Below are 103,842 nucleotides of genomic sequence, written 5' to 3'. Positions count from 1 at the left end.
TTGCTTTCAGACAGCAGCTGTGCATCATTCTACCATTAACATCTCCTTGAGACGACTTTTGTTTCTCTACTTGCCCCATTATCACTCCCTTTGGCTTTACACTACAACTTGGTCATTCTCTCTCCCATCTTCCACCCCACCATAGACCTTCCTTTTTGTTCCTTTTCAACTCTCTTTAACTTGCTTAAAACCTATTACATTTCTAACTTTTCCAAGTTCAGATGAAAGGTTGTTCTCTTGATAGATGCTGCCTGATCCAAGTATTTCCAAAATTTTTATTTCTGGTTAATTCAGATTGTGTGTAGGGTGGATCTAGCAAGTCCAGGAACAGTAGCATAGCAATTATGTTATGGACTAGTAATCCAGAGGCCTGGGCTATTGATCCACGGACACAAGTTCTAATTCCAGCATGGCAGCTGGGATATTTAAAATTAAATTAAATAAGGAATAAAAAGCTGTCAGCTACATGACCCTGTAACCACCAGATTGTTGTTAAAAGCCATCTGGTTCACTAATGACCTTTATAGAAAGAAATCTGCCCTCCTTATGTAGTCTGGTCTACACGTCAATTCAGACCCATAGCAATGTGGTTGACCCTTAACTGCTATCTGAAATGGCCTAGCAAGCCACTTAGTTGTATCAAACAGCTATGAAAAACTTTTAAAAACAGAACCTACATCACACACTGCAGTGGTTCAAGGTGGCTCTCCGCCACCCAAAAGGCAATAAATGCTGACCTTGCAAACAATGCCCACATTCCATGAATGAATAAAAATAAAAGCACAGAAATGGTCGAAGTGCAGCTGAGCATGTCAGAAGTTGTGGGAGCTGCGGATGGGATCTGGGGTTAAATGCTTTTGCCAAACAGGACACTAAAAGTTGCATATCCTTTATTTCAACCTGGGCTAGCAGCTGGAAGCAGGATAAAATCTTGGCTATGCGGCAATGTTGTTAGAGGTCAAATAGGATGGTTTCGGTTAGGCAGAGTTTGAGCTAGAAAAAACTGTGGCTCATGCAACTCAATGCAAAGTTAACAGCTGTGGTGATGTAAAGGTAAATAAAGCTGGGTATTTTTAGCTGGTCCTATTTTTAGGGATGAGTTGAACAGCAATATATGTGAATGATGGTTCAAAGGTGGAACACTGGTGGATATACCAGAAACCTTTACAGATGTGAAAAGGCAAGATAGGAATGGGACCAGGCAAAAGGCAATCTCAGAGGTGGGCCAAAAAGGACTCTGCTGCAGGATCAAGTGATCAATGCATTCAACAGTGAAGGAATAACAGAATACCATTGGTGACTTTGGCCAGGCTTGGGATGAAATATAGACTAGTTTGAAGAGTCAGAATGTGACGAGAGCAGCCTAGGATTGGTTGGCAATGCATTCAAGAACTTTGGAGGAAATAGAGTTGGAAATGCAAGAACAATTTGGGTTTTTTTTTTAAGTTAAGGGCAAAGCTAATGACAGCAGTTTTAAAACAATGCCAGAGTATGGGAGAGAACAGATGAGATCAGCAAGTGTAACACCAGGGAGTGTCAAGTGGTTAGGAACAGTTGTGTCTGATGTGGGTAGGATGGGAAAGATTAGGAAGAAGCTAGAGTATTATGGGATAAGAGGCAATATTGCTTGAATCTTTCAAGACAAAACTGGCCATTGTCTAAGTTGGTTGCATACCATGGATCCATTAGATTGAGGCCACAAAGATGGATTTTTGAACTGAGAAACGTTGGAAGCATGAAGGCACAGCCATTATTGGCCTCTCTTAGCTTTGTGGGGTAGGGGTGTAGAAAAATGCAAAGTTTAGGTTTGCTGTATTGTTAGAGAGCTTCTGAATCACAAGTGATTCCTGTCAGAAAGCATACATGGTGGCTGGCTGTTAAAAAAATCAGAGTTCATCTCTGTAAACCTAAATAGCAAATATCAGCAAGCAGTTTAACCATTGGGATAGAGCAGGGAACGAACATCTTGGCAAAGATTCAGAGGGCTTGCACTTATTGCTTCGAAGTGATCACAGGAAGGTGCAGCATGTGGATGTTTCACAAGAGCACGATCAAACTCAATGGTGGAAAAGTCTGCCTGAAGCCACTGTTTAAATATGAATGGCCACTTGTCCAAGGTATCAATGTTTCTGGCCAGCTTCCACCTGTACACCTTTAATTGTGAAGAGGGAGAAAACTGTAAATATAGAATAAATGCCCAGTTAAATGATTTCAATTGGGTATTCCTCCAACTGGGAAGTTTACTTTTCTTCTGCAAATCACCTCTGTGCATTTGTGTGAACATATTCTCATGCAAGCCTTCTGAATTGCATCAACATGAAATAGTCCACTACAAATGCATTTGGCTCTTTTACAACTTTTAATTAACTTACTTAAATTCTGAGATTTTTCAATGAACTCTAATGGAACAAGATAATTTCCACAGCACAAACAGATGTATTATGCTGGATGTAGAACATTTTTTTTAATATGCCATCAACATTTAATTCTTACTTGCTAATCATATGACTCCCACAATAAACAGTGGAATGAAGGACAATCAGATGAACAGAATCATCAGATGAAAAGAATCACAGAATCTTTACAGCACAAGAGGCCATTCAGCCCATCAAGTCTGCAGTGGCTCTCAAAGGGCATTCTACCTAGTCCCAGTCTCCTACTTTCTCCCCGTAATCCTGCATTCTTTTACAGATAGCAACCCAATTCCCTTTTGAATATCTCAATCGAACCTGCTTCCACCACCCTCCCAGGAAGCTCGTTCCAGACACCAACCACCTTCTGGGTGAAAATTTTTTTCTCACATTGCCACTCATGCAAGATACACAAGAACAATATGGCACTCTTGACAGGTATTTTCACGTGTGAATTTCTTCCAAAAGGAGGGGATGGCATTGAAAGATGGCTTTTATAATAATGGATACCTAGAAATGACTTGCAATGCTTTTGACTAAACAGAATGCGGTCAACTTCAGGGCTGTCTATAGCTATTTATGAAAATTAATCTAGGCCTTACCATTTGTTACAAATCACCAGCTTATCTTATTTTCTATGTTGCGTGGAGAATTGTACGTGTATACTGATGGTTCCAGAATACATCAGGTATGTGAAATCCCTTCAATAAAGAACTATTAATCATATCCTTTGGTAATTTAAAAATGGTAGAAAGGTTGCGCGCTTTGTCAGATACTATTTTATTGAATTTCCTCAAGGGAGTAGTGAAACATGGAGGAAATTCTATTTTTTTTTAAACAAGCCTTTTTTTTTTAAGGGGGGAGGGGTAAAAGTTCTATGCATTCAGCTGTAGACGATGGTACTAAAGCCATAGTATTCAGGAGATAAAGTAACTTTGTAAATGAAATCCAACTGCAAAACATTACAGGGAAGATATGTGACTGAAATATATCAAATTAAATACAGAACCTTCCCTTCTAAATGATTCCTGCCCCTTCACCTGCACCAAACACTCAAAAATGAGGCTAAAATACTTTTGATTAAAAACACACTAATGCAGCAACTGGTTAACCAAATAGAATTCACCATAAACAGTAACATATTATACATTTACAGCAAAGCACACCCCTTGGCTCATGACAATAGTCTTTGTCAGAGCAATCCAACATTATTCCCATTCTCCTGAGCCACTTTGTTTCCAATTTTTATTCAATCTTCCTGAAATAAATACCCCTTAGCCTTCCACCTCTTCCACATTTGTTTACTTGCCATGTCCCTCAATTTGAGGCAGCTTAATTTAATCTGTAACTAAAAGGACATTTGGGGTGCTTTAAAAAGTACTGTCCAAGGAAAAGACAAGCTTTTCATTTCACTGGAAAAAGTCAGTGACACAAGTAGATGTAATTACAAGCACACAATTTTTATCCCTTTTCCTCACGCCATTGGGCATAGTTTACCACAACTTTTCATCATGGACTCCTTTAAATGATTGTAAGTGACCAACAATGCCTGGTATTTAATGTAGTATTTCCACATTAATGAAGCATTACATCACTTATTACACAACAAAACTGCAAGATTCAGAAAGTAAATTACAATTTTCAAATAAAAAGGTCGGCTTTTACGTGACCAGTTAATTTCTCATGAGCATGAACGTTTTTTACTGATTGTCAGTGTCACACATTGAGATCAGGTCGCTCCATTGAATAAAATATTAAAAGCACAATGTAAATATAATTCTATCTGCTGATCTTTAAATTCAGCTCCCTTACGCCATTGAACACAGTAACTCCTAAAGAATGAGAATTTCTGCTTTTTAAAAATACTAAGTCACATTTCTGGATGCCTTTGTATTTTGCACCGTTCATCTTGCTCCAATTATATGAAAACCTCCTATAACCTTTAGCCAGTGATATTAAATGTGAATCACCCCTTCAATTCTCTCTCCCCTCTGCTGAGAAATTTGATACATCACGTTAAAATTTAGGTTCAACTCCCAACGTTCGGAAAAAGGTAACCTTTTTAACATTTCAGTATTTCTATTTATAATGTCATATTGAATGATTTAGGGTACAGTAGCCTAATGGTTATAGCAATTGACTATGAACAGTGACAAAATTAAATCCCCATTATAAAAATGAATTCAAGAAATTTCACAATGTATGGGCTAGTACCAGAAAACAATCAAGCTTTTAGAATGTTGCAAAAACCCAACTTGTTCAATGTCCTTCAGGGACTCATCAGGCACAATAGGCTAAATATATGATTCTAGGAATAGGAACATGTCACCCTTACCTGGTCTTACCTACTCGCAACTGCAGTTCCACACTACGTGGTTGACTCTTCATGTCTGTTCTAAAGAGCAGCAAGGGATGGGAAATAAATACTGGATTGTCAGCATAAAGCCATGGTAAGAATAATTTAAACAAAAACTTACCTGTGCAAATCTCAATTTGTTCCTAAGAATTGCAGATTTAGTCTGTTCTTCTCACTTCCGAGGGGAATGAGCAGAGCAACAGCAGGACAGAAAGCCATTTGATACGTCATGCAATGTAGGGAGCAATACTTTAGTAATAAACCTTAAATTGGATTCCTTTTATGCTTGATTTGTACACAAGTATGAAAACATTGTTCAGATCAAAGCTGTTTAAAACAAAGTAACTACAGGCCAGTTCAGATCTATTACATCAACAGACTAAATAAGTAAAATTAAATCCCACTGATCCTAAACAAACTGGTTTTTCTCCTTTCCTTAGCAATATTAATTTCTCACAAATGACTGACCAAAGCAGCAAGGCTGTTTTCATTGTGCAATAATGGAGAATATGTACATTTTCCAAGTTTTTAAATAGCATTTGATTCAACTTCACTTTGAAAACAAAGAAGCTTCTTTTAAATATAAACTTAGGTCATCATGTTCATCACAAATATATTGCATATACTAACAAAATTCAACACATTCACATTACTGCAAGCCTCATACTTCAACCACTTTCAATATATGGAAAGTTGCTATGGGCCATTGACAGGCAAAACGAGTGGGCAGTTTAGTGTGGGGAAATGCAAAGTCATCCACTTCGGACCCAAGACAGATAAATCAGATATTTTCTAAATGGTGAGTAACTAGGAAAACTGGAGGAGCAGAGATTTAGGAGTCCATGTACAGAAACCAATAAAAACGAATGGATATGCAAACAATAATTAAGAAAACTAAAAAAATGTTGGCAAATATATCCAAGCTACTGGAATATAAAGTCATAGTTAGTTATACCTTGATCTCTGATTAAAGTTCATCTGATGTAGTGTGTTCAGTTCTGGGCACTGCACCTCAGGAAAAATATGTTGGTAGGTGTATGGGTGAGGGAAGGAATGTAACACATTCATCAGAATACTGGGGCTAAAATGAGGGCAGGTTGAAAAAATTGTGCTCCCTTGAGCATAGATTATTAATGGATGAACTAATTGATATGTCTTAAGAATACAAATGTGTCCAAAACTAGTATTTTAAACTTAAATAATGGCAATTATGAAGGCATGAAAGCAGAGCTAGCTGAAGTCAACTGGCAAACGAAGTTAAGGGGTAGGTCAATAGAGGTTCAGTGGCAGACATTTAAAGGGATATTTCAGAATTAACAGAATCTATACATCCCAATGAGAGGAAAATTCCAAGGGGACAGCATTCGTGGTTAGCTAAAAAAGTTAAAGAGTGTCAAACTTAAAGAAAAGGCATATAATTATGCAAAGACAGATGCCAGGTCAGAAGATTGGAAAGAATATAAAAAAACAGCAAAGAATGACAAAAAGATTAATAAAGGGGGAAAAATTAAGAGTATGAGAGAAAGCTGTAATATAAAGACTGATATTTAAATATCAGTAGAAACTCTTATGAAGAGATAACAAAGTGAGTGTTGGTCCTATGGAAAGTGCATCTGGGGAATTGGTAATGGAAAGTAGGGAGATGGTGGATGAATTAAACAGGTATTTTGCTTCAGTCTTCACTATAGAGGACACAAGTAACATCTTGGAAATGGCTGTAAAATCGGGAAATGGAAGGGAAGGAGGAACTCAGGAAAATTACTATCGCCAGGGAAGTGGTATTAAGCAAATTGTTGGGGCTGCGGGCTGACAAATCCCCAAACCCAAATGGACTTCACCGTAACGTCTTGAAAGAAGTGGCTAGTGAGATAGTTGAGATGGTTTTAATTTTTGAAAATTCCCTAGATTCAGGGAAGGTTCCCATTAGATTGGAAAATAGCAAATATAACTCCTTTATTCAAAAAGGGAGGGAGACAGGAAGCAGGAAACTACAGGCCAGTTAGCCTAACATCGTCATAGGGAAAAGGTTAGAAGCTATTATTAATGTTATAGTAGGGAACTTCGAAAAATTCATGGAAATCAGGCAGAGATAACATGGTTTTGCAAAAGGGAAATCATGTTTAACAAATTTGTTGGAGTTCTTTGAAGGAATCACATGTGCTGTGGATAAAGGGAAACTGGTGGATGTACTGTACTTACGATTTCCAGAAGGAATTTGATAAAATGCCACATCAAAGGTTATTGCAGAAAATAAAAGCTTATGGTGTAGGGGGTAACATATTGGCATGGATATAAGATTGGCTAGCCGTACAGGAAGCAGAGAGCTGGCATAAATGGGTCTTCTGGTTGGCAGCATGTGACGAGTGGTGTGCCCACAGGGATCAGTGCTGGGGCCTCAGCCTTTTACAATTTATATAAATGACTTGGATGAAGGGACCGAAGGAATGGTTGCTAAATTTCCTGACGACAAAGATAGGTAGGGAAGTAAATTGTGAAGAGGACATAAGGAGGCTACAAATGGACAAGTGAGTGGGCAAAGATCTGGCAAATGGAGTATAATGTGGGCAAATGTGAAATCATTCATTTTGGTAGGAACAATAAAAAAGCTCATCTAAATGGTGAGAGATTGCAGGGCTCTGAGATTCAGGAGGGATCTGGGTGTCCTAATGCATGAATCACAAAAGGTTAGTATGCAGGTACAGGAGGTAATTAGGGAAACTAATAGAATGTTATCATTTATTGTGAAGGGGAACTAATTACAAAAGTAGGGAGGTTATGCTTCAGTTGCATAGGGCATTGGTGAGACCACATCTGGAGTACTGCGTACAGTATTGGCCTCCTTATTTAAGGAAGGATGTAACTCCATTAGCAGTTCAGAGAAGGTCTGCTAGGCTAATACCAGGAATGGTATTTTGTGGGTTGTCTTACTGGGAAAGGGTGGAGAGGTTAGGCTTGTATCCACTGGAATATAGAACAGTAAGAGGCGACTTAATTGAAACCTTTAAGATCCCGAATAGTCTTGACAGGGTGGATGTGGAGAGGATATTTCCTCTTGGAGAAATCTAGAACAATGGGGTCACTGTTTAAAAATAAGGGATCGCTCATTTAAGACTGAAATGAGGAGAAAGGCAATGATTACCAGAATGAGACAGGAGAGGACAGTGTGTATAAACATGAAAAAAAATCAAACATAGGGTCAAAGGGGGGAAATAATGGTTAAAAGGCAAAATTAATGGCTCTTAAATACATATAGTATTCGGAACAAAATAAATGAATTAACAGCACAAAGAGGTTAATAGCTATTACGGAGACATGGTCACAAGGAGATCAAAGCTGGGAATGAAATAATTCAGGGGTATGAGGCTTTTCGAAAGGACAGGCAGGAAGGGTGGTGGGGTAACTTTGTTAGTACAAGATGGAATAAGTGCAACAGCAAGAAATGATCTTGGATCAGAAGATGTAGAATACATATGGGTGGAGGTAAGAAATAACAAGGGGAAGGTGGAAGTAGTTTATAGGCCCCCTAACAGTAGCTATACTGTAGGACAGAGAATAAATCAAGAGATAATGAGGGCATGTAAAAAAGGCAATACATTAATCATGTATGACTTTAATCTTGCCACAGGTAAGAATTCATAGTGTATTCGGGACAGTTTCCTAGAACAATATGTTGTGGATCAACCAGGGATGAGGCTATTTTGGATCTGGTTATGTGTAATTAGGCAGGTTTAATAAATTAACTCAGAGTAAAAGATCTCCTAGGAAATAGTGACCATAACATGGTAGAATTTAGCATTCAGTTTGTGCGAGAAACCTAGGTCGGAAACAATTGTGCTAAACTTAAATAAGGGTAATTACAAAGGAATGAGGGCAGGGTTGGCTGGATGGACTGGGAAAGAAAAGACAGTTGATGAACAATGGCAGATATTTAAGAAAATAGTTCATGACTCACACCAAAGATATATCCAGTGAGGAAAGAGGATTCTAGGAAGAGGATAAACCCAACAATGGTTAACCAAGGAAATTAAGGATAGTATCAAATTGAAATAAAAAACATACGTGGCAAAGATTAGTAGTAAGCCAGAGGATTGGGAAAGTTTTAAAAACCAACATAAGGTGACCAAAAAATAAAAATAATGAGAATAAACTTTGAGGGTAAACTAGAAAGTAATATAAAAACAGACAGTAAGAGCTTCTTTAAATATATAAAAAAGCAAGAGAGAGGCCAAAAGTGAACATAGGCCCTTTATTGAATGAGGCTGGGAAATAACAATGGGGAACCAGGAAATGGCAGAAGAGTTGAATAAATACTTTGCATCAGTCTTCACAATAGAAGACACTAATAGCATTCCAAAAATACTAATCAAATCAAGGGGCAAAGGGGGGAGGAAATAAATACAATAACTATCACTGGACAAAAAGTACTAAGGAAACTAATGGGGCTAAAGGCCAATAAGACACCTGGACCTGATGGGTTGCATCCTAGGATATTAAAGGAAGTAGCTACACAGATAGTGGATGCACTGGTAGTAATCTTCCAAGGATCCTTAGATTCTGGAAAAGTCCCAGAGGATTGGAGAACACGCTAATTCAAAAAAAAAGGTTTTTGGGGGCAGGGGGGAGAGAGAGAGAGAAAGAAGAAAAAAAAACAGGCAACTATAGGCCAGTTAGCTTAACATTTGTCATTGGGAAAACGTTGAGCCCATTATAAAGGGTGTAATAGCTGAGCATTTAGAAATGCATAACGTAATCAAGCAGAGTCAGCATGGCTTCATGGAGACGAAATCATGCCTGACAAATTTATTAGAATTCTTTGAGGTAACAAGCAGGTTAAAGGGGAACCAGTAGTTGTAATATATTTGGATTTCCAAAAGGCGTTCGATAAGGTACCACACCTAAGACTACTTAATAAAATAAGAGCCCATGGTATTCCATATTAGCATAGATAGAAGATTGGTTAAGACAAGAGAGTTGGGATAAAGGGGGCATTTTCAGGATGGCAGTCTGTAACTGGAGTGCCACAGGTATCAGTGGTGGGGGCCAATTATTTACAATATATGTTAATGACTTAGATGAGGGAAGTGAATGTACTAACGCCAAGTTTGTAGATGACAAAAATAGGTGGGAAGGCAAGTGGTGAGGATGCCACAAAGTCTAGAGGGTAATAGACAGGTTAAGTGAGCGGGCAAAAGCTTGGTAGATAGGATATAATGTGGGAAAATGTGAGGTTATGCACTTTAGCAGGAAGAATAGAGGAACTGAATATTATTTAAATAGAGAAAAGACTGCAGAAAGCTGCAGCAGAGAGGGATTTGGCGGTCCTCGTGCATGAATCATGAAAAATTAGCATACAAGATCAGCAGGTAATAGGGAAGGCAAATGGAATGTTGGCCTTTATTTCAAAGAGAATGGAGTATAAAAATAGGGAAGTCTTGCTAAAACTATACAAGGCACTAGTTAGACCACACCTAGAGTACTGTGAACAAAGATATACTAGCATTGGAGGCAGTCCAGAGAAGGTTCACTAGGTTGATCCCGGGTATGGAGAGATTTCTTATGAGAAGTTGAGCCTGTACTCATTGGAGTTTAGAAGAATCTATTTTATTGATCTTATTGAAACATAAGATTCTTAGGGGGCTTAACAGGGTAGATGCTGAGAGGTCGTTTCCCCTTGTGAGAGTCTAGGACCAGAGGGCATGATCTCAGAGTAAGGGGCCACCCATTTAAGACAAAGGTGAGAAGGAATTCCTTTTCTGAGGGTAGCGAATCTGTGGAATTCTTTACCGTAGAGGGCTGTAGGGGCTGGGTCGTTAAGTATATTCAAGGCTGAGATAGACAAACTTTTCATCAGTAAGGAAATCCAGGGTTATGGGGAAAAGGCAGGAAAGCAGAGTTGAGGATTATCAGATCAACCATGATCTCATTGAATGGCAGAGCAGACTCGATGGGCCGAATAGCCTACTTCCGCTTTGTCTTATGGGAGAAATTTTGAGGTTTGAGTCTCTTTGAAACTCCTCATTAAAGGGCAGTGGAAGCAGTGTCTTTGAATAATTTTAAAACAGAGCTAGACAGATTCTTGATTAACAAGGGTTGAAAGGTTATCAGGGTAAGCAGAAATGTGGGGTTACGGTTACATTCAGATCAGCCATGATCTTATTGAATGGCGGGGGAGGTTCGAGGGGCCAAGTGGCCTACTCCTGGTCCTAATTCGTATGTTCATAACATAAACGCTGACTCTATAGTTTGCAGGTAGCCATAAAAAACCAAAATCGCTATAGAATGTACAATAAGAGTTCCACACTGATTAAAAAGAACACCTCTAGTATATAGCCATCAAGTTTGTCAACAGTATTTTAGTTGTAACGGAGTTTTATTTTGTCCACAGAAGTGAATACCCTTAGGATTACCAATATGCAACATAAAATATTGCTGTTTGTAAATTATGTAACATCGGGATCATTTGACACACAATGTATTATCCTGTTAGGATAGATCACATTCCTTTATGTCCTCCACATGGAGTACTTGCTGTAAATAGAGACATCTTGAGGCTAGTTATACTGGAGCAGGTAGAGGCCAGTCAGGAAAAAGAGAATGTGGCTTGTGGGGGAGGGGGAAAGAGAAGGAGCACTCGAAGTTATAAATAGGGATTGGCAAGGTTACGGAGGAACTTAGACACTAAGACGGGAATATCAAATTTGTGGCATTGCAGACCAACAGCCAAATGTACGATCAACAAGGAAGAGGGTGATAAGCTAAGTAGAATATGGACAGAGATGGAGGATCAGGCTGGTCATATAATAGAGAAAGCAACAAAGCCACAAGTGAGGATTGCACAAGATAGGTGAAGTAGAATGGCAGAAGTAGGTTTTTTAAAAAATATACACACATCAGCAATGAACTGTGTGTTGCAGAAAACAATTGAGCTGGAAACAGAACTTGATCGAATCACTCCAAAGTTTAGAACATTGTGTTCAAGACAGACAAAGTGGCTAGTTCGAAGGATGTAGTCATAAGGAGTTTGTGCCAGGTGCTAAAGTATATGGCATTAATCTTCCCAATGTTTAAGCTGCTGGAAGTAAAGTCACATCCAAAACTGAATTAGGAGAAAGTCATTTGATAGAGGGCTTATAGGAGGTGCCAAAAGGTAGAGTGGAGCATCATCAGCATACATGTTGCTGCCATAAAGCAGCATGTTAGTAAGAGGGATCAAGGATGGATCTTTGAAGGGGCAGAGTGAAAAGATCCCTAAAATTACAAGGCCGGGATGGGGAGGGAAGCTGTTGCTAAAGAGGGTCTGGCTTCAGAAAGGTAACACTGTAACCAACCATAGCCCCACTTAGCTTGATATTGCAAGAGGTGGCGGTGCAACACATTTGACCTGACTTTAAGAACAGAGGGAGGCCAAGGAGGGATAATGATCACTGAATATCATTTGTGACTTTTTGTTAGGCTGCATCATTGCTATGGGAGAGACTAAAACATGATTAATATGATTCAAATCATTATGGCAAAGATGGGCATACATGTTGAACACACTGAGGTATTTGGACAGGAAAGAGAAATTGGAGATTGGGTGCCAGTGAGAACCAAGACAAAGAATAGATTCTTATGAACAGGCAAACTAAAGAGCATAAAGGGCTTTTATATATATAGCACTCTCTCACATTTCAATGTGCACAGAATTATATTGCAATAACATATATAATAAACTGCCACAATTAGATAACTAGTTAATCTATCTTTGGTGGTAGTGGTTGAGGGAGGAATGTTGGCCACTCCTCCTTCAACTACCAAAAGCAGGTTAATTATTCTTTAAGTCCTATAAGATCTTTAATTAGCATCCAAACTATCAAAGTAGGCAAAACAGGATCTCAAGTTAACTCACCTAAAGGTTTATACCCTCCAAAAAAAAGGATACTGTGTTAACACAACCTAACTAGTGCTCAAGTCCTACAGTAGTGAACTGTAGATATCAATACACTTACAAGCATCTCAGTGACTTCCAAGGCTGTTTGCAACAGTCAGCTCAGAAGCATGGTGAACTTCCTAGGATGGGAATACTCAACTACATTCCTCATTCATCAAAGGCAGGATAAGATCCATACAAGCAGTTTCTCCACTCCATATCCCAACTGTAAATAACAATTCCAAATGCATACCTTGAGGTAGAAGTATGGAAAACCCACTTTTAGAACATCTGGAATAGAGCAATTGAGTAGACTAGCATTTGCACACCTCAAGTAATGAATGATTGCTCACTGTTCTGCTCCAACAAGTAAACAGCATGTTGTTAATAACTATTAATGCTTATAGGTTTACTATCACTACTAAAAGAATCAAGGTTAACAGGACATAACAGAAAGGCTGCCTTTTAAAAAATTTAGGTTTCCCCCATGAATGGAAATAAATCTTCTTGTGTATCCCTTGGCTGAAGTCTTTAATAGAACAATGAAGCTGACTAGATAGATGCTGGCATTAGGCAATGTTTTTGAGTGAAATTTATGGCATTTTTTGGGACACTAGATATTTCACTTTTTGAACATCTGGTGTCCACATCAAGCAATCCAAAGTCAGGTATAGCAGTTAAACGAGCCTTTCCCAAATTTGCACTAACATGCCTTAACCTCATGTCAGAACATACTGCCAGATTCAATTATATTACTCATGTTGGTCTTCCTAGTGCTAACATGTCCAACTTGTTATAATACTAAGTTATGAACAATTTTGTGCTTTGGGCTTTTATCCTCCAAGAAAGCAACTGAAATTGACAAGATGCTCAAACCCATCATCCAATGGTTCAAATGCCAAGATCTGATCCATTATACCACTCAACTATTGCAAACATAATTCTCATAACTTTCACTGGTTACCAGTTTGCAAACATCAGGGTTTTTTTTTTGCAGTATACCAATAGAAAAATAGCCATATTGTTTGTCTAAAGGCCTTTCTGGGTTCAAAACAAAACTAACAATTTGTTATCTGGTCACAACTACACATGCCATTTTAGCTTGCTGGAACAACCTTAAAAAAACCCAAACAAAAATACACACAAGTGTGCATATTTAAAGTTGGAATTTGTGGTTTTTTAAAAAATGAAATACCATTTCACTTTTAAGTTAACTGACATGCAAAATGGTACCTCACTTGTTTTTGTAACATTTTGAAAGTACTCTTTTTATTGGAACTTCAGCAATGGACAAGTTAGACTTCCATATTACAGCATTTATTTTGAAATCCTAGGTTCCAGTCTTTCAGGGTCACCATAAATACTAAAAATAGTAAGAAACCGCACCATCAAGGTGCCTCAGCAAACAAAGTATAAATCCAGTGCCTTAAAAAAGTAGATAAGGTAGGTTGCTGTGCTGAATGGCCAGTCTCCTCTCAGCACCTCCTTAGGAAGAGAGGGGAGGTATTTATAGAAGATGCCAAAACAGCACTGCCTGGACACATTGGTCAAACAGATGGCTAAACAACACTTTTTGTCAAAGGTCCAGGAGCATGATTCCCACATCCTCGCATATGCAGATAGCACATGGTCCAGTGAAACCTGTATATGAAGAGTGGCTTAGAAAGGGATGGGAAGGAGGGAGAAGTTACCTTTTTATTCATTCATGGGGATGTGGGTGTCATTAGCAAAGCCCAACATTTATTATTCATTTCTAATTGCCCTTGAAAAGGTGGTGGTGAGCAGTCTTCTTGAATACAACTGAGTGGCTTGCTAGGCCATTTCAGAGGGCAGTTAAGAACCAACCACATTGCTCTGGGGTCACATGTAGATCAGACCAGGTAAGGACAGATTTCCTTCCCTAAAGGACATTACTGAACCAGATGGGGTTTACAACAATTCAGCAGTTTGTGGTCACTTCTTATTCCAAATTTATTTAATTAACTGAATTCAAATTCCCCAGCTGCCATGGTGAGATTTGAACTCATGTCTTTGGATCATTAGTCCAGGCCTCTGGAATACTAGCCCAGTAACACAACCACTATGTTATCTTATACATAACACTTATAACAATACTTTAAAAAACTGCTATGAAACAATGTCCATTTCAGTGATATCTGCTCCATTAGCCAAAATACTGGGGAAGGGTATGGGGGTGGGGAGGCAGTGGAATCCTAGCTCTTGCAATGTCAAACCATAAAAGGACAATTTCTTCCCAGAAAAATCTGAGACAGTACCTTTTCCATTCTTAAACAGGGGTGCATTTCCTTGAAACTTACTGCACCAGGTGAGTAACAGATCAGCAGCATTCTAAATTGCATTAAGAAAGATCACCTGATAAAGGCAAGATGATTCTATACGCATTGAAATAAACCACCCTACTGAAATTCATTGATACACACTCTTCACACCTCTATTTCAAGCTTGGAAATGCATTATTTTCAAGCAGCAATACAAAAAAGTATCAATCCATGAAGAATGAATAATTTCTGAAAATTTATTATGAAAACAGCTTTTTTCCTCTGCTACCATTTACTTTTTTGTGGATATAAAACCAGCTACCAATATTTGTTGCTTCTGTGTAGCAAGAGAAGTCCATTTCAACAATTCCTTGTGGACAGTTCGTAAGTGTGAATGGCATGGATGAGTCTTTTTTTTTCCTTTTTTCTGTTAATATAGTTGAGAAGGGTTCCTTAAGCATGCAAGCCTCATAGAGGGGGCCCCACCGAGGACTTCAGGCCAGGCTGACAACATCCACTTAGGCCAGAGCTGGGAAAGCTTCTGGATCATCAACATTTGGAACTGAGATGCTAGACTGCAAAATGATAAAGAAATTTGATCAAAAATTCAATAACAGATGAGAAAGGAAACTAGCACTATAAAATGCAAATTCAGAAACACTATTCAAGGAACAAAGCGAAAAATACAAGCTTTTGAGTCAGCCAGTGCTTTATTTAGTAAATGTGAACAGGTCATTTCACTGCAAGTATCATACGGCTAAGAATTTGAGGGAAATAACAAGAATTTATCAATATCTCCACAACAATTTAGTACCAATAAATGATTAGTTTAGATTACAATAACCAGATGAAATAAAACACGCTTGTACAATAATATTCAGGGTAGATTATAGTAACAAAAATGTTAAATCAATTGAGTTCATTGAGTTTAGTGCTCTGCAAGAACCTAGACCTGAATACTTTCAAGGTGAACTCGCAGGCAAAGTCAAAGGTGATTTACATCTTTTGATGAAAAATTATACTGTCCGCTCTTCCTACAGAGAGCACAAGTTGTGTGCTTGACTCAAATATTTGTTTTTTAAAACAAGAAAATAATTGATTAAAGATGCAATTTTAGTATTTTAAATGTTAAAACTATGGCAACTATTTTGAAGAACAGGAGTTATCCCCAGTGTCCTGACCAATATGTGTCCCTCAATCAATATCACAAAAGCAGAATATCTGATTATCACATTGCTATTTGTGTGCGCGCGCGCGCAAATTGGCTGTAAAGCACTTGGTGACATCTGGTAGTCGCGAAAGGCACTAAATAATTGCAAGTAACCAGTAAGTCAGGTGAACAATGTTTCTGCAGAGAAAACAGAGATTCTTGCAAGTTTCCAAAATGAACGATAGAGCCATAGAAAAGTAACAGTGCAGAAAGATGCCATTCAGCCCATTGTGTCTACACCAGCCAAAGAAAAAAGAAACTAGTTGCTCATTGTAATCCTACTTTCCAGCACCTGGTCCATAGCTTTGCAGGTTACAGCACTTCAGATGCAGATCCGGGTATCTTTTAAATAAGTTGAGCGCTTCAGCTTCAACAACCAAATTAGGCAATAAATTCCAGGTGCCCACTACCCTCAGTGAAAAAGTTTTCCTCATGTCCCCTCTAATCCTTCCACCAACCACCTTAAATCTATGCCCCCTGGTAACTGACCCCTCAGCTAGGGGAAACAAGTCTTTCCTGTCCACCCTATCTAGGTCCGTCAATTTTGTACACCCCAATTAGGTCACCCCTTAGTCTCTGTTCTAAGGAAAACAACCTAGCCTATCCAATCTCTCCTCATAGCTGCAATTTTCAAGTCCTGGCAACAATTCTTGTAAATCTCCGCTGCACTCTTTCCAGTGCAATTATGTCCTTCCTGAAATGTGGTGACCATATGAAAACAAAAATATCTATTTGTGAGAAAATACGTCACCTCGAGCACAGATACACATAAGGTAAACCAGGTGAGAACAGCTTTCTTGTGTACTGACCTCCAATCAACAAGATATTAATATAAAAGGACACATAAGAACCAGGAGTAGAAGTAGGCAATTCAGCCCCGCCATTCAATACGGTCATGGCTGATCTCATCCACCCTCTCCCCATAACCTTTCAACCCGTTACTAATTAGAAATCTGTCTATCTCCTCCTCAAATTTATTCAACGTCCCAACATCCACTGCACTCTGAGGTAGTGAATTCCACAGGTTCACGACCCTTTGAGAAAAGTAATTCCTCTTCATCTCTGATTTAAATCTACCACCCCTTAGCCTAAAACTATGGCCTCTCGTTCTAGAATGCCCCACAAGGGGAAACATCCGCTCCACATCTACTTTGTCTATCTCCTTAAGCATCTTATATACCTCAATTACATCTCCTCTCATCCTTCTAAACTTTAATGAGTATAGGCCTAAACTGCTCAATATCTCCTCATAAGACAAGCCCCACATCTCTGGAATCAATCTAGTGAACCCTCCTCTGAACCACCTCCAATGCGACTACATCCTTCCTCAAGGGGACCAAAACTGTGCACAGTACTCCAGGTGCAGTCTCACCAATGCCTTGTACAGTTGCAGCAACACTTCCCTATTTTTATACTCTATTCCTTTAGCAATAAATGCCAAAATTCCATTTGCCGTCCTTATTATTGTTACTTGCTGTCCCTGCATACTAGCTTTCAGCGATTCATGCACGAGAACACCCAGATCCCTCTGCACTGAAGCATTCTGAAGTTTCTCTCCATTTAAATAATAAATCGCCTCTTTATTCTTCCAACCAAAATGGATAACCTCAAACTTATCCACGTTAAACTCCATCTGCCAAATTTTGGCCCATTCACCTAATCTGTCCGTATCCATTTGTAAATTTCTTACTTCTTCATTGCAACTTACTTTCCCACCTATTTTGGTGTCATCTGAAAATTTAGCTACAGCACCTTCTATCCCGGAATCCAAGTCATTAATATAGATTGTAAATAGTTGGGGCCCAAGGTCTGAACCCTCTGGCACCCCACTAGTTAGTTTGCCATCCAGAAAAAGACCCATTTATCCCAACTCTCTGCTTTCTGTTGGTTAGCCAATCCTGTATCCAAGCTAATATATTACCCCTAACTCCGTGTGATCTTATCTTGTGTATTAATCTTTTGTGCGGCACCTTATCAAAAGCCTTCTGGAAGTCCAGATATACTACATCTACAGGATCCCCTTTATCCACTTGGCTTGTCACATCTTCAAAGAACTCTAGCAAATTAGTCAAACACGATTTACTCTTCATAAAACCATGCTGACTCTGAGGGATTGCATTTTGACCTTCCAAATGCCCCATTACTACTTTCTTAATAATGGATTCCAACAATTTCCCAACAACAGACGTTAAACTAACTGATCTATAGTTTCCTACTTTCTGCCTCCCCGCCCTTTTTTGAATAAGGGCATTATATTAGCATTTTTCCAATCCATTGGAACCTTTCCAGAATCCAGGGGATTTTGGAATATTATAGCCAATGCATCCACTATCTCCACTGCCACGTCCTTTAAGACCCTGGGATGTAGGCCATCAGGTCCAGGGGACTTGTCACCCTTTAATCCCAATAGTTTGCTCAGTACTTTATCTCTAGTGATGGTGGTTGTTCTAAGTTCCTTCTTCTCTATACCCTCTGCACTACTTGTTATTATTGGGGTGGTACTAGTCCTCCACCGTGAGAACTGAGACAAAATATTGATTAAGCATCTCTGCCATGTCTGCGTTCCCCACTATTAACTCCCCAGTCTCTTAATTCCCAGACACATGTCTCAATTAACAAAACAAGCTTGGTGCATATTCAAAAGCAGCATAACATATCTCAAATCAAAAAACCTCATTTGATCACTGATCAAATTGACCATTCAGGCTTAACTTTAACCCCATGCTCATACAATCAAGGAATGTTAGTACTAGCAAATGAAAATGTTTTCATTATGGGTATCAAATGTCAGGCCATGTACTAAATCAATAATTACCTTATTCACAATAGGAGCAGAAGTAGGCCATTCGGCCTCTCAAGCCTGCCCCGACATTCAATAAGATCATGGCTGATCTGCCACAGGCCTCAACTCTTCTTTCATGCCAGCTCCTCACAGCCCTCAACTCCGATAGATTTTAAAAATCTATCTACCCCCTCTTTAAATACTTTGTGATCTAGCCTCCACAACTCTGAGGTAGAGAATTCCAGACATTCACTACCCTCAGAGAAGAAATTCCTTCGCATCTCAGCTTTAAATGAGTGTCCCCTTATTCTGTAACTATGTCCCCTAGTTCGACATTCCTCCACTAGTGGAAACATCTTCTCAATATCTACCCTGTCAAGACCCTCAGAATCTTGTACATTTCAATAAGATCACCCCTCATTCTTCTAAACGCTAATGAATAAGGGCCTAACCTGTTTAGCCATTCTTGATAAGTCAACCCCTTTGTCCCAGGAATCAGCCTCTTTTGAACTGCCTCCAATGCCAGTATATCCTTTCTTAAATACGGGGACCAAAACTGTACACAGTACTCCAGGTGTGGCCTCGCCAACACCCTGTACAGTTGTAACAAGACTTCTCTATTTATAAACTCCAACCCCCTAGCAATACAGGCCAAAATTCCATTTGCCTTCTTAATTATTAGCTGCACCTGCATGCTAACCTTTTGTGCTTCATGCACAGGAACACCCAGATCCCTCTGTGCTGCACTTTTTTGGAGTCTCTCTCCATTTAAATAATAGTCTGCCTTTTGATTTTTCCTACCAAAGTGCATGACCTCACACTCAGTCCCAATAAAGGTCTTAACCCCAATTTAAGAGTACTCCATGCTGCACCAGTGCCACATTCCATTTCACACACCAGCCACCCAGCTTTTTGATTTAAAAAGTACACTTTTAGTACCAAATTAAGGTCGTCAAGAGCTAGACTGATGCTTATTTCATTAGAAGCTTTACAGCTAAAGGAAACTTTCATGCCCAAGACCTGGATTTAAAATAAGCCTAGACAGATGGAACAAAAAGGCAGTCAGTCATTTTAAATACAGGTGGCCAATTTCTCATTTCTCCCCCTAGTATAATAAATTCTGAATAATTTTCAGAAATGTTATTTACAGCTTAAACCGCATCACATCAGCTAGCAAGTCTTGACTTGAAAAACTCAAGACCATGCAACCTACCAGAAGCATTGATGCTCCCATAATATTCCTTTAATTTTGAGCAGAAGGTTGATGTTCCAGAAATAAAGCAATGCCTCCTTTAACATGACATGTCACTATTCGAACCAGGTACACTGAACAGATGGCGTGTAAAGCTCCCCTTGCTTTGCCAGACAAGACTCCTTCGTAGCTAATCTAAAAGGGTTCCTTACATTCTCTGCCCATACAATAATCTTTAGCTCCTTAACAAGCCTGCTGATTTATTGCATGTTTGAGTAGCTCAGCATTTACCATATCCACATGGAATTAGATTTGAACATGCCAATTAACATGGTTCACACAACTGCCACGAATTGGATTTGAAACCAGTTTCCTTTGAGGTGAAAGGGTACAGTGCTAACCAACTTTACTAGCCTTAATTGTTTTTTTTTTTAAAACTGGCATTGCGTTGAACAGCAAGTTGCTACAACCTGTATCTTTTGGCGCAGCTCAACAATATTCAAAGATACACCAGGCCAAAACAATGATCTAAATAATTGTAATGATTAAAGCTCAAGCAAGATATCCTGATGGAGCCTTGTGTTGCTATTGAACAAATCTATCACTATAGCAGCAGCACACGAAAGGCAATGAGGGGAAATACTAACATACAATTTGGCCCCTTGAACCTGCTTCGCCATTCACCAAGGTCATGGCTGATCCAACTGTGGCATCAACTCCTCATTTCCACCTACCCTGGTAGCCTTAGATTATTAACTAAGGGAGTCAATCTACCTGGGTCTTAAAAATATGCAAATGACCCCGCCGGCACCATTCTCTGGGGAAGAAAGTTCCAAAGACTCACGACTCTCAGAAAAAAATTCTCCTCAATTCTGTCTTAAACGGGAAACCCCTTATTTTCAAACTATGTCCCCTAGTTCTAGATTAATAGGTTAACAGCTGCAGCCACCTGACACTTGGGTCCATAAGTATGCATATACCTGTTATCAATCCACGGCTTAGGACTGGCTTCTGTTTTGATGCAGCTAGATGATCATTTCATCTGCAGCCATTGTTGCTCATCGGTTGAAAAAACATGAGGTGTAGTTGTGAGCTTGCAGGCCTTTGGCATGGTACAGTTTACATAAATTTCTGCTTTGCAAGGCCATAGCATTGCAAAGAGAAATCTAGTCGGTAAACTCAATTTTTCTTAAAATCTCACTGATTTATTACAGCCATCTAACCGGTTTGAGATTTCATTAATTAAAACTTGCACATGCACAGAAAAATATAACAATCATCCTACCAACTGACACAAGGGGCAACTGCTTTTTCTAACTTAAAAATATTGATTGATAGATGCTATCACATTTTGTGTCAACTAATTTAAGAACAGTCCAAACATAACTTCTTGATCTTTCTCAGAAATGACTAGAACACAATAGGCCATTTGGCTCATCAAATTCAAGCCAACTCTCTGCAAAAGCAATTTGGGCAGCCCCCTGCCCTTTCCTCATAGCCCTGCAAATTCTTTCCCTTCAAGTATTATCCAATTCCCTTCTGAAAGCCACAATTGAATCTACCTCTGTCACACACTGAGGCAATGCATTCCAAATCCTAACTGCTCACTATGTAAAAGTTTTTCATGTCACCTTTAGCTCTTTTGCCATCAGGTTACATTGATACAAAACTACTGCTACCCATGAGAATATTTTTAATCTGTACAATGTTCAGCTGCTGGACCACTGAAAAATGCAGCTACATGATATGGGCATTTTAAAAAACCCTCAAAACTTGCAAATTTAGGAATGCAGGCTGCAGTTTTCACAAGCTTTGTCATGTACAGGCATCAAGATTGCTCTAGTATGTGAAGGTGAGATAGTTTTACTCCAGTTATGAAGTTTCCTTTAAAATTATAGTTCCCAACATCTCAAAAAATGTAGTAACTGTACTCAGTACTGGCAGCAATCAGCTATGTTGCAGTTTAATGGTACACCTTTTTTTTTTGGAGAGGGGGTGGGGGTGGTGGTAGATGGAGGAGGTGAAATTTTGCCTGGTCTCACCCTGTCTCGATGCCCGCTGGGAGGTTATATTTGAAGACCGCACATGTTCATAATTTAACTTAAATTTGTGAATTCCATCTTAAAACATTTGCATAAAACAGTGCACACTTCAGTGCTTGGACCTTGAACAGTTTTATGGAAAATGACATTTACTGGGTCACGTTCAATGATTAAATGATCATTGTGCGGGTTTTTCCTAGCTTGTGTTTAACTTTCCCCAGTAACAACTGCAATGAGGCTTTATCGATCTTTGCCTGATCATTAAATGCAAGATTTTTTTTTAAATGGCTTTGGTCTAATAACTACTGATTTTTGAAGTAGATATTTATACTTGACCTGCTTTTCTGGGATACTGGAGATACAGTATACCCAATTTAGTAAAATAATACTACCTAGTGATAATACAACAGTTGCATTCTTGCTGAACAGAATAAGAAAGCTCCACCTTCACTAAAAATCTTAACCAGCCAACAGGGAGATAGAACAAAACAGCAACAAGGGCAAAAAGGTCAATAGTCTTCACATTGAGCATCAAAGTTTTATTGAATTCCTAACAATTCCCCTGGCTATGGCAGAAGCCTCAACTTGGTACAGATGCTCAGAAGTTAAAAAAAATTGCACTTACTTTCACAACCTCAGGAGGTTCCTGGATTACAATTTCGAAACTAATTGGCTATAAAGTACTTTGGGGTGTCCAGAAGCTGTGAAAGGTGCTATATAAACATTTCAAAATACACTACAGGCAATGAAATAGTTTTGAAATGCAGTCACTTGGAGCATAGGGAAAGGTAGAAGTAAATTTGCAAACAGCAAGATATCAACTGCAACAAGATAAGGACCAATTATGGACCAGGACACTGGGAGAACTTGCCTGCTCCTCTTAGAATAATGCTATGGGATCTTTCACATCCAAATGCAATGTTTAATATCGCATTCAAAAGACAGTGCTGCACTATCAGGGTTACTTTCTCTTTGTCGGCCTGAATTATATGCTCAAGCATAGTATGTGGAAATTGAACCTACATCTTCCTCATACACAAATCTCTAATGGAGGTCAAACTACTAGTATTCCAGGTTCCAGCTTGAGAAAATCCTAAATGTCCGATGCATAGTTGCTTCTCCCCATCTCTCCAAAGGAGCTGGCTTATGCTTGAGTCACACTCCACAGACCCGAACAGTGATATCTAATCCCAAAAAACCATTATGTGAATCTAGGCAAGTTCACGGAAGTCACCGCTGCCTCCCTGGTATTACTAGATATCCAATTATGTGCACATTCCAGCAGGTGTTACTAAATAGTGATCAACAGCAGAAACCATAGATGAATTTTTCTTTCCTCAGTCCAACATACTAAAGCCAATGGTACCATACTAATTGCTCTCTTGACTTAAGCAAACTCAGCAAGGACCAGAAAAAAGCCTAGTTCCTTCTGCTCGCTAGAGTTTGGTACGATGTTGGACAGCACAATTAACAATTATTAGCAGTGTTTCTGTATTCTAAATCTTTAACTCTGCAGGTTTTAAACTTGGCCATAAAGTGCCATTCCCATCCAATGTTACACTGAAGTGCTGTTGATACCTTATCAGGCCTCATTCCACGGATGCTCCTGCCGCCACCACGTCCACGACCGCCTCGGCCTCCTCTGCCACCACGGCCAGGGCGACCCAAATCACCAAAATTGATTTCCAGCTGGGAGGTTATATCATTTGCTGGTTTGCGGAAGTGATGTTCCAAACCAGATTCATCAGCAGAGACCTATTAAAAAATTCAGTTCACATTTCAAGCCTTAATGCATTATTTGATAAACCACTAACCAGACACAGTTCTTTCTCTACTTGCCCAAAGGACATATATATTCAGATTGCTCCATAAAATACAAAATCCTTCAAAGCTTAAAACGTGAAGAGAACAAAAACATGAAACTTGTGACGTCTAAGAACAATTTTCCTAAATTCCATTTTATTTCCAATTCAAAATGCTTCAAGATAGTCTGAAGATTTTGTTCAGTTTAGAATTTTCAAAGAAAATAACTTATTGTTCTTCTGTATACTTTCATTAGCCGAATTTAAATTTAATCATTTGGAATTACTAGGAAATCTGAATGCAAACTGGGGGAAAATATAACCAAATTAAAAATATAGTCAGAATAATCTGTATTTACAATTTAATTCATCTAGAATTTTAATGATAGTCCAAAGCTGAGCGTAAATATTCAACTGTTTCTACAGACAAACAGCGTTTAATTAGCTTAACTTGCACTTAAAAAATTTATTCTCAATGAAGTTACTGAATGCAACACTTCACCATGAGAGATGGGGGGGGGGGGGAAGGTGGGTGTGTGTGTGTGTGTGTGTGTGTGTGTGTGTGTGGCCGGGGGGGGTTGAATTCAGCAATACCAGAGCAACTCAGTGACAGTTAGGAAAAGCAACTTGACTCAAGGCCCTGTATAAATGAATACAATTTTGAAATATAACCAGTCAAATTGTAGAACAATTTGGCATATCCTTAGTGCATCAGAGTAGCATAGTTAACAATACCATTTCCTCCCCCCTCCAACCTCCCGCCCCAAAAAAGTCTGAAAGACAACATCTGAAAGCACAGAGCCTAACAACCAGCAAGTCTGCTGCTCACAGGCTATTGCCCTCAGCTGAAAGAATTACTGTAGCAAAAGGGATCCAATTGACTGGAAATGCATTTTTAACAGTTACCAAATCAGAATTTGAATCAAATGGCTGAGTATTAACCTCAGTTAAATGCACCTTGATGCTGAGGTCATAGACAATGACAGGGACTTGTTTACTACCAGGAGAAATGTACAATATGCAACTGAGTGATAATCGTGTGTCATCATGACAAACTGTAGAGAAAAAAAGACCTTCAATTTCAAGAAAATTAAATCCGTGTTGATTTTCAAGACAGTAGACACACACACACACACATACCTGTCACTGAGAATGTACTAAAATATTTTTGGGGGTTTATCAAAGGTGTCGCTAAGCTTTTTTTAATATAAAGCTAATAGATATTGAAGATAAAAGCAAAAAACTGTGGATGCTGGAAATTCAAAACAAAACAAAAACAAAAAAGGTCCCCCTTGTCCTCAATTATCACCCCACCAGCCTCCGCATTCAAAGGATCATCCTCTGCCATTTCCGCCAACTCCAGCATGATGCCACCACCAAACACGTCTTCCCTTCACCCCCCGGCGGCATTCCGCAGGGATCGTTCCCTCCGGGACACCCTGGTCCACTCCTCCATCACCCCCTACACTTCAACCCACTCCCACGGCACCTTCCCATGCAACCGTAGAAGGTGCAACACCTGCCCCTTTACTTCCCCTCTGCTCACCATCCAAGGGCCCAAACACACTTTTCAAGTGAAGCAGCATTTCACTTGCACTTCACTCAATTTAGTCTTACTGCATTCGTTGCTCCCAGTGCGGTTTCCTCTATATTGGAGGGGCCAAACGCAGACTGGTTGACTGCTTTGCAGAACACCTTCGGTCTGTCTGCAAGCATTACCCAGGCCTGTCGCTTGCCATTTCAACCCTGCTCTCATGCCCACATGTCTATCCTTGGCCTGCTGCATTGTTCCAGAGAAGCTCAACGCAAACTGGAGGAACAGCACCTCATCTTCCGACTAGGCACTTTACAGCCTTCCGGACTGAATATTGAGTTCAACAATTTTAGATCATGAACTCTCTCCTCCATCCCCACCCCCTTTCCGATCCCCCTACTTTTTTTTCCAATAATTTATATAGATTTTTCTTTTCCCACCTATTTCCATTATTTTTAAATGTATTTCCATCCATTGTTTTATCTCTACCTTTTAGACTTTTTCGATTCCTTGACCCCACCCCCACTAGGGCTATCTGTGCCTTGCTTGTCCTGCTTTCTTACCCTTAATTAGCACATTCCTTAGATAATATCACCACCTTCAACACCTCTTTGTCCTTTTGTCTATCTCCACCTATCACTGGCCCTCTATCCAGCTCTACTTGTCCCACCCCCCCTTAAACCAGCTTATATTTCACCTCTCTTTTTACTTAGTTCTGATGAAGAGTCATACGGACTCGAAACGTTAACTGTGTTCCTCTCCGCAGATGCTGCCAGACCTGAATTTTTCCAGATATTGAAGATGGAGGCACTACAGCAAAGGGTCAAAACAAACTAATCCTGGGCCGTGGCCAGTACCTATACCAACATTCAAATGAAAAAAAATCTACAGAAGTTCTAAAATGAATGTGTTTCTCCTAAAATAAAAGTCCTTCCCAGATTATATGCAGAACAGGCATAATTAAAAGATTAACTCAGCTATTGATGAAATAAATGCGATTCATTGAATCCTAATACTATCGCTTTCTTTGTAAACTCAAAAGTGCAACTCATCAAGGGATGAGATGAGCTGTACTATTTTATGTTCTATACTGGCATGGTCACAAAAAAAATTGGCTTTCCAGATATCCAGAAGCAGTTAGGCCATTTAATGATGAGGATGTAAAGTACTACTACTCCACAGGCTGTATTGGCAGGACCTGATTAAAGACGCATGCAGATTGAAGCATGGCAATTATATTTCATATCATCAATCTGAACCAACATAGTCTTCAAAAGGATATTAAGGAGAAGCCATGGTACTAATTGAGCAGCTATCACTTGGTATAGAATTAGAAATTACAGAAGTTTTAATGCATTTGGAAAATATATGCACAAATTGAATTGAGACTAGTGCAAGTATTTATTCCAGAACGCAATTTTAAGTACAATTAAAAGCCGTCTCCAAATACCACTCATAATTAAATGGGTCTGCCAGAATTCAGCTTACTATGCAGTAACCTTCAAAAAAAGAGATGATCTGTTCAACCATAATGCTGATAATCCAAAATTTCTTTAAATAAGCATTTTTAGTGTCAACAGATACTGACAAATCCAGGGAGCTTTGCCAGGTTTAATAAGTGCTTTCAAATACTAAGCCTGCCCACAGCAAAAAGAAAACACTGGATGTGTCTCCTAACATTCATTATATTCTACATACTGATTCAAAAGGTTTATAGCACCAGCAAGTTCCAGTACTGTTCCAAAATGTGCTCTTTCCGTAGGGTCACACCTCTGTAGAAATGAAAATAGCTTCTACTGGTATATTTTAGAACGTGTAGTTTTTAAACTTAGCAGCAACTGGCCTTTAACTGTTTCTGCTGTGTTTCAACTGCTCCATAAACATATGCACAAAGTGATGGACTTGCAATATTCCAGTCATCCTTGGGACACAAAATTTATGACAAAGCACAGCAACATGCCTCGAAAAAAAGTGAAAAGCTACAAAGGCATAGGAAATGCATTACCGTATATTCCAAGTTATGGACATCTGCTTCACTTTCAAAACGTTTCTAGCAAATGAAAATATAAAGAATAATGTGAATATAATTTTTGGCACAGGCATCAAGAAAGTACAAGCTAATGAAAAAGTGTAGGATAGTGAAAAATCAGAAGTGAAATTATGCGTGACTGCTTTTTATCATTCAATATTTCTTAACTATGCATAAATTGTAAGCTTTTATGGTTTTCACAACTACCAATTTAACTTGGCCCAATTCTACAAACTGACATTTTATGATTCCTACGCAAACTTACTAAGCAAAGCTATGGCATGGCACAATATTTATTTTAAAAAAAAAAAATTTACTGCAAGAATATCTACTCAATATTGTTCAATACAAGACAATTTAATTCTGCAATCACAGCTGTGCTGTACCTACCTCCTCAGTTTTAGGCTTGCGCAAAACAAAACCCTTTTTCCACTGACTGCTATCACAACCCTCATTCGGCTTGCGGATATTAAACTCAGCTTTTGCCCGTTCTTTATCTTGCATGGCTTTCCACTCATCCAGGGTCATTTCCTTTGGGCCTTCTTCTTTGACCTCTTCTACTTCGTTCTCCCTGTAGATAGACATGTGTTAGGCACATGATACAATCAATATGAATTAGAGCTGCAAATTTTCAGCGATTACCTTGCATAGACCCCCCTCAAGTACTGACACCTGGTAAATATATCCAATTAACCATGACTAACCTGTAGCGCGTCATTCTGTAAATATTTGTATTTCCACAAAGATAGCCATTTTAAGCAACCAAACACAGTCTTGGTATCTTGTTTTCTATTAAGTCAGAAAAGTTTACGATAACTGAACCCAAATGCCTTAAAGATTAAAAAAAACATTAGCTCCTTATATAAATCACAATTTTATAGCACTGTAGGATCTCATTTGCCTCATCACACTTATACCGCTTCACCAATTATTTCCATTCCCCATAGCCTTATAAAATTAGTTTTTTGTGTATTTATCCACAATTTAAAAATATAGATTTGGCTTCCACCACCCCTTATGGTCCAATGTTTTAACCCTCTGTGAAGATTCTCCAAAATTTCCTTTCATTTCCTGGTCTTAAATGTATGCCCTCCAATTACTGACTCACTGATCATTGGAAACAGTTTTTCCGAATTTCGAACACCCGTTCAAATGAAAAGATCCCCAAATGTCTACACACTTTGCATTAACAAAGCCTCTCAACACTGCATCATGGCCAATCTCTTCTGCATCCTCCCCATGGTCTTGACAGTCTTTCTAAAGAAAGAAATTTGCACACTTTCTAACTGCAACCTAACCAATTGTTGTATTTCTTAAACGATACCTCAGTTTTAGTACTCTTATAAAGCCCCAGATACCACATGCTTCTCAATTTACTTTTAAAGGATTAATTAACTTGCGCTAATTTAGTTACTTTTGCAAGTCTCTCTATTCTTTCTGATCATATATTGTATAAACCTTTGCAAATCTTTCACCCAGAATACATCACATTATCCATACTAAATCCACCCCCCAACATCTGATTACATTACTCATTTATCTATGTCCTGATGAAGCCATTTACAGTCCTCTTCATAATTAATTACACCCCCAATTTGTGTCACTGGCAAATTATGATCCTGTGCTGCTACGCAAAAGTTTAAGTCCCTTATTCATGCGAGAAACTCAGCAGTTCCAACACTGACATGTTGAGTACACCATTATTTATACCACCTCCTTTTCAACAACTATTTTTGATCCTTTGATAACTTCCTATCCATGCTGTCACATTCCCTCTCGTACCCTGTGCCTTAATATCATCAAGTCCTCTTTATCAAGTGCATTCCGAAAATCCATATGCGCATTTCTTTTATCAATGCACACCGTTGTATCCTCAATAACTCGTCTTTTGTAAATCCATACGGGCTATCCTCAATTAGAAAAGTATCTTGAATAGGCTCCTAAAAGCTTACCCATTAGGCTGACTAGTCCACGGTTACCTGGTTTCTCTCTCTCTCTCTCTCCCTTTGTGAACAAAGGTGTTAACATTAGCATTCCTCCAGCTCCAATCCTCTGGCACAAATTCCATATCTAAAGATGTTTGAAAGATTGTTGAGCGTTTTACTATTTCCTTCTGTCTGACTTCAGCATTCCAAGATGCATGGATCTAGACTTGGTGCATTTTGACTGAGTTCCAACATTTTTCAGCTTTTTAAAAAAAATACATAGCTAATGTAGTTAGCCTACTTTTTGTATGCTTTCATTTCCACAACTACATCCTTCGAAGCAAAGTACACATTATCTTAACCATTCCTTTACTGTTACAAATTTAACTAGCCCTAATCTATTACTTTACTTACTAGGTGCTTATAAAATCTTTGTACTATCGCCCTTCACATTACCCGCTAGTTTCCTCTCGGCCATTCTAATCATACCTTGTTTCATCTCTCTTCTACATGCTCAAATCTCTGTTGCATTAGCCCTACATTTGTTAAAAGTCTAATTTTAATTTTATTACTTAAGGAACTACCACAGACTTCACAGCACCACTTTTACTTTGTGGAAACATGCCTGCACAATTTTCCATTACAATTTACAGAGTTTGTTTCTTTTCACCGAAATTTGGCTTGCTTCAAGTTAAGCGCCTTTATCAACTGGCTATTCCTTTTCTTTTTTCGATCCAATGGTCATTGTTTCTTAGGATATCCTTACACAGCCTATTCATTTCACTTTCCTTGCATGACAGAAACCAATCCTCCTCTTTGCCGTTTACATCCACTGATCTGTTGCTAAATTATCAAAGTTGCCCATTAATGTGGCCTCAATCTTCCTACATTTTCAAATATCTTACTTTAGCTCCTTAACTCAGCAGTTAAAATATAGCCTGTGTAACAGCTCCCTTACGGAAAGACAGATTCAGGTTTTGCACCATTCCTTGGATCATCCTTATGTTCCAGTGCTGTAATGGATAACATTCCCCTCCATGCGTTAAAGTTCAGAGAAGGTTCACTAGACTAATACCAGGAATGGGCAGGTTATCTTATAAGGAAATGTTGGACAGGTTAGGTTAGGCTTGAATCCACTGGAGTTTACAAGAGTGAGAGGAGACTTGATTGAAACCTTTAAGATCCTGATGGGGTCTTGACAGGGTGGATGTGGTGATGATGTTTCCTCTTGTGGGAAAATCTAGAACTAGGGGATCACTGTTTAAAAATAAGAGGTTGCTCATTTAAGACAGATAAGAGAACTTTTTTCTGAGGGTCATGAGTGTTTGGAACACTCTTCCTCAAAAGGCACTGGAAGCAGTGTCTTGAATATTTTTAAGGCAGAGCTAGATAGATTCTTGATTAACAAGGGGGTGAAAGATATTATCGGGAGGGTATATATATGGCAGGAACGTGGGGTTGAAGTTACAACCAGGTCACCATGATCTTATTGGTGGAGCAAGCTCGAAGGGCCAAGTGATTTGCTCCTAATTCGTATGTTCCCCATTCCTCTGCAGGTATTCAATACAAATCTGTGTTGCATATCATCCTCCATCATCTGCTTTGTTGTTTGCTCATCTTTCCCTTTTTTTGAGGGTGGGGTGGGGGAGGTTAAAGAAAGGGATAAGCTGGGAAAAGTCCACAATGACCTAATTTCAGTAAACATTTCTCAATAATTAAGTTGTATTAAAATAAATTCACTTTAGAAAACTCTCTCACCTCAAGCTCCGAACCAGTTTGCATGGTACGTCCGATTTACAAGACAATGAAGTTGAATTATAGAACCAATGCAAAATGCATGCAAGGCTGAAGCTTAATTTTCAGTTTTACATACTATATACTGGGTCTTCCTGAAGAAAGATTTTTGTATGATTACATTTCTATCAGGTTTTGGTCATTCTTAGATTTCTACTTATTCCTGAGATTATTATAACAGATTTTGGCAAGAAATTTTGTTACATTAAGATTTTGAAATCTCGTCAGTTCCAAGAACTCACTTGTTCTCAGAGTCAACTACTTGTTGCTCATCTCCCTCAGGTGCCTCTTCAGTAACAGCCGACTGATCGAGTTCACTATGATAGGAGAAAAAAAATTAGTTTATATAGGCAGCATTCAGAGAAAAAGAGAATTACATTTGTGGCTGAACAAAAAGAAAACAAATGTTCTTGTACTAACCCAAGTTCATCCTTCACTGTTCCCCAGTTGTGAGATCCACTGCCACCCCGTTTGTCCTCCGGTTTCAGGCCACTGGAAGAGAAACTATTCTCTCTATATATCTGCTGTATATGCACAACCACTCAATTAAAAAACTCAATAGCATTTGTATAGGCACCTTGTAACATTAGCACTTTCTATTAATTCCTTGCACTGATCTTAGATACAAACTAATTTATTTAAATAAAGTACTGAATTAACTTAGAATATTAATTTATCTCCAGCAGATACTTTATTTTGCTAATTCAAAACTCAGTTGGAGGATTTAAATAAGAATTACATACATAAACTCATTTTATCTTTACTTGAATTGGCAAGTTACTGTCAGGTATTTTACATTTATCAATAACTATTTTGTTTGAAGTGAGGATTATAATTGATTTTCAGATGCCATTTTTGGTTAACAAAGCAAAGCATAAGAATTTTATATTCCAGTAGTTAGTCGTTATATCAACTTACGATCGGTCACTTCCACTATGCCTATCAAATTCACGTTTTCCACGGGAGTCAAAACCATCACTCCTTCCGACACCACGACCACGGCCTCGGCCTCTTCCACGTCCACGCAGTGGTCTGTCACGATCAAGAGGCCTACTACATTAAAACAATGAATTAGATAGAATACAGGAATGTACCATTCAATGCTACATATACAAATCATAATGATTGTCACCAGGTTGGGAGAATCACATCAACTGAGCCAAAACAAAATGAAGCAGCTGAACAAATTAATTTCAATAAATGAATTGCTAGATTAAAAGGTGCAAAGTAATTTCCAGAACATAATGCCATAATTAGACTAAACTCTCACCTCCCATGATGTGGTTCTTGGGTAGGCTAGGGACTGCATACTTATAATCTGTCCTCTTAAAATCTGTGGAATGTGGTCTTAATCAGCACACCCCAACTTGTGAAAATGTCTAATTTTATGATTTACATGTCTCAGGAATATAGCTTGCAGCCTTGGGGAGATTAAATTTGTAGGTGTAAGGTAATTGAAACTCAATTCAGATGTCGCCAGATCATATTATTTACTCAAAGGTCCTTCCATGTGTACTTACAAGGTCAGAGTCAGAAGGGTGAGAGTCACAAAACGGCAGGTGGGCCTGTTTAGCTGGGGAAGTGAAGACAATATGTCAAGGGGAATTGACACAAAAAACTACTGCGGATGCTGGAAATCCAAAACAAAAACAGAATTACCTGGAAAAACTCAGCAGGTCTGGCAGCATCGGCGGAGAAGAAAAGAGTTGACGTTTCGAGTCGAGGGGAATTGCCCTGTCTTCATCAGAGATGTGAATTACACATGTAATTACCCAGATCAAAGAAAGGTTGGAAAGGAACTGGTAAATAAGGAAAGTTCATAAAGTATCCATATACTTCTCAGATCAAAGGGCAGGTTTGGGAAGGTAAAGTTAATTAGTTTGGGTGCTATCTGGAACATCCCAGGGGTGCCACATTGCCATGAGCATAGGTTTCAAGGGAGGCACTGTGTTAGGTTTATTTGTATTTTCTCAGACACAGGCAGAGAAAGCTGCCAGCAGTGGGTGATTGGAAGTAGCTGAGACCAGGAACAAAGGGCTATCTGAAACAAGGATTTTTCTGATTTTAGAGCCACTGAGGTGTCAACAATTGAGGTGCTTAAAAAAGGAATTGGAGGGTTGCCTGACCAAACGCTAGTGGAAGGGCCCCAAGAAATCTTATACCTCAAAATAACAAGAGGAACGCGGAGGAGAATCAAAGTGAATTCCTATGAGCTGTGGCATTGCTTGGTTTGGTCCCAAGATAAATGAAAGGGCCCTCAAAATCCTGGAAGCTACAAAAGAACTCTTGGGCGGAATTAAAAACAGAACGGGAAGTGGTGTGTTAAGGTTTTTGAGTTTAAAGAATGAGGCTTTACAAAATAGTGCTAAATTAGTAGTACTTGTTTAATTCGTGTACGGAAACTTTTTATTTAACACACAAAACCTTGTGGTGTAACTCTCAGTTAATAACTAGAAGTTTGAAAAGTTAATGGTCTCCCTTGAGACAACACTGACATAAATTAGAAGATAACATACTATTGGAAGTTTCTTTGAAATGCAGTCGCTTGGCTCAGAGTTATGAAAAACTTACAAATGATTGGTATATGCACATATGAATGACAAATAAGCCACAACATTCCATTTCAAAATACACTGTAAACTTTCTATGGCTCCCACATTCCTCTGAGAATGCATCTTAAGCATCAACACTAGGGTGCAGTACCTTTCACATCTGCAGATGGCGCTATGATGGAGGTTTCCAAACAAAGTACAGTTGGTGAAAAATCCAATTTTTTTTTAGTGGTGGCTGCATGCAGTTACACACACTGGCCATCAGATGTGTCTGTAGCAATGTAAGGCTTAAAATGCATGTTTAAGACTTATTTTAACTAAATTATTTAATCATTTTTCACTCAATTACTTTGTTTACACTGTCTGGCTTACTCCCTCATTTGGCCAACATGTCTGCCTTAAGTTTGTACCCCCAGATTTCCTCCTTCCTTTAATCTTGCTGGCCCTGCTAAAAAACTCAAGCTTCAACTTTGTCAGATTACCAGCTCCTTCTTCATAGGCTGCCCAGGACCTTCCATACTTTCATATTCTACGAATTGGCGATTCTGAAAAGGAAGGGTTCCCCACAACATACCCGATTTTCTCTACCCTCCAGCACTAACCCATAATTTTACTGATTAGCCCTGATATTCTCCTCCCCCTCCAGTGAATAATTTTCCTGCAGTTCTCCAACCCAAATGGTGAGGTCGAGCCAAGTGTCATCAGCATTATGTGGAAGCTAATGTTGCTATTTCAGATGATGTCACTAACGATGGGGAAATAGGAAGGGCCGAGGGTAGATTAGGGTACTACATAAATGCAAAGTTCTTTTCTTAAGCAATAAAATTCTCAAATAAAAAGAGGGAGAGATCCCAGACTGTAAATACACAAATGTTGAAATGTAAGACTACAGGTCAGTGGAGTGCTATCACTTATATTTAGGGACTTTATTAAAATTAGATGGTTAGGGAAAGCAAAAAAGACCAACTGAAAAAGTCACAATTGACTGTGAATGCAATATTCAGCATTCCATCAAAACATAGAAACAGAAGGTGAAGCATGAATTCATAGATGTTAGGGATAAGAACATATATAGGTGTAATATGTTAAAAATAAAGCCAGAGGTTAATTAAGATGACAAGGGAGATTTAGTGGAAACATGCAGAAGTTTAGAACAGTGTTGAGAGTGCAATGATGAAAGATTATTTTTGATGATCAATGAATCAATAGTAAAGCTTTAAATCTACAAACAGTACTCTTAACGGGAGCTTTTCTTGCAGATTGTTAGAGTATAGAATCTATCAGCAGATGCTTATGAACGTAATCATTCCAAAATTAAAAGAGAAATTAAAAAACATGAAAATCATGGGTCCAGAGAAATGGAACTAAAGAGTAAATAACTCTGACATAGTCAAATGGCCTCTTTCTGTGCTTACATTTCTATAGTTCTAACCAGAATTATCCAATTCTATGGCCGTTAATGAAATCTGTTGCCTCAATCATAAATGAAACTGATAGAAATAGGGAACCATTTACACAACACAGATGGATCACTATGAAGTATCTCCTAAAATAAAAATACTACAGGATAGAGTTAGCCACTGTTGAAACACAATGATTTTCAGCAGCTCTGCTTTTTCAATCAATTGGAAACCAAGTGATGGCAGAATGCAGCAGCTAGGCTTCAGCTCAAGCACAGAACCAGCTGTATAGTATGCTATTTCCCCAATTACACCCTGCATTGATGAAGTACCATTAACACATGCACATGAACAGGCATAAAATGCACAGAAGTTCAAAAGGTGGCACTGAAGCCACAGCTATTAATTTTCACTGGCAAGTGCAAGAGAAGATCCTGAACTGCAACCATAATAAAGAAATTGCTCATTAAGCAAATTAACGAGTATAAAGACAACTCATTATCAAATTTTGAATAGAACTGAGAGCAATGGAATAGATTATCTGCTTAACCTTCATGGTGATGCAGGGTTTTAAATTCACTTACTGTCCTTATCCATTAGTCATATCCCTTTAGCATTTCTGACTGAAGACCACATCTGATGCTTTCCAGGTTTGCTACAGGCTGATGAGTTGCTTCATTATTATATCATTTGTGAATGAAGCTAGACATTGTAGAATTGTCAAACTGGTCCACCCCTAACCATCGAACAAAGATTAAGATCACTGATAAAGGGGATGCAGATGAAGTCTAATTCTTCTTCCCCAAGAACGTCATGCTTGCAGTTGTGATGACCGACATCCACCAACTACGAGGTGGTGAGTAATTCACCTCCTGATTCCCCAAAGCCTGTCCACCATCTAAAAGGCACAAATCAGTGGTGTGATGGAATACTGTCCACTTGCCTGGATGAGTGCAACTCCAACAACACTCGAGAAACTAAACACCATCTAGGGCAAAGCAGCCCGCTTGACTGGCACCCCACTCACCACCTTCAACATTCACTCTCTCCACAAGTGGCACACAGTGTACACAATCTACAAGATACACTGCAACAGCACACCAAGGTTCCTTTGAAAGCACCTTCCAAACCTGCAACACCTACACCCAGGAGGACAAGCACAGCAGATGCATGGCAACACCACCATCTGCAAATTCCCACCCAAGCCACACACCATCCTGACTTGGAACTGTATCGCCGTTCCTTCCCTGTCACTGTGTCAAATTCCTGGAACTCCCTCCCCAACAGCGCTGTGGATGTACCTACACCACATGGACGGCAATGGTTCATGGTGGCAGCTCACCACAACCTTCTCAAGGGCAATAAATGCTGGCCTAACCAGCATTATGAAAGGAGAGAGAAAAAAAAAATCAGCCTTTCCATGATGCATGACTATCTACTGAAAGGTTTCCCTCTGACTCTCCATTAACTTCAGCTTTGTTAAGGCTTCATGGTTAAATTCTGCCTCGTTGTTGAGGGCAGCTACTCTTACCTGTCCTCTGGTGTCCATGTGTGGAATAGGGCTCATAACAAGGTCTGGAGGTAAATGGCTATGGCTGAAACTGAACCATGTGGTGATCAGATCAGTGCTGCAGGATCATCATTGAAGGCTCTTTCCATCACTTTACTGTGAATAGGAGGCTGATTGGGTGGTAATTGAGTTATAATTATCCTATTTTTGTGGAAATTTCTAAATCAGGCAGCTGCTAATAGCACTGTGCCCTCACGTTTGGTGGGTCTATGCTGTCAGCGGCGATGGAAATCTCTTATGTTAGTCACAATTCTGTGACCCATAGCTATATTAGCATGCTGCTTGCCTAGTCTGAAACAGCTCTTTCAACCCGAGAACCAGTCCTCGATGCAAGGAATTTGGAGGGTTGACTGCTACGGTCTCTTCCTGATGGGTCTATCCAAATTTCTTGATACTGTACTGATTGCTTCCCAACAGATTTGGATTGCTAGGTCAATTTTACCGGGCCTCAAGAGTCAACAAGTGTGGATTGGTGCCACAATTAGGCCAGATTTGGTATAGTTGCAGATTTATTTCCCTGTACCATTATTGAGCCAGTTAATAATCTGAAAACTTTTGTGGTTATGTTTTCTGGTCTGAGCACAAAATTCACCAAATCCATTGAACTAAGTTTCACAACTTGCCATTGAATGCATGCTTGAATTACTCGTCTAAATCTATAGGCTATCCTGCCAGTCAAGAGAATGCTATCTACACAATGCACTGCAGGAATTCACCAAGGCTCCTTCGACAGCATCTTCCAAACCCAAGGTCACTACCATCTAGAAGGACAAGGGCAGCAGATAGATGGGAACGCCACCACCTGGAAGTTCCCCTCCAAATCACTCACCATCCTGACTTGGAAATATATCACTGTTCCCTACACTGTTGCTGGGTCAAAATCCTGGAACTCCCTCCCTCACAGCACTGTGGGTGCACCTACACCACATGGACTGCAGTGGTTCAAGGCAGCAGCTCACTACCACCTTCTCAAGGGCAACTAGGAATGGGCAATAACTGCTGGCCCAGCCAGTGAAGCCCACATCCCACGAATTAATAAAAAAAATCTTTCTGAAGCAAATTGACCCACTATGCATTATGTTTTCACTCAGATCAGGGCCATGAACTAGAATTAGTGAAATCTTGCAGAATACCTGATTAAAAAACAAAAACCAGAGAAAAAATCTTACTGGGATGGCATCTGCAAAATGAAAACAAAATTGGAACAGCTAATGACCAAGTATAAATGTACAAAGCAAAGGACAAACAGCCACAATCCAAAAGTGGATGCAACCTTTTAATATGCTGACCTCTGCAACCACTTGTGGCACTTCAACAGCCACTACCTTCCCTTTCACCGCTACCAAAGGACAAAAGCAATTATGTCATTGGGGGCACTATCACCTCCATGTCATAAACCATCCTGATTTGGGGCACACATCACCAGACCTTTATCATCAGAGTTATCCTAAATTCCTTACCAAACACAACTCTGGAACTACCAATGCACCTTCTAAATTGTCCCTGAGTGTCATTGTGCAGGGTGCGTACAGGGCAGCTTTTTAAATTACCGTGCATGCACAGCTGCACAATTTACAGGGGTCTCGCACTTAAACAAATCATTTGCACGCTCCATAAAATAAATTAGAGGGAAGGTTGATCAGAACTACAGTTTCTCAAGTCTCACAACATGCTCATGGCAAACAGCAATGGATGATAAATGTGCCTGCATTACCCATATCCCAAAATAACAAAAACCCAATTCATATCACTTTCATAAAATTGTACTTCATAAGGCAGTGGTGCCACACTACATGGTAAAGGATGTCCTCAGGGAGAGGGCAATATCTCATTTGCCAGAAATGTGCAAACTACCTTCCAAACTTTAGTTCAGTACTCAGCCTGACCAATTGTATATATCGGCACAGAAATTCCACTGAACTTCCAATCACACCATTTAATTTATTACAGCTTCTTTACACGAGAATGACAAATTGTTGAAGCTCATTCTAAGTACGCTTACTTGCACTGTAATTCAGTTGAAACTCCTTGCTAAAGCAAATAACCTAGAGCACTGACTAGCTTCACGATTAGAAGTGCCCAGACACACCAGAATGCAGTTTCAAATTTAAACCCAATGAAGACCAGAGGTTACATTGTACTTATCAGCAACCAAATGTTTCTAAACAGAAGGCCTGAAACACAGTATTCACATAGTAATGTCTACATGATCAGACCTAATTTCATACTTCAGGTTACTGTTACAACAGCAGTCTGCTGACTGCAGCTGAAGTCATGTAAACAAAGTAACTTGCTACAATAAGGTACAATCCCATTGAAAGTAACTTGCTACAATAAGGTACAATCCCATTGAAGATCAGTGGTGTTGAAATTTGCTCCAGGTTAGAGTCTAAAACAAATCTCATTATAGATTATGAAAGCTTAATTCCTGCCTCACTGAGGTACTAATGAAGAGTTTTCACTTCTTCTCAGTTTACATATAGGCATCACGAGTAGGATATATGGGTCCTTCCAGGTATTACCTTTCAAGCAGTCGAGGTCAGTCTCGAGGGATTCCTTGAATATCTACTTCCAATTTAGTGAAAACGCCTACAAGGCAAGCCACATTGATACTCTTGACAACCAAATCCAACACAGCATGCCAATCTTACTAATTATCAGCTATTTAATCCACATCCTTATGCAGAGTTTTAGCAGAGGGTAACCTGCCAAGGCTGGTGCCATTTGCTCAGAAGGATCAGGCCCAAGGTTTATTGTTCTTTCCACAGATGCTGACTGAACTATTGTCGACTTGCGTATTGCTGAAACAAAAAAGAGACATGCTATCGAAGCTTTTCATCTTGCACTCAAGCTTCACTATAAATCAACATTCTCCATTGCAACACCTCTACCAGAGTCCACTTGCCAACCAATCGGTACTTTCTCACGCAGTATAAACTGTTGTTCCCTTTACTGATGGTTTATCTTGTATAATGGTTCTGATGAGTGCAAGACAATAGCATGTCTCTTTTTTCAGCAATACTGTCTACTTACAAAATTTTATTTTAATTTTTTAAAACTAAAAATTACCTTCCAAGTTATTCAGTAAAAGGTTGATGTAGGCAAAGCCCACCATCTCTGCAACTGCTCGCTTTTTCAGGAACAAATAGAGTGCAGCTTAATTCTTGACCATAGGAAGCCACTCTTGTATGCCCAGTTCTGAACCATGAAGGAACAATGTATGAACCCATTTTCCATGTTACAAACGCAACTTACTTGGGAACTCTTGTGATTAAAGATTAAATCACATTCACTCATTCTCAGTGCAGTCCTCAGATTGTGTCTGGGCTCAAGGTGGAACACTCAGCAAGGACCTCCAACTAAAAATATGAATTAAGAATTGATTCGTTCCAAATCTTGAGCAATATGTTCAAGGTTGCTTCTTGAGCCATGCAAGGCCATTACCTCATTGGGGCATCCATAAACACATAGATTAGCGCATTCAGATGGTTACTACACCAGATAATTGCTCAGCAATACTAGGAGTTAAAAAGGATCTTGAAGCAGGAAAGGGGTAGACTGCATTTAGGTATAAATCAGCTCTCCTGATTTTATTAGATAACTGGTCTAAAACTCAAATCTAAAATAATTGTTGGCCTTGGCCCTAAAGCAGGCATCTTCCATCATGCACACAATGGAGCCATAAATTTTATTTATTCTAAAATGCAGTTGTTCTAAAGTCCTAATACTAGTACTATACATACCTAGGTGTAAACTCAGTTTGTTTTATGGAACTGGCTGAACATAGCCGAGTACAAGGCAATCCATATACCAGATGCATCCACTCCCTACGTTCCTTGGCAAGCAAAACAACTCAAAATACCTGTAGCTCATTTTATTTCAATTCAACTCAAGTATTCCACACAATCCCACCACTGTGCAGACACTGAACAGGAGGCCAGTGGCTCAAGACAAATTGGATGAAGTACATGACCAGGCCAAGAGAGGGGTTTAAACTTTCAGATGATTTACATGTAAAACATCCTTACTTTTAATCCTCAAACTAATGCAAATATTTAGTCTTGTATACAATTATGTACAGTGCATTTCAGCAGAGCTACTTTTTTAATTCATTCACGGGATATGAACTTCGCTGGCTGGGCCAGCTTTTATCGCACATCCATAGTTGCCCTTGAGAAGGTGGTGGTGAGTTGCCTTCTTGAACCGCTGCAGTCCATGTGCTGTTTGGAAGGGAGTTCCAGGATTTTGAACCAGCGGCAGTTAAGTAGCGACAATATAGTTCCAAGTCAGGATGGTGAGTGACTTGGAGGGGAATTTCCAGGTGGTGGCGTTCCCAGCTATCTGCTGCCCTTGTCATTCTAGGTAGTATTGGTCATCAGTTTGGAAGGTGCTGTCGAAGGAACCGTGGTAAATTTATGCAGTACATCTTGTAGATGGTACACACTGCTGCTACTGTGTGTCGGTGGTGGAGGGAGTGAATGTTTGCGGATGTGGTGCCAATCACGCAGGCTTTGTCCTGGACAATGTCAAGCTTCTTGACTGCTGTGGGAGGTGCACTCATCCAGGCAAGTGGGGAGTGTTCCATCACACTCCTGACTTGTGCCTTGGGCAATGGCTAGATTCTCTCTTGTTGGGAGATGATCATTGCCTGGCACTTGTGTGGCGCAAAGATTACTTGCCACTTGTCAGCCCAAGCCTGGATTTTGTCCGGGTCTTGCTGCATTTGGACATGGATTGCTTCAGTATCTGAGGATTTGCGAATGGTGAACATTGTGCAATCACAAACGAACATCCCCACTTCTGACCTTATGATGGAAGGATGGTCATTGAAGAAGCAGCTGAAGGTGGTTGGGCCAAGGACACTGCCCTAGGGAACTCCTGCAGTGATGTCCTGGAGCTATGATGGACCTCCAACAACCACAACCATCTTCCTTTGTGCTAGGTATGACTTCAACCAGCGGAGAATTTTCCCCAATTCATTTTGCTAGGACTCCTTGATGCCACATTCTGTCAAATGTGGCCTTGATGTCAAGAACAGTCACTCTCACCTCACCTCAGGGGTTCAGCTCTTTCGTCCATGTTTGAACCAAGGCTGTAATGAGGTCAGGAGATGAGTGGCCCTGGCGGAGCCCAAACTGGGGATCAGAGAGGTTAATTCTAAGCAACTGCCGCTTGATAGCACTTTTGATGACACCTTCCATCACTTTACTGATGATTGAGAGTAGACTAATGGGACAGTAATTGGCTGGGTTGGATTCGTGCTGCTTTTCGTGGACAGGACATACCTGGGCAATTTTCCACATAGCAGGGTAGATGCCAGTGTTGTAGTTATACTGGAACAGCTTGGCTAGGGGTGCAGCAAGTTCTGGAGCACAAATCTTCAGTACTATTGCCAGAATATTGTCAAGGCCCATAGCCTTTGCAGAATCCAGTGCCTTCAGCCGTTTCTTGATATCACATGGAGCAAATCGAATTGGCTGAAGACTAGCATTAGTAATGCTGGGGACCTCCAGAGGAGGCTGAGATGGATCATCCACTTCTGGTTGAAAATTCCAGCAAATGCTTCAGCCTTATCTTTTGCACTGATATACTGGGCTCCCCCATCATTCAGGGTGGGGATATTTGTGGAGCCTCCTCCTCCAGTGAGTTGTTTAATTGTCCACCACCAATCACGACTGGATGTGGTAGGACAGCAGAGCTTAGATCTGATCCACTGGTTGTGCAATTGATTAGCCCTGTCCATCACTTGCTGCTTATGCTGTTTGGCACGCAAGTAGTCCTGTGTTATAGCTTCACCAGGTTGACACCTCATTTTTCGGTATGCCTGGTGCTGCTCCTGGCATGCCCTCCTGTGCTCTTCATTGAACCAGGGTTGATCCCCAGGCTTGATATTAAATGGTAGAGTGAGGGATATGCCAGGCCATGAGGTTACAGATTGTGTTCGAGTAGAAATTTGCTGGCCCACAGTGCCTCATGGATGCACAGTTAGACTGGACATACCCAGGGTTGGTGATGGTGGTGTCTAGGACATTGTAAGATATGATTCTGTGAGGATGACTATGTCAGGATGTTGCTTGACTATTCCATGTGATAGCTCTCTACTAGCCCCCAGATGTTAATAATGAGGACTTTGCAGGGTCAACAGGGTTGAGTTTGCCGTTATCGTTTCCTGTGCCTAGGTTGATGCCGGGTGGCCTGTCCAATTTCATTCCTGGTTTGTAACTTTGTAGCGGTTTGATACAACTGAATGGCTTGTTAGGCCATTTAGATGGGCATTGCTGCAGGTCTGGAATCATATGTAGGCCAGGCCAGGTAAGGACAACAGATTTCCTTCCCTGAAGAACATCAGTGAACCAGGTGGGTTTTTACAACAATCAACAATGGTTCCATGGCCATTAGATTTTTTAATTCCAGATTTTGAGCTCAAATTCCACCATCCACCACCCAGGTCCTCAGAGCATTTACCCCGGGTCTCTGGATTACTAGTCCAGCAACAATACCACTACGCTGTCGCCTACCCCTGCAGTGATCTGTGAAGTTAGCATCTGTAAATGGGAAACCATTTTAATTTAGGTAAGAGATGCTAACATAGAACCTTACAGCAAAGAAACAGGCCGTTTAGACCAACAGGTCAATATCAGTGTTTATTCTCCACAAGAGCCTCCCCTTCCACCTTGATACATCTCACCCTATAAACATATACTCCTATTCCTTTCTCCCTCATGTATTTAACTAGCCTTCCTTTAAATACATCTATGCTATCTGCCTTGCTCAACCATTCCATATGGTAGCAAGTACAATATTCTCACCACTCTCCAAATAAAGTATTTTTGCCTGAATTTTTTCTTGATTTATTGGCAATTAACTTTATTTACAGCCAAAAGTTTTGGATTCCTGCAAGCAGAAATATTTCTGTTGAATCCCTTCATAATTTCAAAGAAACCTAGGTCATACAGACTGTTGCTCCCTCTCAGTTCTGGGACTGTCCTAATAAACTTCTCTCTAGTGCTACTATTTCTCTTTTTTTAATATTCTTCAATGGGAAGCACACCCTAATTGCCCTCATGAAGGTGGAGGTGAGCTGCCTTCTTGAACCGCTACAGTCCATGTAGTGTAGGTACACCCAACGCTGTTAGGGAGGGAGTCCCAGGATTTTGGCCCAGTGACAGTGAAGGAACAGCGATATATTTCCAAGTCAGGATGGTGAGTGGCTTGTGGGGGGGACTTCCAGGTGTTGATTTTCCCATCTATCTGCTGCCCTTGTCCTTCTAGATGGTAGTGGCTGAGAGTTTGGAAGATGCTGTCTAAGGAACCTTGGTAAGTTGCTGCAGTGCATCTTGTAGATGGAACACACCATTACCACTGTGCGTCAGTGATGGAGGGAATGAATGTTTGTGGATGGGATGCTAATCAAATGGGCTATTTTGTCCTGGATTTTAATTAACAATGAAATTAAAAAGGGTTGGAGAGCCAAACTGTCGTACCGGTCGTTGGGTATTTCTTTCTGCTCTGGAAAAGCTGCTCTTCATTTTTGCATAATTACTAATTTATTCATTATTATTCAAAAGTTAGTTAAATTTAAATGACTAAACTCTGACATTAAAAATTAAAAATCCCCATTACGAAATAGAACATTTTATTTTTAAAACTACTTACATTTGTACAATATTCCACTTGTAATAAATATATTTTTCTCAAACAAGCAACCACTCAAACTCAATACATTAAACTAATTTTGCTCTCTGGTCTGTACAGACACTTCATCTCATAATTCACTTTCCTCATGTTGAGGGACTGTACCTTCAAATAATCATGGCTGAATGTCTATCAAATACAAGCAAGCAGTGACTTAAACTCTGAGCATGCTTGGTTGCTTTCTGACACCATCCCATGTGCAGATTAAATCCTGCATTAAGATCATGGGAAGAGTGACTTATGAGGTGCTGGAAAGCAAGGAAGGAAGCCTCTAACCTGCACTATTGAAGGGGTCCTACATTAAACCACATAACTACATACACTGTGCATTTTACTGTAGCTGATTAACCCAGAGCGATAACTTCAAGCTCAGGTACACTAAAGCCAATTTGAATTGGACAACTTTCTTCATAGGCAGTCCCTCAGGATTGAGGGTAACTTGCTTCCACTCCAGTTCGATGGGTTCAGAGATGGAATGCACAATCTGCAGGCTGTCACATATGAGGCAGGTGGTGCTTGAAGGTTTGGGTAGACGAATTGTTTGGAGGCTTGTGCACTTCCAACACCTCGGCTTCGCACATTCCTGAAGTTCCCATTGTGTTCAGTGCCTTCCAGGATGAGCCTTCTGCATTTTGGTTGGTTACAAACCAGGAACTCCCATGAATCGGCAGCAATGTTCGACCTCCTCAGGAACCATTTGAGGATATCCTTAAAAGCGTTTCTGATGCCGTGCTGCAACAGAGTCAAATAGAGCAGCAGCTTTGGGGGGGTCTGGCATCAGGCATGTGAATGACATGTCCCGCCCCACAGAGTTGATTTTGAGTGATTAGCATCTCAATACTGGGCAAGTTGGCTTGGGAAAAGAATTGGATAAAGCATAATTGAAATTATTCTGCCGTTTGCAATGAAACAAACTGGAACACTACTTTCGTAGTATTCACAAAGCTGTAATTAGACTGGATTAAGTATAAGAAAGCCCATCACTGAGGTTCTAAACCAGTTTTGAAGTCCTCTCATAAATCCACTGCAAATCCCTAAAAGTAAGCATGTACTGTACTTAAAGCAGCTATTATTCAGACATTACCACCTTAGTTTGATAAATTTGCTGCAGCACTTTTTCTAATAGAAATTTACATACTGTATTTCACTGAAAGCACTGTTGTAAATGAATCCAATTGGTAAGCAGACAGGTTAACATGGAAATAAGTATTATGGACCAACCTGAAGTGACACTATGCTGTACAGCAGCAAACAGAATAAGGAAGAAAAACAAACATGGTTCTTCCTCAAAGTGAAGATGCATCGCTATTAGATGAGGGCAACAATTGTGATCCTCCAAGATTTCAGGTTGTTTAAATTCTACCTAGGATCATATATGAAGATAGTCATTTGGGTGAGTTACAATAGAGCAGCTAACATCCATGGATTTGTACTTCTAGGAGAAATACGTTACTGCTATTAATTTATTGCATACTCAGGCCTTCAATTCAACATACTATTTGCTCACCCCCTGTACGCATGCTGTACATAGAGTACATTATTCCTGCAATTGAACAAGGCAATGTACTCAAATTCCCAATTTGTAAAAGTAGGAGCTAGCACTCATCTTGTGGAGCACAGTGGTTCTCAAAGCGTAACCCACAAGGGCAGTGTCACAGCTATACAAGAGAGCAGGCTAGAATCCTTGTCCCCAGCCTCACACAATCAGACTGGCTTCCATGTGCACGGTACTAGTTGTCATAAGTATGAGCAACAATGATATAGTTTTATAAGCAAGATTTGTTAGTTACAATATATAACTGCAAGATCAGATTTTCAACACTTATGGGGCTGAAAACCAAGAAACTGGTTGAATTTGCAGTCCGACTTGAGACTGAATCCTTCCACCTTGGAAACAGACATCATTTCATTGCTCTCGCTTATCAAAAGTAGCACATTAATTCCAATGAAATTTTGTGTGGCTGCAAGCGCAAGTGGGTGAGGTGGGACTGGTAGGTTGTCTGCAAAGTCTTTTGCTCCGCCCAAGTGGTCCACAGACAAAAAAGTTGGAGAAATCACTGCTGCTCAGCCTAAGTGATCTTGATTTGCAGAGAGCCTGCATACAGCTTAAACACAACACTCCCATTTAAAGCCAAAGTTAACTTTCAAATGTTGTTAGTGTATCAATCATTGTCTGGCATTTTTAAAACAAAGATCAGGACTGTAAACTGCAAAAAGGATAATTCTGGTATTGTAACAAAAAGTGGAGCTAAAGCTTCCTAACTGCACTCCACGTCCCCTCTTGCCAATTTGCAGCGTACGCCAGTTGTTCACAAACAGGGTCCGCAGAGCCTTTCTAGGCAGTCCGCAAAATAATGTGTATCTGCTTCCTCACTCACCCCCAGAACTAAAATGTATAAGTAATGGGAACAGTGGTAACCAGATTAATAAGCTGAAGGCGTGCCATATGGATGTCCCAGGAGCCACATCAGAGCACACATGGCTGTCTTGGATGGTGCGGGCCAACAACATGCTATGAGGATGGGAAGGAGCCAGTGATTGCAGCCAGGCAGATGCAGCTATCAGCAGCATTATTACCCTGGATATATGGCCATAACAGGCCATTTGGCCCAACCAGTCTATATGGGTATTTATGCTCCATTCGAGCCCCGTCCTTACCTAAATCTACCATCGTGACCAAATATCCCCTTCTGTCTCTCTCATATGCTTGTCTAGTTTTCCCTTAAATGCATCGATATTATTTGTGCTAGCAAGTTCAACCGCGCCCCCCCACCCCGCCCCGAGAAAAGAAATCCAGCCCATCAATCATTTCCAGATATGTATACCCACATATTTCTGGTACCATCCCTGCAAACATCCACTGCGCCATTTCCAATGCCTCTATCTCCTTTTCATAATGTAGCGACCAGTGCTGCAACAAAGGTTTGATACAGGCTTAGCTACGTTTCCCTGCTTTTCAATTCTATCCCTCTAGAAACGAATCCCAGTGTTGGGTGGCACAACCTTTGGTGTTTAGTGTATTTGTACCCAGAGACCCCTTTATTCCTATCTCCCACCTAGATTTGCACCTTCCAAGTAATCTGACCTCCCTATACTACAAAATGTGCTCCTCACATCTATCCATGTTGAACTTCATTTGCCAATTATTAGTCCATTCTGTAAGTTCATTAAGGCCTTGTTATTTTGTCGCAGTGCTCCTCAGCATCGACTATTCCTTCCAATTTGGTGTCAGCCCCAAATTTAGAAATAGCATTTTTGATTCCAAAGTCCAAATGTAAATTGTGAACAGCACTGGTCCTTGTGGAACACCACTTCTCACCTGCTGCTACTCTGAATTGCTACCCTATACTCCCACCTCTACTTATTGTCTTGAAGCTAGCTAGCATTCCATTCTGCCATTTCTCCAACCTTATTCATTAGTCTATTAAACACTTATTGCGGTCCTTTTGAAAATCCAGATAAATTACACCTACTTACCATTGTCTACTCAGTTACCCGCCCAAAAAAAAATCAGTAAGTTTGTCAAGCAAGATTTCCGGTTTTGAAATCCATACTGCTATTTCCAGTTTCTAGATGTTCTTCCATTCTCTTTAGTAGGGATTGCATTAGCTTTCCTACTACCAGTGTTAAGCTGACACTGCTACACTTCTCCTTTCTTAAATATAGGAAGTACATTAGCTATCAGTCTTCTGGCACTACACCTTTTTCCAACGAATTAAATATGAGAGTAATGCCTCTGCTAACGCTTCCCTAGATTCTTTCAAAATACATGAATGTAAGCCATCCAGACCAGAAGCCTTATCCTGAGTTTGATTAGTTTATTCAATACGTCCCTTTCTTATTTTAAATGCACAAATCTCACTGCTCATTTCATCATTCAACGTAATGTCTACCATGCTACTTCACTCCAAGGCCAGACAAGTTATAGGAGCAGGTATCCTAGTGCTGTTTTCGAATACTGTCCACAAAAGGTTTATTTTTGAATTGCCCACACACACACACGAGCTTCTGTTTTCACATCCGCAGTGCAGGTCTGGCCATGCTAGATTTGTGTATCTCATTAAATCTCAGCTACTACTTTTAATATTTTTGATCACAGTCCACCTTGGGTACTGCTTTCTTCGTCTTATGGTAATTAAAGGTTTTAAATATCGTTCCTCAAAATGTCAGAAATCCTATGTCAGTAGATTTGGGGGCTGGTGAAAATGTTCATTGAGCACTTACTGGCAATTAAGTTTCAGGGACAAACGTTTCCAGTTTTGGTCATCTGTTGCTGCGGAGCACCCAGAATTGGTAAAAGAAGCAATGGAACTGCTGCTACCTTTTCCAACAACATACTTGTGAAATATAATTTTCTGCTATGGCAGCAATGGAGAAAATGTAAAGGGTGTCCTTACTGAAAGTACTTTCTATATTTAAGAGAAGGCGAAGTGTAGACTGGTCAGCTTAACATTGTTGGTAGGAAAACTAATGCAATCCCTACTAAAGATTTGAGTGTCAATGTCAAATATCAAGACGATAAATGGACTCTGCAGTGAGAAGCAGAGGCCTGTTTTATTAACAGCATTATTAAAACACTATGTGTAACACTTGCATGTTATGATTATATACTATAATTTAGATGAGGGTCTGGGATTACTAAACCATTTGAATAGGGGTCCTTCAATCTTAAATGTTTGTGAATCATTGCTGCATGCCCTCTTACATTAGGCCATATTTACATCTATTCTTCTGAACTGGCCAGACACCATTGATTCACTTTTTTGGAAGTCTGAAAGATCCAACATTGTTACAGTTTACAATGAATACTGCATGTCTCCAGCAGCTTTAGGGAAGGAAATGTAACAAAACAAAAACACAGTAACTAACTGTCTCATCAAGTGGATCATAGATTTGACAAATTTTTAAGTTTCTTTTTAAGAAACAGCACAAGTTGAAAACCTGAACAATTTTCACTCAGCCGGGCAAGGAATCCAATACTCATGTACACTGGTGCAAATAAATAAGTGAACATTAACCACTCAAGGCATGCAGAAGCATATCCAGTTAAATTGGTTTGACAATACTCTATAGAAGATTCAGCCTGTAGCATTAATAATTTCCCCATTATAAACCACATTGGACCATCTTATGGACGTTTCGCACATACTTTTCAGAAGAGAATTCGCCCCCATCAGCTTTTTCTTCAACAGGTCTATCAAAGCGCCGTTCGCGAGGTGGTGGTCTTCTGTCTGGCCTCCTCTCACCGGGCTTCCCCTCACCTTGAGATTGCTGCTGCTCAGGCTTTCTGCCAACCCTTCTGACACCTAAAATATAAGTTTGCAAATGCAAAGAGAAATATATATGTTATAACTACAGCCAAAGTAATTTATACCATTTGATGACAAGACAAACCGTCATTTCCAAGTATGAAATACAATCAGATTTCAATTGTTTTCAGGACAGAAGCAACCACCTGTAACACCCTCTGACAATTTTAAATTGGAGTTTAAAATAGAGAACTGCACTTTACATTTCTTCAAAAACCAGTAATTTTCCTTTTCTTCAGTTGCCTACTAGGAATTGCAATGCACCAAAATAAAGTTCCACTAAGTGGGTTAACTTATGTTTAAATGAATACTGAAGTAGTAATGAACTTGCATTTATATTGAGCCTTTCATATCCTCAGGTGCCCCAAAGGCCTTCAGGATTACCTTCTAAGGTGTTGCAACTGTTGTGCAGGCAAACATCACAGCAAATATGCTCACAGCATGGTTTAACAAATAGCAAAAGCTAAATGACCAAAGTAATCTGATTTGACATGGTTGGTTAAGGCAATTTCCTGCTTTTCTGGTTACAGTCTCAAAATGGACAGTTCCAAAAACACAGCACGCCTCAGTAATAGACTGAAGCATTGGCCTTGTGCTTTGCTTCTTGCATAGGGCTTGAACCAGCAATTGGCTGACTAGGGATAAATGCTGCCACAAGCACAGTATAAATAAAGCCTGTCACTAGTTCGGAATATACAGTTCAGATTCAAAAGCAAATTCAAACCCATTTTGTCAATTAATATTTAGGTCAACTTCCAATTCTAGCCCGTACAGGATAAGCATTCAAGGGATTCAGATGTAACCACTTCACCTTGCACAAAAATAGAATTTTTCTACTTTGACAACTAAGTGAACGTGTACTTCCTGACAGTGAAACCTATGTAACAAAGTAAAATTATAAATTTTGCAAAGCATTGGACTGAGTTATGCCTTCTAGGAATTTCAAAGAAAGTTATCTACTTTTGTTTACTCAACTCCAAGCTACTCAAAAAAATGTTTGCTTTGAGGCAACACATTCAAATGCTTTGTGCCACAAGTGTCTATATCTGAAGTAGTTAAATTGACACCAAGAATATTTAAAAATGGTTTTCCTAAACCACCACAAATTGAGAGTTGATGGCAATAACTACAATGTAACTCTATTATCTAATAGGGTTACACTCAGCCAACAATTGAACTAGTCTCTTATCCTTCAGATAAGAACACTGGTGCAGTGAAAGGCCTGATCCTCTGTGTCACTATTTGATGATGGGAACCAACAAACTCAATTGGCCATGTTCAGGTATAATCTGCCACTTCCAAAGTAAGTGGCAAAGTTGCAGGTAAATAAAACCAAAATAAAACCAAGCGCCAAAGTGAGAGCATTTTCAGCTGCAGCTCCTACGTATCAGGAACTGGTTCCCAAATATAAATGAGCTCAAGTTTTTTTTAAAACAACCAAAATCCATGAGCATGCAGCTTTCAGGAATACATTTATTTTCCATGCTCTACTCAAGAATCTCCATGTGCACTCAAGAATTTCCATGTCTATTAAGTTAGACTAACTCACATTTTGATATTTACAGGTACTGTTGGTTACAACAGTATAAAATAATAAATTATACCGATTCATATGTTAAACTTGCGACTCACGTGAGTTATAAAATGGCAGGTCCATTTTATTGCGCCGCTAGCTACACAGCAATCATCGAGTAGTAGAGGCAAAGCACACAAGTGAACATGGTTAAATTTAAGAGATGCCCAATGTTTAAAGGGGCTAACCAGCTACCCTCAGGTTCAGAACAGATTCATTATAAATGCAGGCACAGGTATTCAGAGGTTTGAAGCAAAATTACAAGAATTAATATTGGCCAGATACCAAGAACCCATATGACAACTATTTTTAGTGATCAGGGCTTTTCATCTCTATCTACAGAAGAGTGCCAAATTATTGACATGCCTAGCCTTCCAACTTTTATCGGCAATTATTTCAAAATTAAGACATAGCAATTTGGCCCAATAGTGCCACTCTTGTCCATGTCAGAAGACCATCAATTCAATCCCCACATATCCTCAATTCTGACAGTGCTTTATCGAGGGAGTGTGGCGTTGTTAGCAGTGTCATCTTTCAATGGATGAAAAATCCATCTTACCTGCTCAAATGGATGAAAAAATCTCAAGCTGCTATTCAAAGTGTGAGAATTTATTCCTTTACTATAACCATCAAATCAGGTGAATTGGTCACATATCTCATTGCTAAATGTGGGACATTGTTGTTCACATCTGCCTACAAAACAGTTACAACATTTCAAAAACCATTCAATGGCTGGGAAGCACACAAGATCAACCAAAGAATGTAAAATGTACTAAAAAAATTCTTAGAGAAACTCCTCGAACAGAAAAACTTGGAGTACATATGACAAACTGAAATGGAAGCTCAATGACCTCCAGGATCCGTAGATAAAGAGGTTTGCATTTGCCATAACCTACTTGCAGATGTCCCAAGTCATCTTTGATCAAAAACCATGTAGTATGGAACTTTGAGGCCACATTTAAATTTTTAATTAATTCACATAAATACCAAGTTTCACATCTGTGTTCCGAAATAGGACTTAGTCACCAGAGTTAACAGTGCAAAGCACCAACTTTTCAAAACCTACGGGCCCACCAAATTCAAATGGAACAAACCAGCAAGTAAGAAATTCAATTTCAGATTGAAGTGCCTGGTCTTCAAGGGCCAACTGCAGCACCAGATGCAAGTTACACGGTAGATACTATTGTTTCAAGTCTTACCTCTTGAAGGCACCAAGTGTCACAACAGATGTGCAGAGTTGAGGCCCAAAGCAACCAAATAAAGGGGCAATATGCAGTTAGGGATTTAACTAAAAAAAAGTATACACATTAAAAAAAGTATGTGTATTTGCAAAGACCAGAAGTGCAAAATTCAACAGTGAATATCCTTGCACATTTGATGAATTCTTCACACTGCTAGAAAAAGATTCTGAAATCCACATTTAAGCATTAAAAGTCCAATCCAGAAATAAAGCCCGAAAACCTTGTTAATGCATAGCAAAAATATATCAAATAGAACATTAATAATTTGAAGTAAACTCCCACTGTAACATTTAAGAGCTCCTCTTCATCAGTTATCAAACCAAGGCCCCTGGACTCTAGAAAAAGGGATTTACAAGGGCAAGTGAGAGCTCCATCAGGTGTCCACTTGTATTTTACATTGTTTCTGTTCCTGTGCGACATTTTTTTGTCAGAAAGCATGATTTCCATATAGGTAGCTATAGTCTAGTACAATTCGAGACAAGTGGCCCTCACAGAAAAGTTTAAAATCAGTTTTCTGATTTCTGTACAAATTTATCTATAAAAAACTATGCAACTCGGGCTCAATGATCCTTTGCACCAGTTCATGTACAAAAACCTAAAATGACCTAACAAGAGCATAATGCATCAATAAACACAATGAATGCTTAGCCATAACTATGTTAAAAATTGAGATCTCTACAATCTAATAAACACATGTCACAAAATTAGCGCTGACACTGCACTGTGCATTATACTAGATGGCAGATTTCATATGATTAACGCATCATGTTTCCAAACATTAATTTAAAGTATAATTTTAAAAACCTGAGTTATTGTGGGACAGCTTAAGATTGAAGGCATGTGCATTCTGACATAGAAAGGCTGGAACTTCGAAGTTCCACTAAAGAACATTGCAAACATCAAAATAAAGCACACTAAAAGCTCGAGTAGAAAACATGGTCGCTGAGGCACAAGATGGAGGCCATTATACTGAAGTCTCTACTTTAAAAGTAACGTTTAATTATATTTTGAACCAAAAAATAGTACGTCAACATGTGCAAGGTTTTGGGCAACACCCAAATGCTCATTCTGCCCAAATGGAACCGGTCAAACCTCCGCACCCCACACACGTGCTTTTTCTGGTTTGCAAACTAGCGTGCAAAGTAGGTTTCATCTACAAACTCCTCACAGTCTTCACCTGCACATTACTCATTTAAAAGTCTGATTTAAGACAAGTTAGTTTAGTACACAGGAAGTAAAAGTGTCGATTTAACGTCGGCGAGAAAAAAGCCGTGAAGTTGGGAGATGTGGAGAAGAGGTCTCACATCCAGTGATCACTCCTCTAATGCCACCTTCCAAGCCTGTTGCTCTGCCATGAGTGACGAAGGAAACTAATAGCACAGCACTAAATTGCTCTAAACAAGTTACATTTTTAAAAACAAAGGCCTGGTCCCTCAAAATATCGCAACACGTGAAAGGGCTGTGGGTATTAAAGCAAACCTTCCTCAGTGTTATGCATTAGAACAACAGTTTGAGGGTGATGGTAAAACACGCGGATTTGCAGGGACAATCCCTACCCCCCACTCACAGGCAAAGGCCCAGCCCGAAGGGAGAAGCCTAACTCGGTGTGCAGGGAAAGTGCTCGGAAACCTTGCAGGAAAGGGTCGGTCTTTCACGATTCCCAAACACGATGTTGGCTGACATTTGGCTATAAAATTAAAACAACCTCAACACATTCCTCCAATACCCCACCCCCTTTCGATTAATGCATGCAATAAGAGCGATACCGCAGAGGTGCCAATACCTTCTTTTCTCAAGGTCACAGGAGCCTGGGACTCTGATTTAGTGTCGCTGGATGTTACGGGCACCTTCCTGTCCTTCTGAGATTCTTTCTTGGGCTGCTGTTTGGACGCAGCCGTCTTGTTGTCTTTCTCCTTCTTGTCTTTCTTGATTTCAGCCTCTTTTAAAATCTCGAACGGATCGGATTCATCGTCAAATAGTTGGTCGAACCGATTGGTCACGACGCAACCGAAGCCTTCCTGTAAGTTCCCGGGCATGATGGGCCCCCTTAAATGTGGATTCTCCTCGGATGCTGCAAGGCTGTAGAAACCGCTCCGATTAGCCTCAAAATGGCGGGTTAGAGACGGTCTTCTTGCTCGCGCTGCATGATGGGCCGCGCCATCCGGGACAGATCGAGCCCCCGCGACGCCTGCTGGGAAATGCAGTCTTTCCCTTTGGTCGCTCGCCCCGCTCCTGCAAAGGGAAGACCACAATTCCCAGCGTGCACTGCCTGCTCTCTCTTGTTGCAAACCCACAGTGATACATGGTGGCAGTGAAACCCAGTGCAAAACAGGTGGACCCAGGCAGCTTTCAGTTTCTGCAACCTGAATCTGAATCTACTTAATATCTAATAAAAAATATTGTGGATGCCGGAAATCTGAAATGAAAACAAAAAATGCGATTAATAGTCAGCTGGTCAGGATGCATGTATGGAAAAAGAAACGTTTCAGGGCAATGACTTTTCATTAGAATTCTGATGAAGAACGATGAGTATTTCCAGCATTTTTGGTTTTTAATTAATACTGCACATCTGTTCCCATTTGGAGAACCAGAGAACACCGATTTAGGTAACTGGCAAAAGAACCAGTGGCGACAGGAGGTAAAGCATTTTTTACGGGGCAAGCAGTTAGGATTTTGAGTGCACTGCCTGAGTGTGGTGGAGGCAAGGCTTTCAAGAGGGAATTAGTTAATTAGCTGAACAGAAAATATTTACAGGTCTGCAGGAAGTGGGGAATAGCTGAGTTACTCTTGTAGAGAGCTGGCACAGATATGATAGGCCAAATGGCTTCCCGTGTTGTAATCATTCTATATCGATATGGAGTATAAGAGGATGCATTACTTGGAAGTGGCTGCTCCATAACCTTTGGCTACAGTTCAACCCAACACTTCTGATCTTTGGGCACCCACGACAGACGGAGACAGCAAGGGTGTGAGCAATGCCAGAGGACCATCTCATGTGGACCTGCTCCTCTGCCTGGGAAAGACAGCAATTCACAGATATTTATGCAGATCCCAGGGCGATCTCCCTGGTTGCCTGCCTCTCTTTCACAGTTAAAAACACATCACTTTCCATATGCCTGCTGATGACACCCAGCTGTATCTCACCACCATCTCTTTGACCCCTCCACTATCTTTAAATTGTCAGACTTATCCAACATCCAATACAGGATGAGCAGAAATTTCTTCCAATTAAATATTGGGAAGACTGAAGTCATTGTTTTCAGTCCCCATTCCAAATTTCGGTTCCCCAGCTACCGACTCGTAACTAGTGGAGTTCTGCAGGGGTCAGTGTTGGGACCACAACTTTTCACTTTGTACATTAATGATCTAGATGAAGGAACTTAGCCAATTGAGGCCATTGACAGGATAATTAACCCAATTAAAGGCCCTGCCCGTCCAACCTTAAAGCTGGCGGGCAAGCCAAGAGCCCCGGCAGGCAGTAGAAAAAACATGAAACCTCATCCACTGGTGGGATGAGGTTTCATGTCCATTTTAAAAATCTTCAATAAACTTTATGTCATATTTATTAGCATGCCCCATCTCGTGTGACATTGTCACATGAGGGGGACATGTTAATAATTTTTTTATTTTTCTATTTTTGAGGTTTTTTAAACAGTCACCAATCTCCCTGAGACAACACACATCATCTGCCATGTCATAACAAGTTTACTAAGATTTCTAGAACTCTTTCCTTTTTATTCTTACTTAATTAAACACCATTCATGGAATACATATGTACTATCATTCCAACTCATCTGCATTACTTTGCATTTGTTTGCACTTAATTTCATCTGCCATTCAACAGCTCTGAGTCAGAATGTTGTGGGTTCAAGTCCAGGACTCAAGCACAAAATATTACCTACAATCCAGAGTAGTACTGTAGGAATGCTGCATTGTCAGATGGTTCAGATGAGCTACTGAGCAGGCCCTGCCTGCTCTTTCAAGCAAAAGGTTCCATGGCACTATTTTGAATTTTGAAGAGCAGGAGAACTATCCTTGGTATCATGGTCAATATTTGTCCTTCAATCAGCTGTCCCACATTACATGAGGTCACCACAGTGCTAGTTGATCACCCTTCTCCATCTATATCAACCATCATGTTTGGATTTGGAAGTTGGTTTTACAGCCAGATGCCCTCCCTGCCACTAACCCTCCCCATTTAGCTAGGCTGGGGACCAGCACAAATACACACTGACTTACCTGGACCAGTGGCTGGGTTCTTCCATGCCCAACAAATCCTGGAGTGGGACTTGAACCCAGAGCATTCTGGCTCAGAGGCAGGGAGGTTACCGTCTGAGCTTTAAGACTCTTTCTTTAATATTTATTCCTCAATCAGCATCACAAAAAATGATTAACTGGTCATTACCACACTTCTGTTTGTGAAAACTTGCTGTGCACAAGTTGGCTGCTGCTTTTCCTACATTACAGCAGTGACTGCACATTAAAAGTTCTTCATTGACTGCGAAATGCTTTGGGATGCCCTGAAGTCATGAAAGATGCTATGTAAATGCAAGATGTTTTTGTTTTTGCCCACATAGTTATTTCATGTAACTCGTTCTGTAATTTTTGAACTGCTCTTCCTATGTCAACTGCCATTCCCAGTTTGGCACATTAAGCACATCTCACCACTTTTCTTTGACTTTCTGAGTCTAGGGTCCTGATGTTTATGAGGCTGTGGGGGGAGAGTGGAGGGGCGAAAATCTTTGCAGCGTGGAAACCAGAAAGTGCAGGTTACTTGAATATCCTGCTAAATTAACAGCAGGACCTCCTTTGAATGTTTCCTTTTGTATCCTGGCTGGCAGCTAGCTATAGATTGAGAAGCTGACTCTCTGTTATGCATCAAAGCTGCTACGGAGCAGAGAGGAGGAGAGATTGCAGGTGTGGGAGGAGACTGGAGTTGAATTGGAGGGAGATCTGAGTGTGGGCTGAGGGGAGAGTGGAGTGCAGATTGGGAAGAAGGTTTGCTTGAGGGTCTGGGGTGGGAGCACTCCTGCTCCTCCTGGCCCACAAACAGTGCCCGGAAAGGCAATTACCTGCTGGTTCCAGCCTTCTCACTTTTCTCCAGCTTCCCCAAGCCATGAAAACTCGGCCTGCAGCCGTTAAATCACAAAAGTTTTTAAAATTTGAAGAATGTAGCCTCATTAACACGCTTAAATAATGGGCTCGCCTCTCGAGAGAAGCTTGGTCCCCTGCCTCTGTTAACCATCTCTGATATCACTCGAAGTGGTGGTGTTGGAGTCAGATTAGGGCCGGGTGTCATAATTTTGAAATTTGAATCTCTCTCACGCTCGCTGCGAGTGCAAGCTGGACCATTCAGTCAATTATTGTTTCAGACATCCACCACCTACCATTTTTTGGGCATTGTTTATGGAATTTAGTCCATTCAGTGGCAGTAAACCAGTGGCACAGATTGTAAAGTAAAGGAGCTCCCTTATACTAAGTGGCCAAACCAGTAGTTTTCCATTTTAGATTTCACAGCAAATGAACGAATCCTAGAAATTAATTTGTTAAAACATAAGGGCAAAATTCAATGTATTCAGTCTTTGTAAACTAGTGACACTGATCCGTCAAGCTGAAATATTAACTTTGTTTCTCTCTCCACAAATGCTGCTTGACCTGCTGAGTGTTTCCAGTATTTAATGTTTTTATTTCTAACATTTTTAATGTCTGGTTTTGAACTTTTGGTTCTCTAGAAAAGTTAAATTATACCTTGTTTCACTATTCAATTGCTATTGCTCAGAGATGACTGTAACCATGAACCTAGACAGTTAAGGTGCCCAAAGAATCAATGGGTATTATTAAAAACATTTATTTATGTTTTTATATGTACACACTATAAACAGAACGCATTCACTAGCTCATGTACACACACCACTCTCAAGTGACTCACAATACCACTAACGTAAAGCAAAATGTGGCAGATGCTGCAAATCTGAAATAAAACAGAAAATTCTAGAAATACTCAGCAGGTCAGACTGCATCTGTGGACAGTGAAACAGAGTTAATAAGGATGAATTTTTGGCCCTGATCAAGGGCAGGAATGGAGACAGATGGCTTGAAAATACCAGCACAGGCTAGCATGTTGGTTTCCCACTGGCTATGTTCACCAGGGTGTGGGGGGCTTGGGGGGGGGGGGGGGGGGTGGCAGGGTGGGATTGCGACCCTGCAACATGTCTCATTAAGGCCAATTAAGGTACTTAGAGAACTCATTAAGCGCTTGTTAACAGGCATTGTTGAGAGTTTCACAGGCTACATGCTGTCCGGGTGAAGGAAGTGGCACAGACTGCAGAACCAGTCAGGGCCACTCCAGAGAATTACAAGGGACCCATCAAAGTTTCAACGATACAGAGTGGGCCTGGCCATGGGAGACAGGTTCCCTTGATGCTGCGCAGATGTCTGGCAGAGTAGGCAGTCAGCACTCAAGCACTGCACAGGATTGTTGCTCACCTGGCATCATGGAGGCAAAGTGCAGAAGGCAAAGTTGCCAAGGACAATTGGATAACCAGCTGACCAGAAGAAAGGCAGCAGCTAGCAATGGGGCATGCCTCTCAGGTTTGGGGCACAGTGGTGCTGAGAAGCAACACTCTCTGCAGGAAGAGTGGAGTCACAGACATCAGGAAGGCAGAGAAAAAGAACAAAGTGCAGGAAGGCCAGACCTTTCATATAGGATCTACCAGTGAAGGAGCTACCAGGTGATGACCGAGAACCAGCGTCACAGGAGGCTGCGACTGTCTAGGCAGATGTTCATAGATCCCATTGCCTAAACCAATCAGATAGTGCCCTCCAATCCTCCTCTGCAAGGGTCTTGCTCATTGTGGCGGTCTGTTGCATTTCTCCATAACATAGTCCTCCAGTGAGGGACCTTGAGAACAGTGAAGCCTGGAAAGGGCACAGCTCATCAGAGGAAGAAAAGGAGCAGGACATGGGAGAGGAGGAGAAAGAGCTGGCAAAGGGGAAGGATGCAGAAGACCGAAGTGCACTGGCTGCACAAGAGGTGGCCAGGCATGGCACAGGGCATAAAGCTCTCTTCAGGATGCCATGAATGTCAGAAATGTTTTGATTCAGGAACGTTTTAGCTGAGCAACTCTGACCCAAAATGAAGGGCATGCAAAGAATGTCAGTTTGAGGTCCCTGTGCTGACACATCTATTCAAGGCACAGCCTGGAACATCTAAACACCTACCGACAATGAAGGATTCACATCTGCCCAGAAGCTTTGCCCTCAACATGGATCTTCTTCACCACTATATACCACCTTTCTTGTCAAGTCAGCAATAAAAGGAGTTTCAGATATGCGGCTTAAAGTGTCAATATTTATTATGTGCAATGAAAGGGACTTAATGTTTAGAGGCAGTAAAAAGACACCACAATGACCCACTCAGTGCTCCATGCATTGCGGTGGCCTCCACTTTCAGCCACTTCTACCCAGTGCTCCCCTTCTGGCCTCAGATAATGTGGAGGCAGCTTGCTCATTTGTCTCTGCTGTTATGGCATGGCTGATGGTAAATGCCGAGCTGCCAAATCCCAAAGAGAAACTTGAAACGGCTGCCAAAACGTTTTTTGCAATTTGCATAGTAAGAGGGGAGGTTCTGAAATCAGGAAATGATGTCCCCAAACACTTGTGATGATTTTATAGTGGAATAAACATTTATTAAAAGAAAATAGAGAAAAAAACACAAGTACACTTAAACACAAGAATGGCTTCACACAGAAAACAGTACTTTAAAACAATTCCACAAGGTCTTAACTTAACTACCTTCAGAACTAACCTTCCCCCTTTCTGTTCTGCAACTATCCTTGTAGTTTTTAAAATCTATAGAATTCCAGTAATTTTTTTATCACACAGTGCCTTTTTCCCTTGGGATGTCCTCAGAGGCTGATGGCAACTGGGTCTTCAGCTCTGGCATTGTTACACTGTCTTCTGGAAGATCTGACCAGCTACCCTGCTGTCTTCTGGGAGATCTAAGCAGCTACCCCCTCACATGGCTTCAGTATTTCCTTAAATGCATTCCTTCCCTTTGATCTCTCTATTGTCTTAACCAGTCTCTTCAGAAATGCTTTCTTCCCAGACTTGACTAGACTGTACGTCTGACAGCATCTGGGGAGAGAAAAACAGAGTTGACGTTTCGAGTCCATATGACCCTTCTTCAGAGCTACAGAGAAGTAGAAATGTGATGAAATTTATACTGCTTAAAGTGGGTAGAGCAGGTGAATCAGGATAAAAGGCCAGTGATAGGTGGGGGCAAAGGAGAGATTGACACAGATGTCATGAACAAAAAGACAAAGGGACTGTTAATGGTGGTGTTAAGGGCTAAACAAGGGGCTGATAGTGGCATAAAAGTAAGAAAGCAGAATGTGATAATAGCAGAACAGGGGTAAGCACTCTGCTTTCTTAACTTTATGCCATTATCAGCACCTTTCTTAGCCAAGAGTGTTTACCCCTGTTCTGTTATTTTCACCTTCTGCTTTCTTATCTTTATGCCACTATCAGCACCTTTTTGGTCCTTACCACCACCATTAACACTCTCTTTGTCCTTTTGTTCATGACACCTTTGTCAATCTCTTCTTTGCCCCCACCTATCACTGGCCCTCTTTCCTGCATCACCTGCTCCACCCACCTCAAGCAGTATAAATTTCATCACATTTCTACTTCTCTCTAGCTCTGAAGAAGGATCATATGGACACAAAATGTCAACTCTGTTTTTCTCTCCACAGATGCTGTCAGACCTGCTGAGTTTTTCCAGCATTTTTCTGTTTTTCTTTCAGATTTCCAGCATCCGCAGTATTTTACTTTTATCTTATTTGGTTAGACTGTACTTTACTTTAGCTCCTCGGTTTTTTAAAAAAAAATAAACTTACCCTATCTTAACCTTACTTACACCTTTTACAACCCGCATCCCCCTTTGAACTAAAACAACACAATTCAAAATTACTCCTGTTATTGCTTTATGTAAAACTCTGAAGTTCCTCTTGGTCCATTAACATATCAAAACCACTTCTTACTGTTGGTTTTAGACTCTTGCAGTCACTCTGGCTCTTGCTCCAATTACCATATTTACAAACCTCCAATAGCCTGTCTTCCAGTAAATAAGAAACATGTCAGGGTTATTAACAGAAGAAAATTATTACAATTTCTTGTTTCGTTGACACTGCTTGCAGCTGAGGTGCATGTGGCGGTTGTCCTTATCATGGAGATGCTTGTGGGTGTATGTTGCTGCAGTGGCATTAATGCAAGACATCCTCCAGCTGTGATAGGGGCCAAGGACGCCAAAGATGATGATGGTGCCCTGTAAGAGGTGGCACCCGCATCCTCCTAGGTGACTTCCTCAGCCGTTGGCAGGCACACCAGATGCCTGGTGGGCGACAGCAGATGGAGCGCAACCTGGCATCCACTCCAAATATCTCTGCGCCACGATCATCACTGACCACTACAGGCTGTACATGTGTAGCATGTTATCCTGTGTATGCCAATGCACTGCTCCTGCATCCAAACAGTGTGCTAGCACATATCGCTCCTCATGAAGTTGGCCACTCTAAGAAGGAGCTCATGCACTCAAAGCTTTGAGCCATTGTGCTGCACATGAGCTGGATGGACTCAGCCCATAACCCTGCACTATCTCAGGGAACTCTGACATGTGGGAACACATAGGCTGATGATCTAGGTACAGCCTCCTTTCTTGTGTCTCCTGAGGCCCTGTATCTGTGCCTGGCTGAGCAGGGCTGTGTCTGCCCTCCCTCCTCTGAGGCTGAGATAAACACATTTTTGGTTTCTTTGGGGATCAAGGGATATGGGGAAAGTGATGTGGAGGCTAAGGATCAGGTTCAAGGGGCTGTATGGTAATCTCTTGCTCCTATTTCTTATGTGCTCTGCCTCTGGCACCTCCTCCTGCACACGAGTGCCATGCTCCTCACCCAGTGACACACACTGTAACCATGCACAAGGACCCACCAAGGTGAAAGTATCAGCACTTGTGGATGGTGTTCTTGTAAGATGTGAAAGTGCTTCTTCTGTTTTTTGATGCTCTTCTTGGCTTGCTGCCTGGGAGGAGGAGGTTCTCTGTAGATTTATGTTTGCACCTGTGGGAAACAAGAGAAATGAACAAGAACACTAGCCTTGGACAACAGAAACCTTTACAGTTCTGAGGCTTGCTATGTCCTGCAGCAGCATGCAGCCTCGGGCTCCTCAGGTGGTGTGTCTGCTGAAGGGTGAATACCCAGGACCTATCCTGAGGGTTGGGGATGGCACCCACTATATCAGAGCGTACTGAACAATTTACAGCAGTGGATCCAAGATCTCTGGGTGACACTTCTGCCTCTCAAAGTAGCAGCAATGTCCTGTGAGGCCTGTTTTGTTTGTGTGGTGGTGTCCTCCAGCCACCCTGCAAGAAGAGGACCTCCCTCTTCTCCCTCACAACTCTAACATAGCCTCAAGATCTGCATCAGAGAAACAAGGGCAGCCATTCCCTGCGTTCCAAGCTTCCAGCTCTACGCTGAGACATCTTACAAACGACAGCAGATTGAATTAAACTGCAGCCACAGAAATGGCTAGTTTGGTCTGTTTAAATTGGACCCACACATCAGAAGTCCCATCTCTGTTCCCACCCCCATAGTGGCTAATTGGACTGTGAGCCTGTCTCCGTGTCAATTAAGGGGTTTCCCCCATGAATATCATGCATTATTTTCATTTCTCCCCCCGCCCCCCCGTGGTGGGTTGGTGACTTGGAAATCATATCATTCTGACTCACATTACCCACCCCCAACCTAAAAATTCAGTCCCAATGTTTCATCAGAATTGGAGTTCTAGGAAAGTTCACTGACCCAAAATGTTAACTCTGTGTCTCTCCCCATATATGCTGTCAATCCTGCTGAGTATTTTCAACATTTTCCGTTTTTATCACAAATCTTACTACTGTTTTAGTACTCTTTTTATTTACCTTAATTTGATTATTTTTAAATGTTCAGCACTTTGTCTTTTTGATCACGAATCTGACTTCAATACTCTCTTCTATCTTCTGACTACTCTGCAAAACCTATCCTTTTCAACAATAACTTGCATTTATATAACCCCTTTCATGTAGAGTATCCCAAGCTGCTTCACAGCAGCAGGAAGAAAATGAATGCCGGGCCATTGAAGAGAGATTAGAAAGGAGGACCAAAGCTTGGACAAAGCTGATGTTAAGGAGGAGAGACAGGGGTGAAGAAAATTCTAGACCCTGCAAACTAGCTGACTGAAGGCATGGTCACCAAAGATGAAGGAGGAGGTGAGGCACAAGAGGTTGGAACCATGGAAACATGGATCGGGATTCTGCACGACCTGGCGGGAAATGGAAGGGGGAACTGGAAATGGGTGGCAAAGGCCCTCCCGCTCCGACTCCCGTTACTGTAGAAATCCTGTACCAGCCAACCAATTAACAGCAAGCAGTTGTGGTGGCCAACCATTCAATGGCCAGAGACAGGCTTTGAGGTGGGCGGCAACCCTGTCAATTGAATGGATGAAAGTGCCTGAGCCGTGTTTAAAGGACTATCAGCAACTGAGTCCTGATGTAAATGGTCTTTGCTTCAGCAGTCCACCCAGCAACCATCCTCTGAAGGCTGAGGCAGCAATCATCCAGCTCCCAACAACCCCTCCGCTATCCAGCTGCCAGTGACCCTTCCACCATCCTGCGGCCAGTGACCCCTCCATATCGAGCTACCAGTGATCCCTCCAGCATCCTCCTACCACTGACCACTCCGGCTACCAGTGACCCATTTAGTATCCAGCTAACAGTGACCCCTCCACCACCCAGCTGCCAGTGATCACTCCACCATCCTCCTACCATTGACCACTCTAGCTACCAATGACCTCTCCAGCATCCAGCTACAAGTGACCGGTGCAGCTAGCAGTGACCCCTCCAGTATCCTTCTAACAGGGACACCTCCAGTATCCAGCTACCAGTGACCCTCCAACATCCTCCTACCACTGACTGCTCCAGCTACCAATGACCCCTCCAGCATCCAACTACCACTGACCCCTCTAGTATCCAGCTACCAGTGACGCTTCCGGTATCCAGCTACCAGTGACCCTACCAGCCATACGTGACCCTTCCAGCATCAACCTATCAGTGACCCCTCCAGCATCCAGTGACCCCTCCAGCATCCAGCTGCCAGCGACCCCACTAGCATCCAGCTACCAGTGACCCCTCCAGCATCCAGCTACCAGTGACCCCTCCAGTTACCAGTGATCCATCCAGCACCCAGCTACCAGTGACCCCTCCAGCCACCATTGACCCAACCAGCATCCAGATACAGTGACCTCTGCAGCATAATCAGCAGAAAGCCACAGGAGAAAGTGCTTATGACTATGGCAGCACAAGATCCCCGGTGGCCTCATGGTTCAGTGAAGAATCCATGCATGTTCCCTGCAGAATACACAAGCGTGGCAGAAATCTTCCCCAGCAATTTACCAAGCAAGCCTGGATGGAGGTCGCAAAGGAGGTCAGCAGTATGGGGTCATCCGGAGAACCTGGCTGCAGTGTTGCAAGCCTTTCAATGATCTGTCTGCTCCACAAGGGTGAGCATCATACCTTGGTTCCCTTTGGGGAGCAACAACCAGAAAGTGTGAGGGTGAGGCAGATCAGGGTGGAGTGTTCAGCATGTCGGTGCCAGTGGATGGAAATTGCAGCATCTCCTTGGAAAGGTTTGGCTGCTGCAGTTCTGTCAAGGAGTGTGCATCTGGCACTGCTGAACTACACAAAGCAGAAACAAGAGACATGCTGTCGAAGCTTTTCGTATTGGACTCATCAGGACCGATCCACAAGAATACCAATTGTAAAGGGAACAACAATTTGTCAATTCCCATGAGAAACGCATTTTCGATGGAATTAAACCTAATCTCCTACCCGTTGCATATTTCTGATACGTAGATGATATGCTTGTTATATTTGAATCTGCAGCTGCATGTAAGAATTTCTTTATTCACCTTAATGGGCTACATTCTGCACTCAAATTCACCTTTGAAATGGAGCAGTCAAATTAGCTGCCTTTCCTCAACGTGTTAGTTGAGAAATCTGCCAATGGATTCTCTACTACTATCTACCACAAGCCTACCTTCACTGATCAATATACATTTTGGGATTCTTATAGTTCCATGCGCTATAAGATTGGCCTTATTGGCAAACTTATAAATAGGCTCCGAGCCATTTGCTCACCATGCAAACTTGATGATGAAATAGGGCGCATCATAAAGTCCCACATAAGAGGTTAGCGTGTAAAATTAAAACACATGTGATTGGGGGTAATATATTGGCATGGATTGAGAATTGGACAGGAGACAAGAAACTGAGAGTAGGAATAAATGGGTCTTTTTTGGAGTGGCAGGCAGTGACTTGTGTGGTATCGTAGGGACCAGTGCTTGGGCCCCAGCTATTCACAATATATATTAATGATTTGGATGAGGGAACCAAATGTAATATTTGCAAATTTGCTGACAAAGCGAAACTTGGTGGGAGTATAAACGATGAGGAGGGTGTAAAGAGGCTTCAAGGCAATTTAGACATGTTGAGTGAGTGGGCAAATACATGGCAGATGCAGTATGATGTGGATAAGTGTGAAGTTATCCACTTCGGTAGGAAAAACAGAATGGCAGAGAATTATTTAAATGGTGATAGATTGGGAGGTGTTGATGTATAAAGGGACCTGGGTGTCCTTTTACACCAATCACTGAAAGCAAGCATGCAGCTGTAGTAGGCAGTTAGGAAGGCAAATGGTTTGTTGGCCTTCATTGCAAGAGGACTTGAGTACAGGAGCAAGGATGTCTTACTGCAGTTGTACAGGGCCTTGGTGAGACCACACCCGGAGCGTTGGTACAGTTTTTGTCCCCTTACCTAAGAAAGGATATACCTGCCATGGAGGGAGTGCAGCGAAGGTTCACCAGAATGATTCCTAGGATGGCAGGACTGTCATATCAGGAGAGATTGGGCTGACTAGGCCTGCATTCACTGGAGTTTAGAAGAATGAGAGATCTCATTGAAACCTATAAAATTCTGAAAGGGATGGACAGACTGGATGCAGGGATGATGTTTCCTCTGGCTGGGGGGTCTAGAACAAGGGCTCACAGTCTCAGGATATGGGCTAGACCATTTAGGACTGAGATGAGGAGAAACCTCTTCACTCAGAGGGTGGAGAATGGAGTGGAATTCTCTAACACAGAAGGTTGTGGAGGCCGTCACTGAATATATTTAAGAAGGAAATAGATTTCTGGACTCTAAAGGTGTCAAGAGGTATGGGGAGAGTGCGGGAGTACGGCTTTGAGATAGAGGATCAGCCATGATCATATTGAATGCGGAGCAGGCTCGAAGGGCCGAATGACCTACTCCTGCTCCTATTTTCTATGTTTCTATGTTTCTAAAGCCATCCTGCAGGATAATGGCTACCCTAATCAGATCATTGCTCACTGTATATTGCGCAAACGCATGAATGAGCCTAAGACCACCACTTTCAGTCCTGAAAAGTGCCCCGTCTACCTCAGATTACACCTCACAGTGTGGTTCACTTACAAGTGCTAGAAGCTACGTATATTCACACACAGGGCCCTGTCCTTTGCAGGCAGAAGGAGCATGTCCACACATTGCGCCTTTTTCAACTAAACAAAAGCTTTGGGGACAGCAGCCATTCCCTGGTTCATTCCCCATGGCAATGCCTTGACCAATCAAGTCAACCTGCCTGGTTTGAGTTTAAACAAAGCTTGGAGGTTAACTGTTCCCTGGTGCATTCTTCATGGCAACACCTCTGTACCACCAAGTTCTGTACTACCAAATGACTGTTTACACAGTGGCTTCAGAGTGGCTCAATGCCACATCCATACCATTGGCCACTGACACAGCAGCAGTGTGCAAAGTGATTAGGTGTGTTTGCAATCCTGTCACTAACATTGTTCTTCTCTGTTCCCGCAGGAGAAGAGGGTATGGAATGCCAGGGAGAGGGCCTGGACCAGTGGCAGAGACCCAATCATTACCATCCTGAATTCCATAGAGGAGGAGGCTCCAGAGCTGGTAGGGTATCAGGGTGACCACTCCATTGAGGACAGTGAGGTTGATGTGCAGTTGCAGGAGGGTGAGTTGCCTAATCACCAGGCACAAGGGAAGCCTCAGGTGAGCCTGAGTGATGATGTTCATGTATCCTTCAATGTATAGACAATGACGTGAGCTGCAACAGACTCTGTGGGCTCCTGTCAGGAGAAGCAAAAAGCGCTGATCATTCTGTTCCATCTCGTGGGTCAATCACAAGAGCAGAGAGCTGCCATCTCTGCTGGACATCCATTCACCTCTAATGAGCAGGAGGAAGGGACCTCATATGGTGCAGCGTCACATCATTCCCCTGCACCTTCCACCACCGCAGATACTTTCGCTTCAGTGGGTATGCGTTAATGAGTAGATTCAGGCTTACAACCTGGTACAAGCACCACACACATGTCTGAACAGTTACCAGAAACTGTGACAGCTGGGCTCATTGACAGTGAGAGGACTGTGGCAGGGCAGGTCCATGCTGAGCCCCAGGCTGATGATGTGTTTCTGGAGTCATCCGTGAGGTGGCAGATGCTGGGAGTCCTACATGAGGTGCATAAAGATCTGCTGAGATTTTAGAGGGTATGCATACCCAGGCTTGGACAGTAGAGCAGTCCATCCATGCCAGAAGTGTTGCCATTTCCCTCTCATCTGCCACATTGCCTCTTCCAATGAGACTTTGGTGACCTCATGGCGAGTCAGGTCCAACAGACCAATCAGTAGATGCCAAAGATATACTCATACCTGCATGCCATTAGTTTGTCCATGAGCCCAAGGCAGTAGTGGCAGGTGAGAAGGGGATGAAATGCCTGGAGTCTCCACCAGATCCTCATCCATCTCAAGTTAGGGGGGAGCTACAAATGTGCCTTACAAGGGAGGAGGAATGGTTACCTACCACATATGGAGGCTCCTCTCAGGGCAACCCTGTTGTGGACAGTGGCTCCTCAGTCTCTCTGCCAATGATACCAGCACCTAGAGGACATTGCTGCTATACTGGTCTCCAGCAGGTAGGGAGGGAACCATTAATGGAAAAAATCTACTTGACCGCGACATCACCAATCAAACTGTTGCAGAATCATCTGTCCATGAAAGTATTTGTAGGAGTGACCGCCTTGTGGAGACGAAGTTCCACCTTTACACTGAGGACCCTGCATCATGTTGTGTGGCACTACCACCATGCTAATTGGGATAGATTTAGAACAGATCTAGCAACTCCAAACTGGGCATCCATGCAGTAGGCCATCATAAGCAGAAGCAGAATTGTATTCAACCACAATCTGTAACCTCATGGCCCTGCATAGCCCCCAGTCTACCATTACTAACAAGCCAGGGGATCAACCCTGGTTCAAAAAAGAGTGCAGGAGGGCATGCCAGATGCAGCACCAGGGCATACTTAAAACGTAGTGTCAACCTGGTGACGCTACAAATCAGGGGAGGCAGTGGCATAGTGGTATTGTCACTGGCCTAGTATTTCAGAGACCCAGTATAATGCTCTGGGGACCTGGTTTGGAATCCCACCACAGCATGGTAAAATTTGAATTCAATAAAATATTTTTTAAAATCTGGAGTTAAAAGTCTAATGATGACCATGAAACCATTGCCGATTGTTGTAAAAACCCATCTGGTTCACTAATGCCCTTTAGGGAAGGAAATATGCCGCCAGAACTTACCTGGTCTGACCTACATGTGACTCCAGACCCACAGCAATGTGGTTGATTCTTTTAAAAAATGCCCTCTGAATGAGGGCAATTAGGGATGGGCAATAAATGTTGGCCTAGCCAGCAATGCCCACATCCCATGAATGAATTTTAAAAAAAGGACTACTTGCATGTCAAACAGTGGAAGCAGCAAGTGATAGACAGAGCTAAGCACTCCCACAACCAACGGCTCAGATCTATTATCCGCAGTCCTGCCACATCCAGTTGTGAATGGTGGTGGACAATTAAACAACTTACTAGAGGAGGAGGCTCCACAAATAGCCCCATCCTCAATGATGGGGGAGCCCAGCACATCAGTGCAAAAGATAAGGCTGAAGCATTTGCAACAATCTTCAGCCAGAAGTGCCAAGTGGATGATCCATCTTGGCCTCCTCTTGAGTTCCCCAGCATCACAGATGCCAGTCTCCAGCCAATTCGATTCACTCCACATGATATCAAGAAACGGCTGAAGGCACTGGATACTGCAAAGGCTATGGGCCCTGACAATATTCTGGCAATAGTATTGAAGACTTGTGCTCCAGAACTTGCCACGCCCCTAGCTAAGCTGTTCAAGTACAACTACAACACTAGCATCTACCTGGCAATGTGGAAAATTGCTCAGATATGTCCTGTATGCAAAAAGCAGGACAGATCCAAACCAACCAATTACTACCCCAACAGTCTACTCTCGATCATCAGAAAAGTGATGGAAGGGGTCATCAACAGTGCTATCAGGTGGCACATACTCAGCAATAACCTACTCACTGACGCTCAATTTGTGTTCCACCAGGCCACTCAGCTCCTGACCTCATTGCAGTCTTAGTCCAAACATTGGCAAAAGAGCTGAGCTCAAGAGGTGAGGTGAAAGTGACTGCCCTTGACATCAAGGCCGCATTTGACCGAGCGTGGCATCAAGGAGCCGTAACAAAACTGGAGTCAATGGGAATCAGGGGAAACTCTCCACTGGTTAGAGTCATACCTAGCACCTTGTGGGTGTTGGAGGTCAATCCTTTCAATGGAGGACATCACTGCAGAAGTTCCTTAGGGTAGTGTCCTAGGCCTAACCATCTTTAGCTGCTTCATCAATGAGCTTTTCTCCATCACATGGACAGAAGTGGTGATGTTCGCTGATGATTGCACCATGTTCAGCACCATTCATGACTCTTCAGAGACTGTATGCCATATGCAGCAAGACCTGGACAATATTCAGGCTTGGGCTGACAAGTGGCAAGTAATATTTGTGCCACACGAGTGCCAGGCAATGAATATCTCCAGCAAGAGAAAATCTAACCACCTCCCCTTGACATTCAATGGCATTATCATCACTGAATTGCCCACTATCAACATACCGGGGGTTACCATTGACCAGAAACTGAACTGGACCAGCCATATATATACTGTGGCTACAAGAGTAGGTCAGAAGCTGGGAATTCTGCATTGATTATCTCACCTCCTAACTCACCAAACCCTGTCCACCACTTACAAGGCACAAGTCAGGAATGTGATGGAATATTTTCCACTTGCCTGGATGAGTGCAGCTCCAACAGTACTCAAGAAGCTCGACACCAACCGGGACAAAGCAGTCTGTGTGATTGGCACTCCATTGGAACTGTTCCGAAGAAGAGTCATATTGGACTTGAAATGTTAACTTTGCTTTCTAACTCCACAGCTGCTGCAAGACCTGTTGAGTTTTTCCAGAACTTTGTTTTTATTTCAGTGCTCCTAGACTACTACTTTCTGAAGCAACCGCGCCTGACCTGTATCAAAAGCTTTTGTACTGGAGCTATAAATGCTCCAACTGTGAATCTGTCAACCTCTAGTTCATGAGCCAACCATTTCCCCATGTGAACACAAATTCCCAGCCTCTCCACACATCCAGCAAGCTAATTCATTTCAGAGAATGAGTCCTGACAACTCTCTGCCATTCCAATGCAAGAATGTCAAATCAGTCCAAAGAGTCCAAAAAAAGTCTGCTTCAGCAAAAAAAATACAAAGCTGCATTATACCAAAGCTAATACAATGAGTAGGGAGTCAAACTTGGGAAACTCCTTCCAAACACCCTGTTTGTTGTTTATATTTATTGTTAAATGTTGGGAAGACTGAAGCTATTGTTGTTGGTCCCCACTCCAAATTCTGTTCCCTAGCTACTTTCTCCATCCCTCTCCCTGGCAATAGTCTGAGACTAAGCCACCTGATTTCAAGATGAGCTTCCAACTTCATATTCATGCCTAAGACTGCCTATTTTCATCTTCGTGACTTCGCCTGACTTCAACGCCCTGCTGAAACTCTCATTCATGCCTTCATTCATTCTAGGCTTGACTGTTCCAACACAGTCCTTTCTGGTCTCCTGCATTCTACCCTCCATAAACTTGAGGTCATTGAAGCCCTGCTGCTATGTCTTAACTCGTGCCAAGTCCCACTCACCTATCACCCCTGTGCCTGCTCACTTACATTAGCTCCCAGTCAAGCAACGTCTTGATTTAAAGATTCTCATCCCTGATTTCAAATTCCTTCTCCACAGCCTTGCCCCTCCCTATCTCTGTAATCTCCTTCAGCCACACAGCCCTCTGAGATATATGCATTCCCCTAATTCTGGCATCTTGTGCATTCCCACTTATAATCACTACACCATTAGTGGCTGTGCCTTCAGTTGCCTGGGCCCTAAACTCCGAATTCACTCCCTACACCTCGCTCCCTCGTTTTCCTCCTTTAAGGCACTCCTTCAAACCTTTGACCAAGCTTTTGGTCAATTGACCTAATATCTCCCTAAGTGGCTCAGTGTCATATCTTGTTTTGTAATGCTCCTATGAAGCGCCTTGGGGCATTTCATTACATTAACAGTGCTTTGTAAATATAAATTATTGTTGTACAAAGATACAGAACACAAGCAATGCATTAAGTTGAATGGTGAGATCACCAGCAACTCATTTAAAATCAATTTAAAAATTTCCAAATTTCTGTCCTCTAAACATTAGAGAACACAGGCCACAGAAAATAGAGCAGTACCCAGCAGACAGCCCAGACTCCTACCTCTCCTAAACACAATAATTACAGATGAGGAAGGTCATTAGACCCACTTTAGTTGATCCACCCACAAGAATACAAGAAATAGGAGCAGGAATAGGCCACACAACCCATCCAGCCTGCTCCGCCACTCAATACGATCAAGACTGATCTTGGGCTTCAATTCTACTTTCCTGCCCATTCCCCATATCCCTTGATTCCCTGAGACACAAAAATCTGTCTATCCCAGCCTTAAATATAGTCAACGATGGAGCATTCACAACCCTCTGGGGTAGAGAATTTCAAAGATTCACAGCCCTTTGAGCAAAGAAGTTTCTCTTCAGCTCAGTCCTAAATGATCACCCCCTAATCCTGAGACTGTGTTCCCGTGTTCTAGATTCCCGGGCTAGCAGAAACAACTTCTCAGTGTTTACCCTATCCAGACACTTCAGAATCTTTTATGTTTCAATGAAATCACCTCCCATTCTTCAAAACTCCAGAGAATATAGGCCCAGTTTACTCAGCCTCTCATCATAGAGCAACCCTCTCATCCCAGGGACCAATTTAGTGAACCTTCGCTATATTGACTCCAATGCAAGTATATCTTTCCTTAGATATGGAGAGCAAAACTCCACACACTATTCTAGATGTGGTCTCACCAAAGCTCTGTACAATTGTAACAAGACTTCTTTATTTCTGTACTCCAATCCCCTTGAAAAAAGGTCAACACGCCATTTGCCTCCCCAATTGCCTGCTGTATCTGCATGCTAACTTTGAGTTCCTTGCCTAAGTACTTTGAGTTCCTTGTCATTTCAGCATCGCAGGCCATGTTTTCAACCATATTCCCTAATCTCTGAAACTCTCTAACAAAAGCACTTAACCTCATCAGCTCTGCCCCTTCAAAAATCATCAAAAACGATTCTCTTTTTGTGCCACTTATCTTCCCCTGCCTCATTCAAAGTTCAATCGCCTTGTTGATTAAACAATTAGATATTTAAGTGAGGACTGCCATGCAAATGTTAATTGTTGTTATTTTAAATCTGTAATCTATGTGCTTTCACTTAAAGATATAAAGATATATGTCTCTCTCTATAGGTCAAGCTTATATTTTAAACTGTAGTCTAGTAAAGCAAATAGGAAACACTTATTCCAGATCACAATAAATAGATTTGTTCAAATGAATCAATAAGGTTTGTTAGCTTACCCTGTTGGAAATAGAGAAAATAAGGAAACGTCACCTCAGCTTTAAGTTGTTGCCTGTGCTATTTTTAAGTATTTTAAGTGACATTAAAGAATCTGACCTGTACCAGGCCTCAGCTATGTTTTGGAAGGATTATACAATGTTACCATAAGAGGGCCTGTGCACATGATGACAGATAATACTTCTGACATTTCAGTGCTGAGAACAAGCAGCAGCTGCGGCCTAGTTTATAAAACTAGGAGAACAGTCAGTGGGAAAGAGGCAGGTTGGCCTACACATCAACGGGAGCAACTCTTCCTGAAAATTAGACTGTGAGAAAGACTATTGCAAATATATCATCATATAACACAAAACTTGAAATTAAAAAAACAAATAAAATTTTGTTTTTAGACTAGGACGCACAAGATGAACCTAACACCATACCTTATTTCATTGTACTCTGTTGACTCCAATCCACAACATTCCTGTAATTTGAGTCATTGCTTAACTCAGAAGCCCCACCTCTCCAACACACTAATATGTCTACAGTATTCTGTGCTAGACACTTGTAATGGAAAATGTGAATATCGGGAGGAGTGGGGGTGGGTCACAGGTAGGGATGTAGGTGAGGGGATGGTTACAGATCAGCAGCATATATATTGGGCACTTGTGAAGCAAGATATTGTATCATTAAGCCCCGTCCAGATGCGGTAACACCGCATGCTTGAACTGCAACCAAGAACTAAGCTGATGAAAAAACTTTTGGCTTCTTTGTTCATCAGCCCAGTGTTTGTGGTTCTAAAAGGCAAAGTCCTATAAACTGGGTTTCACTATAAAAAGGGCAGGCAGGGAGTGGTCAGGACTAAACGTGCCTTTTGTAGCAAAGTAATTCGAGCATGACTCGGTATATTTTAAGGATCCTCTTAAAGAAGGAGAGAGAAATGAAAAGGCTCAGGGAGGGAATTCAAGAGCTTACTTGGTTATCACAATCCAGATATGGATAGCTTATAAAATGATTCAGGCAGTCGTACAGCTCAGGATCTTTTCGGCAACAATCTGATTTATAACATTTTATTTCCTTTGAATATCCCAAAGTCCCAAGTTGACCTTTATATCCTGTAGCCTGAACATTTTTGACCTGATCTCTGTTTCTTTCGCCATGTGGTTATAATAAGACTGCATAGAAACAGAAATTTTAGTACAAGAAGGGGCTCTTTTTTTGCCAGGGCTGAATTTAGGCAACATTCACAGGCAGGTTTTGCACACTTAGGGCGGAACCTTGTGCCCTCCCCTGTGACGAGGTTGATGGCGGGGAGGGGCATTTAATTAGGCAGGCAGGTGGTGAGTGGGGACACGGCCTTCCTGCCTCCACCCTGATTAAGTCCGTGGTGGGCAAGCCCATGGATGGCATTCTCCTCATCTCTCTCCTAAAAGGACGACCCCTAAAATTTTAAAACAGTGCCCCCTAGTTCTGGATTCACCCATAAGAGGAAACATCCTTCCCAAATCCACCTTCAGGATCTTATATACATCAATCAAGTCAACCCTCACTCTTCTAAACTCCAGTGGAAACAAGCCCAGTCTGTCTAACCTTTCCTCATAAGACAATGTGCTCATTCCAGTTATCAATCTATTAAACCTCCTCTGAAATGCTTCCAAAACATTTACATCCTTCCTTAAATAAGGAGACCAAAACTGCACACAATATTCAAGATGTGGTCTCCCCAATGCCTGTATAACTGAAGCATAACATCCTTACTTTTATGTTCAATTCCTCTCATAATAAAGAATTTTTGTCCACTCACTCAACCTACCTATATATGTCTGCAACCTCCTTATATCCTCTTCACAATCTACTTTTCTACCTATCTTTGTGTCATCTGCAAATTTAGCTACCATGCCTTCGCTTCTATCATCTAAGTCGTTGATATAAATTGTAAAAAGTTGAGACCCCAGCACAGACCCCTGCGGGACCCCACTCATCACTTCCTGCCAATCAGAAAAAGACCCATTTATGCACACTCTCTGTTTCCTACCAGCCAGCCAATCTTCTATCCGTGCTAATATGTTATCCCCTGCACCATGAGCTTTTATTTTCTGCAATAACCTTTGATGTGGCACCTTATCAAATGCCTTCTGGAAACCTAAGTATAGTATGTTTAATCCACAGCGCATGTTGCTCCTTCAAAAAATTGGTTAATCATAATTTTCCTTTCACAGAACCATGCTGACTCTTCCCGATTACCTTGAGTTTTTCTAAGTGCCCAACTTTAACCTCCTTAATGTTAGATTCTAACAACTTCTCTACGACAGACGTCAAGCTAACTGGCCTTCAGTTTCCTGTTTTCTGCCTCCCTCCCTTCTTGAATAGAGGGGTTACATTTGCTACTTTCCAGTCTGATGGAACCTTTCCAGAATCTAGTGAATTTTGGAAAATTAACACCAACACATCTACTACCTCATTAGCCACCTCTTTTAAGACGCTAGGATGAAGTCCATCCAAAGACTTGTCAGCCCGCAGCTCCATCAGTTTGTTCAGTACTGCTTCCCTAGTGATTGTAATTTCACCAAGTTCCCCTCTACCTTCCAACTCCTGATTTACAGCTATTACTTGAATGTTTTTTGCACCTTCTATAGTGAAAACAGAAGCAAGATATTTGTTCATTGCACCCACCATTTCCTTATTATTTACTATTAACTCCCCACTATCACTCTCTAGAGGACCGGCACTCACTTCATTTACTCTTTTCCTTTTTAAACACCTGTAGAAACATTTGCTATCTGGTTTTACATTTCTAGCTAGCTTCCTCTCGTACTCTAATTTATTTTCCTGATTAACCTTTTAGTCATCCTCTGCTGTTCTTTGTATTCTGACCAATCATCTGACCTGCCACTCTTTGTGGAGTTGTATGCTTTTTCCTTAAGTTTAACACTTTCCTTAACTTCTTTAGTTAACCACGGATGGTGGGTCCTTCCCTTAGAATTTTTCATTATTGTAGGAATATGCTTATTCTGTGTATTCTGAGACATCCTCTTAAATGCCTGCCACTGCTTCTCTATTGATCTATCCTCTAGCCTAGTATCCCAATTCATATCAGCTAGCTCGGTTTTCATGCCCACATAGTTGCCCTTATTTGAGTTTAAAATACTAGTGTTAGTTCCAATCTTCTCTCTTTCAAACTGGATGTAAAATTCAATCATATTGTGGTCACTGCCACCTAGGGGTGCCTTTACTCTGAGGTCATTAATTAATCCTGTCACATTGCACAATACCAAGTCTAATATAACCTGCTCTCTGGTTGGTTCCAGAACGTGCAATTCCAAAAGACTTTCTCGAAAGCAGTCTATGAACTCCTCATCCAGGCTACTACTGCCAATCTGATTTTTCCAGTTTATAGGTAGATTAAAATCACCCATGATTATTGCCATCCCTTTATTACAAGCACCCAATATTTCTTCTTGAATAATTTGTAGGGACATTGTGGTTACTGTTGGGGGGCCTGTAGACCACTCCCACTAGTGACTTCTTTCCCCTACTATTCCTCATCACCAAAACTGATTCTACATCCTGATCTCCTGAACCAAGGTCATCTCTAACTGTCGCATCAATGCCATGCTTGATCAACAGTGCTACCCCTCCACATTTACCTAGCTTCCATTTTTCTTGAATATCATATACCCCTGAATATTCAGAACTCAATCCTTGTCATCTTGCAGCCATGTCTCCGTAATGGCTATTAGATTATATTTAATTATTTCAATATGCACTATCAATTAATTTACTTTGCTATGAATGCTACTCGCATTCAGTTACAGAGCCTTTAGTTTTGTCTTTTCGTTACCTTTGTAAGATTTAGTCTTCACTATTGGTGTATTCTTAGGTTTTTTCCTCTCTGTTTCTTCTTACCATTCTCTGCCCCTCATTTCCTATACTACTATTTTGCTCTCCTACCTTGACTCTACTCCGTGATTTGCTACATCTACCCAAGCTTGATCCCTCACCCACCTTGTTTAGTTTAAAGCCCTCTCTACTTCCCTAGTTATGCAGCTCGCTAGAACACTGGTCCCAGCATGGTTCAGGTGTTGATCATCCCAATGGTACAGCCCCCACTTTCCCCAGAACTGATGCCAGTGCCCCAAGAACTGGAACCCACTTCTCCCACACCAGTCCTTGAGCTACACATTAATTTTCCTAATCTTATTTCCCCAATGCCAATTTGCACATGGCTCACATAATAATCCAGAGATTATTATGTTTGAGGTTCTGCTTCTTAATTTGGTGCCTAGCTCTTCATACTGACTATGCAGAACGTCTTTCCTTGTCCTGACTATGTTGTTGGTACCTATGTGGACCGCGAATACTGGATCCTCCCTCATCCACTGTAAATTCCCCTCCAGCCCTGAGAAAATGTCCTGAACCTTGGCACTGGGCAGGCAACACAACCGTCTGGACTCTTGCTCTTGCTGCAGTGAATAGTGTCAATCTCCCTCACTATACTGTCCCCTACTACCATTAAATTTCATATTGCACCCCAGATTGATGGTGCCAAGGCCAGTCTGCTAGACAACAATGCAGACCTCACTTTCGTCCATACAGGTAGCAAGCACCTTGTACCTTTTGACAATTGTAAAGTTGGAGGCTCCTCCACAACTGTCTGCTTGGTCCCTTTACCTGCCTCACTCATGGTCACATCCTCCTAACCCTCACTGCTGTCCAAAACAGACAACCCTATTCTAAGAGATGTGACTGTATTCTGGAAAAAAGTGTCCAGAAATTTCTCCCCCACCTTATGTTGCGCAGTGTCTGCAGTTCAGTTTCTAGATCCTGATCTGAAATTCCTCTAGCTGCTTACGCTTTCTGCAGATGTTTTTGCCCTGGATTGCCTTGTGGTCGAGAGCTCGCACATTCCACAACTGCAACATAACAGTTCTGCCATTGTTTTTTATGTTATTTAGTTAATTTAGTTTTAATTACTTTTTAAATTAACTTAGAATAATTCCTACATATAGTACAATTTATGTTAATTATTAAAAGCTAGTGCCACCTACAACCAAAAGTTTTACATTATTTAATTACAAAGGTATATGTTTTAGGTATTTATTTATTGATTTATAGTATTTATTTAATTTTAAAGTTTTATTTATTTTTATTTATTTATATCTATTTTATTTTATTTGTATTTATTTAATACAAATTAATTAATAAACCCTATTACTCTCAATATGTTTTACTACTGCTATTACAGAAACTTCATTATGAAAAAAAATTATAGTTATGAATAAATTGTACCAGCATTTAAAAGATAAATGAGCAAAACAAGTAAAATACTCACCAGCCAATCACTTAGCTAGTTCACTATGACATCACACTTAATTTACTCCAAATCTGGTCAGTCCACTGAGACCCACACCAGCACCAGCACCAGCATTTTCACTCCTTCTCACACTCTATTATCTCTCGAATCCTCTCTCACTCCTTCTCACACTCTATTATCTCTCGAATCCTCTCTCACTCCTTCTCACACTCTATTATCTCTCGAATCCTCTCTCACTCCTTCTCACACTCTATTATCTCTCGAATCCTCTCTCACACCTTCTCACAATCTTTTATCTCCTGGCTCCTCTCTCACACCTCCTCACAATCTTTTATCTCCTGACTCCTCTCTCACACCTTCTCACAATCTTTTATCTCCTGACTCCTCTCTCACTCCTTCTCACTCTCTTTTATCTCCTCACTCCTCTCTCACTCCTTCTGACACTCTTTTATCTCCCGGCTCCTCTCTCACTCCCTCGCGCACTCTTTTATCTCCGGACACCTCCCTCACTCCTTCTCACACTCCTTTATCTCCAGAATCCTCTCTCGCTCCTTCTCACACTCTGTTATCTCCAGACTCCTCTCTCACTCCTTCTCACACTTTTATCTCCAGACTCCTCTCTCACTCCTTCTCACACTCCTTTATCTCCAGAATCCTCTCTCGCTCCTTCTCACACTCTATTATCTCGAGACTCCTCCCTCACTGCTTCTCACACTCTTTTATCTCCCCACTCCTCCCTCACTCCTTCTGACACTCTTTTATCTCCCGGCTCCTCTTTCACTCCTCCCCACACTCTTCTATCTCCCGACTCCTCTCTCACTGCTTCTCACACTCTTTTATCTCCAGACTCCTCTCTCGTTCTGTCTCGCGCTCTATTATCGCCCGTCTCCTCTCTCACTCCTTCACACAGTCTTTTATATCCCGGCTGCTCTCTCACTCCTTCTCACACTCTTTTATCTTCTGACTCCTCTCTCACTCCTTCTCACACTCCTTTATCTCCAGACTCATCTCTCGCTCCTTCTCACACAACTTTATCTCCCGACTCCTCCCTCACTCCTTCTCACACTCTTTTATCTCACAGCTGCTCTCTCACTCCTTCTCACACTCTTTTATCTCCCCACTCCTCTCTCAGTCCTTCTCACACTCTTTTATCTCCAGACTCCTCTCTCACTTCTTCTGACACTCTTTTATCTCACGGCTCCTCTCTCACTCCTTCGCGCATTCTTTTGTCTCCTGGCTCCTCTCTCACTCCTTCTCACACTGTTTTATCTCCCAGCTCTTCTCTCGCTCTTTCTCGCCCTCTTTTATTGCCCGGCTCCTCTCTCACTGCTTCGCGCATTCTTTTATCCCCAGACTCCTCTCTGACTCCTTCTCACACTCCTTTATCTCGAGCCTCCTCCCTCACTCCTTCTGACACTCTTTTATCTCCTGGCTCCTGTCACACTCCTTCTCACACTCTTTTATCTCCCAACTCCTCTCTCGTTCTGTCTCACGCTCTATTATAGCCCATCTCCTCTCTCACTCCTTCTCACACTCTTTTATCACCCAACTCCTCACCTCGCTCCTTCTCACACTCTTTTATCTCCAGACTCCTCTCTCACTCCTTCTCACACTCTTTTATCTTCCGACTCCTCTCTCACTTCTTCTCAAATTCTTTTAAATCCAGACTCCTCTCTCACTCCTTCTCACACTCCATTATCTCCAGAATCCTCTCTCGCTCCTTCTCACACTCTTTTATCTGCCGGCTGCTCTCTCACTCCTTCTCACACTCTTTTATCTCCAGACTCCTCTCTCACTCCTTCTCACACTCTTTTATCTCCCGACTCCCCTCTCAATCCTTCTCACACTCGTTTATCTCTAGACCCCTTTCTCACTTCTTCTGACTCTCTTTTATCTCCTGGCTGCTGTCTCACTCTTTCTCACATTCTTTTACCTCCCAACTCCTCTCTCGCTCCTTCTCGCGCTCTTTTATCTCCCGGCTCCTCTGTCACTGCATCGCGCACTCTTTTATCTCCGGACTCCTCTCTCACACCTTCTCACACTCTTTTACCTCCCAACTCCTCTCTCACTCCTTCTCACACTCCTTTATCTCCAGAATCCTCTCTCGCTCCTTCTCACACTCTTTTATCTCCAGACTCCTCCCTCACTCCTTCTCACACTCTTTTATCTCCCCACTCCTCCCTCACTCCTTCTGACACTCTTTTATCTCCTGGCTCCTGTCACACTCCTTCTCACACTCTTTTATCTCCCCACTCCTCTCTCACTCCTTCTCACACTCTTTTATCTCCAGACTCCTCTCTCACTCCTTTTCACACTCTTTTATCTCCAGACTCCTCTCTCGCTCCATCTCACACTCTTTTATCTCTTGGCTCCTCTCTCACTCCTTCTCACACTCTTTTATCTCCTGATTCCTCTCTCACTCCTTCTCACACTCTTTTATCTGCTGACTCCTCTCTCACTCCTTCTCACACTCTTTTATCTCCAGACTCCTCTCTCACTCCTTTTCACACTCTTTTATCTCCAGACTCCTCTCTCGCTCCGTCTCACACTCTTTTATCTCCAGACTCCTCTCTGACTCCTTCTCACATTCTTTTATCTCCAGACTCCTCTCTCACTCCTTCTCACACTCTTTTATCTGCTGACTCCTCTCTCACTCCTTCTCACACTCTTTTATCTCCAGACTCCTCTCTCACTCCTTTTCACACTCTTTTATCTCCAGACTCCTCTCTCGCTCCGTCTCACACTCTTTTATCTCCTGGCTCCTCTCTCAATCCTTCTCACACTCTTTTATCTCCTGGCTCCTCTCTCGCTCCGTCTCACACTCTTTTATCTCCAGACTCCTCTCTCACTCCTTCTCACGCTCATTAATCTCCCAACTCCTCTCTCGTTCTTTCTCACACTCTTTTATCGCCCGGCTCCCTCGCTCCTGCTCACATTCTTTTATCTCCAGACTCCCCTCTCACTCCTTCTCACACTCTTTTATCTCCAGACTCCTCTCTCACTCCTTTTCACACTCTTTTATCTCCAGACTCCTCTCTCGCTCCGTCTCACACTCTTTTATCTCTTGGCTCCTCTCTCACTCCTTCTCACACTCTTTTATCTCCTGATTCCTCTCTCACTCCTTCTCACACTCTTTTATCTGCTGACTCCTCTCTCACTCCTTCTCACACTCTTTTATCTCCAGACTCCTCTCTCACTCCTTTTCACACTCTTTTATCTCCAGATTCCTCTCTCGCTCCGTCTCACACTCTTTTATCTCCAGACTCCTCTCTGACTCCTTCTCACATTCTTTTATCTCCAGACTCCTCTCTCACTCCTTCTCACACTCTTTTATCTGCTGACTCCTCTCTCACTCCTTCTCACACTCTTTTATCTCCAGACTCCTCTCTCACTCCTTTTCACACTCTTTTATCTCCAGACTCCTCTCTCGCTCCGTCTCACACTCTTTTATCTCCTGGCTCCTCTCTCAATCCTTCTCACACTCTTTTATCTCCTGGCTCCTCTCTCGCTCCGTCTCACACTCTTTTATCTCCAGACTCCTCTCTCACTCCTTCTCACGCTCATTAATCTCCCAACTCCTCTCTCGTTCTTTCTCACACTCTTTTATCGCCCGGCTCCCTCGCTCCTGCTCACATTCTTTTATCTCCAGACTCCTCTCTCACTCCTTCTCACATTCTTTTATCTCCAGACTCCTCTCTCACTCCTTCTCACACTCTTTTATCCCCTGGCTCCTCTCTCGCTCCTTCTCACACTCTTTTATCTCCAGACTCCTCTCTTACTCCTTCTCACACTCTTTTATCTCCCAGCTCCTCTCTCGCTCTTTCTCGCCCTCTTTTATTGCCCGGCTCCTCTCTCGCTCCTTCTCGCGCTCTTTTAACTCCCAGCTCCACTTTTACTCCTCCCCGTGCTCTTTTATCTCCCGGCTCCTCTCTTGCTCCTTCTCGCGCTCGTTTAAATCCTGGCTCCTCTCTCACTCCTCCTCGCATTCTTTTATATCCGACTCCTCTCTCTCTCCTTCTCACGCTCATTTATCCCTCGACTCCTCTCTCACTCCTTCTCACGATCTTTTATCTGCCAGCTCCACTTTTACTCCTTCTTGAGCTCTTTTATCTCCCAGCTCCTCTCTTGCTCCGTCGCGCGCTCATTTAAATCCTGACTCCTCTCTCATTCCTTCTTGAGTTCTTTCATCTCCCGGCTCCTCTCTCGGTCTCTTTCTTCTCCCGGCTCCTCTCTCGCGCCTTCTCATGCTCTTTTATCTCCCGGCTCCTCTCTCACTCCTTCTCGTGCTCTTTTATCTCCCGGCTCCTCTCTCACTCCTTCTCGTGCTCTTTTATCTGCCGGCTCCTCTCTCACTTCTTCTCGCGTTCTGTTATCTCCCAACTCCCAGTCGTAATTAATCTGGCTGAGCTGAGCTAACACAGCTCAAACCAGCACCAAATCCAGGACCTGTCTAATTGGTAAAGCTTAGTTTTGCACTGGGTAGCACATTTTCTCACTGTGGGAATTCCTTTTCCATCCTTTAACTACTGATAACTAGTTATCCTGACCTACTATTGGATGTAAAAGATTCCACCGCACTATTTCGAAGAATAGCAGGAGAGTTCTCACCAAAATGTCCAACATTTATCCCTCAACTAGCACCACTAAAACATCAACTGATCATTATCACACTGCTGTTTGTGGGACGCTGCTGTGTGCAAATTAGCTGCCATGTTTCCTACATTAAAACAGTGATGACACATCAAAAGTATTTCATTGGCTATAAAGTGCTTTTAACATCCTTATGTGATGAAAGGTGCTATATAAATGCAAATTCTTTCTTTACAGCAATTCAGTGCAGGCATTGAATGTCACCTGTTCGACTGATACGACAACTCTTCTACCCTTGGTTTGAATTGTGTCACTGTTCTCCAATCCCTACTCTTTCCCTTGTGTCTTGGTTTAAGTTGGCTGGAGGGAGAGAAACCTTTTCTGTAAAGCAGAATTGATATATCTTTTGTAACCAGTTGGTGGCACTCAAGCACAACATTTCCTGTTTCTGACATTAGCTTAATAAGAACATTAATAATTGGGCAGGTTTTCTTCTTCCGCTCTTTCCTGGTTTCCTCGTGGTTGCATCATCTTTGGCTGAGTAGGCAACCACCTGCCTGGTTTTAGGTTAATGTCATTACTGAGCCTGCTGCTCCGAGCTTTATAACAACAGCAAGGCTCTGCTTGTTCTCTGGTTCTTCTCTGAACAGAAGTACCTTGGTCTTCAATTAATGCTCCTTCTCACTACTACTGGGAAGACCAACATATGGGGAATATAGGAATGTACTGTACTGAAAGAGATCACCCTGGTCCATCTGACCATTCCAAGAGGTTAAAAAATACTATACATTCCCTCTCATATCCCTAATTCCCTTGCTATGCTAGATATACAGTATATAGTCACGTAAAAATCAAACTTTTGAGTCTAATTTTTTAGGCCAAAAGTCATGGGGGCAACTTTTACAAGGGTAATGTTTTTGGGGGGGGTTGACATGCCTTGATCTGGGTCCAAATGAAATCCAAAAAGCTTGTCGCAATGGAAGAAAGTAAAAACCAACAACACTAAATAATTCATATTAATTACCCAAACATTTATTTATCTTACTACATTACAAACTACATACATTTCATCCATATTAATTTCCTAACATTATTAATTTCTTTACCACTACTAATTTTCATTGATACAGGAACATAGGACTTAGGAGCAGGAGTAGGCCATTCAGCCCATCAAGCCTGCTCCACCATGCAATAAGATCATAGCTGATCTGATTGCGGTCTCAACTCAACTTTCCTGTCTGCCCCTCATAACCCTTGACTCCCTTGTCAATCAAAAATCAATCTAACTCAGCATTGAATAAATTCAATGATCCAGCCTCCACTGTTTTCTGGGGAAGAGAATTCCACAGGCTAGTGGCCCTCCTGAGAAAATAAAATTCTCATCATCTCTATCTTAAAAGGGAGGCCTCTTATTTTTAAACTGTGTCCCCTAGTTCTAGTCTCCCCAGCAAGAGGAAACATCTTCCCGGTATCCATCCTATCAAGTCTACTCTGGAACTTGTATGTTTCAATAAGGTCACATCTCATTCTTCAAACTCCAATTGATACAGGCCAAAACTGTTCAACCTTTCTTCATAAGATAAGTCCTTCATCCCAGGAATAAGTCAGATGAACCATCTCTGAATTGTTTCCAACACAATTATATATTTTTTCAAATAAGGAGACCAAAATTGTACACAATACTCCACCTGAACCGTGCTGGGATGAGTGTTCTGGTGAGTCATGTAACCAGGGCAGTAGAGAGGGCTTTAAACTACACAGTGGGGGCAAAGGATCAAGTTTGGGAAGATGTGATAAATTAAACAGAGAAGACAAGGCAAAAGAACAAGGTAGGAATAAGGGAAATGATGATCTGAGCGTGTCAGGAAGGTACAGAGCATACAAACTTAGGAGTGCACCAGCAGTTAAGGCTAGAAGTTACCAAAATAGTAAAAGAGGGAACTAAAAGCTCTGTGTCTGAACGAACGTAGCATTCATAACAAAAAAGATGAGCTGACAGCACAAATAGAAATAAAAATGTAAAAATGTATGATCTGATAGCCATTACAGAGACATGGCTGCAAGGTGACAAAGGGTGGAATTTTCCCAGAATTGCACTAAGTGCGGTAGCGGGTGGGTAAAATGGAGTCCTACCCGCCAATGAAAATGGCGGGTTTTCACGCCATATCGTCCCGAGCCCACCTCATTATTTATTCACTCCTGCGAAATATGCCATTCCCATGGCGAGCGGGTTCTCATTCGCCCGCTTGCCATCACCCCGCTGTTGCATCGCGCCGGCCGCCATCTTTAAAAGGCAGTCGCCAGCAAAGCGCTCATCACCACCAGCTCACCACCGTTGCCCGGGAGACATGGCCTGCAAAGGAAAAAAGACTGCAGCCCCCCTGCTTCAACCACAGGTCCCTCGAGCGACTGCTGGACGCTGTGGAGGTCCGGCGGGATGTGCTCTATCCCCGCTCTGGCCGCAGGATGGGCAGCAAAGTCACCAACCCGGCTTGGGAAGCGGTGGCAGCGGTGGTCAGCGCGAACGCCCTGCAGGGGTTCAGCCACCCAGTGCCACAAAAGGATGTATGATTTCCCCCATTCCGCCAGGATAAGTCATTCTTTTCATCCTAATTCACACACTCACAAACCCATCACACACCCACAGGGCCCTCACTCACTGCCAGTGCAATGGACATCATCATTCACTCTCTCACACACATCTTCACTGTCTTCATCCCGTCTATGGGACCACTCACCATCCACACAGGCCAGGCATACTTATCATCTGGCCTGGCAGGTTCCTGATACACTCTCCCTATCTCAATCCATGCAGGACAAACTGGCTCACAACAGGAGGGAAAGGCCACAGACAGGTGGAGGGATGCTGGAAATCAAGGTTCTGTGAGAATTCAATAGAGCTATCCAGCTGGCCAGCGATGACCGGGACCGGTCCTGTGCTGATGGTGAGGTCGGCACTGCTCTGTCAAGTGAGGATCCAGCAGTGCAACACCTATCAGACAACCATGCTGTGAGTGATGTGCCCTGTTTCACAGGCCACTGCCATGCACTAATTATCTCCCCTTGCTTTTGCAGGCACATCTGCCAAACCGCCGACAGAGTCCAGGACCCAGGGCCTCCAAACAAACTCCGAAGAAACCTCTTGGGAGGGATCTGAAGGCACCCTACCTGACGTCCCATCACAGCGCTCACCCACACCCTCCGCTAGCACAGAGACACACACCTTGGTGGGACCGAGCTTTAGAGTAGCCTCGGGATCACAATCTGGTGAGTATATCGCACTTTCTGATCCACAGCAGGCAGCAGCTGGAACTTCCCATGTCCCCGGCACTCGGAGGACTGCTGGAGGCCAGAACGTTGCTGAGTCTGAGTCAGATGAAGAGCCTCTGGACTCGGTCATGTCACAGTTGCTAGAGCTGCAAATGCAAGCTCGGGAACATCAGGAAGGGGTGTCCACTGCACTCCTCAGATTGCAAGGCATGATGGAGGAGTCCGTCCATCTTCAGGGTTAGGTGATAGCGCCAGCATGTCAATGCACTGAGGTTAACACTGACAGGATTGCGGCCGCCATGGAGACCTTAGTCCAGGATGTCACTCCTGCACTGCTGCGCAGGCTTAACTCCATCGCTGATGCCATAGTTGGTCTCCAACAATGTGTATGCGAGACGGGTGCTGGCAGCACCCTTTGATTTCACTCCAGCTACCCATTCCGCTCACGGAGTCAGCCAGGGGCCCTCGGGTAGCCATTGGGAGGAGGATCAGCAGGTGCTCACTCCAGGGTCATCCACCATGAATCTGGGAGTGACCAGCCCATCCGAATCCCCTCTTGCTGTGACCTCAGCAGATCCAGCTTCACAGGCCGAGGGTGGTACCACTGCCACGCATCAAGACCCTGAAATCAGGCCAGGGCCCTCCAAGTCACGGCCATCTAAAGGATGCCCACCAAGGTCATCACAGACAGGGCGTCACAGTCAGCAGGCTGCTTCCACCTCTGCTGTGGATGTCCGGGGAGCACCAAGATGTAGCGGTAGGGTTAGAAGAGTTAGATAAAAGTAGTTGCACAGCCTGGGCACGGGTGTTGATCACTTGTACATAGTGTTCACTATTGTCAATAAACTCCCAAGAATGTCTCCCTGCCTGTGGCTCCTTGTTCTGATGAGCAGTGTTCATGTCACTCAGATGTGAAACCTTTCTGCACAAGATAAAGGCAGGTGTCTCAGTCCAGGGCCTCTTCCCTGTGCGGCCTTCAGACCACAGTGATGGTCCAGCCTCACACTACCTGGAAACATTCATGATACCTGCACCTCGACGGTGCTGGTCATTGCTGCCAGAATGTAGTGAGCAGGCACCACAGAGATCTCTCATTCTCTCTGTGTGCTCTCAGCATCTATAAGGTGGGGCTGGCCCCCATCACACCAGCATCTGCGACCAGTGATGTTGTGCACCAGTTCCTGAAGGGCTGAGGTGCTGAAGGTGGACACAGCATCAGATGCGTCTAAAGTTTCATGGCTGCGTCTCTGAGATGGCCCTGATCACAGAGCACAAGCGAGCTGCCCTCGGCCAGACAGGAGTCAGACAGTCTCAGAGGCTATGTGAAGATTTATGGTGTGTCCTCACTGCATGTTGTCATCATCCTCCTGCGATCTAGCGACTATTAAGGCCTCCACTGTGTCTCCATGACAGGAGCATTCTCACAGAGGGTATTGGCGCTGAGATAAACCAGACTGGAGTCAAACGTTCACAACTGGGATGTGAGAATCTATGGGGACACCTCACTCCATGTCGTCATCATCCTCCACAAATCTGGCAGCTATGAGGGCCTCTCGAGTGCACCTGCCTCGTCTAGCCAGTGCGAGAGCCTCGTCCCCGTCATCGTCACCACAGAGGACCCCCTCACCCTCATCCCCGACTGCGTCCTCCTCATAGGAGGAGACATGCAGCTCCTCCTTCTCCTCCTCAGCCAGCTCCTCTCCCCATTGCAGCGCCAGGTTGTAAAGGACGCAGCAGACAATGATGATGTGTGACACCCTCTGCGGACTGTATTACAGGGCTCCACCAGACCGGTCCAGGCACTGGAACCGCATCTTCAGCATCCCGATGGTCTGCTCCACCAAGTTGTGAGCTGCTGCATGAGCCTCATTATAACGTCGCTCTGCTGCAGTCTGAGACTGCTGCACGGGTGTCATCAGTCACAGCCTCTGCAGGGAGCCCTTGTCCCCAAGGAGCCAAACCTGCAGCCTCTGTGGACCCTGGAAGACGGCAGGGATCTGTGAGCGACTCAGGATGTAGGCGTCGTGCACACTCCCTGGAAACCAAGCGCACACCTGCAGGATGTGTTTCTGGTGGTCGCATACCAGCTGCACATTCAGTGAGTGGAATCCCTTGCAGTTGATGAAGTCAGCTAAGTGTAGCGATGGAGACCTGAGCGCCACATGGGTGCCGTCAATTGCACCCTGTACCTGTGGGAATCCCGAGATCAAGGCCAATCCAATGGCCCTTGCATCCTGGCTGTCCCGGTCCTGGGCAAAATGCACAAAGTTGTGTGCCATGGAGAAGATGGCATCTGTGACCTCATGGATGCATTTGTGGGTGGCGGATTGAGATATCCCACAGAGGTCACCTGTGGAGCCCTGAAAGGAGCCACTGGCATAGAAATTGAGCCCCACAGCCACATTCACAGCCACTGCCAGTGGATGTCCTCCATGTCCCCTTGGCGCCAAGTCCTGTAGTAAGCGGCAGATGTGAGTGACCAGGTCCCTGGACATGTGCAGTTGTCGGCGACACTGGTTCTCAGTCATCTGCAGGAATGGCAGGCGGCACCTATAGATTCTGGGTGTCACTAGGCACCAACCAGTCACAGCTCACTGTTGCTCCTGGGCAGCGTGTGTGGGAGCCCCTGCTGCCCCTTCTTCATGAGGTTGCTGCTCCTGCCTTTGCACAGCCAGGAGCATCAGTCACTCTCTCTTCTGTCTTCTAAGGTCTCTGTAGGCCACCAGGATCCATGATCCTGATGTGGTCCTCCTGCAGCATGAAAGAGAGAGAGAGACGTGGTTATCATGGCTGTACTTAGCACCTTTCCTGGCCCTGTGTGACTGCCCCTTAATGCTTCCCGGAGAATGCTGGTCACCCCTCGGATGGCCAGAGATGAGTGCGCTGCATGGCTGCCCTGTCAACCAGCACTTGCCTCCATCCTCCGGCACCCCTGAGGCCTGTAAACAATGAGCGAGCTGTGGAGAACGCTGCTGCTCATTCACCTCAGTTCCCCCAAAGTGAAGGCTGCCAAGTGCACGTCACCTGTGTGCTGTTGTGAAACATGTCGGCGTGCTTTCCCGCTGACGTGGATGGACGATATGGCGGGGTTCCAAGAGCCTGGCAGGATGGCCTTTTAATTATATGCTAATGTATTACAATTAGCTCCCCACTGACCAATGGCGGGAAGCACGGCCCACCATCAGTGGGCTGAGCAGATGATCACAACCTGTTTTCATGTCGTCGTGAAGCAGGTCATGCCATATTTTCCACGCACACCACCTTTCACGCCCGCCACCAGCGGGCTCGGGAAATTCCGCCCAAAGATTGGGACCTGAATATTCAAGGGTACATGACACTTAGGAAGGACAAGAAGCTAGGAAAAGGTGCAGGGGTTGCTCTGTTAATTAAGGATGACATTAGTACAATAGAGAGAGATGACCTTAGTTCTAACTACAATTTTACAGTATGTTGGTCAGACCACATCTAGAATACTGTGTACAGTTTTGGTCTCTTTATTTAAGAAAATATATAAATGCATTAGAAGCAGTTCAGAGAAGGTTCACTTGACCGACACATAGGATGGGGGTGTTATCCTATAAGGAAAGGTTGGACAGGCTGGGCCTGTATCCATTGGAGTTTAGAAGATTGAGGTGTGATCTTATTGAAACATGTAAGATCCTGCAGGATCTTGACAGGGTGGATGCTGAAAGGATGTTTCCCCTTATGGGAGAGGCTAGAACTAGGGAACACAGTTTTAAAATAAGCGAGCTCCTATTTAAGACGCAAATGAAAAGAAAATCTTTCTCTCAGAGGGTGGTGAGTCTTTGGAACTCTCTCCCCCAGAAATTGGTGGAGGCAGGATCAATGAATATTTTTAAGGCAGAGGTACATAGATTCTTGACTAGCAAGGGTGTCAAAGGTTATCGGGAGGTAAGCAGAACGTGGAGCTGAGGCCACAATCAAATTAACTATGATCTTATTGAATGGTGGAGCAGGCCCAAGGAGTCGTATGGCCTACTCCTGCTCCGAATTTGTATGTTTGTATGTAATCTCACCAATGCCCTGTACAGCTGCAGTAAAACTCCCCTATTTGTATATTCCATTCTCTTTGCAATAAATACCAACATTCCATTTGCCTTCCTAATCACTTGCTGTACCTGCTGTACAACTTTCTGTGATTCATGTACCAGGGCACCCAGACCCCTCTGTACCACTGAGTTCTGCAATCTCTCTCCATTTAAATAATATGCTGCTTTTCCATTCTTCCTGCTAAAGTGGGCAAGTTCACATTTTCCCACCTTATATTCCATCTGCCAAGTTTATGCCCATTCATGTAACCTATCTATATCACTTTGTCGACTTTTTACTTCCTCTTGACAACTTATTTTCCTACCTATCTTGGCGTAATCAGCAAACTTAGCTACCATACATCCTTCATCCAAGTCATTGATGTAGATTGTAATTAGCTGAGACCCCAGCATTGCTCCCTGTGGCACTCCACTAGTTACATCTTCCCATACCAAAAAAGGCTCATTTATTCCTACTCTCTGCTTCACTTTAGCTAACCAGTCATTTATCCATGCTAATACGTTACCCCCTACTCCATGAGCTCTGATTTTGTGTATTAACCTTTGATGTGGCACCTTATCAAATGCCTTTTTGAAATCCAAGTACACCACATCTACAGGTTCCCATTTATCCACCTTACTTGTTACTTGCTCAAAGAACTCCAATAAATTGGTTAAACACGATTTCCCTTTCATTAAACCATGTTGACTCTGCCTGATCCCATTATGATTTTTTAAACATCCTGCTATAACCTCCTTAGTGATGGATTCTAGCAATTTCCCTATGACAGGTATTAGGTTAACTGGCTTATGGTTTCCTGCTTTTTGCTCCTTCTTTTCTTGAATAAAGGTGTTATATTTACTATTTTCCAATCTGCTGGGACCCTTCCAGAATCTAAAGAATTTTGGAAGATTACCAGCTCTGTAGCCACTTCTTTTAAAATCCTAGAATGCAGGCCATCAGGTCCCAGGGATTTGTCAGGCTTTTGGTCTAATAGTTTTCCCAGCACCTTTTCCCTCGTGATGGTGATTGTTTTAAGTTCCTCCCCCCCTTTCGCCTCTTGCCTTTCAAGTATCTTTGGGAAGTTTTCTAAGTCTTCGACAGTAAAGACACAGAATTCCTGTTTAGCACTTCCACCATTTCCTTGTTTTCCATCATTAATTCCCCAGACTCATTCTCTACAGGACCAACACTTGCTTTAGTTACCCTTTTCCTTTATAAATACTTGTCGAAACTTTTGCTGTCTGCTTTTATATTTCTAGCTAGCTTTCTCTCATTTTTTTTCTTCCTATTTACTTTTTTTTAGTCATTCTTTGCTGGTTCTTAAAATTTGACCAGGGGAAGAATTTTCCCGTCGGCGAGCGGGGGCGGGGCCTGCTCACCGACATGTAAAATGAGACACGGTGAGGTTGGGCGGGCGTCCCAACGTCACCGCGCGTCATCTAGATTTTCAATTCGGCGGGTGCACAGCCGCTGTCAAAGGCCTATTAAGGCCATTTAAAACCTAATTAATTCAATTCAATGAGCTGCACGTCCAACCTTAAGCTTGGCGGGCAGGTGAAAAGCCCAAGAGGCTTTTGCGCTTTTCATGAAACTTCAGCCATGGGTGGGTTGAGTTTTCATGAAGTGTTTCAAAATCTAATAAAAATTTATACTTTTATTCTTTGACATGTTCCAGCTCATGTGACAGTGAGGGGGCATGTTTTAAAAGTCTTAAAAACCTTTATATAGAACTTTAGCATTGAAACAAATCTCCCTGAGTACCTCCGTGACTCGGGGAAATCTCTGCACTCTTTCGCTCGCATGCGTGAAAGAGCACAGAGAACCTCTCAGGGAACCCCCCCCCACCCTCCCTGCCCACACAGGGAGCGCTCAGTGCTTCTGGGTGAGCATCACGCTGGGTGGGCCTTAATTGGCCCACCCACGTAAAACCCAATCGGGTTCGCGCCCGCACCCGCCTCCCCCCAACAGGAAGAAATTTCTGGACCAGTATTCTGACATACCACTAATCTTTACAGATTTGTGCAGTGTTTCTTATAATTTGATACTATTCTTAAATTCCTTATTTAGCCACAGATGATGCATCCTTCTCAAAGCAGTATTCTTTCTCACCGGGATAAATCTTTGCTGGAAGTTATTAAATATCGTCTTAAAAGTCTGCCTTGGGAGCTCTACTGTCGTACCTTTTAACCTAGTTCCCCAGTTCACTTTAGTCAACTCTGCCTTCATACCCTTATAATTACCTTTATTTAGGTTTAGAACACTAGACTTAGACTCACACTTCTCCCTCAAACTGAGCATGAAATTCTATCATGTTATGATCGCTGTCACCTGGAGGTTCTTTTACTGTGAGGTTATTGATTAATCCAGTCTCATTGCACATTACCCCAAGTCTAGAATAGCCTGCTCCCTGGTTGGCACTAGAATGTACTGCTCTAAGAAATTGTCCTGAACGCACTATATTAACTCATTTTCCAGGCTACCTTTGCCAATCTGACTCATCCTATCTACATGTAGATTAAAGTCATACTTTATTATTATAGTACCTTCCTACAGACCCCATTTATTTTTTCCTGTATTCTCTGTCCTACAGTACACTACTGTTAGGGACCCTATAAACCACTCCTGCAAGTGACCTCTTACCTTTCCTATTTCTTATCTCTGTCCAAACTGATTTTACATCAGCTCTTTTGAGCTAAGGTCATCTCTCGCTACTGTACTAATGTCATCCTTAACTAACAGAGCTACCTCACCACCTTTTCCTAGCTTCCCGTCTTTCTAAAATGTCAAATACCACCATGTCTCCACAATGGCTTTCAGGATATATATATTTATTTATATCCATGCTAACAATTCATCCATTTTATTATAAATGATGTGCACAGTCAGATACAGAGCCTTTAACTCATTTTTTAAAACTATTTTTGTAACCTTTGGCTTTATCTGCTGATTCTCTTAAGTTTGTACTCTCTGCCCCTTCCTGCCACACTGTGGTTATCATTACCCAAATTTCTACCCTGCTCAAATAACTTGTCATTTCCTTTCAACTTACCACATCTCCTCTCACATGATCCCTCCCCCCCACTATTTAGTTTAAAGCCCTCCCTACCACCCTAATTATACAACTCGCCAGAACACTAGCACAGCTCAGATGGGGACTGTCCCAATGATACAGCTTCTACTTTCCCTAGTACTGGTGCCAGTGCCCCATGAATCGAACTCCATTTCTCCCACACCAGTCTTTGAGCCATGCAATCACCTCTCTAATCTTATTTGCCCTATGCCAATTTTCTCGTGACTCAGGTAATAATCAAAAGATTACCTTTGAGGTTCTGCTTTTTAGCTGCTCATTATCCATGAGCATCCTTTGTCCCCAGAACATTAGCCTGGGCCTCTGGATTACTGGTCCAGTAACATTATCACTACGCCATCATTTCCCCCACTACCACAATCTTCCTATTTACTGCTGTTTCTTGAATGCCTTCCTGTACCATGGTGCCATGGTCAGTACACTCATCTACCCAGCTCTCATCCATACAGACTTCAAGAACCTCAAACCTGTTGGACAATTGCAAGGGCTGAGGCTCCTCCACTTCTACCTTTTCGATCTTCTTACCTGCCACACTTGTAGTCACACCCTCCCGCCCCTGATAACTGATCAAATCAGAAGACCCTATCCTAAGGAGTGTGACTGCCTTCTGAAAAATATCCAGGTAACCTTCTCCACCCTGATGCATCATAGTGTCTGTAGCTTGGCCTCTAGCTCATTGAATCTGAGCCTAAGCACCTCGAGCCGCAAACACTCTGGTGTCCTGCTCCCACATGCTGTATAGCATTTATACATTTATAATAAAATCTAATCATAAACATCTCCAGGGTTACACCTTGCTTCTGAATTTTTGGGCTTTGATTCCTGAAAAACTAGGGTTGACTTTTACACGACATATCTAAAAAATTACATTTTTTTAGGTCAAATATCATGGGGTCAACATTTACATGAGATCGACTTTTACATGAGTATATTTGGTATACCCAGTTCTATTTTGAATTTCTTAACACTATCTGCCTCTACACTTTCCTAGGCAGTCTGTCCCATAACTCACCATCCTGTATGCAAATTAGCTAAATCTAAAATGGCCAAATTCCTTTTTCTCAACTTGAGTCCACAACCCCTATATTAATGTGGTTGAATTTGTCTTTATTGCTTAGAACTTTTAATACCTATGTAAGACTTGCCTTAGCCTTCTTTGCTCCTGTGTAAATAGTCCCAATTTCCATTCTCTTTTATCAAATGAAGTGGATAATCCAAGGTCTCAGTTAATGTCAAGATGTCTCCCAGTGATCAATAATACAGAGCAAATTATTCTTGGTGAGTTCAGATCCATGCTTTATACAAACTTGATTCAGATAAATTCTCCCCCTCCATCCCTGTGCAGATTACTGGCAAAATGGAAATATTGACCTCCCTCCCATGTAAACTCACTGCTAACTAGCTGTAATATCCTGCCTCAATTTAATTGAGGGCAGGATTGGAACCGTAATAATGCTCTTGATGGGTTTACTAGCACTGTAACCAGTTAAAGGGAAGCATCACTTTTCTGCAGGAATGTTTGAAGTGGCAAACCCCCTGGCAGCAGGTTTGCCGGCCCATTGCCTGAACTGGACAATAGTGCAGAGAGAGATTGGAAAGTAAGAAAGACATTTAAGATCAGCCAAAGGGTGCACTTGCGAATACTGAGGACAAATTTCACACTTGCTGTTCATCATGCAGTTCCCAATTTTACCTGTGTTGTCTCTGGGATTTACCAAGCACTTTCCTACAGGGCAAAAAGAGGGAAAAATCAGAGGAAAAGTCTTCCATGGGCTATACTCTGACATCACCTTGGGAACTGACTTCAGAACAAAGTTCGTGAAATCTGGAAACAATTCTATCTCTCAACCCTAGAAAGTATGTGGCAGAAAGAGACCAAAACCAGGTTTAAGGCAGTAATGGGGCCTGTAAGATCAGGAAATGTGGTGAGCTGGGGGGTTTTAATTAGATAGGAGTCAAAATCTCAGTTTCTCAATGGTGGGTTGAGATGTAAAGATTAAGTCAGCAGCTACGTGTCGGACCTCACGCCATCAGGTGGTGACTTTCTATTTTCAATACATTTGCATCCGTGAATACTCATTGGCCTGAATTTTGAGCATGTCGGCTGAGCTTGATCGGCAGACGCAGAAGTGGCCGCGATTTCCACGTCCGGCCACGATCGGACCCCGAATGCAATTTCGCGCTGGCTGGCCAATTAACTGGCAGACAGCATAAAACACACGCCAAGAGAGGCTCAGTGCTGTGGGGGGCGGGGGGGGGGGGGGGTGCAGGAAGAGGGCGGGCACCATGAAAAGTGAGGGTGCAGGTGGGCGTTTCAAACGAGCTCCCTGCAAGCTAACTACTGCTATGAAGCTGCAGTGTTGCTCCAATGAAATTTGCATAAAAATTGCCGCAAACTCTCTCCGTGATGCGAATTCAAGCAACTGACAGCAGAACTCATAACAGCTCAACACTAAAAAAGCTTTTATTTTATTTCATCCTGGGCATTTTATCCTGCCCTACATTGAGTGTGAAGTGAAAACGTGAAGGCCGCCTGGCCAATTGGCCCACCCGCTAACTGTAAAAGCGCACAGGCCATGTAAAATCTCGAATAATTGCCTTCTAATTACCTAAACTTTTTCAAATTCAGTCGTACTTCAAGGTTAAGTCAGTGGCACACAGGAAACCTGTGGCATTGGTTTCATGGTCATTTAAAGGTGGCATGCACCAGTCAAGTTTGTCCATTTAGATCTGAGCTGAGCGGTTCTTCTCGTGAAAATCTGCAGCCCAGCGGAGGCGAGCAGGAGACTGTCAGCTTGGATGGAGGATGGGAAGGGGCAAAGGTGAATCGGGGGTAGGAGGAGGTTGGGTCAGGGGCATCTATCTGTAGGGGCCAGTGGTCTTCGAGGAAGGGGACCAAGTGGGGTTGGGAGTGCGCAACAGGAATGGCCTGGTGTCTCAGGTGTGGTCAGGGGAGCAGTCAGGAAATGCAAAATGAGGGGCCTAAAGGGCAGGTTTAATACTGTCCAATTTTGGATGTGGCCCAAGGGAAGATTTGAAAATCTCACTGCTCAGCAGCTGTATAGATGAAAGCCATGAACGCAGAGGTGCTTATATCATTGCCTGCCTTCTTCAGTTAACTTGGTGGATTCGCTATGGGTCTGATACATCCAATATTCTTACAACTTCAGGAGCAGGAGGAGAAGATGTGACAAAGGAGGGTGTCACTGGCCAACAAAAGAGGTAGCAAGGCCAGCAGCAGGCAGCACCAGAGGGGGAAGTTGGTGAGGCAGAAGCCATTCAGGGAAGGTGCTGTAGAAGACAGGCACTGGTGCTTCACCACATCTTCAGAATGAGAACTAGCTGCAAATAGGAACATAGGACTTAAGAGCAGGATTGGGCCATTCAGCCTTTCGAGCCAGCTCCACCATTTGATAAGATCATGGCTGATTTGATAGTGACCTCAACTCCACCTTCCTGTCTGCCCCCCATAACCCTTGAATGCTTTGTCTATCAAAACCTATCTACAAACATTTGACATAGGAGAAATAGGCCATTCGGCCCTTTGACCCTGCTCCACCATTCAATAAGATCATGGCTGATCTATTTGAATTTCAAATTCCACATTCCCATCAATCCCCAATAACTTTTGATTCCCTTGCCTATATGAACATATGAAATAGGAACAGAAGTAGGCCTTGGCCTTGAATAAATTCAATGGCCCAGCCTTCACTGTTTTCCGAGGAAGAGAATTCCACAGACTACCAACCCTCTGAGAGAAAAGTATTTCATCAGCTCTGTCTTAAAAGGAAGATCTTTTATTTTTAAAGGGTGTCTCCTAGTTCTAGTCTCCTCTCACAAGATAAAACATCCGCCCGGTATCCACCCTATCAAATCCCGTCAGGATCTTATACATTTCAATAAGGTCACCTCTCATTCTTCTAAACTCCAATGGGTATAGGCCCAACCTGTTAAACCATAAGATAAGTCCTTCTTCGCAGAAATGAGTTGAATGAACCTGCTCTGAACCACTTCTAATGTAATTATACCCTCTTTCAAATAAGGAGAACAAAACTGTACACAATATTCTGGATGTGGTCTCACCAATGCCCTATACAGCTGTAGTAAAACTTCCCTACTTTTATATTCCATTTCCCTTGCTATAAATGCCAACATTCCATTTGCCTTCTTAATCACTTGCTGTACCTGCTTACTAACCTTTTATGATTCATGCACCAGGATACCTAGATGTCTTTGTACCGTCCGAGTCCTGCAATCTCTCTCCATTTAAATAGTATACTGCTTTCCTATTCTTCCTGCCAAAGTGGAAAAGTTCTCACTTTCTCACACTATACTCCATCTGCCAATTTTTTGTCCACTCACTTAACCTATCTATATCCCTTTGTAGACTCTTTACCTCCTCTTGACAACTTACTGTCCTACCTATCTTGGTATCATCGGCAAATTTAGCTACTATACATTCGGTCCCTATATCTAAGTCATTGATATAGATTGTAAACAGTTGAAGCCCAAACGCTAATCCTTGTGATAATCTACTAGTTACAGTTTGCCTACTCAAAAAAGATCCATTTATCCATTATCCCTGCTTCCTGTTAGCTAACCAATCCTCTATCCATGCTAATATCTTACCCCTACACCATGAGCTCTTATTTTGTGTAGTAATCTTTGATGTGGCACCTTATCAAATACCTTTTGGAAACCCAAGTACAACACATCTACAGGTTCCCCTTTATCCAGCTTGATTGTTACTTCCTCAAGAACTCTAATAAATTTGTTAAACATGATTTCCCTTTCACAAAAACATATTGACTCTGCCTGATCCCAACATGATTTTGTAAGTGTCCTGTTATAACCTCCATAATAATTGATTCTAGGAATTTCCTCATGACAGAACTTAGGTTAAATTGGTGATAGTTTCCTGCATTCTACTCTCCCTCCTTTCTTGAATAAAGGTGTCTGAGAGGCAATGCCATGACATTTGAGGCTCTCCTGGAAATTCCAGGAAGAGACATGTGGGTTCAGCAAGACCTGCAGCTACATGGGTTTGGCAGGAACCCCATGCCAGTGGACCTCAAGGTGTCTACGGCACTCAATTTTTGTGCCAGTGGTTGTTTTCAAGGCTCCAGGGTGATGTGTAGCATTTCTCAGGCTGCCACGCACAGATGCAAAAAGGTGAGCAATGCCCTCTTCCATCGTACAAACAATTAATCAATTTCTGCACAGCTGAGGACAACCAGGCAACAAGTGCATTGGGCTTCAGGGTCATCTCTTGTTTCCCTAGAGTGCAAGGGCTCATCGGCTGCATTCACGTGGCCATATGGAGCTCCTTGGGAAAAGCCAGTGGCATATGTGAACTGCACGGGCTTTCATTCTTTGAACATGCAACTGGTCTGTGACTACAGACAAGGAATCATGCTGGTATGTGACTACAGACAAGGAATCATGCTGGTCTGTGACTACAGACAAGGAATCATGCTGGTCTGTGACTACAGACAAGGAATCATGCTGGTCTGTGACTACAGACAAGGAATCATGCTGGTCTGTGACTACAGACAAGGAATCATGCTGGTCTGTGACTCAGACAAGGAATCATGCTGGTCTGTGACTACAGACAAGGAATCATGCTGGTCCGTGCTACAGACAAGGAATCATGCTGGTCTGTGACTACAGACAAGGAATCATGCTGGTCTGTGTTACAGACAAGGAATCATGCTGGTCTGTGCTACAGACAAGGAATCATGCTGGTCTGTGACTACAGACAAGGAATCATGCTGGTCTGTGACTACAGACAAGGAATCATGCTGGTCTGTGACTACAGACAAGGAATCATGCATGGTCTGTGACTACAGACAAGGAACCATGCTGGTCTGTGACTACAGACAAGGAATCATGCTGGTCTGTGACTACAGACAAGGAATCATGCTGGTCTGTGACTACAGACAAGGAATCACGCTGGTCTGTGACTACAGACAAGGAATCACGCTGGTCTGTGACTACAGACAAGGAATCACGCTGGTCTGTGACTACAGACAAGGAATCACGCTGGTCTGTGACTACAGACAAGGAATCACGCTGGTCTGTGACTACAGACAAGGAATCATGCTGGTCTGTGACTACAGACAAGGAATCATGCTGGTCTGTGACTACAGACAAGGAATCATGCTGGTCTGTGACTACAGACAAGGAATCATGCTGGTCTGTGACTACAGACAAGGAATCATGCTGGTCTGTGCTACAGACAAGGAACCATGCTGGTCTGTGACTACAGACAAGGAATCATGCTGGTCTGTGACTACAGACAAGGAATCATGCTGGTCTGTGACTACAGACAAGGAATCATGCTGGTCTGTGCTACAGACAAGGAATCATGCTGGTCTGTGACTACAGACAAGGAATCATGCTGGTCTGTGCTACAGACAAGGAATCATGCTGCTCTGTGACTACAGACAAGGAATCATGCTGGTCTGTGACTACAGACAAGGAATCATGCTGGTCTGTGACTACAGACAAGGAATCATGCTGGTCTGTGACTACAGACAAGGAATCATGCTGGTCTGTGACTACAGACAAGGAATCATGCTGCTCTGTGACTACAGACAAGGAATCATGCTGCTCTGTGACTACAGACAAGGAATCATGCTGGTCTGTGACTACAGACAAGGAATCATGCTGGTCTGTGACTACAGACAAGGAATCATGCTGGTCTGTGCTACAGACAAGGAATCATGCTGGTCTGTGCTACAGACAAGGAATCATGCTGGTCTGTGCTACAGACAAGGAATCATGCTGGTCAGTGCTACAGACAAGGAATCATGCTGGTCTGTGCTACAGACAAGGAATCATGCTGGTCTGTGACTACAGACAAGGAATCATGATGGTCTGTGACTACAGACAAGGAATCATGCTGGTCTGTGACTACAGACAAGGAATCATGCTGGTCTGTGACTACAGACAAGGAATCATGCTGGTCTGTGACTACAGACAAGGAATCATGCTGGTCTGTGACTACAGACAAGGAATCATGCTGCTCTGTGACTACAGACAAGGAATCATGCTGCTCTGTGACTACAGACAAGGAATCATGCTGGTCTGTGACTACAGACAAGGAATCATGCTGGTCTGTGACTACAGACAAGGAATCATGCTGGTCTGTGACTACAGACAAGGAATCATGCTGGTCTGTGACTACAGACAAGGAATCATGCTGGTCTGTGACTACAGACAAGGAATCATGCATGGTCTGTGACTACAGACAAGGAATCATGCTGGTCTGTGACTACAGACAAGGAATCATGCTGGTCTGTGACTACAGACAAGGAATCATGCTGGTCTGTGACTACAGACAAGGAATCATGCTGGTCTGTGACTACAGACAAGGAATCATGCTGGTCTGTGACTACAGACAAGGAATCATGCTGGTCTGTGACTACAGACAAGGAATCATGCTGGTCTGTGACTACAGACAAGGAATCATGCTGGTCTGTGACTACAGACAAGGAATCATGCTGGTCTGTGACTACAGACAAGGAATCATGCTGGTCTGTGACTACAGACAAGGAATCATGCTGGTCTGTGACTACAGACAAGGAATCATGCTGGTCTGTGACTACAGACAAGGAATCATGCTGGTCTGTGACTACAGACAAGGAATCATGCTGGTCTGTGACTACAGACAAGGAATCATGCTGGTCTGTGACTACAGACAAGGAATCATGCTGGTCTGTGACTACAGACAAGGAATCATGCTGGTCTGTGACTACAGACAAGGAATCATGCTGGTCTGTGACTACAGACAAGGAATCATGCTGGTCTGTGCTACAGACAAGGAATCATGCTGGTCTGTGACTACAGACAAGGAATCATGCTGGTCTGTGACTACAGACAAGGAATCATGCTGGTCTGTGACTACAGACAAGGAATCATGCTGGTCTGTGACTACAGACAAGGAATCATGCTGGTCTGTGACTACAGACAAGGAATCATGCTGGTCTGTGACTACAGACAAGGAATCATGCTGGTCTGTGACTACAGACAAGGAATCATGCTGGTCTGTGACTACAGACAAGGAATCATGCTGGTCTGTGACTACAGACAAGGAATCATGCTGGTCTGTGACTACAGACAAGGAATCATCTGGTCTGTGACTTACAGACAAGGAAGTCTATGATGACTCTGTGCAATTTACAGGGTGTGCTTGTTTCCCAGGGAGCTCTGATGACATTCTGTGCAATTTACAGCTGCCAGAGCTTTTTGAAGACAGATTGATGACTGGATCCTGGATCCTGGGATCCTTACGAGAGGGATTGAACCTAAAAGTAAGGGATAACTTGTATAGCTCTGATGACATTCTGTGCAATTTACAGCTGCCAGAGCTTTTTGAAGACAGATTGATGACTGGATCCTGGATCCTGGGATCCTTACGAGAGGGATTGAACCTAAAAGTAAGGGTGTTATGCTTCAGTTATACAGGGCATTGGTGAGTCCGCACCTAGAATAATTTGGGCTCCTTATTTAAGGAAGGATGTAAATGCATTGGAGGCGGTTCAAAGGAGGTTTACTAGGTTGATACCTGGAATAAGTGAGTGGTCTTATGAGGAAAGATTGGACAGGCTGGGCTTGTGTCCACTGGAGTTTAGAAGAGTGAGGGGTGATTTGATTGAATTATACAAGATCCTGAACAGCCTAGACAAGGTGGACGTCGAAAGGATGTTTCCTCTTGTGGGTGAGTCCAGAACTAGGGGGCACTGTTTTAAAATTAGGGTTCACCCTTTTAGGACAGCGATGAGGAGAATTTTTTTCCCTCAGAGGGTTGTGGCGGGGCAGCAGCAGTCTGGGCTGCTTGGCTGACAAGCAACATCAAGAGCATTGGTGAGTGGCAGGGGTGGGAAGATGAATGCTGTCATCCTGAGAGCAGACATCAGGTTCACGTTCTCTATGGAGCCACTGCCACTCCCCTGGGGCGGTGCCACAGCAATCCTAGTAAACTGTTAGGGGACAGATTGCTGGACTGATGTGACAGCCTGCAAGCCTCTTTGCACACTGTAATCCACAGTCATGATGGCATCAGTCAGAGTTTCCACTGAAGCACTCAAACATTGGGTGGTTGCATGAACTGCAATGAAAGCTGCAATGTCAGCCATCAGACTCTACATCAAGATTGGATCTACAAGTGTGTGAATGAGTTGGCTTTCACTTCCATGCTGGAAAGGATGGACTCCAAGTTCTGCACAAAGGCAGGTCGGTGCTCCATGCTCTTTAACATTGAATGCAGGCTTTCAGAAATGCCTTCCGAATGTACCAAATATTTCATTGCACATACTCATCAGCCTTCTTCATTAGGCTGAGCCACTGAAGTTCGCACCTGAATCCTCCACAGCAAAGCTCATGTACAACTTTGCCGTGGTGAGCTGGCATCTATGATATCTCACCCTTTACCCTGGCTGCAGCGCACTCATGTCCGATATCTCACTGGCTAAAATCGATCTGTAAGATATGCAGTGTCAATATCTGAGCTGGTGACTGCGACTGTGAAACTGAGTGACGGTCATTTTCATCACCACTTTCTTCTTGCTGTTTGACCAGTTTGTACCACTTGGATACCTGAAAGGAGAAAAGCACAAGGGTAAGGTGGTGGTGTGGAGATAAAGGGGAGGAATCAGTGCATGTTTACACCATCTGCAGCTTGTAAATCAGAAGAGTTTGGGATGATTGAGAGGTGGCATGTGAGCAGAAGGATATGGGCATGGCACTTAGCTTTGGTGGTTTCAGCCTGGCTGCTTGCCACAGCCTCAGCTATGGCTGTTCCAATAATAGTCAGCACCATCTTCTCCATGGAGGTTAAGATCTACAGGTGCATCAATCCCCCTCTAGTTAGCTCCTGCCTACTCTACTTGTCTGCCACCTTGTTGTGCGAGAGAAAGGGCAGTGTGTCTGTAAGTGTCATGTAATCTGATCATGTCATG

At 42.4% G+C, this 103,842-nt stretch overlaps 1 protein-coding gene and 1 long non-coding RNA gene across 3 annotated transcripts; both read right to left on the bottom strand.

Moving 5' to 3' along the window:
- Positions 1-15,198: 15,198 nt before the first annotated feature.
- Positions 15,199-54,926, bottom strand: LOC144692432 (SERPINE1 mRNA-binding protein 1-like). Of its 2 annotated transcripts, none has more exons than XM_078561274.1 (9): positions 54,389-54,926; positions 49,632-49,788; positions 32,184-32,318; positions 31,686-31,769; positions 31,508-31,582; positions 27,937-28,117; positions 27,523-27,567; positions 23,760-23,936; positions 15,199-15,530 (listed from the first exon to the last, which is right to left on the bottom strand). In XM_078561274.1, exons 1-9 carry the CDS (start codon positions 54,639-54,641, stop codon positions 15,474-15,476), a joined length of 1,164 nt encoding a protein of 387 aa, XP_078417400.1. In that variant the 5' UTR covers positions 54,642-54,926; the 3' UTR covers positions 15,199-15,473. The 2 variants fall into 2 exon arrangements, with proteins under 2 accessions (XP_078417400.1, XP_078417402.1); XM_078561276.1 differs by having other exon boundaries at positions 31,686-31,757; positions 54,389-54,770.
- Positions 54,927-60,291: 5,365 nt separating this feature from the next.
- LOC144692433 (uncharacterized) lies at positions 60,292-74,188 on the bottom strand. Its single transcript, XR_013579321.1, has 3 exons — positions 74,009-74,188; positions 62,593-62,720; positions 60,292-60,741 (listed from the first exon to the last, which is right to left on the bottom strand). It is a non-coding gene; the product is annotated as an uncharacterized LOC144692433 (long non-coding RNA).
- Between the last annotated feature and the right edge of the window lie 29,654 nt (positions 74,189-103,842).

The sequence above is a fragment of the Cetorhinus maximus genome, chromosome 17, assembly GCF_964194155.1.
Source record: "Cetorhinus maximus chromosome 17, sCetMax3.hap1.1, whole genome shotgun sequence".
NCBI lineage: Eukaryota > Metazoa > Chordata > Chondrichthyes > Lamniformes > Cetorhinidae > Cetorhinus > Cetorhinus maximus.
This window is presented reverse-complemented; position numbering and strand designations above follow the sequence as displayed.

What these genes read in the sequence shown, in the direction of transcription:
- LOC144692432 (XM_078561274.1), bottom strand. Translation starts at nt 54,641, where the DNA reads ATGCCCGGGAACTTACAGGAAGGCTTCGGTTGCGTCGTGACCAATCGG. An exon ending in TGTGACCTTGAGAAAAGAAG is followed by an intron (nt 49,789 to 54,388) that starts GTATTGGCACCT and finishes CTTATATTTTAG; the next exon opens with GTGTCAGAAGGGTTGGCAGA. An exon ending in GTAGTTGACTCTGAGAACAA is followed by an intron (nt 28,118 to 31,507) that starts GTGAGTTCTTGG and finishes GTCTATCTACAG; the next exon opens with GGAGAACGAAGTAGAAGAGG.